This window comes from Talpa occidentalis, unplaced genomic scaffold (genome assembly GCF_014898055.3).
Source record: "Talpa occidentalis isolate TD23 unplaced genomic scaffold, MPIMG_talOcc4v2.1 talOcc4.13, whole genome shotgun sequence".
Lineage (NCBI taxonomy): Eukaryota > Metazoa > Chordata > Mammalia > Eulipotyphla > Talpidae > Talpa > Talpa occidentalis.
In genome coordinates this window covers 95,834,080-95,978,258 of record NW_023601322.1, presented here as the reverse complement: position 1 = coordinate 95,978,258, position 144,179 = coordinate 95,834,080, and the positions used below count along the sequence as shown (strand labels likewise).

At 41.4% G+C, this 144,179-nt stretch overlaps 1 protein-coding gene, 1 long non-coding RNA gene and 1 pseudogene across 2 annotated transcripts; 2 read left to right on the top strand and 1 right to left on the bottom strand.

Moving 5' to 3' along the window:
• Window positions 1–42,792: 42,792 nt before the first annotated feature.
• On the top strand, window positions 42,793–115,550 carry ENPEP (glutamyl aminopeptidase). Its single transcript, XM_037509549.2, has 20 exons — window positions 42,793–43,796; window positions 56,660–56,801; window positions 58,737–58,868; window positions 75,180–75,300; window positions 78,419–78,573; window positions 79,519–79,632; window positions 81,341–81,475; window positions 83,082–83,147; window positions 90,713–90,778; window positions 90,915–91,066; window positions 94,431–94,510; window positions 101,576–101,706; window positions 101,832–101,887; window positions 103,800–103,950; window positions 104,942–105,015; window positions 105,117–105,221; window positions 105,673–105,843; window positions 107,815–107,955; window positions 111,546–111,624; window positions 113,638–115,550. The coding sequence occupies exons 1-20, from the start codon at window positions 43,150–43,152 to the stop codon at window positions 113,776–113,778; spliced, it is 2,859 nt and encodes a 952-aa protein (XP_037365446.1). The 5' UTR covers window positions 42,793–43,149; the 3' UTR covers window positions 113,779–115,550.
• A 13,934-nt stretch (window positions 115,551–129,484) lies between these two features.
• On the top strand, window positions 129,485–143,303 carry LOC129145680 (uncharacterized). The gene is made up of 3 exons (XR_008551607.1): window positions 129,485–129,562; window positions 135,406–135,575; window positions 142,005–143,303. It is a non-coding gene; the product is annotated as an uncharacterized LOC129145680 (long non-coding RNA).
• Window positions 135,403–135,583, bottom strand: LOC119243866 (U1 spliceosomal RNA; annotated as a pseudogene).
• Window positions 143,304–144,179: the final 876 nt, after the last annotated feature.

Sequence of the window (144,179 nt, the reverse complement as noted above, 5' to 3'; positions counted from 1 at the left end):
GAGTTTTAAGATGGCAGAGAAGGATTATCATTGAGTCAGCTTCTGTCTGGTATTTACCACTGGGCTAGAAGAAAATGGCAACACCTACCCCAGCTTTGTGTTTGATGTGGGGAGGGTCATTGCTGGGAGGAGTGGGGGTGGGGTAGGGTGTCTTTTAGCAGAAATGTGGGACCGCCATTACCCAATATAGGTGGGCTTGGATGCTAGCCTTCCCACCTCCAATATAAACAGAATCTCTATAGGTGAGATGTCCTCACCTAGCTCAACTTGGATTTCATTGTAATTTTTAATAACTCTTAAAGTGGTGATTATAAAGAACAATGTGTATAAGCAATCGAGATTATGTGATTAGAGAAGGGGACAGATTAGCAATCTACACCTGGGCCTCCCTGGTGGCGCAGTGGGTTGAGTGCTGTGCTGTGAAGCTGTCCACAGCCTCTTCAGCACGGATTCGATTCCCAGCCAGCCAGGGAGAAACCCACATGGTGAGGCAGACCTCTCCTGTCTCGCCCGCTGCTCCCCTCAGCAGTGTATTTCAGTCAATCTGCCTGTTCTGTTCCCCACTCTGTCTCTGGTGAATCTTTTTCCCCCAACCCCGCCACCTCTGCCCTGTACCCCAACTCTTGTGTAAATAAATAAATCTTAAAAAAAAAAAAAAAGAAATCTACACCTGACATCAGTTTAAACCCCTTTTGGCTCCTTTTCAGTTGTAACACCTTGTGTGTAGAACCTTCCCTGTTCAAGTCTTCATTGAACTTGACTACAGCATAAGAATTGCCATAGTCTTCCAATACCTCCAGCAAATATCTTGAATAATTGTCCAGAGTATGAAAAGTAAAAAACAATAAACATTGCTTAAAAAAAAAAAAAAAGCCTGAACAGGGAGAACTGTTAGAAGAAGTTAAAATCTAAGTGCCTGGCACGTGAGCTCTATCCCAATGGCTGCCGTGAGTTGTGGGGCTGGCTCTCTCCTGGCTTTACGTGAATGCACTTCTGAAAACGATGACTGTGCTATGAAGTTGGAAAGGAAGGTGGTTGTTGTGTAAGGGAGAGAAAAATCTGTTTGCATCAGAGCTATGGTTTAATTCCAGCTTTGCTGCTTAGTAGCTATTTGGTGTCATCCACGTCTATTCACTACCAAACAGGGTGTCCAGTCTATAAAAGGCTACAGGCAATATCATCCTTTTATGGCTGTTATGAAAACTGAAGGGAATGCTACGATGTCACTTTTTAAAATGGAAAGTACTATCCACTGTAAATTGTCTCACCGGTAGATCATATAAAAATTCTTTTTCTAAAGTTGCCAGGGAAGCATGTCTGCAACTGGAAAGTATATTATTATCTGTGTACTCGGTGTCAGCGGGCGCGGTGACCTCAGAATTGGGAGTTCTGGGTTTTCAGAGGACATCTCTTTCCTGCTCTCTCTCTCTCTCTCTCTCCACTCATTGCCACTTGTGACTTCATGAATTCCAATGTCTCTTCTGAGTGTTCCAATGTCTCTCTAAGAGTGTTGAAAAAGAAAGCTGCTTCCTTGCAGAGTTATTACCAAATGGAAAGCCTGCATTTTTAATAGAGACCATCATATGCTCAGGTTTTGCCAGCAATAGGGCCAGGACTACTGGGATGAGGGTTTCTATTGTCCTTGCGGGTATTTCAAACTCCAGTGTCAAGGTTGGGCAGGTAATGAGTGAAAACCCCCAGAGTGAGAATGTTTCACTTTGTTCTTAACTGAACAGCAGCGAAAACACCAGTGCAAGGTTGATAGCAAATGTCCCTTGACACTTTAGTTGATTGGAGAATGTTAGAGTTGTTAGAAAACGAACTCCAAATCCCTGTCTGAAGGAGGGTGGTTTTGCTTGGTAGCTTCTGGTTGTAGCCCAATATCTGGGAAAGGACTACATAGATATCTTGATTTTATGATAAACCCTGCATTCGGAAAGTGGGGGTGAAAGACGGAACATGGACACATCGTGGGGAGGACCCAGGGTCTGGGTGGGGGAGGCAGGATCGGTGCTGGATGCCCACGGCCGGCTCCTCAGGGAGGGGAGAGAGACAGGGGGTCGGGGGGACATGGAGCACGCTGGCCGGGAGTGAGAACCTCCCGTGTCTGTCCGGAGGTCTCTCGCACGCTTTCCCTGGCATCCAAGCACACGGGTCGGTGTGCATGAACAAGCCATGGTTTCGTTCCGTTGGCTTGTCCGTGAGACTCCCAAGAGCAGGATTCCTCCTCGCCCGACGGGAAGGAGGCGCTCCTGGCGACGGGCAGGCAGAGACGGGCTGTCAGAGGCACCCACACGGCTGCTGGGAGGGGGAGAGGCTGTCCCGAGCTCATGCCATGCAGGGTGTGTGGACGCCACCCCCACGCCAGACCAAAGCCATCAGGACATGGGGAAAGACACAGCCGGTCCCCACCCGAGAGAAGGAGGCTGGGACCCGAGGGTGCAGGGAAGCCGCCAGGGTGGGTATCAAAACCAGACACGTGGGCCTGGGGGGCTCGCTCTGTCGCTCGCCTCCTGGCTTCACAGCTCCTGGCTGGCGACAGCTCTCAGAGCGCCCTGTGGGATTCCTGATCAGTGGATCGGGTAGGACGCATTTAAGACTTTGTCTCCCACGTCTCTCCGTGAGCTGTCCATTTCCTCCTTTCCCCTTCCCTTGTAAATAAACCTTTTATGAACCTTTCGCGTGTGCCTGCAGTAGAGCATTGAGAAGTCCTTTTAAGCGCGCGGGTGAGGACCCACAGTCAGGCACCCTGTTTTGTATTGGGGCTGCCCTGTAACACTTCTATGGAGAAATAATCCACCCAAAGGGAATAAGGGTGCCCTTGGCAAGAAAGAATGTGTGTAAAGATGCCCCCCTCCCATGGTAACAAGTCAGCTTCTGTTATTGTCCCTGAGGCACTAATATCACATCGTACTAAGAATAACCCTTCATTTCACTTAGTACCTATTATTTCAGTGGCCTATTACTTCACTTAGGAACCTACAGATTTCGTACGTGGATTTTCTCACGTCCTTCATAAGTTCTTTTTATATTGGCCATGGTCATTAACTTTGATGACATTTGTACTGGTCATTTTTTCATAACTATGTGAAAAAAGTACATGTTTGATCCAAATGACCAGCCGCAAGATTTCAAGGCCGTCTCTATTCAGAACGGGTCAAGCAATGCCTTTTATTTGCAGTCTTTGTGATTTGGACAATGTGACAGTGTCCTCTCCTGTCCTTGGAAGTCCCTGTCCCAGCGCTAGTGCCACATCCTAGTGACAGCAGGGCTAGACAGACCCCGCCCACCCAGGTGGGACCTGACGGTGTGGAGGATGTCTCGGCCTCCCCATGGAGTTGGTGGCACCTCACGATGGAAGTCCCTTCATTTCTAGGGAGGTGGAGAGTCAATAGCCAAAGACCTGCCAAAGGAAATGAGGTTTCAACTGCTCAGATATGGTTCAGGGGCAAAACTCCCAGTCACCTCTTCACCTTCTCAACGCTTCTTCGGCCTGTAGGAAGGCTGCACAGAGAGGAATCTCTGTCCAGAGAAACAGTCCAGCTTGAGTCCCCAGGTCTATAAGTGGGGCCAACCCTTGTGTGTTCACTTCCTGCACATGGGCTCTGGACCTTGGCCCCTTCCTCCTGGTCTGGCAGGCGCCCAGATGAGCTCCTGGCTCTGACTTGGGCAAACATCTGGTGTGCCAGCTTGTTAGGGGGAAATGATGTCCTGAGTTAATCCCATACAGGCTTTGTGGACCCCACCCCCACTCCAGACTAAAGCCATCAAGACATTGGGAAAGACAAATCCCATCACCACCAAAGGGAAGGTGGCTGGGACCTGAGGGTGGAGTTGGGCAGCCAGGTTGGATATAAAAACCAAACACGTGGGCCTTGGGGGGCTGGCTATCGCTGGCCTCCCGGCTTCACCGCTCCTGGCTCTCAGCCAGCTCTCAGAGTGCCATTTTGGGATTCCTGATTGGCAGATCGGGTAGGACTCATTTAAAACTTTGTCTCCCACTTTTCTCCCTGAGCTGTACATTTCCTCCTTTCCCCTTCCCTTGTAAATAAACCTTTTATGAACCTTTCGTGTGTGCCTGCAGTAGAGCATTGAGAAGTCCTTTTAAGCGTGTGGGTGAGGACCCACAGTCAGGCACCCCGTTTTGTATTGGGGTTGCTCTACAACAAGCTGACTGCATGCACTCTGCTCTCTGCCTGGTGGGGCTGTACTGCCAAGGAAGATCAGATGAGGAAGAGAATCCAGCTGTCAGGACAGTGAATTCCCACTCATTGACCTTCTGCACTAATGCTTGGGCAGGGCCTGCTGGGAGGAGGAAAAGAGGCAGGAGACTGGCCAAGGCTCCACACTGCAGAATGAAAAGCCCCAAGTGTCCTGGCTCTGCTCTGGGGGCGGTGCAGTGACCTGATTATTTTATCTTTCTTTCTCTGACTTTGTTGGTTCCATGATATTTTTCCTGAGATTTGGAAATCACATAGTAAGTTTACATTGGCCATGTTTGTGAATGAGGCAGGAAGGAGAGGATCTTGCTGGGAGTTCCCCTCACTTATCTCTTTGGCTTATTGAACCTGGGATATCTGGGGAGGGAGAACAAAGTCGATAAGATACTTCTTCATTCTTAAGAGATTATCTTGTTTTCTTTTGAAAGATTTATTTATTTATGCATACAAGAACTGAGGTGTAGGCCGGAGGTGTGGGGGTGAGAGGATTCACCAGAGAGAGTGGGGAACAGAACAGGCAGACTGACTGAAATACACTGCTGAAGGGAACAGTGAGCAAGTCAGGAGAGGTCTGTTGCACCATGTGGGTCACCTCCCTGGCCAGGGATCGAACTCATGCTGCAGGTAGCTTCCTACAGCTGTGACTTAACCCCTTGCACCACCAGGGAGGCCCTTAAGAGATTATCTTGTGAAAAATGTAGATTAGATTAGTGTCCTCTAAATACAAGGTTTCTGACCTCCTTTTTAGCTTGTCAAAAGCCACACACAGTATTCTGTGCACTTGGAAACTCAGTGCATAACAGGGCCGAGGCCTCCAGCAGGCCACTAGCACTGATTTGTTCTGCCATGACCATGTTTCTCTCTCAATGATTACATATATATATATATAATATATTATATGTATTATATATATTATATATTATTTCTTTCATATTTAATATCACTAAGTGGTTCTTCCTTCTTTGTAACTGCTTGTTCCTGCTTTATGTTCCCAATATCTAACATACTTTTATAAAGATATCTATTATACTAATTAAAAATTTCCATTCTGTCTGCTCCACTGGTTCTGCTTTCTCGTGAATAGGGTACTGTGTATTGTCTGCTACATGCTCCTTGTTCTTCAGATGTCACACAGTTTCCCACTGTGAATTCCTCTTTATTGCCTTGGGATAAGAATAGCCCCAATCACATGGCAATAATGTGATTTTTTTTTTTAACTATAAAGCACTTAGAATAGTGAGCTGGGAAGAGAGTGCTCAGTACTAGCCGCCTCTGGTGTTTTCACTTGTTATTGCTTTCTAATGAATTACCCCCAAAACATCCCGAGTATCTCATAGCTTGTTGGATGACAGTCCCTACTGGGTTCTCTTGCTCAAGGAATCAAAGGTCGAAATCAAAATGTTGTCTTGGTTTAACTCATATCTGAAGATGCAAGAAGAATCCACTTCCAGGCTCATTGAGGGTGTTGGCAGAATTTGGTTTCCAGCAATTGCTGATTGAATTCCATTTTGTTTTTCTTGCCCTCTGTCTGCCTGTCTGCCCTCAGTTTTTTCGGTTGTGCTTTGCCAGTTTGTTTTCTTTGGTTATTTATGTTACACAAAGCACTTCTTAAGGACAAAAAACAATATCTTCCAGAGATAGACTCTAGAGAATGTCAGAGACTAAAAGATCTGGGGAATTATCAACACTGAAGGAAATGGTACTAAATGTTGAAACTATTAAGTCACTTTCCATGGTCTTCTGGACACCTGGACACCTGGTTTCTGGACACCTGGCTCCCCTCACCTCAGAGCCTGCCATGCACATCAAATCCTTCTCACTTTTGGAATCTCTGTGACTTTAAAGGGTTCATGTGATCAGACTGTGCCCACCCCTTTGTTTAATTCAAAGTCCACCAATTAAAATATTCATTCGCTAGGGTTCCCAGAGCAAAGAACCAGAAACTGGGGGGTTCATATAACAGAAATGAGTCCTCTCATAGTTCTGGAGGCAAAAAGTCAAAATCAAGGTTTAGGAGGGCTTGGTCCTCCTGAGGGCTGTGAGCAGACTACTCCAAGCCTCTCCCTTGGCTGCTGTGGCCGAGGCATGTCCTCACTGGTTGAGCCAAAAAACCATGTCTTCACCTCGTCTTTCTTGCATCTATGCATCTCTCTGCATGTCTAACTCTACCCTCCTTTTATAAGGACACACTCTTCTTAGCTTGGTCATCCTTGAAGATCCTATTTCCAAATAGGTCATATTCACAGGCAAAATGGGTTGGAATTTCCTATCTTTTGGGGGACCTAAGTCAACCTATTATAATTAGGTTGATTACATCAACCTAACAATTCTCTACCTGTTGTAGAGCAACCCTGATACAAAACGGGGTGCCTGACTGTGGGTCCTCACCCGCGCGCTTAATAGGACTTCTCAATGCTCTACTGCAGGCACACGCGAAAGGTTAATAAAAGGTTTATTTACAAGGGAAGGGGAAATGAGGAAATGTACAGCTCTGGGAGAAAAGTGGGAGACAAAGTTTTAAATGAGTCCTACCCGATCCGCTGATCAGGAATCCCAAAATGGCGCTCTCAGAGCTGGCCGCCAGCCAGGAGCGGTGAAGCCAGGAGGCGACCGCGAGCCAGAGAGAGCCCAAGGCCCACGTGTTTGGTTTTTATATCCAACCTGGCTGCCCAACTCCACCCTCAGGTCCCAGCCACCCTCCCTTGGTGGTGACGGGATTTGTCTTTCCCAGAGTCTTGATGGCTTTAGTCTGGAGTGGGGGTGGGGTCCACAAAGCCTGTATGGGATTAACTCAGGACATCATTTCCCCCTAGCATACCTACAGAATCCTTTTTGCCACATAATGTAATCACCGGAGTAACTCTAAGGGGCAAGGCTGACAGGGACGATCTTCTTTTTTAAAAAAAAAAAAATTTATTTATTTATGCATACAAGAACAGGGGTACATGTGCCAGAGATGTGGGGGGTACAGAGACAGAGTGGGGAGCAGAACACGAGGACTGACTGAAATACACTGCTGAGGGGAGCAGCGGGTGAGTCAGGAGGGGTCTGCTGTGCTGTATGGGTAACTCCCTGGCTGGGGATCGAACTTGTGCTGCAGTGGCTGAGGTAGCTTCATAGTGCTGTGTCTTAACCCTTGCACCACCAGGGAGGCCGCTCACAGGGACGATCTTAAAATGGTTACGATCATTTTTATTTCTTGTAGCTAATACCTCTCTATGAAAGACTTAAGACTCTGCTCAGAACCTTTCTTATTTTTTTCCAGATTTTATTGATTTGTCATTTGTTTACTAAACTATGTAATTTTGGAGTAGAGCTCCACAGCTCCACATGTACATGTGCATCTGTCCCCTCCATCAGGGCTGTCCCTCCCCCCTCCCCCGCACCCCTTGGGGGACTACTATATTTTTCATCAAGCCTAAGAGTTTTTTCTGTTGTGCTTTGCCAGCTTGTTTTCTTTGGTTATTTATGTTACACAAAGCACTTCTTAAGGACAAAAAACAATATCTTCCAGAGATAGACTCTAGAGAATGTCAGGGACTAAAAGATCTGGGGAATTATCAACACCAAATGTTGAAACAATTAAGTCACTTTCCATGGTCTTCAGTTATTGCTGATGTGAAAATATTATACGTGGATTTAAAAGTGGTATCTTTAATCTTAAAAATACATCTTCCAAATATAGAGTAGTTGGGAACTAAGATATTCAGTTATGGTATTTACCGTTGTACAAACCTCTTCTATTACTTATTGAATTTTAGTTTATATGGATGTTTTTTGCATTGGCTAGGATTTCAGGAGTGCATGATGCCTACCTAGTCCCTTTGACCTTAGTGAAGATTCACTTTTAGATTTAGGGGCTCATATGCACACCTGGTAATAATATCTAATATCAGATAAAGTTAGGAGTGCTTTGGGCTTCCCTGGTGGTGCAGGGGTTAAACTCTCAGTGCTATCAAGCTATCACCAGCCACTGCAGCTGGAGTTCGATCCCCAGCCAGGGAGGTGACCCACATGGCATGGCAGACCTCTCCTGTCTCACCTGCTACTACCCTCAGCAGTGTATTTCCGTCACCCTGCCTGATCTCCTCCCTACTCTGTCTCTAGTGAATGCTCTCATTTCCACCCCACCCTGCCCGCCCCTCTGGCCTATACCCCAGTTCTTGTATGCATAAATAAATAAAAATAAATCTTAAAAAAAAGGCATGCTTTCAGCTTGTGGCAGCTACCATGCCCCGACCCAGGCAGTGGTGATAAGAAGCCCACGGTAGACACACATGCATTTCTGAGTCACTCTACATGCCCATGTGCGTTGGCTGGACACCCTCCTCTGTGTGACCTCACAGGACTCAAGCTTCTGCTCAGATGATGTGTCTTGCCTAAGTTCACAACTCACTAGTGAGGCAACTTACAGGGCCATGCCAACTTCAAGGGAGGAGAGGGACCAGGAAACAGAAAAAGGAGCCATAAACTAGAGCATTTCTGAATGGCCTCAATCTCAGTGGAAACTACTTACTAGTGAGTGACGTTAGGGGAGCTATTTAATTCTTCCAGGTCTCAGTTTTCTTAACTGAAAAGTGGGATAATACTGCTAGTATTGCCTATCATGTTAGCTTCTCAGGAAAGCTATATAAGATAGTATTTGGAATAAATGCTCAATAATTTGGGTAAATGCTCAATAAATGTTGTGTTATTATTTCTATAAGTAATAAGAATTGTCTTCTCCCAGGAGGAACTATGGTGTTCCTCCTATAGAAGATTATAGGACACCAAGCCATCCCCTCCTTTCTTTTTTTTAAGATTTATTTATTAATGCATACAAGAACTGGGGTGTAGGCCATAGGGGTGGGGGTGAGAGGATTCACCAGAGATAGAGTGGGGGCAGAACAGGCAGATCCACTGAGATACACTGCTGAGGGGAGCAGAGGGCGAGACAGGAGAGGTCTGCTGCACCATGTGGGTCACCTCCCTGGCCAGGGATCGAACTCAAGCCATTGTGGTGGTAGCACTGACACTTAACCCCTACACCACCAGGGAGGCCCCCCTCCCTTTTTACAAATAAGGAAACAGAGACTCAGAGTGGATCAGTGACTGTGAAATGGACTAGAACCTAGAATGAGAGTTCGTTCCTTCAGCCCGGCACCCTCCATACTGAGTTGACTTCCAGTCTCTTAGAACAAAGAAGAACGTGTATTTATAATGAAGGATTATAACGGTAATTTGTAGAGTTTAGAAAAATTCAGGTGCTGTAATACTTTAGTGGACTGGAAGATAACAAGTGCTTTAGGCTGAAAATGAGAAAGAAATAAGAATACAAACTGATGAAACTGCCAGGTGGCGACGCTAATAACAAGGAGTCACCCAGGCTCACAGTGGGCACGAGCTGAATATGGAAAATTCCGCGCAAGGAGCTCCTGCATGTCCACAGCAGCCCTCCACATGCATGCCCCTACCCTTGTGTTTCCTGAGGTCGTCTTCTCAGCAGGGATGTGGCCTCAGCCTTGGGAGCAGACAGGATATGCCAGTGGTATGGGTGCTGGAACGGGGCTGCTCTGTTGTCTCTGCAGAGCCCCTGGGGGAGGAGCCCTCAATGTGCTCATGCATCTTTCAATGCCTGGAAAATGAAGTCTATTGAAGAGGTGTGTTGACATTAGAAAATTTAAGGAACAATTCTGGGAAATTCAGAAAGTGTAAGAGCCAGAATGGTCTCCATCACATTTGGCCTGGGCACCACCTCTTACTGGAGGACACAGAGACTGGACTCAGGCCAGGTGGCCTGGTCATACCTGTGGGCCCCACCCTTTCAATACTGCCTCTTTGAATTTGTTACTTCTTGTCCACAGACTCCATTTCCCTGGTGGCTCATGGGTTATGTTGCAGCACTGTGAAGCTATCTGTAGCATGAGTTTGATCCCCAGCCAGGGAGCAACCCACATGGCGCTGCAGACCTCTACTGCCTCGCCCACTGCTCCCCTCAGCAGTGTATTTCAGTCAATCCACCTGTTCTGCTCCCCACTTTGTCTCTGGTGAATTCTCTCCCTCCCCCACATCTTTGGCCTGTACCCCAGTTTTTGTATGCATAAATAAATAAATCTTTAAAAAAGAAAATAAAACCTGAATGTAATAGTGCATACAGGCCTTATGGGGTTGCCACAAAGACTAAATAAAACCCATCAGGGAATGATCGCTAGAATCATTGCCCTCCACCTCATTACACTCTCAGAGTGTCTTCAGGCCCGAATTGAACATTTTCAGAACCAGTTTTCAAAAACAAAAGCGATCTTTTCCTTTGTAAGTCTGATAATGAATATAAAACTTTTAGTTTAATGCTATTTTGGGGTGTGTTTAGTTAACGCAGATAAAATTATGTTCATGTTTCAGAAAATATTGCTTATTAACATTTTGGCTGGAAATTTTACACAAATATAGTAAATTCCCTCAGTATGAAGACAGCCTGATTGAGGGACAAGAATATTAAATCTGACCACCAAGAAACCTACATTTTTAAATTTTATTTATTTATTTTAATATTTTATTTTATATAATCTCTCTAAACCTACATTTTTTCCAAGAGTATTATCACTAACCAGTTGGATGTCTTCACAGCTGTCCCTTAGCTTTTGGTTTCCTTATTTAGTAACTCACAAGGCGTCTCTGGGTAAGCCAAGGATCTAATTTGAGTAACTGTAAAAAATATGAATACCTCTAATCAAAATATGGAAGTCAGAATGAAAAATGGTATACTGTAAAAGAAAATGTACTTTCATTTAAATATGTCAAGTTTGAGGGTGATGGATTATCTGAATGGAAATGTCTAGAAACCAGCTGGCAATTTATAACTGGATTTCTGTAGCAAGATCAAGGAGGGAAATGTTAATGTCAGGACATCATCTAATGTTAGGAATTATAACACTTGACATTAAGGTGACTGATGAGGTTGCTGATAAATATATAATGTGGAAAACCTAGATGATCAACCAATCATATTTGGGAGGAAGAGTAGGAATTAGAGAAATTAATCATGGTTATAAATGTGCTTGTATTTGTGCTCAGGCGGTGGTGTGTGATGCTGCAGGTGAGGACTGAACGAAGCTTTGAGCCTGAAAAAAGCAAACAAATGCTTTGCTAAAACAGCATGCTGACTCTCCCTTGGGGGGAAGGGGATAGAAGAAACAAGGAAAAAATCTTTTGGGCCTAATTGGGCTCTAAGTAGGCCATCTGCTTCTTCTCATTTCTGGCATCAAAGGAAGAGGTCAAGAAAAATCTGATAACAAAATGTCATTGATAGTAGAAAATCCTAAGTGTGAGACTTTTTTTTTTTTTTTAAACATTTATTTATTTATACAAGCACTGGGTACAGTCAGAAGCGCGGGAGGGTGAGGGAATTCACCAGAGCCAGAGAGGGGAGCAGAGCAGGCAGAAGGACCGAAGTATACTGCTGAGGGGAGCAGCGGGCGGCAGGAGAGGTCTGCGCGCCATGTGGGACCCTCCTCCGGTGGCCGGGGAGCAGCCGGGGATTGAACTGGCGCTGCAGAGGCCGTGGGCAGCTTCACAACCCAGCGCTCAACCGCTGCGCCACCGGGGAGGCCCCTAAGTGTGAGCCTTAAGGGTGAGTATCCATTGAATTTAACCCTTGGGACATTTTTGTGACCTCCAACAGTGCTGGTTGTTGGAGTAGATTGATTATCAGCCGTCATGTTAGTAACCAGTAGGTAGGCCTGATGAAGAAAGAGCAAGGAGAGGGAAGACTTGGCATGATAGTCAAAAGGAACAGAAGGGAAAGAAAAGGGGCAAGCTAGGCCCTGGGGTTTTAGGAAAGGGATGGGGTGGGGTGAGAAGCCAGGATGCTCAAGTCATCCAGTGGAACAATGCTTTGGCATGTTTGTCTAAACTGGTGATAATGCCTTACTCAGTTGGCAGAACCACTAGCTAAGAGGCAAAGCATGTTCAGAGCAACTTCTCTGTTTTTAGAATTAATCCTTCGTATTTGAAGTAAAGGTAGACTCTACCTAGACAATTTACAAGTGTGTTGAGACTTTGTTAATTTGTATGAATGGCTTCCCTCCAGCCCACACCTTATTCTTTATCTGTTTCCCAGGGCACACTCCTCAGGGAGCCTTGTTTGACTCCACAGTAGGGCCTGAGGTTGGCACTCAGCGATGCCTTCCCAACCTTCTGCATCTGACCTTTATGAGAAGGGGAGAGAACAAGCTAATTACACTGGTAGCTTAAGAAAATATAGATCGCAGGAGCCACCCATGCCAAAAGGCTCACACACACAAAAATCGAGGGCTTGGGCCTGTCCAGGCCTCCCCCCACTGACCTAAGATTTTCTCTCTTACACTTTGAAAATCAGTTTTGTTTCAGCATGTTTTGTACTTTGGCCTATTATGGAGCAGTTTAACAAATTCATGGAATAGACACTGCATTCAGCACAATGAACAACATTGAGAAAATCACGCAAGAGAGGATTAGGAAATATGACCAACCATTGGTCAATAATGGAAATCTGGAAACTGGCAAATCTACTTTAGCTGGTGAAATTTCGAGGATGGCTTCAAAAAGATCATTTTTTTTTGTCCTATAGAGAATATTTCCATATATATCAATATTTGGCACTATTTTCTACACAGTTGCCATTAGAATTGTCTCCCCTGAACCTGCCATTAGTGGACTGTGGTTCTGAGACCCAAGGAGAGCCCAGGAGTTCTCAATCCACACATGACCTGCTGCAGAATTACCTGACATTTTTGTTAAAAGAAAGCAGATGTTGGGCCTCCCCTGGTGGCGCAGTGGTTGAGCACTGGGCTGCGAAGCTGCCTGCAGCCTCTGCGGCGCTGGTTCGATCCCCGGCCGCCGGTGAGGGTCCCGCATGGTGTGCAGACCTCTCCTGCCGCCCGCTGCTCCCCTCAGCATTGTTTTCGGTCCTTCTGCCTGTTCTGCTCTCCGCCCTGGCTCTGGTGAATTCTCTCACCCTCCAGCACTTCTGACTGTACCCGGTGCTTGTATAAATAAATAAATAAATCTTTAAAAAATAAATAAATAAAAGTAAGGGCTTGTTCTTTAAAAAAAAAAAAGAAAGCAGATGCCAAAATTTCACCCTGGATCTACTGAATCTCTATGGGTGAGTCTTGAAATTTACTATTTTAAGCAACCAGGTGATTCTTTTGAAAACTGAAGTTTACAAACTCAATTTCATACATATATAACCAACTGCATTTGCATTCAGCCCAACTCAGGTGTGACAGTGATGTGCCAATTTCTCCCGGCAGTTTTTTCACTAGTGTTTAAAATGCGCCCAGCCTTTGATGTAGCCATGCTATTGCTAGGCAGTAGAACAATTGGGCAAATGTACAAAGACATGTATTAAAAAATTATCCATTCCAAAATCAGTCATTATGGTGGAAAAAGAGTAATAATGTAAATATATCAAAAGATTTTGATTAAATAAACCTACCTGCATTTCTCTAGGATTATTATGTACCAACACTGTTCTAAGCACTTGCAAAGCAATTCTGTTTAATTGTCATACAGTATAGAATAGAATGGTATAAAATATGTAATGCATATTGTATATAGTGCTTGAGAAGTAATACTGTAATGTACTATACTGTAATGTAAATAATACTGTAATATAAGTAATACTATAATGTAACTGAATCCAGCCTAGGGGGTCTGGAGACCCCCAGTGACTCCTCTCCATTCTTGTCTCCGTGAGGAAAGAATTCAACATCGAGACCAGAGTTAGGCAGAACAGGAAGAAATTTATTGATAGATAAGAGAAAGAACAGGAAATCTCCCTGAAGGGAGAGAGGTCCTGAATGGGTATCCCTTGAGGGGCCAGGGAGTAGGTGCTTATACAGGTATAGAGGGCAAAGAGTGGGGGTTTGACCATTGAGTAGCTCCACATTGTGTGTTGCTGATTGGGTGGGCCTGGGGGTTCTCCTAGGCTACTGAGGCCCGCTGAGTTTCCCACATTACCTGGTCTGTCTTCTTGGAGCCAGTTTTGGCCCATTGCTTTAGCATTGTTTTATTGTGTTGGTGTTCTGAACATTCTACTTTAATTGGGTTGGTGGGCACCCTGACTCCAGCTGATTGTTCCCCAGGTTGATAAATGACCTTGGGACGCTTGGACTGGGGCTTGGGGCACCCTGTCCCTAACTAATTACCTGTACCCATTTCCAAACTTCCTCATTCATAACCAAGAGGGCACTTGAATATAGGATTCATTTTGGGGGACCACCATAAGTGTAAGTCCCAGGTGTGGCCACCAGGGTTGGGACTCGGGGTGGGGGAGGTTTTTTTTTTTTTTTAAAGATTAATTTCTATCTATACAAGAACCTGGGTACAGGCCAGATGCATGGGAGGGTGAGAGGATTCACCAGAGACAGAGCAGGGAACAGAACAGGCAGACTGACAAAATACACTGCTGAGGGGAGCAGCGGGCAAGACAGAAATCTGCCATTTGGGTTGCTCCGAGGCCAGTGGGGATTGAACGGGCACAGCAGACACTGCGAACAGCTTCCCAGTGCTGCGCTCAACTGCCTGCGCCACCAGGGAGGCCCACAGGGGGGTTTTAAAGGATCAAGAAAGGGGGTAGTGGAAGTTTTAGGTAATTTGTTTGAAATTTCAGGATTGGTTGTACATTTGTCCAATTGTTCTACTGCCTAGCAATAGAATTGCTGTGTCAAAGGCTGGGTGCATTTTAAATTCTAGTGACTGTTTGACAGGAGTCTTCAGATAGGAATTGAAAGTGTGGGGTGTTGTATAACCATCAGCATGTGACTTTTCCTGCTCCTTTCCTGATCATCCATGAGGAAAGGAGGAGCATTGCTTCTCTCCTAGTCATCGATAAGGAGAAATCAGTGGGCTGATGTCCTTTCCCAGGTGCCTTAGGGAGGTGAGTCCACTTAGGGACAAGACAGTATCTGGCCAGTTGTCACCAGAGTGAGGACGATCGCTCTGCTCCGGCTCAACCCAGCACCCACAGTGACCCAGTGGAAACCACATCCTGAGTCGCTTCCAAAAAGGCAGCCTCAGTCTTCTGCTGGGAGTCTGGCTGCCCTCAGCAGGGAAGGGTTAATTAAGTAAGACTCTGTTTTAACACGTCCCACACACAGGGTCTTCATGGAGACCTGGACACGGTCCTGGCCAACTGACTGTCCAGAAGGACAACAGAACACAAGCTTAACCAATGAAGTTATCCAAGAGCAAGCAGTCCCAGTAGGAGTCCGAGCTGAAGGATTTTTCTAAACTGAACTTATCTCCGGCAAGTAGCTAAACAGGTCATGCAGAGGATCGGTTTTTCTCATTTCTCACAGCCAGTGAATATGTTTTATCTGATTCTTTCTATGGAAGTTTCTGTTTCTCTGGAGGGGTTATCTAAGGACATCAGGTGTCAGCTATAGTTCATACTCCTTCTTGTTCTGTTGACAGATCATCTAAAGTTATTCTTTTATCCAATACAGCCCAGGTGAGAGGGTTCAATGACTTGTGAGCAGCAATACCTGTATTGTAGCTCTTGGGTTCTCCTGAGGAGTTCTTCCAGCGCAGGGACCTTGATTGTCCATTATGGGGAGAAGAGTAATAAATAGTCCTTCCAGGGGCTTCCCTGGTGGCACAAGGACTTAAGTCTCAATGCTATCAAGCTATTGCCAACCACTGCAGCATGAGTTCTATCCCCAGCCATGGAGCTGACCCACAGGGCGCAGCAGACCTCTTCTGTCTCCCTGCTGCTCTTCTCAGCAGTGTTTTTCAGTCAGTCTGCCTGTTCTGCTCCCCACTCTGTCTCTGGCGAATCCTCTCACCCTGGCACCTCTGGCCTACACCCCAGCTCTTGTACACACACACATATATAAATAAATCTTAAATCTTTTTTTTTAAAGTCCTTTCCAGCTGTCCCAGCCATGGTGAGTCCCCCCTGCTGGAGTAGTAGTACATCATGAATTCTTGAAAAGTATAAAATCCTAAAATTATGTTTACTTCTTGCACTCCATTCTGTAACTGAGACTCTCACTCTGTCAAGGTGGACTTGTCTACAGTTGGAATGAATAAATAATGAGAATATGGGCCTCTCCTAGTGGCACAGTGGTTGAGTGCTGGGCTGCGAATCTGCCCGCAGCCTTTGCAGTACCGGTTCTATCCCTTGCTGCTGGCGAGGGTCCTACATGGCACGCAGACCTCTCCTGCTGCGCCCGCTGCTCCCCTCAGTAGTGTATTTCGTCCGTCTGCCTGTTCTGTTCCCCGCTCTGGCTCTGGTGAATTCTCTTACCCTCCCGTACTTCTGACTGTACCCAGTGCTTGTATAAATAAATAAATAAATCTTTAAAAATAATGAAAATAGTAAATACATAACATAGCACCATATTATGTTCCAGACTCTGTTCCAACACTTTACTGAGCAATCTTTCAATATAATAGGTATGTACTGTTTCAATCTCATTTTACAGATGGGAATGTGACAATCAGAGATGTTCAGTAACTAGCCCAACATCAGACAGCTCTTACTTTCTGGAGCCAGGATTCAAAAGAAAGCAGTTTGACTCCAACGTTAGCTCTTCAATCACAATGGAGAGGTTGGGATTTAACATATGGATATTGAGGGAACACAAACACTCCATCCACACAGCAGGAGACCCCCCCACACAACCAAAATCAAGAGCCACCACATTTCGCACAGTGTTTGCATAGATATAAAACATTCCTTCTTTTTTTTTTTATTATTATTTTTTAATTTTTTTTTTCTATAGAGGCATGTTTTATTTATTTATTTATTTGCTTGTTTGTTTGTTTTGTTTATACATGCACTGGGTACAGTCAGAAGCGCGGGAGGGTGAGAGAATTCACCAGAGCCAGAGCGGGGAGCAGAGCAGGCAGAAGGACCGAAGTACACTGCTGAGGGGAGCAGCGGGCGGCAGGAGAGGTCTGCGTGCCATGTGGGACCCTCCTCCGGTGGCCGGGGAGCAGCCGGGGATCGAACCGGCACCGCAGAGGCCTCGGGCAGCTTCGCAACCCAGCACTCAACCGCTGCGCCACCGGGGAGGCCCAAAACATTCCTTCTTAATAACACAAACATTACATAAGGTTCTCGCTAAAAGAGTGAAGCAATGCACAAATACATTGAACAAAACAAACATGGAGACATTTCCACTGCCTCCTATGCTCTTCATCCTATTTCAGGGATTCTTAGCACAGTCTTATCTGCTGATTGAAATACTTCTGTGGTCTAAGAATCAGGTTGCTTAAAAGGTAATGGAACCAGATGGGCCTCCCCGGTGGCGCAGCGGTTGAGCGCTGGGTTGCGAAACCGCCCACGACCTCTGTGGCACCAGTTCGATCCCCGGCTGCTCCCCGGCCACCGGAGGAGGGTCCCACATGGTGCGCAGACCTCTCCTGCCGCCCGCTGCTCCCCTCAGCAGTGTACTTCGGTCCTTCTGCCTGTTCTGCTCCCTGCTCTGACTCTGGTGAATTCTCTCACCCTCTTGCACTTCTGACTGTACCCAGTGATTGTATAAATAAATAAATAAAAATAAATAAATCTTTAAAAAAAAAAAAAAAGGTAATGGAACCAGAAGACCTGCATTTAGACTACCTGTCACCACCGAGTGCCAATAAAGCAGAGACAGGAAACGAATCTTTTAGGTGCACTTTAATCAGACAGCCGGCAATCTGGAAGACAGGGGGTTAACACCCTAAAGAAACCGCCTTACCATTTCATTTCCAGCTGACTTTTTATAACGAGTTGAACAAAGAGAATTCAGCAGTAAGTTGACCTTCCCCACTGCCAGGAGCCGTGCTGTGCAGCCCTGGAGCCCCTATCACTTGCCTGGACCCCTGGCTTCACAATCTCCCACTGTGCTGAGGCTGGTCTTCAGATAGCACTGCTCCCACACTCCTCCCGATGTGTCCTGGGGCTGGAAAATGAGTTCACAGCAGACAGGCCATAACCAGTACGTGTGTGCAGATTGCCTACGGTACCATGCTCAGTGTCTCACCTGATTTCCCCCTTCCTATCAGTAAGATGGTAATCCTGCCCAGACAGGTTGCCTGCTTCCCTTGGAGGAGGGTTTAGTATCTGTGTGCATGCTGTCCCCTGACAAGTCACCATCCTTTGTTCCAGAAGTTCCTGCTGATCACACAGGTGCCCAGGTGAGGCTGTGGGACCTGTATATGTGGCTGTCACGCTTTGTTCTTTGCTTAATCATTTTTGGCAGGAGAGTCACTGTTTGTTCTGCCTCTTTTCCCCCTTGGGCAACCTAGAAATCTGGCTGAAAATCATTCACCTTTCCTCTGACTTCTGCAAGGTATATTGATCTGCCTGCCTGCGGAGCTCTTAGCCTTTCTCATTAAGGAGCAAAGTTTGACTTTTCCAAAGCTTGTGTTGATCACCCTACTCTGAGACAGGATGGTAGAAAAGGAGTAATGGTGTAAATGCCTATCAAAAGATTTTGATTGAATAAACCTACCTGTACTTCTATAGGACTATTATGTATCAATAGTGTTCTAAGCATTCACAAATGTTATTTAATCCTCATAATGGTATGTAACATCCCATAATAATATCCAGATTCCGATGCAGACAACTGCCTCCTGTCCTGGTCCTCCTGTCAGAACTCCCAACCAGCTCCTGTGTCCAACTTGGAGATGGACCCTTAAGGATTCAAGCAAATCCACTTAATCGCTGGTGACCTACTAGTTCATGCCAATTCAGTGACTTTGGTTCTGTATTTCATTCTTTCTGTGCTGAAGAAGGTCCTTTGGTACAGTTGTACAGTGTTTCTTTAACTGGTGATAGTCAACAAATTCAACACACATAAACTTTGTTAAAATTCTTCTAAGAAGTCAGGAAGAGGCTGGAAGTCCTATTATGTCCAAAATAAGGTAGGACAAGAGAATAAGGGACATTTTTGTGACCCAGCAAAAGTCCCCAACTATGTAGGAGATTTTTTTTTTTTGGAGAACTTCAGCCATCTTTATTTGACTACAGACCCAGCTACGTCATTTCTTTTTTTTTCTTTTTATATATTTTTTATTTTTTAAATTTTTATATTCCCCATACAATTGCACCCCCCTTATTTTGACCCCAATCCCTCCTTTCCCCGCCCTTCCCCCCATAGTGTGTCTCTGGTTCATAGTTGTTTGTTGATTTTGATTTTTTCTTTCTTAGAGTTTGTGTCTCCTGAGATCCACTTTCTACCCTTTCTGCTTTGAGCTGTGGGCTTTTAAATGCAGATGAGCTCTCTCTACAGTGCTCTTAGCCTTTCTTCTACCTCCTCTTCAACTGAGGGCTCCCCCTCCCTTGATTCTCCTGTTTACATAATGCAGTTCACAGAGAAAGGGGAATCAGCAGTTGTGCCAAGAATATTAACAGCTAATATTTACTGAGCACTTGCTATGTGCTAGGAAGTGTTCTGAGTGTTATAAGAGTGTGACCTCATTTTCTCTTCACATTCACCGTACAAAGGAGGAGTTGCCCTAAGCCAAGCACAGGTATTCTCATTTAATCCTCAGAACCAATATTTTTATAAAAATCATCAAGATTTTCTCTAGGGAGTGTAACTGGCTCCTGAAAATGTCTAGAGAATGAGCAACTTGCTCAAGAGCAAGCATCCAAGTTGGCAATTATGGAGCCTGTGGGTGTAGTAACGATACCGTATTCTGATGGCTTGGGGGAAACTGGAAAATGTATCGCCATCATCATAAGTGAAATAACATAGATGTGTTGGTTTTAATTTTTTATAGAGGCATGCTTTATTTATTTGTTTGCTGGTTGTTTGTTTGTTTTGTTTATACATGCACTGGGTACAGTCAGAAGCTGAGAGAATTCACCAGAGCCAGAGCGGGAGCAGAGCAGGCAGAAGGACCGAAGTACACTGCTGAGGGTAGCAGCGGGCGGCAGGAGAGGTCTGCACGCCATGTGGGACCCTCCTCTGGTGGCGGGGAGCAGCGGGGATCGAACCGCCGCCGCAGAGGCCGCGGGCAGCTTCGCAACCCAGGCTCAACCGCTGCGCCACCGGGAGGCCCTGGTTTTAATTTTAAATCACCAATTTGCATCCTCATAATGGAACTACATTTGCTTTCTTCTTCAACACACTTTGTATCTCATGTTTTTATTGAAAACTCTGCTAACTGCACACTGCCAGGTGAAAAACTGGGTACTGTGAAATTTCAACAATATGACATCCTGGAAAAGGTGAAAGGGGACAGCAGAAGGACCAGTGGTTGTGAGCGGATCCAGGATGGGGTGGGAGAGGGATGAGTAAAGCACAGAGGATTTTTACTGTGGCGAAACCATTGTGTGTGATCCTGTGATTGTGGCTGCGTTTCATTATACACTTGTCAACACCCATACAACTTAACAAAGAATGAACCCTAATGTAAACTATGGACTGAAGTACTAATAACGTACTCATCAATTATAACAAATGCACCACACTAATGCAAGATGCACCACACTAATGCAAGATGTTAATAGGAATGATGGGGGGTAGCTATATGGGACTTCTATGTGCTTTGCATTCATTTTTCCTTAAACCTGAAACTATTAAAAAATGTCTATTTATACACACACGCATCATTGTACAATGTATACTTTCTCCTCTCAGGTGTAATCCCCATAAAATCCCTCCACCAATTCACCAGCGAACCATCCCGTAGACCCTTGTGCTCCTCCCTCCCCTGTTTTGATCCCTCTTCCTCCCCATCCTCTGCAGAATGTCTCTGATTTATAGTTACTTGTTAATTTTGATTTTTTATTTATTATAATTATTTTTTTTTCCTGATCCCTTATTTGGTCCCCCTATATTCCTCCTATAAGTGAAACCATCCGATGTTTTTCTTTTCCTTTTGGCTTATTTAACTGAGCGCAATCCCTTCCAGCTCCACCCATGTTGCTGCGAATGGCATGAGTTTATCTTTTTTGATTATTGTGTATGTATATCACATTTTCTTGATCTAGTCATTTCATTTTGGGTATTTGGGTTGGGAAAACCTAACTCTTCACCCTCAGTGCTGACATGGCAACAGGTCCCAGGTATTGGAGTAGGCCTGCTTGCAGTTCAACCCAAATTTCTTACTGTAACATTTGAAGTCTTTGTCTTCTGAAGTCCAGCTTGGCATCCTCCTTAAGATAGTTTCTATTGACTTAAATTTTTTCTCCCATATGGTTGCACTTTCCTAGATTTTTTTCCCTGCCTCATAAATTTTGCTGAAAATCAGACACTTTAGAGAATATATTGTAGCAGCTTCTGATTTGATTTCTTCCTCCTGGCTGTTTATTTGTTTCTTAGTGACTTCCCTGGCTTAATTCTTTGAAGTCTGTTGTGATTATCATCATAGTCATCATTATTATTATTTACTTTTAAAACTGACTTTCTAGGATTTCTCCATGATTGGTATAATTCAATAGTCAACCAGAGGTTGGTCAAAGATTTTCCATAGAGTCACCACCACTTCTACATTTTGCCATTGACCCTATGTGTGGCTTGGAGAATGTTTTGAAATTTCAGCCAGTTTAGAAGTCTGCCCCAATTTTATGTTCTGTGTCAGCCAATGATAATTACAGAGCAGAAGTCCTCTCAAATCTCTCCTGTGTGTCTGATGTCTTGTATGTATGCATGCACCTTCCTGAGCCCTAGAGATATGTGGGTATGTGTGGGCTTACCAAGATCCAAGATCCATTTCCCAAATCTCTCTGTCAGATTTCTTTCTAATCTATTCATCTGGTACTCGTTCAACCCTTTGCTCTCAGATGAACCACATAGTTGGCCTCCCTGCATATTTGCCAGAGGTCATTTCTATTTGTCACTAACGTCCCTATGCGTATGTTTTTCTATCAACCTGCATGGGCACTGAGGCTACCTGCTCTCATAGCTTGTCCATCTTGGGAGGATTCTGCACAATGGAGCTCATGGGGTGTGGGAGGCAGAAGGGGAGCAGTCCCAGCCTAGACTTCTCAGACTCCCACAGTTCTTAGAGAGGTTCCCTAGTTTTTCTTGAATTGATGTTTCTCAAATTGTGTGACTTTGATCAATTTCCAGAGTCTTGAAATTATTGTTTTTGAAATTTTTTTTAATTTAATAATTTATTTCCTTACATCTTCGTTAACTTTTGGACAGTATTTAATTTCTCCCCTCAGGTGTAGTTCCATAATTCTCCCAATACCTCAGCACCCGTGAACCATCACCATACCTCTTGTACTCTTTCCTCCTCTGTTTTGACTCCTCTCCCTCCCCCTTCCCTGTTGTATGCCTCAGGTCTGTGGTCAGCTTGCAAATTTTGTCTTTTTCCTGACCCTTTGTTTGGTTTCTCTACATTCTACCTATATGTGAAATTATCTAATGTTTATCTTTTTTGATCGCTTAGTCGTATTCCATTGTATATACATACCATATCTTCTTGATTCATTTGTCTGTTCTTGGAGCATTTAGGTGGTTTTACTATCTTGGCTATTGTTAATGGTGCTGCAGTAAACATAGGAACACAGGTTTCCTTTCAAATTAGTGGCTTTGTGTCCTTTGGGTAGATTCTCAGGAGTGGAATTGCTGGGTCATATGCCCGCAGAGGCTGCGGGCAGCTTTGCAATCCAGCGCTCAACCACTGTGCCACCAGGGAGGCCCTATATTAGCATTTTAGAATAAAGATGGTTGACAAGTATAATTACGGGTTTTGTTTTCTTTTCTTGCTGATGTTTCCATGAGTGAATAAGTTACATCTCAGGGCAAAGTTACTTTTTAATTTTTCCAAATGTTATATACACTTTTCAGGCACAGATAGTCTCAGTACATTAGGGCTGAATCTTAGTGAGTGGAACTAAAAAAGTGAATATATCTCTTAGTATGATTTTTTTTTTTGCTCATTAAATAATTTATGTAACAGGACTATTAGTCCTTATAGAATTAAAAACAGGACTGTAACTAATAAGGTTCTCTAACTATTGAAGACTATAAAGAAGCATGTAGAATTGAATATTTGATTTTCAACTGAAATCTGAAAAGTATCTAAATTAAAAGTTACTTTCAATTCTGCAGTGTTTTATGATAATAAAAAGCACTTGGTATTGCAATCATAAATCAAGATCACCCACTGAGAAGGTATTTCTTTTAAAAATACAACTTACAAAGAAGCAATTATTTCTCAAACAGTGTATTTGAGTATATTTGTTAAAGTTACTGTTCTTTTAGTGCTCATGCTTTTGAAATTATTCACACATAAAGTTGGTCTTTGAGTTCAAAAAACATTGATTAGTATTAAGAAAAACATAAAAGGAAGGTATAATAGACATTTTTGCTTTGGGCTATCAAATTACATATCATTATATAAGTCATAATTCCAGAGTATAGAAATTTTTTATTTACAGAATAGTTGGAAACAATTTGCATTGTAATGAGGTAGAAGATACTGCTTGTCAGGAGAGATTTACTGGAAAATAACGAAGAGTTAGAATTCTTGAGATGTGTGTGCATGGGCAATCCTGTTCAAATTAGGGCAATCCCTTCCTACACTCCCTCTTGGTCTCATGTCTTTCAAGTTCATTTTAGAACAAAGCATTTTCATATCTCTAAAGTTTTACACGGCGAAACATATAGTTACAACTATCTTGCATAAGAGGCCCTGAATCATTACATTCAAGTGTAAGCATGTCTAAGTGATAAGATTTTTGCAAAAGATAATCCACACAAAGTTTCATCATGGAAGTTAATAATTTTTAGTTCCATATCAGTTAAGTCATATACAGACTTCATTTTACTATGCCCCATATTTTTCCCACAAGAAATATTACACATTCTAATGGTGTTTTTTTTATGAATAGAGTGAGAATTTTTGTCCAGTTTAGCCATTTTTGATGAACATTGAATATAAGTCAACCTTACTCTTGCATCTTTTCAATGGTTTCTTCCTCAGATTGATATTTGCCCTGCTCCTTTCCTACTCGGCAAGATTTGGCTTTGCCTTATTGGATGTTTTTGGTGTTTATTTTTTACTATTTTTTTAAAGATTTATTTATTTATACAAGAACCGGGGTACATGCCAGATGAGCGGGAGGGTGAGAGGATTCACCAGAGACAGAGTGGGGAACAGAACAGGCAGACTGACGAAATACACTGCTGAGGGGAGCAGTGGGTGCGACAGGTGAGGTCTGCCACACCATGTGGGATTCTCGCCGACCAACCAGGATTGAACCCGCGCTGCAGCGGCTGTGGACAGCTTCACAGTGTGGCGCTCAACCACCTGCGCCACCAGGGAGGCTCTGTTTTGGGGTTTTTGTCCAGTTTTCATCTAATGAAGAGCCCCTAGCTGGGGTGAACACCCCCGAGAACAGCTGCCATTGCATCTCTCACTACCCTCATTCAAGGTAAATGATGTATTTCTAACTGTAAACCTGGAGGCTTGACAAATTTGCTACCTATTGTGATGTCCTGAACTTCATCATCTTTCTGATGGGCACTGATTGGACATGGTGCTTCTGCTCATTGGGAAGAGGGGAAGATGTGAGCTTCCAATGAGTGTGGGAGAGTGTGTCAAAGTGCCTGTATGGTTCTTGCTCTGGTCAGAAGTCACAAAGGGATTGAACTTGATTTTGACTGCTGGTGCTTCAGCAATTATGGCAGAAGGAAAGAGATCAGATTTGCGAATTCTTAAGTGAGCTGAACTTTAATGACTAAGGCAATGTATAGAATCGTATTTGGCGCAGAACAAATCTACCTACCTCTCTCTCTCTCTCTCTCTCTCTCTCAACTATAACCATTGAGTATAGCAGTACTAAATAAAGGGGGTGATAGAATTGGATAATAATTACATATTCATCTTCATAACTCCCTTCTTTGTTACACAACAAAGTAAAATAATACATATGTTTAATGGAATTTGAAGGAGAAATTTAAACTGGGCAGAACTTCCAAAACTCCCTCTTTTAGGACTATTTGTTCTTGTTTTATTTTGGTATTTTTCTCTAGAAATATTTTAACAGATAAAGTGCTAAGAGACACATCTTTGACTTCTCTTATGTAAGTGGAGTGTTGATGTTTTGATTTGGGGAATAATAACTATCCCCTGGAGCAAGCCAAAGTATAACATTCACACCCATATTAAAAGGGAAATCTTACTCTCTTTTCCCCAAATTCCTTCTGCCATATGTCTGAGAATCCCTGAGGATGCTTCTTTGTTATGAGACCCTAACCATAATTATCTGTGGTCTTTGTAAAACACCAGAGCTCAGGACATTCCCATCTGGGAACAGTAAACTCCACAAATGCTATGAGAAAACTGGGTATCCAGACATGCTCTGTTGTTCTTTGTGCCTGTCAATGCAACTGAAACCTGAAATCTGTGTAGTAGTCCAAGGACATCATCCCTTCTCCTTGGCTGATTTTGGATGGTGCAACTGCTGCCTGGGTGGCAGTGGTTGTTTCATTCTCTGGAGTGGTTCTTCAAGGTTCACCAAAAGGTAGTCATTCCCATGCTCACTAATGCAATGTTAGCCTCAGGTCACATCCCAGGCAACAGTTCTTAACATCACTCAGCTCACCATTCTGTAAGTGCAAGACCACCACCCTACCTCACCAAGACAGATGACTAGTTTTAGATTCTGGAGTCTACCATGCAGGAGTCTCAAATCTGCAGTCTACCAGAGTGACACACTTAGAGTGAGGACCTGCTCACCAATTCCATCTCTTTCTACCCTCATGGGAACTCTTCCTCAGGAGCTTCTGTGGCCTTCCCATACCTGGTCATGATTTGGGGTGGTTTCCATTGCCTTGCCTTCAAATTCACTAATCTTTTCTTCTGCAGTGTCTAAGCCACCATCAATTTCACAGAGTGGAGTTTTCCACTCAGACACAATAGTTTTCACATCTAGCAAACTCTGTATCTCTTCCATATCTGCTTCACTTTAAAAAAAAAAGATTTGTTAGTTATTTCTGTGCTGGTAAGAAGCGTGGCACAGACATGGTTTCAGGTAAATAAATCTATTCTACGATAAAAATAAAATAAAATAAAATAAAAAAAGATTTGTTTATTTATGCATTCAAGAACCGGGGTACAGGCCAGAGGTGTGAGAGTGAGAGGAGTCACCAGAGACAGAGTGGGGAACAGAACAGGCGGATCTACTGAAATACACTGCTGAGGGGAGCAGTGGGCGAGACAGGACCATGTGGGTAGCTCCCTGGCTGGGGATTGAACTCATGCTGCAGTAGATGCAGATTGCTTCACCTGCTGACACTTAACCACTTGCACCACTAGGGAGGCCTTGCTTCACTTTTTGAACATGAAACATATGACTATCATTTCTTTAGTGTTTTAGTGCTAATTTTAATATGTGTCAGTTCTGGTTTCATTTGCTTGATTTTTTGTCTGTTTAGGGATCTGATTTTCCTACTCTTTGCATGCCTGGTGATCTTTGAAAAGAAGCCAGACATTGAATTTTATTGTATTGGAATGCTGAATATTTTTGACTCCTGTCAATAATTTTGAACTTTGTTTTGGGATACAGTTAAAATATCAGGAAACATGCAGACACTCTTGGGTCTTGGTTTTAGAATATATTGGGTGGGACTAAAGCCAGGTGTAATCGTTGGCTGCTTATTCCCTATTGCTGAGGCAAAACCACTGTGAGCCATACATCCAGTGCCTTGTGAATTTTAAGGTTTTCCAATCTGGCTGAGTGGAAGAACTATAGCAGCCCTGTTTACTGCTCCCGCTAATCATTTTGGGTGATTCCTTTTCTTCTCATATTTCCTCATGTCTCCCTATTTCAAGATGAAACAAAATAGCTCAGCACGTGTCCACAGGAAGACTGCGTGGTTCTCCAGAGTTAGGTTCAGGGACCATTAGAGGAAGACAGAGAGCTTATTCCCCTTTCCTTGCAGGAGGACTCACTGGTCTACGCTACTCTGCTCCCCACCTAGTTCTTACAAAGACTCCTATTTCTGACACCTGAAAAGCAGATATCGTATTTTTCAAGAACATATAGTCATCCACATGGAAAATTCATCTTTTAATTTGTAACATCACTTTAAAAAATGAGTTTTAGATGCTGCCAAAGTTATGGAAGTGTCTCACATGCAAATGTAGGTGAACTAGTGGGGAAATAAGTCATGTATTTATTAGAAAGAGCACAAGGGAAGGAAAGGCAAATAAGAGGTAAATAACAACATAAAGTACAATAGGAGCACTTTCATGCTTTAAACATCAGTAGAGAAAAAAATTGTGTTTTTGAGTTCAGAGGGATGAGCAATCCCTTGCTGGGATGCCTTAAAAGACCCCAAGGAACAGAAGTGGGACTTGAGCCTGATAGGATTCCAAGGAACAGATTTTGAATTTTTTTCTCTCCAGGATTCATTGTGATTCATTTCCACACAACAGTCATTTCTCAGAACCATTCAGAGGGAAAGGAAAGTTTGAAGAAAGGGGAGGAGGCAACAAATACAATTCCGTTTTTCTCACTGCAGAAACTAAAGCGTTGCATTCCCGAGACAGCTGAATCCCAGCTGTTCCAAGTCTGCAGCTATGGGAGTCCAGAACATTGCTCCCAACCTCACTGAGAAGGGGAGGAGGAGACAGCCTTCATAGGGTGGACACAGTCATTGAGCACACAGTGGCGTGTAGCGTTGCCCATTGTTCTGATCGTTACTTGATCCAGTGAATGTGACTAATGGGCCAGAGGCAAAGCTGTTTCCACACCGCTGTGTGGGTTCACGCAAGACTGGGAGTGTCATTTTTCTGTTGTCCGTAGAGGATCGTACATTCTGGTTGCTAAGAAAACTGCTAATGTGCATCCACTTGCCAATGAAGCTGGCGAAAATGTGCTTTTACACTCCCCCCACCCCACCTGGGATACGGAGAGGCGAGAGGACTCTGCATAGCTCCAGAGAGGTGTTAAATAGAACTAGTAATAGTGACGCTCAGGGCATCAGATGAGTGACAGTTAAACCCACAAAGAAGGAAAGGACAATTCTGTGTGCTCTCCCCAGAGCCGAGATAAACCAGAGTGAGTTACAGAAAGCTATGTGTAGCTAGTGAGGATGATATCGGGTAACGGGGGGTACTGAAACTGGCCAAGGACGGTGCTCCAATAATTTGCTGGTCACTGTCTGAGTTCTTGGGCACAATGGCAAGACCACTCAGGTTCAGACAACAACAATAATGGGATTTATTTAAGAAACAAGGGAAAACGAAGAGTTGCTGAGGCCATAACCAGAAGACCAGAGATTGGGCCACCTGTCACCATCGAATACCAATGAAGCAGAGACAGGAATTGAATCTTTAAAGTGCACTTTAATCAGACAGCCAGCAATCTGGAAGACAGGGGGTTAACACCCTAAAGAAACTGCCTTAGCATTTCATTTCCAGCTGTCTTTTTATAGTGAGTTGAACAAAGAGAGTTCAGCAGTAAGCAGGCCTTCCCCGCTGCCAGGAGATTGTGATGTCCAGCCCCTGGAGCTCCTTATCATCCTCCTGGACCCGTGGCCTCATGCTCGTCCCAGTGTGCTGAGGCCAGTCTTCAGATAGCACTGCTCCCCACACTCCTCCAGACGTGTCCTTGGGCTGGAAAATTAACTCAGAGAAGACAGGCCATAAGCAATATGTGTGTGCAGATTTCCTACTGCACCAGCTCAGTGTCTCACCCGATCTCCTCCCCCTTCCTAGCCCCTATCAAGGCCACAAGCGGCTGTTTACCTCACCCGAAGCTGTGTCCGGTGTTTTGGAATTCTAAACAAAAGGCATCTAAGATGGTGTCTTCCCATCCCTGGAGACTTGGAACATGTGGCAGCCAGAGATGACAGACTGGGATCCAACTCAAGATGACAGCAGAAGACATTTATCAGAGCCACCAAGATGTGCCAGAGGCAACAGCATGGTATTAGGTGAATAACACTGGAAACAGCAGCTGCAGCAGCCCAAGAACCCGACAAATGGCCACACTCACGCAGCTCAGCAAGGCATCTAACTCCACATCTTCGCCTTCCCCTCCAGCTGTCGCAGCAGCAAAGCTGGGAACAGTGTCAGTCCCTAGGCTACCTGCAAAGCCTCTGAATTTCCTCCTCTGAGGTTGCCTGCTGGAAGCCTCTTCATGTCCTCAGGATGCCCACAGCAGTCTTCTGGAAGATTAGAGTGGTGGGGGCAGAAATTGCTGACCCTGGAATGTTGAATCCTGAAAAACTGCTGACATCCCAAAAATGCGGAATCATCCCGAAAGACACTGACTCCTGGGGGCTGCTTCTATAGTCCCTTATATTTCCTATCCAAGTCTCCACCCCCGTTGATATGGTGCCTGTATTTCACCTGGGGTTATTCATCCTCACCTGCACCACCTTCCAGGGGGTACCACCTATAACAGCCTTTGGTTTCAGCCCCCAGTTACAAGGAATGGGGTGATCAGCGGCCACCACCATCAGAACACTGGGCAAGAGCCCCCCATCGAAGTAAATGGATTATGGAAATATTTCCTGACTAGGCTCAGTTGTGATATTCAAAATAGAAAGCATGATTTGTAAAATCTTATAGTTTGACATTTTATAAAATCATAGTCATAATCACCATTATAAGTAGTCTTTGGGATGAGAATTTAGGAAGCCTTAATTTCATTTCCCATTTCCTACCATATCTGACTTGTAATATCAAACTGAACATTTTTTCTCATCATGCCGTGAACACATCGTACGAGCTCCCAACTATGGTGAGTGCATGAAGAGAACATTCAAAGATGTTTTTTCTAGTTCTCATGTTAAACCTTTGTTTTATTATTTCATTGCCAAATATTTTAAAACCACTTCCATGTGAAGAACAAGTATTGACAATTCAATTCAGGAACCCCTTCTTAATTGTTCCACGTTAGAAGTAATTACACGTAAATAAATCAAATAGCTTTTCTGTACTATTCCTCAGAAGTAGAATAATTTTGTGCTGTGAACACCAAGATGGATCCACATCCTGGGCTGTGCTCAGCAGGCAGAGGTGACTGTAAAATAGAGCATGTGAGAGAGAATCATGTACATAATGCCATTTACATTAAAGCCAAAGACCATGTCAGCTCCTCTAAAGTTGAGAGGCTTGATATTTCTGTGATTTAGACATGAAGGACATGGGGAACAAAGAGGAATAGACTTCCACAGCCAGGTCAGTTGGGGTGCAAAGCATTACTGTGTTGGTGTATCAGCAAGGCTGGTTCCTCCAGGTCAAAAAAGACAGGATGAAAAAGTGCTCTGGGCAGCAGCACACATAAAGGTGTAGAGACACAAAGACCATGAGATAAGTCGGTTGTTACCAGAATCTGGAATATGGTTTTTAAGAGATCACGAAATAAGAACAGTCAGGTGAGCAATATCTCAGATCATCAAGGAACTTCATGGGATGGGATTGAGTTTGCATATGCCTTTTAGGTCTGGGGGACATTTGAAGGTTTTTAGGTAAGGAATAGTGTGGTGCTATTTACAAGTTACAAAGACTCCCATCAACTTTGATTTAGTGTGGTCCAGAGGTTGTCACACAATCCGTGGGGGAGGTGACATCAGCCTGTAGTATAGGAGTGGTGAGAGGAGCAGTCAGGCTACAATGAAGGCTCAATATCATGTCACCTGGCAAAATTAGGAGCATCAGGAATGGCCTGGTGATATGTTCCCTTTCCCAGCCTGCTCCACTGGGCAAGGTCTTCTGGCCAAAATTGTCCTTACCAAGTGGACCGGGCATTTCTGCTTTCCCCGAGAAGTGGGCTCTGTTGCCTGCCAGCCGACTTCCACTCATTCCCAAGAAAAGCCCCTGTGGCCTGGCCAGGCAGCTGTGTCTTCCTCCCCAGGCTGAGGGTAGGTGGTGAAGACTCTGCTGTGGATTGAAAAGAATTAATGTCCTTTAAGTCAGTGTGTGTAATAGACACATTCATGCCTTTTGTCCTCCAAAAGCAAAGGTGAAGGAAAAGCACCAAGGCATTAGAACGACCATTCCAAATTGAAGTTAAATCCTTAAACTCAAAAATGTTTTTTTTTTTTTTTTTTAAAGTCCTGTGACTTGTTCACTCAGGTGTTGCCAATTTTGCTGATTGTCCTTGGTGGCAGTCACTGTGACAGAGGAGAGACTCTGAAGTATTATCATCGAGATAATTCTGTAACTGATAAACACTGTCTTTCCTTAGTGGGAGTGGAAACAGCTTGGGCAGGGTGTCTAAATGGAGCTCGGCCTTCATCTGGTGCAATGACCTTTGGAAGGTCAACCTCACCTGAGTGTTACTTTTATCTGTAAACTAGGTTATATTGCACTGAATCTTGAAATTTCCACCATTCTCATGAAGGATAAACTTCTGTTTATTTTTGAATCAGCAAAACTGTATGTAGTTATGGTTGAATTAAATTTTAGGATGAATTAGAAAAAATTGGTTAGGCTGCATTGCTACTGGAGCCAGGTTTATCATTCCCATTTGGACCTAAGTTCTAAAATAGACTCATATCAAATCCAACTGACCAGCCTTGCAGTAAAATGTTGATTCAAGGTTAGGACATGGGTGTGACAGATAAGAGACTGTTCAAATGTGAGCACTGCTCCTCCTGCAGATAGCACATAATTCATCCCTGTGGATCAAAGGACACCACTGAGAGCCATTGATGGATTTGGCTGACTCACCGTTGCAGAAGCAAATAGAATCTTCCCAGGAACTTGGAAAATGTCAGACAGCAGAAGTGGACTCAGAATGGTTCTCTTCCGGTGGCCCCAAAAGGCACTGAGCATTTGAGAATGATAATCAATGAGGAGCCATCTTTATATAGACTCTAAAACAAGAGTGATTTATTTTGTACCCACCTTGCACCAGGCACACTCCTAGGCACAGGGGCACAAGGGAAAGTCCCTGCTCTGTGGAGCTCCCATTCTAGTTGGGGTGACAAACAATGCACATTCAAGAATGGGAAGTGCAGTAACTTCAGGTGGGGAGATGGCTAGGAAACAGAAAGCTGTGTCAGGACATGGAGTGCTGAGTGGAGGAGGGAGAAGCAGACACAAGGAAGCCAAGCTATGCAGGGAGGTCTTCTCTGTGGACATGCAAATTTGGACATGACATTTGACAAGTAAATGGTGAGAAGCAAAGCATTATTGTGTTGGTGTATCAGCAAGGCCAGTTCCTCCAGGTCAAAAAAGACAGGGTGAAAAAGTGCTCTAGGCAGCAGCACTTGCAAGGATGTTGCGGAGATGTTTTAAGTAAGGAAATTGGCCAGAAATGGGACTGAAAACCCTCAAGGAACAGAAAGGAAGTTCCAGAGAATGGAACCTAGGGGATAAATAGAAAAGACATTTTGTAGGTATGTGGCGATCATAGAAAAGTGTTTCAGTGTCTTTGCCTTTGTATCAGGAAAGGTTTGAGAGTTTGAAGCAGGGAAGTAAAATGATTTCTGGTTTTAAAACATCACTATGGCCACTGTGTATAGCGTATTGTTTCAGAATGAGAAAAGGTTAACTATGTAGAAAAGTTTTCTCAGCTTTCTTTTAACAAAACAATCAGATTAAAAAATGTGAAACAGGGCCTCCCCGGTGGCGCAAGGGTTGAGCGCTGGGTTGCGAAGCTGCCCGCAGCCTCTGCGACGCCGGTTGGATCCCCGGCTGCTCCCCGGCCACCAGAGGAGGGTCCCACATGGCGCGCAGACCTCTCCTGCCGCCCGCTGCTCCCCTCAGCAGTGTACTTCGGTCCTTCTGCCTGCTCTGCTCCCCACTCTGGCTCTGGTGAATTCTCTCACCCTCCCGCGCTTCTGACTGTACCCAGTGCTTGTATAAATAAATAAAATAAAAATAAATCTTTAAAAAAAAGAATGTGAAACATTTGCTTTATCTGCAAATGATCTGATGGCAAGGTGTCATCAGTAAAGGCTTAATAAGGTGTGTTTGTTATTGAATTGATCTGTAATCCCTATTGTAAAAACAACTTGCATGAGGAGGAATAATGCTTAATATTGTCCCAAGGAGGTCCCAGAATTGGGGGTGAGGGAAAGAAGTGGGAAAGAAGAGCCAGGGGGAGTTAATATCACAGGAATGGAAATTCCATCACAAGCAAGAGGTCAGCAGTCAGAACCATGGTGTAGGGAAAAGTGCAGAAGAGTGAACCTGAGAAATAATTTAACTCATTTTAGTAAACTAGAGTGTGGAATGATGATGGCAAATGTAGGTGTATGTTCTAGAAACAGCATAAACATCTTCCCTTAGTTTATTTAACTACTCAGGAAAGCAAGAGGCACTAATAAACATCTATATCTATATATATTTTTTAATAAGTACTATTTTTTAAAGATTTATTTATTTATACAAAAACTAGGGCACAGGCCAGAGGTGTGGGAGGGTGAGAAGATTCACCAGAGACAGAGCGGAGAGCAGAACAGGCAGACGGACTGAAGACACTGCTGAGGGGAGCAGCGGGCGAGGCAGGAGAGGTCTGCTGCACCATGTGGGAATCTCCCTGGTCAGTCGGGAATCGAACCCATGCTGCAGAGGCTGTGGACAGCTTCACAGCACAGCGCTCAACCTGCTATGCCACCAGGGAGGCCCACATTTATATTTTTTATGAAGGACTTGACCCACTGTAATTTACATGTATGTCTGTATTTTGTTTTTACTAAATACCAACATAATGTGTCTTCGAAAAATACTCTAAACAAGACAAAATAAAAGCAACACAAAACTGCCAGAGAATTTTCCCATCATCTCATAGATACCAGAGAACTACTGTTTTTAACATTTTAACTTACTCTTTCCAATATTTTTCTATGCATATGTACAAGTTTCATCTTGTACATGTCATTTTGTTGTTTGCTTTTCTCACTTGTTGTCTGTATGCATTTGCTTCTTTTTCTACTCTATGCCTATTTGGTAATTAAAACAACTAAATATAGTATCAAAATAAAATTGATTAGTGAGTTAGAGGGAAGAGCTGGTAAAATACTATTATGTAATTGTTACAGGACAACCCCAAAAGGAAATGGGAAGGCCTGGGTGTGAGTCCCCACTGCACGCTTTAAAAAAAGACAAACTTAGAATAGGACCCAAGTGCAAGCAAGCATAGAAAAGGTTAAAAAAAGATTTATTTACAAGGGAACACTGTCAGAGGTGGGACCCCAAAAACATGCTAAAGGCAGGCAAATTCCAGAGAGTGCATGCCCGCATGTGTTTGGTTTCACAGCAAGCATGGCTGCTTAACTCCTTAGTTCCCAGCAATCCCATCTTCTGAGAAGGCAAGAGTCATGGCAGATTCGTGACATGACGGCAATTGTAATCCTCAGTGACTGGATCTCTTTGGCATGGAGGTGGGGTGGAGTCCATAAAACATCAGTGGGTGGAGTTCATTCAGAACATATTGTTCCCCCAACATAAACATAGCTTAATTTTAAAATTTATAATTAAAAGAGGAAATGAGTTTCCCTTTCAATTTAAATTTGATCATTTTATCCTCTCAGTCGTGGATGACATTATAATGTCCTCTATTAATTTTGTGCCATGCAAGGCAGTACTGGGAACACAAAGGTATCAGAAAACACAATGACCCTGATCTCAAAATATTATCAGGAGAGGAGAGAGTATGTATGATGTCAGTCTAGTCAGAAACATTTCGAAGCAGCATAAATAGGAAGGTGTACAACATACTACCTGCAGCATTTAGAATAAAGAAAAGTTAATTCCATGAAAGCAAGGTTCCTTTTTTTGCCAGATACCTATGAGTGCCAGGCATTGAGATGAAACCATGAACACAGACAAGCATGAGATAAAGTCTTCAAGTTCCAGAGCGAGCTGTTGGCTGGGGTAACCACAAGCCTTGCAGGTATATGGAGCACCTGAGATGTGCTGGTGCAAATGAGGATGTGTTATAAGCATAAAGCTCACATTTTGATAGTATGAAAAAATATAAATTTTTTTTTAACTTGACATGTGCTTTTATTTTGATCACATGATAATGTACTCAGCCTTTAAAAAAAGAAAAGATGAAATCTTGCCATTTGTGACAACATGGATGGAAACTGGAGGTGATGATGGTAAGTGGAATAACTCAGAAGGAGAAGGACAAATACTTGATGGGTATCCCTGGGTGCCCACATGAAGTTGTCAGCCCAAGGTGGAGATAGCACAGGATCACACACGGTTTGGTCTGAGATTATGTCACTTCTCCGCATTCCAGCTGCCAAAATGATTGATGTTTTCACTACCAAGCATGGAAAACGTGAGCCCAGAAGGAAAAGAGAATATGCTTTGTGAATAATTAGCCAGTCACTGCCAATAAGCAAAAAGTGCCCTTGGACTTCAAATGCAATTTTATCCTTTATAGTTGTAATCTGGATGTCTCCACAAGTCAGACTGATAAAACGGTTAGATAACTCTCTGCATATTATTGCCATGTACAGGCACTGTTGTGTTTGAATCAGCAGTATTGAGACTGAGTTACTAGAGAAAAGCAACTGTCTGTGATGCTGTCCTCGAGACGCGAGGCATCAATCATCAGGAAAGTGAAAATCATCATCTGACTCACTCAAATTCTCAAATCTATGACTTATTTGAAGACTAGCAGTCCCTTCACATCACACCTCATGCTTCTCATTCTTATTTTGTTCTTTTACTATTTTAGTCACTGTTCAACTAATTGGCTACGCTGTACTTACATCACCTAGATTACAAAACTGATTCTAGCACCCAAGCCTGTAGGAGCACCCACAGGGCACTAGGGACCAAAAATCTAATGCAATAGCCATGTGACTCAACTGGTGCTGGGGAGGGGGAGCTCCCCAGGATGCTGATAGACTCGGGGACCAGATAAATAAGTACACTTTATGTGTTGGTTCTTGTAGTACACATTTCTTAGAAACATTATTGTGAATGTGATTTGTTGCCCAGGCTAGCCACAAAGATTTATGTGGCCCATAATGTGACTAAAACATAAAGTTATTCATGGAGAAGTCTGGACCGGTCATAAATAGAACAAAATTCCTTCTACTGGATTTGGAGGCCACATGCATTGTGTGTCAGCAGCAGTCCTAATGAACTCCCAGCATCACTGGATGCATTCCAGTAAAAATCAAGTTTAAATAAATATCCAGAGCAGCCATGATGAAAAGTAAGCATGAACTAGACACTAAGTAGTTTTTATTTTTATTTTCTATTTATTTTTACACTGAATATTTTTTTTAACACTATAATTTTTTGTTAAAGATTTTTTTTTTTTTATTTATACAAGAGCCGGGGCACAGGCCAGATGCACAGGAGGGTGAGAAGATTCACCACAGACAGAGTGAGGAACAGAACAGGCAGACTGACGAAATACACTGCTGAGGAGAGCAGCGGGCGAGACAGGAGAGGTCTGCTGTGCCATGGGGGTTGCTCCGTGGCCGGTGGGTGTTGAACAGGTGCTGCAGAGGCTGTGGACAGCTTCACCGCGCTGCGCTCAACTGCCTGCGCCACCACAGAGGCCCTACACTGAATAGTTTTTAAACGTGTGTGAAGAGAGAAGGCACTTTGCCTTGGATATACTCTTAGAGCTCTATAAAAAGTTGAGCAGCAAATGGTACAGCATTTTACCTCTACTTTCTCCTACTCAAGTTCTTCCTCTCTTTCTCCTTTTTGGGGTCTTTTTTGCACTATATCTGCTAAATAAACCAAAAGGGAGGAGGTGAACATAGATAGACATGCTAACATGCTAACTCACCACCAAAGACAATGCCACTCCCCAGTGTTCCTTGGCTTGTGGGTGCATCCATTTCATCACTAAGGCCAGTGTCTTCATGTGTCTCTCTGTCGTGTCTGCACATCATTGGCGTGCCAAATATCTCTCTGCCTCCCTTTCATTTTTTTATTTTTTAAAGGTTTACTTATGCATGCATACAAGAGCTGGGGTACAGGCCAGAGATGCGGGGGCTGTCTCACCAGAGACAGTGTGGGGAACAGAACAGGCAGACTGAATGAAATACACTCCTGAGGGGAGCAGTGAGCAAGTCAGGAGAGGTCTGCTGCGCCATGTGGGTAGCTACCTGGCCGACCGGGAATCGAACTCGTGCTGCAGAGGCTGTGGATTGCTTCATAGTGCCGTGCTTAACCCCTTGCACCACCAGGGAGGCCCTCTACCTCCCTTTTATAAGGACACTTGTGATTGCGTTTAGGACTCACCCTCAATCATCCAGAGTCATCTTCCTACCAAACGACCTTTTCTTCCTTACCAGGAAAACAAAAATTAAAGACAACTTTACTAAAAATTAATGTAGTCATAAAGAAAAAGTAATATAGGAATAAAGAATATTGCAAACCAAGCAGCCAATGCTAATAAATAAAAATTGGAAAACTACAGTTCTTCCCCTTTGGAAAAGAAGTTAAGATTACTTAAGGTGGAGCATGGATCTAGCGGTACTTTTGTGGGGAACGTGATCAAAAATTGCTAGCATACTTTACTAGGACTCTTTTTGGAGTAAAAGACCAACATTATTTGTGCAAACTTCAACAGATAGAAGAGAATCAAGAAAATATTGCCAAGAATTTTGACACTCTAAAGGCTGAAAGGAAATGTATGAATTAAGCATTTTAGGAAGCTTAAAACTCTCTTTGAATGCAGAGCCATTTAGCTCACTGGAAAAACCATGTAATTTTGAAACTCTTAGAACAACAAAAATCTAGACTGTTTATTGCTATTATTTTTCTCCGGATGTCTCAATATTCTGCCACTTTCTCCTGACATCCTGCTGCTTTATCCCGATGTTATTATTACACATCAGGGACTCCAACACAACAGTTTAAAATTGCAGGAATGATAAATCCTTTAGTTCTTTGTTGTTAGCTTTTTAAAAAAAAAAAAAGATTTATTTATGCATACAAGAACTGGGGTACAGGCCAGAAGTGTGGGGGTGAGAGAATCCACCAGAGACAGAGTGGGGAACAGAACAGGCAGATTAACTGAAATACACTGCAGAGGGGAGAAGTGGGCGAGTCAGGAGAGGTCTGCTGCACCATGTGGGCCACCTCCCTGGCCGGGGTTTGAACTTGTGCTGTGGTGGCTGCTCATAGCTTCATAGTGCTGCACTTAACCCCTTGCACTACCAGGGAGGCCCCGCTGTTATTAGCTTTTATGAGTATTTTCAAAGCTTCTACATGCTAAGAATAAAGCAGGGGGTGACAGACGTGTTTAAGAGTAATTACTAATATTTCATTTATTTATTATAGTTTGGTTTTTATTTATTTTTTATTATGTGCTTGTTTGGTTTACAATCCTGGCTCTATCAAACAATGCCTTTTTGACACAGAAACATCAATTCCAAAGAACACCTGCACCCCTATGTTTATAGCAGCACTGTTTACAATAGCTAAGCTTTGGAAACAACCCAAATGCCCAAAAATAGATGACTGGATCAAGAAGATGTGGTCCATATACACCATGGAATATTACTCAGCATTCAAAAAAGATAAACACATGCAATTTGCAGCAACATGGATGGCGCTGGAAGGGATCATGCTCAGTGAAATAAGCCAAAAAGAAAAAGAAAAATACCGGATGGTCTCACTCATAGCAGGAATCTAGAAAACTTAAATAAGGGACCAGGAAAATGAATAACTATAAGAAAGTGAAAATCAAAATCAACAAAAAACTATGAACCAGAGACACTTTTAGGGAGGCGGGGGCAGGAGGGGAGGGATTGGGGTCAGAATGGGGGGGTTGCATTGTATGGGGAATATAAAAATAAAATTTATTATTTAAACAAAATAAATAAACATACTAGGATTAAAAATATTAAGAATTGCTTCAGAATGTGCAATTAATAAATTCAAGATGAACATGGAATTGAAAAAAATATATCCTCTTTCCTTTAGTTTCTATTTCTCCTACTACTTTTTTATGAGAAAGCAATAGAAATGCACAGAATAAAATGGACTTTTGTTTCAGGATCATTTGTATTGTTTGTTTAGTTTATAATTTAGAAATAAATAGCCTGTCTTAGAATGTGTTCCATGGAACACAAGTCCCTCAAAAGGTACCTCGCCAGAAAGGCTCTCTCCTCAACTAAATGTAGAGATGTTGTTATAGGGCAGCCCCGATACAAAACGGGGTGCCTGACTGTGGGTCCTCACGCGCGTGCTTAAAAGGACTTATCAATGCTCTGCTGCAGGCACACGCGAAAGGTTCATAAAAGGTTTATTTACAAGGGAAGGGGAAATGAGGAAATGTACAGCTCAGGGAGAAAAGTGGGAGACAAAGTTTTAAATGAGTCCTACCCGATCTGCCGATCAGGAATCCCAAAATGGCACTCTGAGAGCTGGCTGAGAGCCAGGAGCGGTGAAGCCGGGAGGCCAGCGATAGCCAGCCCCCCAAGGCCCACGTGTTCGGTTTTTATACCCAACCTGGCTGCCCAACTCCACCCTCAGGTCCCAGCCTCCTTCCCTTTGGTGGTGACGGGATGTGTCTTTCCCCATGTCCTGATGGCTTTGGTCTGGAGTGGGGGTGGGGTCCACAAAGCCTGCATGGGATTAGTGCAGGACATCCTTTCCCCCTAACAATGTGAGCACAGCATTAGTCAAAGTGATGGAATTTTCCTGTTGGCCAGTGTTCTCAGGCATAGGTATCTTGTATACAAATTTCTTGACCACAAATCAAAGCTAGATGAGTTAAGAATTGAGTATACATCATACTATTTCCTGATAGTATGGTTTTTGCAGATCTCCTGGCTCAAGATATGTACCCAAAGATTCCAAGACTGGGGAAAATGACATATCTGAGGCCCCTCTCCCACACTAAGAAAGATGCTGTATAACTTCACTGTCCCATCTAGGAGACAGTTTCTTTGGAAACATTAGTCTCCTTTTCTTGTCACAGGAAATAACTACATGTCTTTTCGGCATCCATCTTGCCAGTGTCTTTTTTTTGGGCCAGACACCCACCAAGAGGATGAACTCACAGAGGTCAGTGGCATTTACTCCACACTAGATCTTGCTTGGCAGAGTGTCCATAAGCATTACCCCCTGGGGTCTCTGAACGAATAGAAGAATTAAGAGTGCAAGAACATTCTTTTTTAAAAAAAAAAATTATTTATTTTTGCATGGAAGAACTGGGGTGCAGGCCAGAGGTGCGGGAAGTGAGAGCATTCAGCAGAGACAGAGTGGGGAATAGAACAGGTGGTTTTACTGAAATACACTGCTGAGGGGAGGAAGGGGTGAGACAGGAGAGGTCTGCTGCGCCATGTGGGTCAGCTCCCTGGTGGGGAATCGAGCTCAGGCTGCAGCAGTGATAGCAGTGAGACTTAACCCCTACGCCACCAGAGAGGCTACAAGAACATTCTTCACTGTATCTCACCCAGCATTGCCAGGTCCACAAGTTTATCTACTAATATCCACAAATTGCACTTTGAGAAATATTAACCAAGTTTTTTATAGTTCATTAACTCTTACACATATGGCTTCTTCAGACAATAGCAGTATTGTCCTGCAGTGGTTAGATGGACTTTGGCTCAGACAACGGGGGTTCAACACCCATTCTGCTATTTGCTGATTGTGTGACCTTGGGCAAATGGTACCAATGGAGAACAAGACTAGAAAAACTGGAAAGGAGGCCTCACAAGACTAAAGCCTGACTCAGGGGGTGGAGGGGAATAACAGGACCATTAACCCAGCTGCAGGGGTCGTGACCCTTGGGCACCAGTGCCTTATCACAAGGCATGAGACCCAAGCAGGATCAGATGCTACAGGGAGTGGAGCACAGGCCTGAGGGGAAAGATACAGAGATTGGGCCCACCCTGGAATCTCTGGTCCCTTCCTGGTTTTGGCTGTTATCCCAAATCAGCAACAAACACGCGCCACTCCACAGAGGAGTGACCCCTCCCAAACAGAAGGAGACTGTATCAGCGCAGTCTCTGCACAGGCTGGGGCAGCACTCCCACTGCCCGCCTGTGACTATGCAGGTGCTTCTTCTCACCAACCCTCTCCTCCACAGGGCAGCAGCCTCCTGCCCGCCCGTGACCTGCAGCGGGGCCTTCTCTTCACTGACCTCCCTCCGCGGAGGCCGTGCTCCTCAAGGCCGCCCGCCTGCAGCCACGCAGGCTTCTCTTAGCAAAACCTGCCCCTGTCCCTTTCCCTTTCCCTAACAAACCTGTTCTTTAAATATAACTAACGTCTCTGTCTCGTGGAGAATCTCACCTGGGAAACTCGCCACGTGCCACTGAAACGGGAGCTCTGGTGACACCTTTTCCAGAGTGAACCCCAGGACCCGCGACTCTACAAACCCCAACAATATCACCTCTTTCCATGTCCGTCTTCCCACTTCAAAAGTGAGAGCCGTAATCTCACCAACGTGTTAGGACCGGGGAGATTTAAGTGAAAACCTCTATCAGTACTTAGCATTGTGCCTGCTGTGAAGAAAGCTCTCCAGATAAACTCATGCCATTTGCAGCGACATGGATGGCGCTGGAAGGGAACATGCTCAGCGAAATAAGCCAGAAAGAAAAAGAAAAATACCGGATGGTCTCACTCATAGCAGGAATCTAGAAAACCTAAATAAGGAACCAGGAAAAAGAATAACTAATAGAAAGAAAAAATCAAAATCAACAAACAACTATGAACCAGAGACACTCTATTGGGGGGGGGGTGCAAATAAGGGGTCAAAATAAGAGGGATTGGGGTCAAGATAAGAAGGGTGCAATTGTGTGGGGAATATAAAAATAAATAAATTTTAAATAAAATAAAATCAATATAATACAGAATATGTGAGTTAAAAAAAGAAAGCTCTCCAAATTTTTGAATAGTTGTTACGGTATTGCTACTATTAGAGATGGCTTTGGGGGTCTACCTTTCAGCTACTCATAAACGTGGAGGTCATTACTATAACACCCCCGCCCTCCGCCCCCCACCCCACCCCAGCAACCTTGCCATTCAGAAGCAGCAGGTCTGGGCAGACAATGGGTCTCCCTACAGACCGACTTCTTCATCTGGAATCTGCTGCGCTGAGGTCACAGCAAAGTCTAATCACAAGCTTGCTGGGAGGCAAACTGCAGAGACAAGTTTATGGAACTCAGTTATCTGACCTGTACATTTATCTACCATGTTTGTCTTCCTCGCGAGTAGGACCTTTGAATGCTTCCCCCTCTGTCTCTCTCTTTTCTTCTTCTGCCTTTCGACTCCCCTGTTGCTGGGGTGAATGTCTTCATGTCTCCCTCTCTCCTTCCTCCAGCACCAGCAAGACCGCATGAGCTCGCCTGGCTGTGCTCTCCTGCTTCTCTGACTCCACTAACGTTCACTCGGGGTGTAAGTGGGCCTTGAACATATACGCCGCTGAGCATCCAACGCCAGGTTACCACGGGCAAAAGGCAGAATCTGAGTGTTTACATAATGTGAGGGGAAAAAAGTGAAAAAAAGCAAAGAGTGTGCTCGGCAAGCGAAGTGACTGAAATTCAATCAGCCTTTTGGCTGGGAGAGCTTGTGAGCACAACAGGAAGAAGCCGGTGGCCAAGGCGGAGTTTTCCTAGGGAAAGCACACCTCTTCCCAAGCGCTGGCTCCCTGAAAGCTGCTGACCGAGCACTGGCAGAGGATCCTCCTCCAGCTGGCTGATAAGCTAAGCCCTGTTTTATATTTAACTCGCTCCAGGAGGGGTGGGCCGGGTGGGGATGCCGTGTTTATAAGGGGAGCGGTGGCAGTGCTCCTGCCAGCCCGCTTCCCCATCCCCACTCCTCTTCTGGAATCCTTACCCGCCCCCTCCTTTCTGCCTCCATCCAGTGGCTGGTGGGAATGGGAAGGAGAGGGCAAGACGGCAGGAGTTAGAGAGAGAGAGAGAGAGAGAGAGAGAGAGAGAGAGAGAGAGAGAGAGAGAGAGAGAGAGAGCGCAGAGGTGTGGGAAAATCGCACAGGCTGCCAAATCAGGGAATTCCTTCCAATTGGAGAAGGAAGTCTGCTGACGTTAGTTAGTTAAATTTAACATCCTTTTTTTATGTGTGCCATTTGACTTTAGCAACAAAAATGAACTTTGAGGAGGAAGCCCACGCTAAGAGATACTGCATTAAAACAAAACATGTGGCGATTATCTGTGGAGTCGTGGTGGGTGTGGGACTAATAGTAGGACTTTCTGTGGGCTTGACCAGGTCATGCCCCCAAAACTCCGGGCAGGACACGATTCCTCCACCTACTGGCAGCCCTACTGGCAGCCCTCCCGGCAGCACTCCCAGCGAGAGCCCGCCGCAGGATCTGGGGGTCTGTCCCGCCAGTGAAGATGACAGTGGAGCCTGGAAACACTTCAGGCTGCCGGACTTCATCAACCCGGTGCACTACGACCTGGAGGTGAAGCCCCAGCTGGAGGAAGACACCTACACCGGTGTGGTGACCATCTCCATCAACGTGAGCAAGCCCACCAAGCACCTGTGGCTGCACATCCGGGAGACCAGGGTCACCAAGCTCCCAGTGCTGAAGAGGCCCTCCGGGGAGCAGGTGCAAGTCAAGGGGTGCTTCGAGTACAAAAAACTGGAGTACGTAGTGGTCGACGCGGGAGAGGAGCTTCTGCCCAACGATGGCCAGGGCCCCTACCTCCTGACGCTGGAGTTTGCGGGCTGGCTGAATGGCTCCCTTGTGGGCTTTTACAGAACGACCTACGTGGAGGATGGACAAACCAAGTAAGCTTTCTGCTCTACCTCTCCTAAGCTCACCGATTTGCTTTGCATTTCTTTTCCTTTCCTTTTCATTTTCCACCTTTTATTTTCTTTTTGTTGTTGATCTGATCTTTATCTAAACTTGGTTTCTATTCTGCCTATTCATCTGGGAAGCAGATATTCTTGCCCTGTTTTCTTTTGAAGTTTTCTTTTTTTTTTTTAAGATTTATTTATTTATACAAGAACTGGGGTACAGGCCAGATGTGCGGGGGGTGAGAGGACTCACCAGAGACAGAGTGGGGAGCACAACAGACAGACTGACCAAAAGCACTGCTGAAGGGAGCAGTGGGTGAGACAAGAGAGGTCTGCCGCGTCATGTGAGAATCTCCCTGGCCAGCCAGGAATTGAACCAGTGCTGCAGAGGCTGCAGAGGCTGCTCAACCTGCTGTGCCACCAGGGAGGCCCCTGTTCTCTTTTGAAAGACTAGCATAAAAGTTGAAAGGATTCAATGAGTTGCATGGAGTGAATAAAATCAGTGTAAGTTTTTTTTTTAATCAGAAAAAATATAATGTACTGCATTCTAGCCTTCACTTTTAAAAGTCTTTTTTTTTTCATAGAGGCATGTTTTATTTATTTATTTGTTTGTTTGTTTGTTTTGTTTATACATGCACTGGGTACAGTCAGAAGCGCGGGAGGGTGAGAGAATTCACCAGAGCCAGAGCAGGAAACAGAACAGGCAGAAGGACGGAAGTACACTGCTGAGGGGAGCAGCGGGCGGCAGGAGAGGTCTGCTCGCCATGTGGGACCCTCCTCCGGTGGCCGGGGAGCAGCCAGGGATCGAACAGGCGCCGCAGAGGCCGCGGGCAGCTTCGCAACCCAGCGCTCAACCACTGCGCCACCTGGGAGGCCCCTAGCCTTCACTTTTACATAAACTTTTCAGATATCTAAGATATAGGTGCTTAGTAAATTTCACCAGTGATAGTCTTGGGCTAGATGACTGTTTTAAGCTGAACTTTGTACATGATGTCACTAAATTTAAGTGAAAGTAAGTAGATGTCAATTATAATTTTGTCTGTTTTGTTGGAGAAGAGATGTTGAAAGATTGTACAAACTCCACGAAGCTGACTTTGTGCCTTTATCTGAGAAGGAAGACCAGCCTCTTCTTTCTTATGTCCTATGGCCAGAACCAGGTTTTACACATAAGCTTTCAATAAATACTCACTGAGTCCACATACATGGATAAATCTTTGGGCTTATTGCCCATTGTTCAATATGCAAGAATAATGCTAAACCTTTTACAACATAGAACATTATATTAAAAAGTTAAGGACCTAAAAAATATTTTTCCTGGGCCTCCCTGGTGGCGCAAGGAGTTAAATACAGCACTATGAAGCTATCCGCAGCCTCTGCAGCATGAATTCGAGTACTGCCTAGCCAGGGAGCTGACCCACATGGTGCAGCAGACTTCACCTGTCTCACCTGCTGCTCCCATCAACCGTGTATTTTACTTAGTCTGCCTGTTCTGTTCCCCACTCTGTCTCTGGTGAATCCTCTCACACACCCCCACCCCATGCCTCTGGCCTATACCCCAGTTCTTGTATGCATAAATAAATAAATCTTTAAAATAATATTTTCCTCCCCACAATTGCCAAATAGATAGATATGCATATATATATATATATATATGTCAGTGCAAGTGTCTATATATGTAAGTATATATATATAAATGCAAATATTCATATGCAGCTATGGTTATTTGCCTTGACTATCAATCTGAGACTGTTCCTGGAGGTACATTAAAGGCAGAAAGTCTGTCAATGCACTTGGAGACCTCTCGCACTAGAGGTGTGGTGTAGGATCTCAGGCTACACCTAAGATGTCACTGAATTTGAAATTACTTTGAACTTTGCTTACACAGATTCTGAACAGGTAACCAATTAACAAGTCTGGCATCACAGTTCACAAACATGTCTTGAGCCAGCTCAGGGACTACCCCTGTCTTGGGTTGTTCTAATACCTTTCAGAGCCAAGCAAACCTTGTAGTCCAATTATTGCCATGGTTTGTAAGAGAGACCCAGAGACTAAAGTAAATAGTTCATATCCCTAGATGACTGTGTGACAAAGTCGGCAACTGAGTTGAAGGGACAGTTTGCAAAAAAAATACTTGGAGGGAACACTCTCCCAGAGACCTATATCTTAATATCACTAGCTATAAAACAAATTCCCTTGCTGTTTACGTATTTTCATATTTATAACGATTTTATTTTATTTTATTTTTTATTTTATTATTTTTTTAAGATTTATTTGTTTGTACAAGCACTGGGTACAGTCAGAAGCGCAGGAGGGTGAGAGAATTCACCAGAGCCAGAGTGGGGAGCAGAACAGGCAGAAGGACAGAAGTACACTGCTGAGGGGAGCAGCGGGCGGCAGGAGAGGTCTGTGCGCCATGTGGGACCCTCCTCCAGTGGCCGGGGAGCAGCCAGGGATCGAACCGGCGCTGCAGAGGCTGATGGGAAGCTTTGCAACCCAGCGCTCAACCGCTGCGCCACCAGGGAGGCCCTTTATAACGATTTTAAATGTTGAAAGCTTTGATAACTATAGAAAGGAAATTCAAAAAAACCCCATGAATTTCACCATCCAGTGGTAACCACCCCGTTAACATGTTCATGCATATCTAGTATTTTTCTTTTGTTAAAGATTTAGTTATTTATCCATACGAGAAATGGGGTGTAGGCCAGAGGTGCAGGCGTGAGAGGAGTCACCAGAGACAGAGTGGGGAGCTGAGCAGGCAGATCTACTGAAATACACTGCTGAGGGGAGCAGTTGGAGAGACAGGAGAGGTCTGCTGTGCCATGTGGGTATCTCGGCAGCCGGCCGGGATCGAACCCACGCTGCAGAGGCTGCGGACAACTTCACAGTGCAACACTCAACCGCCTGTGCCACCAGGGAGGCCCCATTTTCTCCCACTCTTAAATATCTTCAAGATCATGATTTTAAAGATTGTACAATATTTCATTGGATGAGTGTACTTTATTTCTAAAAAACAGTTTTCGTTGTTTTTTTTTTTTTTTAAGATTTATTTATTTATTCATACAAGCACTGGGTACAGTCAGAAGGGAGGGTGAGAGAATTCACCAGAGCCAGAGCGGGGAGCAGAGCAGGCAGAAGGACCGAAGTACACTGCTGAGGGGAGCAGCGGGCGGCAGGAGAGGTCTGCGCGCCATGTGGGACCCTCCTCCGGTGGCCGGGGAGCAGCCGGGGATCGAACCGGTGCTGCAGAGGCCGCGGGCAGCTTCGCAACCCAGCACTCAACCGCTGCGCCACCGGGGAGGACCTAAAAAACAGTTTTCTAATAGTGGACAGCAGAATTGCTTCTAGTATTTTCTTATTATAAACAAAGTCAGAAAAAAACACAACTGTAAATTCATGTTTAAGTGTGTATCTGTTATATCCTTAGGTTAGGACATAGTCCTAAAAATAGAGTGGCCGGGTTAGAGGATACAAACATATCAAGAAATGGTAACATTTTGTTTATTTCAGAAACAATACACATTTATTGCAGATAACTTGGAAAATAGAGAAAATTATGAGAAAAGATCCATCTATAAGGCCATCATTCAAATATAGTCATTATTATATGTAGGCAGGTATTCTTCTGGTATTTTTCCTGGAGACAGATAAACATGGCATTATTATGCTGCACCTAGTATTGCTTTTACAATGTTTCAGTCTCCAACATGTCACTTGCTATTCTTGCACCAATGATCTGAAAGGTACAAGACAGTTCATTGTCTGAATACATTGTAATTTATTCAAATTTTCCTTGACACTTGGATGGTTAAGTTGCTTCTATTTTTCTACCCTTAAACATTGCAAAAATGCTTTTACACTATTACTATGCTATAATAATGTAATATATAGTATAATAATACTATCTTATATTATTATAGTATATAATTCTATAGTATATAATACTATAATACTATATAATACTATAATACTACAGTATATAATACTATATAATACTATTATACATAGTTTTATAATAAACTATGCATAATAAACTATGTATAACATTTTCTAATGTTTCTATAGGAAAATTCCTAGGAGATTGACAAAAATAATGTATGAATGAACAATATACACGCATGCATGTGTGTCTCCACACTGACTTTCAAAAAGTATGTCCCAGAGCCTCCCCGGTGGCCCTGGGTTGCGAAGCTGCCCGCAGCCTCTGCAGCGCCAGTTCAATCCCCGGCTGCTCCCCGGCCACCGGAGGAGGGTCCCACATGGCGCGCAGACCTCTCCTGCCGCCCGCTGATCCCCTCAGCAGTGTATTTCGGTCCTTCTGCCTGCTCTGCTCCCCGCTCTGGCTCTGGTGAATTCTCTCACCCTCCCGCGCTTCTGACTGTACCCAGTGATGTATAAATAAATAAAAATAAATCTTTTAAAAAAAAACAAAACAAAAAGTATGTCCCAGAGGACTTTTCTACCAGCAAAATGAATGAAACTACCTATTTCTCTGAACCTCTCTAATGATAAAATGGTTGACTTAAGTATTTGCTACCTGATAGAGGAAAAGGTAAAATGGATATCCTGAAGACTCTACCTTCAAGACATGTTAAAAATTCATTAGTGTAAAGTGAAAACAAGTCCAAGCTTTGAAGTGATGCATGCTAAGACTTTAAGTCTGCCTTTTGGGTTGTGAAAATGAGAGAAGTTTCACTTGAGTAAAGTCATCAAAGTATTTTATAGAAATTCTATGCATAATAGGAAGGGAAGACAGAGTAGTGAAGGGAGTGGGGGCAAGGAAATAAGGTTCCATTATCCAGTTTCTATTACCTAGTTTATAAGCTTAAAAAGCATTATATACTAGAAATAGATTATCTACTCTGATTCTTTGGATTTAACCCTACCGGCTAATTTAATCATAAAATATACACTTGAGAGCTGACATTTGGAAACTCGGTGTCTTAATTGTGGGTGAGGAGATAGTAGATGACAGCAGGACTGCGCATTGGTTTTTTTCAAGCCTGTAATTCACTTTTGGCAAATCAGGTCTCTGGGGCCCTCATCCATCTATCGCAAGACGCGTCTCTGCAACTGGTTCATGCTTTCACGGCATAGAGTCAGCTTGGTCGTGTTTGGTGCTCTTACCGCTGGAAACACCATCACAGCAACATGTGTCGAGCATGCAGACAAAGTTGTGTTTTCTGCCTGCGAGTAAAATTCAGCTCCAGGATCCATAGTTAGCAGTTACAGATTTAATGTGGGAATCACAATGCCCAGTAACCCTGCCTGTGCTCAGCAGGAATCAGAATGACTGGGTTTCTACATATACGGGGAGGACTTGACCTTCAGAGAGAGGAGACAACTGTCCAGACTCATTTGCCTCAGAAATCAGAGGCAGGAAGAGAGCTGCAGAAAATGGAGGCTGGATTTTCTAGCCTATTACCCTTGGCATCTTGCTAAGGTCAGTGTTGTAGGGAGGATAGGAGGAGAAACTTTCAAAGAAACTTTCAGAGAAAGTTTCAGAGACTCCAAGTCACTTTTCCTACTGTCTGGTCTGTTCCTTGGGGATCTGAAGAAAACTAATTAAGAAGACTGGAACCTTTGAAGTGTTTCCTAGCCCCCATCACCAACCTGCCGTGCCCTCTGTCAACATGTTCTGTGAGATTTCTGGTTGTTTTCTTCTGGGTCCCCTTCCTCTCCAAAGAATGTCATTTCTTCTCTCTAAGGTTTAGCATTTTCTTCCCAGCATTTGAATTTCTCTTACACAGCATTTCCCAAAGTATGTTCCCTGGGGTTCTGGTTGTTGGGATATTAATAGATATTGCCAGAATGAAAAAGCAGGGGAGGTATTCTGTGGCCAATCATTTTGAGCAATAATGCTAAATACGCAATGATGTTTTTTGTTTTAGTGGTGGGACTTTTCAGAGACTTTTATGTGGTCATGTCCATTAGGAATCTCAAGGACACTGACAGATTATGATGGTTTTCAACATGTGACTGTGGAATGTTCTGTGGTCCCCAATGGTAGGGCTGTGTGTCTCTTGTTCACTGCCTAGCACAGGGCAAACAATCAGATATGGAATGAATGTATAGAATATATAGAAACACTTTCCTGTAGGTTCTCACACTACGAGAATATCCCAGCCCTTGCTGGGATCACCTGCATTGTTAACCCATGGCCAGGAAGGAGACTAACTCCCACCAATGACAGCTCTACCTGCCCACTCAATCAGGATGGACGTTTCCTTGGCTCTCTTGCTCCCGGTTGCTGAAGAGAAGATGAATTGGTTAAATCTTTTTCTTTTTAATTTAGGATAGAGTTTTCATGCTGTAAGGTCTGAGAATCTTTGGAATGGACAGGAATTACAACAAAAATTTTTCAAAGAAGGACAGATACCTCCTAGTTTGGGTTTTCTGGGTGCCCACAACATGGCGCTGATTGAGGCTGAATTTTTATATTGTGGTGGGATTTCACTAGGCAACAGAAAATGTAAAGGCAGGAGAAGGAAAGGCATTAAGAAAATCAGAGTGGGGAGAAAAGAACCATTTTTAGGAGAGGTTCTCATGAAGAGGCTGACTTAGAGAAAACTTTGGGAAACACATAAGAGAGAGAAAAAAAGGTAGCTCATGGCCACGTTTGTGAAGGAAAGATTCATATGGTGGATAGGGATTGGTGACAAAAAGAGCTAAATCCACACATGTGTAGATGGGAGATACTGCAGAATTAGTGATCCCAGAATTAGAAGGTGAGGATCAGCTAGGGCAGTGATTTCAGGACAGATGGACAATGGCACAATGGAGACAAGAGTTTGGAGCTGAGGTAGAGGAAGTCAGGGTTTGCAGATCGGTTGACTATCGGAAAGCATTGAGTTCAAGTTATGGGTGTAGAACACCCCAGGTGTCTGATCTGAGAGCCTTTACATTGACATTAGATATAAAAGAAAAGAAACTTGTTTAGAGGGGGAGGTCATGAGTTCAGTGTTAGGAATCTGGGAGTAATATCTTACGGATTCATTTGGAGAAAGATGTCTGAAGCAGCAGGTGAAGGCTCATGATAGAGATTCAGGAGTTAAGTGACAGAAAAGTAACCCGCGGGATGATATCCGTTAAGGGTGTGTGTATATCACAATGTCCCATTCATGCATGTGTACACTCATGTGTAGCCTTGATCTTGAAATTCCAGGTGTGTGTCAGTTTTATTGTGTTCTTAGATCCTGAGCTGAGCCACCTGTGTACTCATTGCCAGTAAAGAATAGAGTCAGTGGGGAGGGGTTGGGGTCTGTTTACTTATAACTTTGTAATTACCTTTATTTGGGATGCAAGAAAATTACCAGAAATTTTACTTGACCTTGGATGTCTTCTACATAGAAAGAAAGCAATTGGGAAAGAAAAGTTAAATAAATGATTAACTGGTTCATTTAAACTGCCATGGGGCCTCCCCTGGTGGTGCAATAGCTGAGCGCCGGGCAGCGAAGCGGCCCGCAGCCTCTGCAGCGCCGGTTCAATCCCTGGCCTCTGGCGAGGGTTCCACATGGTGCACAGACCTCTCCTGTGGCCCGCTGCTCCCCTCAGCAGTGTATTTTGTCAGTCTGCCTGCTCTGCTCCCCACTCTGTCTCTGGTGAATCCTCTCACCCTCCTGCGCTTCTGACTGTACCCAGTGCTTGTGTAAATAAATAAATAAATCTTCAAACTACCATGAAAGTAAGCTGGGATCTGAATGATCTGGGGCTTGTCTTGCATTGCTTAACCCCCCAAATAGTTCAGGAACCCCTTACTTAACTGCACTGACTTGACAACTGAGACTGCCTCCTGTTCTCAGCAGCCCTTTGTTTAAGGATTTCACCCAGACCTGTTTATTTTACTGGCTTACATTATTAAATCGCTGAACATGGCTGCGTGTCTTCACTGGAAGCAGCATGCCGGATGATTTATGAGATAATCAACTCATTTTGTTTTGTTTTTTTAAGTTGATTCAGAATGAGCTGGGCTGTGACTTATAAAATGCCCTCCTGTCCAGCTTCCCCTAAAGTCATCTTGACCTGATATGCTCTGAGACATCAGAGGGATTCTTTCTTTTGTAAATTAATAAGCCACAGAGAATTATACATTTAATGTGCCTATCTAGTGACTTATTAACGTGGAGACAAGAGGCCCTTATGGAGAAGTGGTCACCTCAGCACTTTTGCCTGCATTTTAATTACTCAGGTCATCCTCAAGAGCCTCTCTTGAATAGATTGTGCTATTAGCCAGGCTTTCCCCATTATTTGCAACACTATTCATCTGATTTTAAAAAAGAGGAAGCTTTAACCACTGAAGGAAATCTCCCCACGGAAGTTGTGATTTAAAACTCTATTGTACTGCTAACTCATATACCTTTCTCTCAAACCTGGGCTTGTTTAGAAAACCTTAGTGACTTCAGATGGAATTTAGCATATGTAAGGAGTAACTTTTGATTTATTGAGGAGTCCATGAGAAACATAACAAATTACTATTTTTAAAAAGTCCTTCGATTGCCTCAATTTACACACCAAGTCATTTTGTCTTAGTACCTAATGAATGCATTTTGAAGTCTGCAGTGTGTGGAAGGTGCTATCTCAGAAAGCACAGCGAATTCTTCCAGAGTTTAAAAAAAAAAAATAGAAAGAGGCATATCCCAATCCCATTGGGAGCTTTTCAAGAAAATTTTAAATACATTACTACTGTCCCCTGTCTATTCATACTCCCGCAGAACTTGTGCGGCCAGAAGTGCTCGGATGATGACTCAGGAAGTCCTGTGTCTTGTGCAAGATCACACTCAGGGACTGAAGTGAGATTAGGATCTGGAAATGTTTACTCTTAGAAAAGGGTTTTCCCCCCAAATCATGTTGCACTTAAAGAAACAAAACTGTACCCATTTTGCAGCTCTTCTGGCTGGTGAAAGTCACTTTATTGCACGAGGGGGGTTCAGTTTACTGGAATCAAGTTGAACTTGCTTTGATGAACTTGCTGGGAGGACCATTGGAGTGGCCCTAACACACCCAGTAGGCTTGTCCAGCTCAGTGGTTCTGTCCCATTTCCAAGTGCAAACTCAGAGCCACTCTTCTGGGTGCTTAGAAGCAGAAACTCTAGCAGAGAATAGAGACTGAAACAGTATTTGAAAGCCTACCCAGTGGCTACCTCTCTACCCCTCCGCCTCCCGCCTCCTCATACACTCTTTCTCATGTTCCCAAATTAGTAAACAGGCTTATTTCTGAGGTGTGACTAAGCTGAAACATTCTTGCAGGGAGTGATTTTTCCATTTCCTCTGCCTCTGGAAGAAATCAGAAGCCGGAAGAATTCAGAAGAAATAGGCCTCTGACTAAGCATGGAGTCGGAGCTTGTTATAAAGCCTTATTAGCCTGGGAAAGTGTACACGTTCCTTTAAATTTATACTTGGATATATTTGCAATTCAAATGTTATCACTAAAACTAATCAGTAATCACTGACAAAGTTTTGGCTGAAGCTTTGGGGGGTAATTTTTTACTTTGAAATAATTTCAAATTTATAGAAAAGTTACAAGGAATAGTACAAACAGCACAGGAACTTCTAGAAACACTTTGCCCATGTTCACTAATTGTTCACATTTTGTCCTCTTTTCCTGTCTCCCTCTGCCTAACCCTCCATGTCTCTTAGCTCTGTCTCCTGTGTTTCTATTTTTAAAATACATTGAAATGTTTTCCTCTTTACCTCCTTTCATGAAGTGCTTATCTAATATACAGGCACTTTCTCTCACATAACCACAATATTAGAGCAAGTTAACACTGATCTATTATAATGATCTAATAGTACAAGTCAGTGATTCTGAGATTGTCCCTCAATTTTCTTTTGGCTGACTTTCCTCATGATTTAAAAATGCCAGGTAGAGGGCCTCCCCTGTGGTGCAGCGGTTGAGCGCTGGGTTGCGAAGCTGCCTGCAGCCTCTGCAGCGCCAGTTCGATCCCGGCTGCCGGGCAAGGGCATGGTGCGGCAGACTTCTCCTGCCACCCACTGCTCCCCTCAGCAGTGTATTTTGTCAGTCTGCCTGTTCTGCTCCCCGCTCTGGCTCTGGTGAATTCTCTCACCCTCCCACACTTCTGACTATACCCAGTGCTTGTATAAATAAATAAATAAATCTTAAAAAAAAAAAGCCAGGTAGAGTCTTTATGAGGCATTTCCTAGATGAGGTTCTATGTTCTTCTTAGGGAATCGCCTTGGGAGACACCTCTTGTTGGTTTGTAATATTGTTGATGATACTCGTTTTGGTCATTTGCTTAAGGTGGAATCCTTTGGGGAAGTCATCATTTTCTCTTTGAAAGTAAACTTTAACACTGTGCAAAAATTCCTTCCCTTATCCAACTTTCAGCTGCTAGTTTTTGCATCCACTGATGATTTTCTTAAGTCCATCATGCCTCCTGAAATTATTTAGTAGACAATCTCCCATAAAGAAGAGCTTTCCCTCTTCCCTCACTTATTTATTCATATTTTTATCCGTCAGAACTCAGAGTCTTCCTTTATACAATGGATTATGGCCCCACTATTTATGTTGGCATCTCAGTTACCCCAGATTTGGCCAATGCTGGTCCCCTCAAGTGGGCTTCTATGTCCCTTCAACTTGATCCCTTGATTCCATGAGAACTTCTTTCTGGCATAGCAAGCTGTTCCAGAATCACCTTGGACTTTTCTTGACTCAGCACTGGTATCAGCCACTTCTCTAAGGAAGTAGTCCTTTTAGTGGAGAGTGGTATTTAGAAATCACCATCTGGGAACAATTAGTGCTCATTGTTGCAAGCTTGTCATTGCCTCTAGCCCAGCTCAGTAGACCTGAAAGGGAATGTTTCTCTGTGTACTTTGATCCATCTGAAAGGTTGTTGAATCTATACTGAGCCTGCCATGGGTGTGTTCTAGTCTCCCCCTGTACAGATTTGAAACTGTCTTCCTTAACAGTGAGGAACCTGCCTTCCATTATCCCCACTTTTTTTTTTTTTAAATCATTGGCTCAGGCCTAGAAGACAGAGAGTGTTGTTTCTGAATTGCTAAGCCATACCACTTCAAAAATACAAACCTACTTATTGATAATACTTATTGATAGTTATTTTTAGGTAAAATTAATGTACATGAAATGCACAAATCTAATGGGCACAGATCAGTGAATTTTGATAAAGGCACACATCTTTGTTATCGATATGTCTATCAAGACATAGTTGGGTTGTGTTTTTTTTTTTTCCCAATCTCAGAAAGTTCCATCTATCAGCCAATATTCTCCTAAAAGGCAGGCACACTTATGGCTTAATTTCTACTCAATTCATTTAATAGCCTTAACTTTCTTAGCTAAGTTTTAAACCAGTAACTTTTATATCTAGGAGGAATTTTATTATCTATTTTTTAAGGAAAATTTTAGAGGAGTTTAAAAAATATATTGTAATTTCCTGTGAGTGGATGTTCCCCTGTGTCTTATTACTTCTTAGAATTAACTTATTTAATACATCCTGGAACCACAGTACACATTAACTCTTACCATGGCCTCCAACTTTGCCAAACACCACTTTCCCTGAACCTCTGGGCTCCCTGACCACAGTGGACACTGTTCAGGTCCTCAATCACATCAAGATCTTTTCCGCTTTAAGGAACAGGAAGTTCCTCTTCCCTCTACTAGAACCTACTTCCCTTCATCCTCTCCTATCTAACTTTTATCAGTCAGACCTCACCAAACCATAACCCACGCCAAGAGACTGTCTCTGATGACTCTGTGTGAAGCTGCTCACACTTGCCCTGGGTTACTCTGCACCTTCCCCTGTTTTTCTTTCTATGTAGTTCTCATCACTCTCACTTATTGATTCATTTAACCTTTGCTATTCTCTTAGCACCTGGGAAAATGCCTGGTGTGTTTGTGTGCTGTGTATGTGCTGTGTGAGAGTGTGGTGTGTGGTGTTAGGAAGGAAGGTCAGTATGGGGTCCAGTAACTATCTTTTGTGTGGATGAATGATGGAATTTTTTTATCTTGGTATTCTTTAAGATGTGTGTCTTCCTTAGTCCCTAAGAATCTGAAAGACAAAGTGTTTTCCTTATACAAATTATTAGTGATAATATATCAACGTTTCTTCACTCTTCCAATCTTTTATCCTTTTTATTTTCTTACTCTTCTTATGATCAAATGGGCAATAATACTATCTTACTGTGATATGACTATACGTGATAAGTATATACCTATTGCTTCTGAATAATCAGAAAATTATCTCTACTTTCCAATGATGGACACATTAAACATTAACATTTAACTACTTAGAGCCATAAAGAGCACTGCTGTTTCTTGTCAGAAGTGGACTGCAAACCTGGCCAAAGGTTATTTCACCAGGAGATTACCCACAGGACTCTTCACAGGGAAACGAAACTGGAGGTTTGGTTTCGGGTGTAAGAGAAATAAGAAAGAAAGTGTATTAGGAGCTGGGAACGCTGGAGATACTCCTCTGCTCAGTGACAGGGCACAGCTGCTCCTGTCCAGAAAGACAACTGGAAACCAGCCCATTCGTTTGGCTTGGTGTTTATCTGCTTGTTGCACAAGAGCTTTGGGCCGAAGAGTATGATAGCTCATCATTGCCTTTATTTTGCTCATTTGCAGTTTGCATTTTTAATTATGGCACCAAAATATGTGAATATTGATATAAAATAGTTGACTCTGTCTCTAGACTTTCATTGAATTGTTAACCTAGACTTTCTGGAAAAAGACTTTGACCACTGTATGAGAGTTTTCTAGAGAGAAACTCATTTTGAGAAATGCAACCATTCTAATTGCATAGTTGATCGTTTCCCTCTAGCAATAGCTACCTCAGGAATGTCAGAAGAGGTAACATGTATTTCGTGTTTGTGTTTGTTTCTAAGGAGCATAGCAGCCACCGATCATGAACCAACAGACGCCAGGAAGACCTTCCCCTGCTTTGATGAGCCCAACAAAAAGGCAACATACACAATAACTATTGTCCACCCCAATGAGTATGAAGCACTTTCAAATATGCCAGTGGATGTGAGTATTTAAAAATGGTTTTTGTTTAGACAAGTAGTCTGTTACAATATCAGGTAAATTACCTGATTTGCTGTGAGAGAATCCACCCAATCCTAAAATGAAATGAGCTCCTCTAGCTTATTTAGAGGCTTGAATATATAGGTTGGCCATCTTTTTCCTTTGGGTCCACATGTCAGTGTCCAGTCAAAAAGCTTCCTTGGGATTTCTAAGGAAGAGAGAATGTAGCAGACACCTGTCAGCTGGACTCTGTTTACTCGAAGGCATTCCCCAGGCATGACAAATTAATGGCAAACCAACAAAATTACAAATTCAAACATATTTGAAAGCCTAGTCTCTACTCTTGGATTTCAATTCACTATAAACCTGGTTTTTAAGCTATTACTACCAAAAATCCTGTCTTACATGTGGGAGTGCAGATGACAACTCCAGGGAATGCCATGCCCATAGATTTTTAGGTGAACAAGACGTGCTCATTAAATATTTTTATTTTTTAAGAAAGAGGCTACAATCATGTCTGGCTGTACAACCATGAACATAACACTATTTCTTCTGTTATTGCTCTCACCCTCATGAGGGGTAATATAGTTAACTAAAGTATCATTATTATCAAAGTTGAGGTTTCTTATACGTTATGTATTGGTCATTACAAGGACCAAGTTCTTAGATATAATTGTCACCTAATAGCCAACGTGATATTGTCCATCCTTCTGATCTATCTGAAATATCATCATTGAAATTCATCTCTTTTAATCATAAATATTCCTCAAGAAAGCAAGAGCAAGATGAAACAAGGAAAAGCTTAAGAGAGCTCTCATCAGCCAGCCTTGTCTCAGTGTGGATGAGTTTATCAACTCATCCTTTTCACTGGTGGCAAGCCCCTGAGTAACTGAGTTTTGATTGGGAAAGCAAGAGGAAAGGATAGAGATGAAAGTATGACACAACAGCCAGAAAATTGGATCAGGGTGAGGACAAGACTGTCTCATGTGGAGGGGAGAAAGCCAGGTCAGGATGGGAAGAGACACACCAACTCTACCACTTGAGACACCCTGTAGGATCTTCTCATTTGCAGACTTCTTCTTCACCTACTAGGTCCACATTGTAGTCTTAGAAGAAGGAGAAGATCTGGCTCGTTATACTTGAACAGACACTCTTGGGTTGGTTCTGTAAAGGAACTAACCTTGCTGGGGCTCCAGCTCACACACACACATGCTTGCCTTGTCAACAGTGCATCTGTTCTAGGCCAATCTCTCCCACTTAACCCCTTACTAACGCTTCCCACTGAAGCTGTGTGACTTACCGGGTGGCTGCAGGGCATATGAAAGGGTTTAAAGGATGGGCATCAGGAGCTGAGCAAGTCCAACATAATACTAGCTGTGTGCTTGGGGGCCAAGGTGAGAACAAGCCAAGGGACAGTGATGCCTCAGGAGGTGAGATTTAATCATAAATCTCATGTGGAAACATTACCATGTTACAGCAGCCACCACATCAGTAGCCAGTAGGGATTTGGGGACCAGCATGGTACAGTCCATCTAGGATCGACTGAAAAGTTACTAGGTGCACATCTTTAGCCATGGGTGAATTTCAATGGTCATTGCCAGTGCAGAAGGCAAAGCTGACATGGAAAGAAAAGCAGACAGGGGTTGCATCAAACAATGCAATCCTTCTCTCGCTCCATGGTAACCAAGTCAGTGACTTAAGTGACCATATCTGGGTCTTTGACGTGGACAACCTGAGATAGAAAAGACACCCGTGTCCTGCTCTGCCTGCTTCAGCTCTTGCTCCCTGAACATAGTCAAGTGGGCAAATGTCTACTTAGCTCTCTAGGTGTGCACAGTCCTGAGTGCTAGCCTGCCTTTCCTCCTGGAGCCTCCATTTGTTTGTCTTGTACCCAATCCAGCTTTTGAAAAGTAAAAGATTGTCTTTTGTGTTTAACAGAAACGAGAGCCAGTGAATGGCAAATGGACTCGAACAACTTTCCTAAAGTCTGTCCCCATGAGCACTTACCTGGTATGCTTTGCTGTACACCAGTTTGTTCCTGTGAAGAGAACATCAAAAAGTGGAAAACCGGTGAGTCCTATTATATTTTTAAAGATTGATCACCTATGACTTTGTGATTCATTTTTGACCTTTTTTAAAGTTTTTGTTTTTTCACTCAATAGACTAGAAAAGCCCACTAGTCACCAGGATCTGTGAACTTGCTGATAAACTGAACAATATAGAAAAATATAACAGGAAAGGACACAGGTGTAAAATAAACAAACACGGTAGACATAGGTAGGAATTCCTAGCCTTGAGTTATTTTAAGGGGAAAGTTGACTACCAATCAAAAGAGGGCTGGTTATATATATCAGGGCAAATATACTAAAATACTTGACTCTGCCTAAACAGTTAAGTGACTCTCTATATTTTGATGCTCCACTCGGTGCTTATATATTAATGAGTGCTATGTCTTCTTGATGGACTGATACATTAATCATATACTTTCCATCTCTTTCTCTTCTTACCTTTTTTTTTTGGAAGTCTGTTTTATCTGATACAAATATGACTTATTTGCAAGGTAGCGATAATGCTGGGTGAGTCATTAGAACTCGTACCAGTTAGCTGAGCTCTAGTGATGGATTTTATATAAAGGATTTAGAATGACATAATGCAAAATAGGGTTTGGCAAAGGGCCCAAAAATGTCCTTTAAATGGTAAATATTTCTTAAATGGTTTTTCTATGAAAACTAAGTATATAATATTCTATCTTAAATCAGTGATGTTTCAATCATTTGGGAGGGAAATAAAGATAAGGTTGTCATGCTTTATATCTTTCTGATCATCTGTTTGATAAAAGAGAAGCAGAAACTCAAACTATCTTTGAACACGTCACGGAGACTCTGGGTCAAGAGAATTCAGTGAGCGTAAAGAGAACAAAGTAGGTTCTCCTCCCTCTTCCCAATATACAGAAGACAGGCAACCAGAAATGACCCTCCTGCAAAAAAACAAAACAAAACAAAACAAAAAAGCCCTGTGGGGCTGTTTCCTTCCAAAGCCAAACAGAACCTGTCAGGGGAACTTTGAGATGTCCATTGTCACTGTCAATTCATGGTAAGTTCTGCCTCCTTGGCATTTGGGCTGCCTGCCTGGCCCCCTACCCACTCATTCTAAATTGAAGTCTAGCAGTTGACACCTGAGCCCCAAGTGCTCCCAGGGCAATTTCTTACTCCAGAGAGAATTACAGCTAAACCAACCTACTTCAGTCTACTTACATGTAGCATCAGAGAAAACCCACACTAGCCTCCCAGTCCTGCATTCTTACAACTCAACAGACAACTTAAGGCAAACAAGTACATTAGGAAAAAAAGTAACAAGAAAATATCCAAGACAAATAAGCAGAAAAACACAGCAGGGGCAAGTAGTGACAAATGGGGAAACAAGATAATTCCTAAAAAAAATCTATAAAAATTAAGCATTCATGCAATACAACCTTTAATTACTATACTCAGAGACATAAGAAGCTGTGATCACCATGAAATAAAAGTCAGAGAAATAGTAGAAAACAGAATTTAAAAACACGGTTCCCAAAACATGACCTGGCTCTGACCCTCACAAACCTGTTTCTGACTAATTCCTTCCCAAGCCATGGCCCAGGAGGTCTGCAGTGTCGGTTCCTGTCCACAACTTTTATTTATTTGTTTATTTATTTATTTGCCAACTCCATGGAGATACTTGTATTGTTTAATGCCTGTTCTCCATTTTTACCTGAATCTGTCATTTCTGCATGTTAGGAACAGCAGAGGCATCAACATCAGTTCACTGCACTATCTTGACCCAAAGTCCAAGACCACTTTTTCAGTTAAAGGGAGAGGAATCAAAATGGGAGGGACAAGCACAAGAGAATATGGTGACCGTTCACGGTTGACTTGGTGGTGGGAATTTTATGGGAACCACACCTGAGAGGAGAAATCAAACATTATATAAAAATGAACAATGATGTAAAAGATATATTTATATATTTAAATAAATATATTTAATTTTTAAAAAAGAAATGGAACTAGGGAATTGGCAGGTAATACACCATTTTTAGTAGAAATTTTGTGAATCAAAGACCATTATTATCCTCTCTGCTCCTGACAGTATTATTCTGGTACATTAATCACCTGCTTTTCATAATGAGATTATACTGTGCAGTCCAAGAAACTGTAATACCCTGATTAAATTCTGTTGGGTATGTTCACCCTTCTGGCAAGAGTATCTTTATATCAACAAACACAGAATCAAAGCTTCTGTTCTTTTAACTGGAGGAGAGCATAGGAGGTATTAGTGGTTGAATCATTCATTATGCTTAAATATCCTGTTGCTTCATGAGAGAAAATTAGGTTGGAGGACCCAATCCTAAAATATGATTAAGAAAAAAGATAGCTCAGAAGATGTTTAACTCTGTCTATTTCATGTTTTAAATATTAGTTGCATTGTTTGAGTCTGTCCTGGAAAAAAAAAGATAGTAAATTCAGGAGTTACTTAGTGTAATTCAGGAAGAAATAAGGCCTGCCATGAGCAGAAGGGATTTTTACAATTCTGTTGGCCACAAATCTCTTTCTGAGGCCTTTTTCAAGGTTTCATTGATTGGTTAAGGGTTTTACAATAAATGAAATCATTAATTCAACCCCAGAAAAACAGAAACATCCCTGCACTGTGCAAAATATAGAGACGTATATGATCTTCCAGTTCTGTGAATTAACTCTTGAGTTATCAATAAAATGTGCTTCTATTTCCAATTCAGAAGTCTCATCATGGACACAATAACCCTGATAAATTTGTAACCTGATATTTCAGCTCAAAATTTCCCATTGGTTATTGTTGTCCACTTCCAAATCCAGAAAAAATGGGATTATGAATATGTTCTTAAAGTTTTTTAAATTGTAGGTGTATCTGGGTTCTTGGGCGGTGGGTGTGGTGTGGGTAACAGCACCCGAGGGGGAGGTCCTATACCTCTAAAACACAGTGTTGTAAGTCATTTTTACCTCAATAAAAATAAACAAATAAGTAAATAAATGACTTGTAGGTTTGGTACATAAACATTATGTACCAAAAATTGGGAAGAGACCCAGACAAACAGAAACTCCGGAATTTCATTGCAACTAAACCCCCACTCCAAAAAATACTACAAGGAGTCCTAAAGCCAGAACCTCAGAGGGACGAATAACAATGAAAGAAGGCCAAAAAAAAAAAAGAATAAATAAATAAAATCAAAGGAAAGACAAACACAATGGCAAATACAGATGTTAACATATCAATATTAACTCTAAATGTAAATGGACTAAACTCTTCAATAAAAAGACACAGAGTGGCAGCCTGGATTAAGAAACAAAACCCAACCTTTTGCTGTCTCCAGGAAACACATTTAGCTACAAAAGATAAAAATAGGCTCAAAGTTAAAGGATGGAAAACAATCCTACAAGCAAATGGACCAAAAAAGAAAGCAGGAACAGCTATACTTATATCAGATAAAACAGATTTCAAACTCAAAAAGATAAAAAGAGACCCCAATGGTCACTACATTATGATCGAGGGGACATTACTTCAAGAAGAATAACACTCATTAACATATACTCACCAAACGAAGGAGCACCAAAATATATCAGACAACTGTTGTCCTCTCTGAAAACAGACATCAGAGAAAACACATACGTAGTGGGAGACTTCAACACACCACTATCAACAATGGATAGATCAACAAGACAAAAAATAAGTAAAGAAACCAAAGCTCTAAATAAGGACCTAGAGCAATTAGGCTTAACAGACATCTATAGAACACTAAACCCCAAAAAAACGGAGTACACATTTTTCTCAAGCGCACACGGATCATTCTCCAGGATCGATCACATACTGGGGCACAAGACAAACATCAACAGATACACCAAGATTGAAATCATATCAACCATCTTTTCTGACCATGAAGGCATCAAACTAGAAATAAACCATAAAAAGAAGGCAAGGAACTTTCCTACCTCATGGAGATTAAAAACCACACTACTGGAAGACCATTGGACTAATGAGGAGATCAAAGAAGAAATTAAAAAATTTTTTGAATTGAACGACAAGGAGGACACTAATATCCTAAATGTATGGGATGCAGCAAAAGCAGTAATAAGAGGAAAATATATAGCAATAGAAGCTCACATCAAGAAACAAGAAAGAACGCAAAGAAACAACCTCATCTCGAAGCTCAAAGATCTAGAAAAAGAACAACAAAAAAACCCCAAAACCAGTAGAAGAAAAGAAATAATAAAAACCAAAGCAGAAATAAATGAAATTGAAACTAAAAAAACAATCCAAAAGATCAATGAAACCAAGAGCTGGTTTTTTGAAAAAATCAATAAAATAGACAAACCCCTAGCCAGGCTCACAAAGGAAAAAAGGGAGAAAGCACAAATAAACAGGATCATCAATGAAAGAGGAGAAATCACAACGGACACAGCAGAAATCAAAAGAATAATCAGTAACTACTATGAACAGTTATATGGAAACAAGTTTAACAATCTAGAGGAGATGGACAAATTCCTACAACTCTACAATCACCCAAAGCTAGATAAAGAAGAAATAGAACACCTAAACAGACCAATTACAATTAGCGAAATTGAAATGGTAATAAAAAACCTCCCCAAAAACAAAAGCCCAGGACCTGATGGATTTACAAATGAATTCTACCAAACATTCAGAGATGAATTAGTGCCTATCCTTCACAAACTCTTCCAAAAAATTGAGAAGGAAGGGACAATACCAAACACGTTTTATGAAGCCAACATTACACTAATACCAAAACCGAACAAGGACAACACAAAAAAGGAAAACTATAGGCCAATCTCCCTAATGAACACTGATGCAAAAATCCTCAATAAAATTTTAGCTATCAGAATCCAACAATGTATCCATAAGATAATTCACCACGACCAAGTTGGATTCATTCCAGGGGCACAAGGATGGTTTAATATCCGAAAATCAATCAACGTTATCCAACACATCAACAAAAAGAAATATAAAACCATATGATAATATCAATAGATGCTGAGAAAGCTTTCGACAAAGTGCAACACCCATTCATGATAAAAGCCCTTGAAATTCTGGGGATACAAGGAACATACCTCAACATCATAAAGGCCATCTATGACAAGCCAACAGCCAGTATCATTCTCAATGGTGAAAAGCTGAAAGCAATTCCATTAAGATCTGGAACAAGACAAGGATGTCCACTCTCACCATTGCTTTTCAATATAATACTGGAAGTCCTAGCCAGGGCAATAAGACAAGAGAAAGACATCCAAGGAATCCAAATAGGAAAAGAAGAAGTCAAACTATCACTATTTGCAGACGATATGATATTATACATAGAGAACCCCAAAAACTCCACAGAAAAGCTAATTCAACTCATCAATCAGTTCAGTAAAGTGGCAGGATACAAAATCAACACGCAAAAGTCAGTAGCCTTCCTATACACAAACAATAAATCTGAAGAAGAAGAAATCAAAAAGACCATCCCTTTTGTTATTGAAACAAAACAAATCAAATATTTGGGAATAAATCTAACAAAAGAGGTAAAGGACCTATACAAAGAAAACTATAAAACACTGTTAAAAGAAATAGAAGAAGACACAAAGAAATGGAGAGACATCCCCTGCTCATGGATTGGAAGAATAAACATTATTAAAATGGCCATCCTACCAAAAGCAATATACAGATTCAATGCTATTCCAATCAAAATTTCAATGTCATTCTTCAAAGAAATAGAACAATTATTGATGAAATTCATATGGAATCACCAAAAACCCCGAATAGCCAAAGCTCTCCTGAAAAAAAAAGAAGGGAATGGAGGCATCAGACTCCCAGACTTCAAACTATACTACAAAGCCATAATCATCAAAACTGCATGGTATTGGAACAAGAACAGACATACAGACCAATGGAATCGAATAGAAAATCCAGAAATAAACCCACAGATTTATGGTCAACTAATCTTTGACAAAGGAGCAAAGAATATGCATTGGAGCAAAGAAAGTTTGTTCAATAAATGGTGCTGGGAAAACTGGGTCGCTACATGCAAAAGAATGAAGCTTGACCACCACCTCACACCATACACAAAAATCAACTCAAAATGGATTAAAGAACTAGAGATAAGACCTGAACCATAAAATATATAGAAGGAAATATAGGCGAAACACTACGTGATTTGCACATCAAAGACATCTTTACAGACACATCACCCAAAGCAGTGATAGTGAAGGCAAAGATAAACAGCTGGGACTACATCAAATTAAAGAGCTTTTGCACAGCAAAAGAGACAATAACAAAAACAAAGAGAAACCCCACCAACTGGGAGAAACATTTTTGCACCCAACACTAATGATAAAGGACTGATCACAAAAATCTGCAAAGAGCTGATGAGACTCAACAACAAAAAGAAAATAATCCAGTCAAAAAATGGGCAGAAGAGCTTAAAAGAAACTTCTCTGAAGAGGAAATGCAAATGGCCAACAGGCATATGAAAAAATGTTCAACATCACTTGTCATCAGGGAAATGCAAATCAAAACTACCATGAGATACCATCTTACACCAGTGAGAATGGCACATATTAAAAAAACTAGCAACAACAAATGTTGGCGAGGGTGTGGAGAAAAAGGAACTCTTCTGCACTGTTGGTGGGAGTGCAAACTGGTCCAACCACTGTGGAAAGCTGTATGGAGATTTCTGGACCTACTAAACATAGAGCTTCCATATGATCCAGCAATTCCACTCCTAGGTATTTACCCAAAGGACACAGAAACATCAATTCCAAAGAGCACCTGCACCCCTATGTTTATAGCAGCACTGTTTACAATAGCTAAGCTTTGGAAACAACCCAAATGCCCAAAAATAGATGACTGGATCAAGAAGATGTGGTACATATATACCATGGAATATTACTCAGCATTCAAAAAAGATAAACACATGCAATTTGCAGCAACATGGATGGCGCTGGAAGGGATCATGCTCAGCGAAATAAGCCAAAAAGAAAAAGAAAAATACCGGATGGTCTCACTCATAGCAGGAATCTAGAGAAAACTTAAATAAGGGACCAGGAAAATGAATAACTACAAGAAAGTGAAAATCAAAATCAACAAAAAACTATGAACCAGAGACACTTTTAGGGGGGGGGGGTGGGAGGGGAGGGATTGGGGTCAGAATGGGGAGGCTGCAATTGTATGGGGAATATAACAATAAAATTTATTAAAAAAAAAAAAAAAAAAAGAAATAGTTAAGCATACTAAAGAAAGTACTAATAAAGTGCTAAAATAAAAAAAAAAAAAAAAAAAAAAACAAGGAAAATGAGCAGCAAGAAAGTTCAGTCACAGGATGAAGGCAATTGTTTTGCATTTCACACATACTTTTTGTCAAAAAATCTTGGGTTAATAAGCCCAACTCTCGGGGCCTCCCCAGTGGCGCAGTGGTTGAACGCTGGGCTGCGAAACTGCCCACAGCCTCTGCAGCGCCGGTTCGATCCCCGGCCGCCGGGCGAGGGTCTCACATGGCACGCAGACCTCTCCTGCCGCCTGCTGCTCCCTTCAGCAGTGTTCTTCGTTAATCTGCCTGTTCTGTTCCCCGCTCTGGCTCTGGTGAATTCTCTCACCCTCCTGCACTTCTGACTGTACCCAGTGCTTGTATAAACAAATAAATAAATCTTTAAAAAAAAAAAAAAAAAAAAAATTGGGAAGAGAAAAGTCAAGTAGGAAAAAGGGAAAATTCCCCCTACTATTATATATAAAATCATTTGACTATTAGTAATATTAGTTATTTGTAATGCCATCCAAGATACATTTGACCCATGTCCTCAGACACTCTACCAGAGTGTGTAGCTTTACACTAGTCTTCCAGAAACCAAATTCAGGTCAAGCAAAATGGCAAGAGTGATCCCCTGTCTGAGAAACAGTTCTAATTAGGTCTTGAATTTCTCCTGCTGCAGACTTTCTTAGGTCTTGGCTGTCAGGATCAAAGGAGGGAGCTAGGGAGAACTGCTTGATAAGAGAATGCTGGTGGAAAGTACTGTCCATTTAATTAATTTTATATTATAACCATATTAATTCTAATAACTCAGAGGTTATATTGCACCTTCTTCCAAAAAGTCTTAAGGACAATTCTCAAACAATTGCACCTAGAATTTCAGTTGTTAAGTGTTCCTCCTAATTGCCTTACTGGTTCCCATTAGCCCACTACTCGTGTGGCCTGGAAAAACTGGTCAAGAGCAGGAAATATGTATGTCCTAGATTTTTCAATTAATTTCATTTTTAGAGCATTTTTCAGTTTTATGCCATGGATTTTAATTTATGCATTCCCTTATGTAGTAGTAGTCTTCTTAGAAAAATGTTTCCTTTTTTTATACTCAGACATATTTTTAAACTTCTTATTTTGAAATAATCTTAGACTTATAGAAGAGTTGCAAAAGTACAAGGAACTACATGTCGCATTCACTGAGCTTCCCCTGGTGTTAACTACTTCTATCATCATTTACCTCACATTCATCAAAGCTAAGAAATTAGTATTTGTACAAACCTATAGACTAGACTACAGCCTTTATTTGGGTTTCGCCAGTTATTCCATGATTGTGCTTTTTCTGTTTCAGAGCCCATAGGTGATACCACATTCTATTTCATCATGAAGTCTCTTTTATTTCTTGTAGTCCATGACATTTTCTCATTCTTTCCTTGACTTGAATGGTCTCAATAACTTTAAAGAGTACTGATCAGGTATTTTTAGAATATCTGTCAATTTGGATTTGCGTGATATGTTCTTATGACCTGGGGGAGACATAACACAAAGTGAAGTAAACTCATCACCTCTTATTGTACTCCTTGCTGTCAACATGACTTATTACTGTCACACTAACTTTGATCACTTGTAAGGTGATGTCTACTGGGTTTCTCTGCTGTGTATTATGAATTTTCTCTTCCATACTCTATCTAATGGAAGCAATCGCTGAGTACATCCAAGGGGAAGGGAAATAAGTTCCACTTCCTGGAGGGAGGACTAAAAATTAATTTATGGGTATACATTACATCCATCTCATTGATTAATACATATACAAGGAGAGATAAGATTATATAAGTATCCTATTCCTCCCTAATTGACTACTTGTTGTAGATTTTGCTTATTGCAACTCTTTCGTGCCCTAATGCATTGTCTACTTCCATGAGAGATATTTTTGCCAAAGACTTATTGTATTATTTTAAGAAGACTTTTTCCCCCCCTGTGGCTTTGTTGAACTTTCAGAATGAGCTTGATTTTTAGAGTATATTTTCAGTTTTTTTTAGCAAAATCATTTCTTTACTGGAAGGGTTATTCTAAATTAAAAACTCTTGACTCTTCCCCAAGGGAATGATTTTAACTTAAGAAAGCCATGGAAGATTACTAATGTTTCTTATTCTTTTCTTAAATTTACTTATGTGTAAGCATTGCACCAACAAAATAATATGAAATTCTGTCAGGTAAAATTGATTTTTTAGAAGTTTATTTTTTGTCATTTTAAAAAATTCTACTGCACCAAGCAAACAATTTAAATTTTGACTTAAATGGACAAGTCAACAAATAGTTTTTGTTGGGTGCCTACAACACATACTTAGAGAATTAAGAACACTATAGAATTCTTTTCTCTCTCTCATCCTCTGCATTGAGAGTGAAACAGAGGGTCCCTTTAATCAGCTTGTGTGATCAGTCTTTACTGTGTGGTTACTGTGTGCACAGTCAGTTGCTAAGCTGAAAAGGCTGTGAGATGATCTAAGCTCTTTGTACCTAATTGAAATGTGAAGCAGACCATCACCACTGTCCATGCCCCCCAAGTGTGTTGCGAGGTCTTTGCTGGTCATACCATCCCTCTGGGTGCCCCAGATGTCACCTTCCATAGTAGGGGTCCCAAAGGGCTCAGGGCCATTAAAGGGGTGTGTTTATTTGGAGCGGCTCAGATGAGGCTCTGCAAAACCTCAGGAGGTGCTGCTGCATGGTGAGCAGTGGGAAGACAGGTTGTTGATAGATAGAGCGGTCGTACATTTTACCATCTATAAGATACAGAGAAGATGTTATCAGCTATGCTGGGCCGAGACATATTAAAAGGCCGGCAACAGGTTTCCATATAAACCTGGATGCACTGCACCCTTTATCTGTCAGAGTTGCTCGAGGACCTGGCCCCGGCACAGCTGAGCTGAGCACCCCAGGGGCAGGGGAGTCCTGCAGGAAGAGGCACATCTTGGGTCCTGAGTGATGGTAGCTGTGTGCCAACGGCCTGTGGGAGCTGATTGCTTTCTGTTCACGTGCTCTTCCCAAGTTCAGCTTCTTCATCTTAGATACTCATACATCCTTCAGGGCCTTCCTGCTCTTCTTGGCCCGCGTGACTTCCAGCTAGTGTTTGGAGACGATCACCAGGACTCACCCCACTCCCTTTCCAGTCTGTTGTCACAGCACAGCCTCCATGGTTTGCTTTTCTCCTTGGCCTTCTGCATTTATTGCTAAAAGCCTTTCAAACCAGATGCTCACATATTAGCAGGTTTGGGTTTCAAGTGTATTTTGTGGGCAAATCCTACTTTGGAAGTCAGAAGCGTAGCTTGTGTGTCCCCAGCCTTCTCCCAGCATTTCCGGGGGCTGTGCGGACACCCCTTCACAGAAGGAAGCGCAGTCACAGAAACCCATGTCAGTTAATAATTCAAAACATTATCTCTAATGACACTAATGTTAAGATGGAACATGTAAATAGATTGCATGTAAGTCCTGCTTGTACATTGATTTGTGGGACTGAGATGGACAATGTTGTTATCTCTGTTTTTTATTCTGGGAAATATCAGTTTTCTGTTCTAGAAGCAGGATGGTGGTGTGCTATAATAAAAAACAAACTTTGTACTGAATTCTTATCAGGTTTCAGTTCTAGAAGCAAGGATGCAGGGTGCTATAATAAAAAACAAACTTTGTACTGAATTCTAGGTCATTTGCCTGAGATGTCATTTTTTTCTTGGATCTAGAGAGGAAGCTTATTTTCAAAACTCTTCAAAATCAAAAACTTCTAATGAGATCTACAGTCTTTGTTTTAAACCCCTGGGGCTAGTTGTATGTTGAAACTAAGACATTTTCAGATTCCTGAAAGGCAATGTGTATAAATGCTAGGTACTGTGGAGTAACTACAGTGGGATCTGGGGCAGCAACTTCTAATCAAACAGCAATGCGTCCGCATCAATACTTTTGTAGTGAGAAAAATATAGATTGTGTGTTACCTGGGAGAAGGGGGGCAGGCCCAGTGGTCTTTGGTAAGGACAGCAGGTGAGACACGAAAGAGCAGAGTGTGGACACAACAGTGGAGGAAATCAAGAGAAGCTGCCCCTTCTGGAGTGTGTGGTGGTTGGAGAACAGATGTGGCAGAAATTTTGCAGGACTTTTGGCACACTCATTAGTGCAGAGAGGTGAAAAATTCCAAGAATCTGAGTTTGCAGCAAGGCAGTCCTGTAGCAACGGTTTTCATTTCACAGGGGCGATTTTCTTCCCTCTGCTAGGTGCCCACTACTGGATCCTTAGTTTCACTTCACTTCTTGGAAAATGCCTGTCGTCACAGAGCACAGAGGGCAGTGAGAATGTGCCATCACTGCTGACGAGTGAAAAAAAAATGTAAAAACCTTAGAGGATGTTAGGGTGACAATTGAGTGAGTGGTGCTGCCTGTGAGAGGAAGATGGGATGGACATGTCTGTACTGTTGCAACTAGAGTCGGAATGTGAATCATTCGGGGGACATGAGACAGTGAACCAGCACTGGTGATTCGTGCAGGCGCTTTCTGAATGTATCCTTCAGATTATTGAATCATTCCATTTTTCTTCACTTCTAAGGAAAATAAAGGGAGAAAGTAGATGTTATTTCTCCTTTTTTCCAGTTTTTTGCCCCCAGTGGTGCCACTGTCTTTTTTTTTAAGTTAGTTTATTTATTTATTTCCTTACATTGTTGTTCATTTTTGTTAAATATTTTATTTCTCCCCTCAGGTGTAGTCCCTGTAGTTCTTCTACCACCACAGCACCCGTGATCCATCCACAGTCCCTCATGCTCTTCCCTCCCCTGTTCTCACCCCCTCCTTCCCCTTCCCCTGTCTGCCTCAAATCTATGGTTTGCCTGCACATTTTGTCTTTTTCCTAACCCTTTGTTTAGTTTCCCTGCATTTCACCCATAAGTGAAACCATCCAATATTTTTCTTTTTCCTTCTGACTTATTTTACTGAGCATAATTCCTTCCAGCTCCATCTGTGTTGCTGTGAATGATGTAAGGTTATCTTTTCTGATTGCTGAATAGTATTCCGTTGTGTCTACAGACCACTTCTTCTTGACCCAGTCATCTGTTTGGGGGCATTTATGTTGTTTCCATATCTTGGCTACTGTAACTAGTGCTACCATAAACATAGACGTGCAGGTTTCCTTTCAAATTAGTGTTTTCTGTCCTTTGGGTAGCTTCTTAAGAGTGGAATTGCTGGGTCATACAGTATCTCTGTTTTTAGTATTTTGAGGAAACTCCATACAGCTGTCCATAGTGGCTGGACCAGATTGCACTCCCACCAGCAGTGTAAGAGGGTCCTTTTTCTCCACATCCTCGCCAATATTTGTTGTTGCCAGTTTTTTTAGTATGGATCATTCTCACCACTGCGAGATGGTATCTCATTATGGTTTTGATTTGCATTTCCTCGATAACCAGTGATGCTGAACATTTTTTCATATACTTGTTGGTCATTGCATTTCTTCTTTGGAGAAGTGTCTTTTTTGCTCTTCTGCCTATTTTTTGATTGGCTTCTTTGGTTTGGATGAGTCATGTAAGCTTTTTGTAGATCTTTGATACCAGTCCCTTATCAGTTGTATGGTGTGCAAATATTTGTTCCCATTCAGTACAGTGTTGTGTTGGGCAACACCACACTGACAAAGAAACAGGAATCGTGGAGCAGGCTACATAATGCAGGATGCTGCTGAAGAGCAAGATCCTGGCCTTTTTATTGATACATCCTTGTAAGGGGGAGCAGCAAAAGGAGATTAAGGAGAAGGAGATTAAAGAAAGGGGAAGGGTGTAGAAGATTAGGGATTGTGAGTTTGCCCTCCAGGCACTTCTTATCTACTTGATGACCCCATATTGTCATTGAGATCACACCCTAATCCCCAGCCATGGTTTTAATCTTATCAACAAGGTGTTCCACTGATCAGCTTCTTGGGTCACTTATCATACATCTGTCCTCAGCCCCCTGGGCGTTCCCTGTCATACTTTGTGATGCATAGCCTTCCCAGTGTGATCCAGCTTCTGCTTTTGTTTGATTTGAAGGGCACCTTGAAGAATTGGGCTCCTGTACCTAACTGACTGGGCCATTTTGACCTTGCTTAGGATTTAGAACTATAAGTGACAAAATGGTGGTCAAACAGGCTGCTTAGGAGTAGCAGACCCACAGTACGGTGTCTCTTTCTTTTGATTATTATTTTCTTTTTTTCTTTCTTTCTTTTTTTTTTTTTTTGCTGTACAGAAGCTTTTTAATTTGATGTAGTTCCAGCTGTTTATCTTCCCCTTCATTTTCTTTCCTTCTGGAAATGAGTCCCCAAAGGTGTTTCTGAGGTATATGTCATGGAGTGTTTTCCTATGTTGTCTTCTATATATATTTATGTCTTCGATATATTTCATGTCTTACACTAGAGTCTTTTATCCATTTTGAGTTGATTTTTGTGTGTAGTGTGAGAGAGTAGTCTGGTTTCATTCTTCTGCATGTGGCAATCCAGTTTTTCCATCACCATTTATTGAAGAGACTTTTCTTATTCTACTGTTTATTCTTTCCCGGGTTTGTTCTTTGTCATAGATTAGGTTACCATACATGAGTGATTTTTTTCCAGTTTTATTTATTTATTTATTTTATTTATTTATTTATACAAGCATTGGTTACATTCAGAAGCTCGAGAGGGTGAGAGAATTCACCAGAGCCAGACCCGGGAACAGAACAGGCAAACTGACGAAATACACTGCTAAGGGGAGCAGCGGGCGAGGCAGGAGAGTTCTGCGCACCATGTGGGACCCTCACCAGCCGCCGGGGATCGAACTGGCGCTGCAGAGGCTGCGGGCAGCAGCCCCGCGCTCAACTGCTGTGCCACCAGGGGAGGCCCTCCAGTTTTATTTAAATAACAAATCACTGTTCTGATTAGATGAACTAATCGGGAAAAAAACACATCTTTTGTAGGTCTGAGGTTCAGCATGCATATGGCATTTCAGTCCTCATAAGCCTTTTTCAGAGACTTTTAAAGAGAGGAGTTTTAGGTTTACAATCAAACTGAGAGGAAGATACAGAACTTTGATGTACCCCTCGCCCACATATGCATTATTCCCCCATTATCAATATCACCCCCACATAGTACATTTTTTACCAAGAGTAAACCTGTTGGGTTGTAGGAAAAGTCATAACTTTTCCCACAACCCAATACATTGATGCAAATTAATGCCCAAAGCTCATTATTTACATTGGGGTTAGCTCTTGGTGCTGCATAGTCTGTGGATTTGGAAGAAGGTATCCCAATAATTATACATCATTATTATGTAATACAGAAATCATCTGTACTCTACCTCTTCACCTCTCTCTCTCATCTCAACCATCCATGTCTTCATTCTCTCCTTTTTTTTTTTTCCCTTTGCCAGTCACATAGTTGGATCAGACAGTATGTAGCATTTTCACATTGGCTTTTTTCACTAAGCCATATGTATTTAAGTTTCTTCCATGTCTTTTCATGACTTGGCAGCTCATCTCTTTTAAGTGCTAAGTAATATTCCATTGTCTGGATATACCACAGTTTCTTTTATCCATCTGCATGCTGAAGGACATCTTGGTTGCTTCCAAGTTTTATTGATTATGTGTAAAGCTGCTGTAAACATCTGTGTGCAGGTTTTTGAGTGGACTTGAGTTTTTGATTCCTTTGGATAGGTTGATACCAAGAAGCATGTTTGCTGGATCATACAGCAAAAGTATGTTTAGCTTTGTAAGAAACCACACAACTGTTTTTTATGTCTCCACCAAGAGTGTATGAGAGTTCCTGTTGCCTTGTCACATCTGGTCAGCATTTGGTGTGGTCAATGCTCCAGATTTTGGCTGGTGTCATGGATGTAGTAATAGCTCACTAATGTTTTAATTTGCATGTCCTTGATGACATACAGTGTTGAACACCTTTTCGTGGGCTTACCTGCCTCTTGTTTGACTTCTTCGGTGAGGTATCTGGTAAAGTCCTTGACCCATTGTTTAATTAAGTTGTTTTCTTATTGCTAAGTTTTAAGAGCTTTTTTTATATACTTTGGATAATAGTCCTGGAACAGTTTTAAAAGACTGTTTTCTCCCAGTCTGTGACTTGTCTTCTCATTCTCTTGAGATTATCTTTCATAGCATAGAGCTGAAGTTTTTAATCAAGTCCAGATGATCAATCATTTCTTTGGTGGATTGTGTCTTCGGTGTTGCAACAAAGAAATCATCCAGTACAACAAAGTTTTCTCCTATCTTATCTTTTAAGAGGTTCATATTTTATATTTAGGTCTTGATTCATTTTGAGCTAATTTTTTGAGAATGATATACGATTTGCATCCACATTCCTTTTTTTAAGCACCATTTCTTTAAAAAAAAAAAAGGCTATCTTTGCTTCATTGTTGTCTCTGCTCCTTTGTGAAAGATCAGTTGACTCTCATTGCGTGAGTCTGTCTCTGAGCTCCCTATTGTGTTGAATTGATCTATTTTGTATTCTTTTACTGGCACAACTCTGTCTTGAATTCCAGTCTGTCTAAAAGTCAGGTGGTATCAGTCCTCCAACTTTGTTCTTCTCCATCAATATTGTACTGGCTCTCCTGGATCATACATGCTTAGAATTAAGGGAGAAATGTTTACACCTGGTTTGATTTATGAATTATGTCATAGGGGCATAAAAAACATCCTAGAAACTTAGAGAATTGATGTAGGTTATTGATATACAGGAAAATTTTAAATGGTTATATTTTATACTCTGAGAATAGAATAGTCAAAAAAATTAAAAGGATAATTTGTGTAACAATGGGTAGAACAGCACAAGTGAAAAATATGAACTCAATGATTCTTTAGATGAGAAAAATCACATGATTCATTTATTCAAAGACAAATTATACTGAAATAGATGATGACAGATAAGATTGCTATTAAGAAAACAATATATGTTTTAAATACAAAAAAGTCATGACATTTTAAAAATATATTGGGCACTATGCCAGCCATTGGGTGTTGCATTAATTCTAGTTATTAAAAATCTGTGAGTCAGGTATTATTTGTTTTATCAAATAAAGGGTAATGGGCACTCATTTTTTGTGTTTTGTTTAATAGCTCACTATCTATGTCCAGAAGCAACAAATGCACACAGCTGAATATGCTGCAAACATAACCCAAAGTGTGTTTGATTATTTCGAAGATTACTTTGGTATGGAGTATGCTCTTCCCAAATTAGGTGAGGATATTTTTTATTATCTGATTTTTAATATTGCCTTTGTTTTCACCTAAGTTAACTCACTTCCTCCAGTTTTTCATACTTTATAGTGTTTCCCTAAGTCTTTTTATTACAGGCCCATTGTATGTGTCTCCAGTATGTGTTGGATTCCTGCATATATACAGTCTATGCTCTGTTATAACCCGATCAATATGCAGTCAGTCCTTTATTTTCAAATATAGATTAAAGTATATGGATAAATCTACAGATGTTGACAATGATGGAGTTAGAAATAGCAGCCTAGATCCATTGATTGCAAAATCAGTTCTCACTCTGATAGGCTCCATTTCCTCCCTACCATCAATGAGATGGGAATTTACAGGGCCATAGGATGCTTTCAGAGGTGACTTGTGCTTCCAGCCTCTCCATTGACACACAAGACTAATCCTAGTCTTCCAGCAGTTAACTTCAGACACTGATGCTCCTTCCAAAGACATATATTTTTTTAATATGAAGGGCATGTTTTCTTCTTAAAGTACGACTCAGTCAAAATGCTGTGGCTATGACACTTGTATTCATCACAGAAGTGCTTTGCTAATAAGCTTGAGTGGTTGTTAGCTGAGACTTTGAGTGCCGCACCTATACAGTTGTCTGAAGGCAATGAGAAAACCAGCCAACCAACAATCAATTTCTCTGTTTCTGCCCTTACTTTGATGAGTTGTCCATGCCAAGCCATTGGTGTGCCAAACTCTCTAGATGGGAGGGGCCATGGCTTTGAACAAGAAAGTAGAAATTTCACCAGTTTATTTTTCTCTTCTCCTTCCTCTCTCCCTTCCTCCCCATATCTCCCCCACGCCTCCTCCTTTCAATTTTTATATGCTTTTCACCATCTCCAAGTTGATTCTATTTTAGACTTATTTTGGAAATGACATCTGCTTTTATTAAGTGCACTGAAGTCAATAAATTATAATATCCATACTCACCAGAGAAGTGAGGTAACAAAAAGTTCCTTTTGTTCAAGCATTAGGTGCAAATCCCACCCCATAACATTATGGGAGATATTAGCCCTTGGGGGGAGACTTCCCAACCCTTTACTTGGTATTCTTTTGACAAAATAATTAAACTTAAGAAAAAAGATAATATGAAAAAAGGAGCTTCTGGGGCCTCCCTGGTGGCGCAGCAGGTTGAGCGCAGTGCTGTGAAGCTGTCCACAGCCTTTGCAGCGCGAGTTCGATTCCCGGCCAGTCAGGGATATTCCCACATGGCACAGCAGACCTTTCCTGTCTCACCCGCTGCTCCCCTCAGCAGTGTATTTCGTCAGTCTGCCTGTTCTGTTCCCCACTCTGTCTCTGGTGAATCCTCTCACCCTCCCGCGCCTCTGGCCTGTACCCCAGCTATTGTATAAAAATAAATAAATCTTTAAAAAAAAAAGGAGCTCCTGCTGTGACCTTGACCTCTATTTAAAAAAATCCATTTCCAAAAAAAAAAAAGGAAATATCCATCTTCATTCTTTTATAAAAAAGCTTTGAGAGTCGGGCCTCCCTGGTGGCGCAGCGGTTGAGCACTGGGTTGCGAAGCTGCCCGCAGCCTCTGCAGCGCTGGTTCGATCCCCGGCTGCTCCCCGGCCACCGGAGGAGGGTCCCACATGGCGCGCAGACCTCTCCTGCCGCCCGCTGCTCCCCTCAGCAGTGTACTTCGGTCCTTCTGCCTGCTCTGCTCCCCGCTCTGGCTCTGGTGAATTCTCTCACCCTCCCGTGCTTCTGACTGTACCCAGTACTTGTATAAATAAATAAAAAAAATAAAAATAAAATAAATCTTTAAAAAAAAAGAAATAAAATAAAAAAAAAAAAAAAAAAAAAAAAAAAAAAAAAAAAAAAAAAAAAAAAGCTTTGAGAGTCTTTGTTGTAACCAAAAAGAAAGGACCTCATCTTATGTATTAGATAAAGGTTTGATCTCTTTTCATTTACATGCCTCATTGAAATTATATGTAAAAAAGACATTATATGTATGATAATTATTATATTTATAATAATGAATCACATTCTTGTTATTGCCCGTTAACTAGAGAAGCTGGATTCTGTCCACTAATCAAGTTGCATATATTCTGTTTGGGGATTTAACATAGAAACTAATCAACAATGATTCTTGCTGCCAAAGAGGTCTAAGATTTTAGCTCCAGCAAAAATGAGTAGAAAATCCTAATAGAATGCATCATTTTAGACCTGGAGGGAATTTAGAAAGAATATGGTCAATTCAATCTTGACTCAGTTTATTCAATGTAAACGTGAATGGTAGCTACTCAATTTGCATGGAATGAGATTTACCTCAAGTGGCACAGAATTGGGGAAACGGAAATTTTTGTATTTGCTATCATCCTTTGTCAGAGACATGCATCTCTGCTCTGGTTGCTCTGTCCTTCCAAGTCCTTTGAAAACTCCATTCTTTGATTCTTCTCAGTTTATCTCCTCAAATAGATGTTCTGTGTTACCTACAAGAAAATCTTGGAGGACAAAAAAACTAATAAATATGAAGTATCAAGAGGAACAAAAGACATAAAATTGTAGAGTACTTGCACAGCGTGTTGCTGTTAGTATCCTTCTTCTGAAAATAAAAGACACATTGATGCTGGAGCCAAGAGGAAAAGTTTTATGGAAATGTTGAGTGCATTAAGACTGTAGTTTGTACAAATAGATTATTGTTTTCCACACTAAGAAATTATTTTTAGGGCCTCCCCAGTGGCGCAGCGGTTGAGCGCTGGGTTGTGAAGCTGCCCTCAGCCTCTGCGGCGCCGGTTCTATCCCCGGCTGCTCCCCAGCCACCAGAGGAGGGTCCCACATGGTGCGCAGACCTCTCCTGCCGCCCGCTGCTCCCCTCAGCAGTGTACTTCGGTCCTTCTGTCTGCTCTGCTCCCCGCTCTGGCTTTGGTGAATTCTCTCACCCTCCCGCGCTTCTGACTGTACCCAGTGCATGTATAAACAAAACAAACAAACAAACCAGCAAACAAATAAATAAAGCATGCCTCTATCAAAAAAAAAAAAAAACAAAAAAAAAACATTCACCCAAAGAACTTAATTTGGTAGGAAATGTTATGAGCAAATGGAAAGAATGTATTTCTCACTGGACCTTTCTTTTTCCATAGATAAAATCGCTATTCCAGATTTTGGCACTGGTGCAATGGAGAATTGGGGCCTCATCACTTACAGAGAAACCAACCTGCTTTATGACCCTGAGGAATCAGCCTCATCCAACAAACAGAGGGTGGCCAGCGTGGTGGCTCATGAGCTAGTGCACCAGGTACAGAACCTCACAGCAAGTAGCTGAGCTTATTTGAAGCAATGACTTTGGACCAGAGGAATAATTGTAATTAATTATAATTTACCCAGTGAAAAAATAGCCAACTCAGACAATCCTGCTTGAAATTGTTTCTTACTGCTGATCCACATTTTACCATAAGAAGCTTTTTAAATAAAAAAAAAAAATCCCTGAATTTTCTACCTAATGATTTAATCTGTATCAACTCTTGATAGTCTTTTGCAGACATTCTAGGAGAAATTAAGTAACAAGTCACTCATATTAAAATGCCTAAGAGGATTTTGTGCGGCCAAATGAATTTTTGAAACTAAATTAAGCAAGCATTTTAATATATGAAAATAAAATCTATTTTGGCTAAATGGTCTTAATTCACTTAACCTTTTTTTCCCTAACCCATTTTATATTCTCTTTCTCCCATCCTTCTCCCTCTTAACTCCAGAACCTTCTTTTATTAATGCCCATTAGTTTTTCTAAGTGCTTTTCTTGCCAAGTCATTCACTATGTAAGTGTCCAGTATCCATCACTCTGACCTTTACTACGCAGAATTCCCTTGAACCTCCTCTGTTTCGCTGTCAACGGAAGCATTTCCTCTTTCCCTCTGGCTGAATAGTATTCCTCATCTTCTATGGACAGACATATAAATGAAACTTTCAAGACACATTTTTTACCTGTAGGTAAAGATAAGGTAAACAGGGTTTTCCTGTAACTTTAAAAACTAGATAAAAAGCAATAAGGACGGCAGTACTTAAATAAAGGCAATAAACTCAAGACGATTTAAAATCGTTTGCAAACCAGGAGAAATGAAGCAGGAAATAAATACTGAGTACGCCTGCCTCTTCTGTATCAAGAGATATTCACAGGGACAAATAAATGTGTTGAAACTTTCTCTGCCTGCCTGCCACATTTCTTCATTGCTTGTCATTTCAGTGGTTTGGAAACACTGTGACCATGGAGTGGTGGGAAGACCTATGGCTAAATGAAGGCTTTGCCTCCTTCTTTGAGTTCCTGGGAGTAGCCAACGCCGAGAAAGATTGGCAGATGGTGAGCTCTAACCATATAAACTCCAGATCTCTGTTTTCCTCATGCAAAGCAGTTGAAGCCACAGACCATGACAGTGGTCCTGAGTCAGGGCCAAGGCAGTGGTGAGCTGGGATGCCAGCCGGACGCTGGGGGACTCTGCTGAGCTACATCTCGCTTCACGCCGAAGCTCTGGTGCTAAGGGGCAGCTGACCCCCAGAGTGGGAGATCCTTGACAAGTGACTCTAGAACACGAGTCAGGGCAGGGGATAAAAACAGCCTAGAAAATGCCAACTCTGTGTGTGAGAAAGCATTGGTAGAACTAACCCTTTCAAAACCTCTAAGCCTAATTTTATACGTGACCTACCTTCCACGGATTGCTGAAATAGTGTGGGAAAGATATAAGAGCATCACCTTCATAGACTGAAGTTCAAATCCTGGGTGCATCATTTCTTAGATGTGGGACAGGGATTGTGACCTTGGGCAATTGACAGTGTCTGTTTTGTAAGCGTAAAATCTCCCCAAATGTATATGTATTTACTATGATCACCTCATGTGTGTCTCAGGGCCTGAAACATAAGTTTCTATGGGCTCGAACAAATTTTTTTCAGCATAGCAAGGTCTGCTAGAAAAGCTTTTTAAAAAAGGCTTAAGGCCTCCCTGGTGGCGCAGGCGTTGAGCGCAGCCCTGTGAAACTGTCCACAGCCTCTGCAGTGCCGGTTCGATCCCTGCAGGCCTTGGAGCAACCCACATAGCGAGCAGACCTCTCCTGTCTCGCCTGCTGCTCCCCTCAGCAGTGTATTTCGTCAGTCTGTCTGTTCTGTTCCCCGCTCTGTCTCTGGTGAGTCCTCTGCACATCTGGACTGTACCCCGGCTCTTGTATAAATAAAAAGGCTTACATTTAGATGGTGTAATATCTTTATGTGAATGTATGTGTAGAAGTGTGTAAATAGAGAACCACAGGTGTATACTGAATAGAATACCGCCCTCTACTGGAAAGAACAAAAAAGACAGTGTTAAATGCTTGAAGCCCTTAGTTTCCAGAACCTACTTTAAAAGGTGAAAAAGTAAATTTGCATTAATTACTTCTTTGAAAACCTAATATACATCAAGTTCTTACAACAATGGAACTATTGGCATTTTGGGCCAGAACAGCTCTTTGTTATGGAGGTTTTTCGAGGTGTTATAGGATATTTAACAGCATCCCTGGCCCGTATCTACTGGATGTCAGTAAGCCTCCTGTCCCAGGTGTGAAGCCAAAAAGGACTGCACATATTTTCAAGTGTCCCTTGGGTGAGTGTGAGGGATTTCCCTAGTTGTGAATCACTAGTTCATGTAGAAAATTATTGATTTCATGCTTTTCATCAATTTTTGGCAAATCTACATGCTTCCTCAATTCTCAGAACAAAGCTGTGAGGAGCTGTCATTCCCATCGCACAGATATGGGACCAGGACAAGATGAAAAGTTTTCACCTTGTCCAAAACCCAGAAACAGAATTCACAGATGCTAGTGTCTTCTTGACCTGCACATGGGCAAAGTCAAAGAGGTGATAAAAAGGTGGAGGGATGAGTCAGTGTAGAGCCATCAGTGCAGAATAGGGTTAATTTGATCACCTAATACTTGCTTTAAATGACTTGAGTCATTTATAGACTCAATTTATGTCATAGAACTGAATTTTGATATGAACCAGTCTAAGGCCCGGGCCTTATTTGGTGTCTTCTGTCATTTCAGCGTGACCAGATGTTACTCGACGATGTGTTACCTGTACAAGAGGATGATTCTTTGATGTCTTCACACCCAATAGTTGTCACTGTGACAACTCCCGCTGAAATAACGTCTGTTTTTGATGGGATCTCCTATAGCAAGGTGGGGGAAATATGACATTCTTCTGAACATCTGTTTAGTGAATTTTCGTGCATGCTTGAAAATAGTGAGAATGATTAGTTAATGCTAATGGGCTGTGGGCAGCTGTAGCATTTATTCATGGTGCTGAATATTCCCTCATCTGCACTACTCAGTCACTGTCACTGTCATCAGATTTTGAATCACATTTTTGAAAAAAATCTCTTTCCTCTTTTGTTTGTAGCTGCTGTCATTCTGGCAACTGATCATTCACACCTTCAACATCCAAATAAAATTATTTAGTTTCGTTTTCACAATACAGTGAACTTCTCCTGCTATGAGATATGCCATGTATGTGAAACCTTTCCTGGTAGCTTCCTTTAGTGCTTCTGATGGGCATTTAAATCCAACTCAGTTCATAGGAGTTACTTTGGTCCATATTTTGCTAAGGCTTAAAGGTGACTTTTTGGCACATTGGGCAATTTTACTCACTAAAATTTTATGGAAAAGTGTCTCCCAATATGTAGTGACTCAACATTCATTCCCACCTGCATCTCTAAACATATTCTGGACCTGTCTACAGAGACTTGGTCATTTCCGCCACAGTCTCCCTCAAGGCCTACCCACTATGTTCACTTGCTCTAAAGGCCGCTGCAAAGTAAGACTTTTGTTGTTCTGGGTGCTAGATGGAGCTTGATTTATTTTTTTATTTTTTATTTTTTTTTACTTGTAATAAATCACAGTTGTTGGATTTGGTTTGTTAGCATTTTGTTGAGAAATTATACATCTAAATTCAAGAAAGATATTTTCTGTAGTTTTCTTTGTACTGATTTTAGCACCAGGGTAACACTTGAGATGGAGCTTGATTTAAGACAAACTGTTGCATTTACTAAAATGAATACTAGCTAACATCAGGGATTGTGTGAAGAAAGCCTTGATTATGTGAATATTTAAGGAATATTTAGGAAGTCATGACATCCTATTTTTGACTTTTCCTCTCATTCCCATGGCATCTTTTCAGATTGATTTTATTCAAATTTATCTCAAGCTGCCAATGATTCCTTTTATCTTTCTATTGTAATGAAAACTGTGAAAAGAAGGTAGAAAGCTCAGATTTTCATCTGATTTTTGAGATTAAAGGATTTCGATGCCTGAATTATAAATCTATCTCTATTAAACTATTTGTCCAGAAAATTCCTCAACTATATAGTTCCCCTTATTAAATATACTTTTCCATGTATTGACATACACTTATTGAATAGACAGAGTTTTATCCTAAACTACTTCCCTTAGTGAGCGAAGAACATTTTTGTTTCTTTCATTAGGAGAGCTCCATCTGCTGGTTTATTTGGTGAAGTGCAATAGTTTTCTGAACGTTAAGCCACTGAAATGATTTTATTAATTTCTCTCTACCTTTTAGTTACTTTAGAAGCATAGATACAGGTGGTATGCCAAGTGATGTTTTTGTACTAAAATCATAGTACAAAATCCTAACTATGTAAGTTACCAAAATCTCCTTGAGGAAATCATCTCACAAGTAATTATGAAATACTAGACTCAACACTGATCACGGATTTCTGTTTCTTATGTGTCCTTTATAAGTTCAACTTGTTGTTCTTTTCCATCACAGGGAGCTTCCATTCTGAGAATGCTTGAAGACTGGATAACACCAGAGAACTTTCGGAAAGGATGTCAAGTATGTTTCAGCACATTTAGTGTTATTAAAACGATACTCCCCCACTATGTGACTGCTCAGTGCTAAGACATGTGATTACCTGCAGGCAGGTCCTTTTTTACCTTTCCTTCCCTGATTCGGAATAGATAGTTCAGCACAACACACAAGGTGGTTTCATATCCAGTTGAGTAGGCCTAACTGTGTCCATAATTACCTTTTTTTTTGCATAGAAGAATGGGGGTGTAGGCCAGAGGTGCAGGGGGTGAGAGGATTCACCAGAGACAGAGTGGGGAACAGACCAGGTGGATCTACTGAAATACACTGCTGAGGGGAGCAGATGGTGAGTCAGGAGAGGTCTGCTGTGCCATGTGAGTAGCTCCCTGGCTGGAGATCGCATTCAGGCCGCAGTGGTGATAGCGCCACCAGGGAGGCCCTGTAATTACCATTTAGCAGAGTGTAATGGACAGGTTTCAGCAGATGACTTAGTTACTGATACCCCTCTGCATCTGTATGAGTTAGCAGCATAACAAAAATACATAACAGAAAACTATTTTCTCACAGCTCTGGAGATCGAGAAGTCTGAGACTAGGGTAGCAGCAGCTTCATTTTGGGGTGAGGGGTCTCTCCCAGGCTGCACATCTCTGCTTACCTCCCGTCTTCACCGCATCCAAACATAGTTGCTGGGAATTCTTGAACTGACTAGAAGGGGATACCAGTCCCCAAAGTTCCATCTCCAGAGACTGTCATGTTGAGGGTTAGGTATTCAGCGCATGAACCTCTGCGGAAAGTCAGTCCATAGCAACATGATAGGAGAATTTAAACTGATCCCTAAAGATCTTCCCTTACCATCTGTAAAGGACTTTTTTTATCACTAGATCTGAAAATGGTTGATGCCAGCATTGCCGCTGTGATGGAGTCAGTGAATTCACAGTGTCTACTTCCTTTTGGAAGCAGAAACGACCATCAACTTTCCAAGACCTGTCACACAGTCCACTTAAGCTTAAAGCTCTAGGGGCTATTTCAGTTTTCATTTGTGCTCCTCTTAAAGACCCTCAGCCAGTCTCTCGGGGTCTTATGTTATCAAAGTAGTGTCCCTGCAACTGCCCCACTGCAGCCTGGAGAGGGAATAGTCTCCCTGCACTTTCCCTACTGTCACCCCCAGGAGCAGGTGTTAGGCAGAGCATTGTGGATGTGTCCAGCCCATCCAGGGGCCGGGGGAGGCAGAGCTTCTGCTACACGTGACCCAGGGCACTGCCTGTCACTCACTTCTCCCAGTCCTCCAAGGTGGAGTTGAATGGTCTCTGTGCTACCCACTGAGATTCCCAGGGACTGTTCAAGTATATCTTGTTCCTTTTGCCCAATCAGAACCCAGTCTGTGTGACATTAGGTGGAAGGAGAAGCTATGGGTTTGTCCCTATATGGGCGTTAGAACATCCTGAACTTTTGCAGCTGCTTCAACTCAGATTTAATACCTACCTCCCCAGAAGCACAACTATTTATATATAGATGTTTATATATATACAGATATTTATATATCTTATATATACAGATATTTATATATCTTCACATATACCAGAGCCTACTAGATTGCATTATTCATATTAGGTAATCCAAAAAATGCTTTTATCTTCATATTATTTTTAAATAATTTTTTTTTTTAATAGAGGCATGTTTTATTTTATTTATTTGTTTGTTTGTTTGTTTTGTTTATACATGCACTGGGTACAGTCAGAAGCGCGGGAGGGTGAGAGAATTCACCAGAGCCAGAGCGGGGAGCAGAGCAGGCAGAAGGACCGAAGTACACTGCTGAGGGGAGCAGCGGGCGGCAGGAGAGGTCTGCGCGCCATGTGGGACCCTCCTCTGGTGGCCAGGGAGCAGCCGGGGATCGAACCGGCGCCGCAGAGGCTGTGGGCAGCTTCGCAACCCAGCGCTCAACCCTTGCGCCACCTGGGAGGCCCTAAATAATTTTTTAAAAATTATTTTTATTGGGGTCACGTTGGTTTACAACACTATATTTGATTGAGGGGTACAGGATCCCGTTTCTATATTTATTTTTTTATTTATATATATTTCACATCACTGTTCATTTTTAAACAATGTTTGCTACCCCCCCCAGGTGTAGTCCCCATAGAATTTCCTTCCCCAGTACACCCGTGAACCATCACCACAGTCCCCTGTGCTCCTCCCTCCCTCCCTCTGATCCCTCTCCCTCCTCAGGATGCCACTTCTTTAGGTGTATCTCACCACACCCACCAGCAAGACACCCATAATCTTCCAGCATAGTCCATTGTCCACCCTCCTCACTTTGCTCCTGAACCCCACCCTCCCGCTCTGGCAGCTTCAATTCTGCGGTCAGATTTCTAGGGTTTGTTTTTACTCTAGTTTTGTCTGTTCCTTTGTTTTGTTTCTCTATATTCCACTTGTGAGTGCAATCACCTGGTATTTGTCTTTCTCCTTTTGACTTATTTTGTTTAGCATAATCCACTCAAATTACATCCACGTTATTACAAATGCCAAGAGATTTTTTTTTCATAACTGAGTAGTATTCCATTGTGTATATACATTTTCTTAATCCACTCATCTGTTCTTGGGCACTTAGGTTGTTTCCATAAGTTAACTCTTGTGAATAGTGCTGCAGTGAACACAGGAGTGCACATGTCCCTTTGAATTAGTATTTTTGCCTTCATCAGGTAGATAGCCAGGAGTGTAATTTTTGGGTCGTATGTTAGATCTACTTTTTAATGTTTTGAGAAACCTCCAGACTGTCTCCACAGGGGCTAGACCAGTCTAAATCTGTACCAGTGGCATAAGTAAGTTCCTTTTTCTCCACATCCTTGCAAACATTTGTTGTTTCTGCCCTTTTTGCTGTGACCATCCTCAGAGGAGTGAGGTGACATCTTATTTTGAGTTGCATTTCACTGATGATTAATAATGATGAATATTTCAGAAAAATGCTTCTTAGTTGAATGGGTGAGTAGTAATAAATAAATGAAGAAGTAAACAAGACTAATGATGCTACTATCACTATCACTAGTATACTATCACTAGTAATCGTAGTAATACTAGTAATGCTGGTAATACTGGGGGTACTAGTAATACTACTACTCCTAGCAATGCTACTAGTGGTACTAATAATGCTACTAGCAATAATAGTAATGCTAGTGATACCAGTAATGTTGGTGATACTGGCAATACTAGTAATACTAGTAATAGCAATATTAGTAATACTAGCAATACTAGTGATACTGATAATGCTGGTAATGCTGGTAATGCTAGTAATAGAAATAATGTTCCTTTACTTTTGTTCTTACCAATACCAAGTAAAGGAGAATGATTGTGGAGGACCTAGGTCATCGTGAAATTTTGACTGGTATGACTATATTGTGTTTATTCAAGGTGAAAGAAGAAGTTTATTAACATGGGCTATTCAGAAGCACTAATCTAGACAAAGACAAAATTAGTACCATCTAATACACTGTTTGTGTAAATGTTCTTTTAACCTCTAGTTCAGACAAGCAAGACACTGCAATGTGAAAAACAAAAAAAAGCCCCTATGTTTATAGCAGCACTGTTTACAATAGCTAAGCTATGGAAACAACCCAAATGCCCAAAAATAGATGACTGGATCAAGAAGATGTGGTCCATATACACCATGGGATATTACTCAGCATTCAAAAAAGATAAACACATGCCATTTGCAGCAACATGGATGGCACTGGAAGGGATCATGCTCAGCGAAATAAGCCAGAAAGAAAAAGAAAAATACCGGATGGTCTCACTCATAGCAGGAATCTAGAAAACCTAAATATGGACCAGGAAAAAGAATAACTATAAGAAAGAAAAAATGGAAATCAACAAGCAACTAAACCAGAGACACACTAGTGGGGTGGGGGTGAAGGGTGGGGAGAGGGAGGATTAGGGTCAAAATAAGGGGGGGGGTGCAATTGTATGGGGAACAGAACCAAAATGAAAATACATACATTGTGCAAAAATGAAAAATGATGTAAGAATTATATAAAACAAAATTTTGAAAAATGGAAAAAAAAAAAGCAACAGGGATAAAACCTCATAAACTTTCTAGGATTCAGAATTCTCTCCCCTGGAAAATCGCATCGCCTCCTTGACATCCGTTTGCCCCTCAAATCTGAGAGTTGGTTCAATAATATTTAATTTTCTTCTAGTTCCAAGATTGCAATTTCTTAGCTCAAGACCTGGTGAATCTACAAATAAACTCCTCTAAATTAAGTTTAAGAAGGTACTGTTCATTAGAAATTGTCATTAACATGTACCTATGGTTGTAATTACTACTATTCCAAGTAGCCAATTATTTTATTAAGACAAAATGGATGAGTTGTGCAAAACTCGACTGAACACCTGAAACCAGCAGGGAGTCGACGCTTTTATTTCTTCTCCCTGCCCGCGCCTGCCCTCTAGTGGCCGTGCTGAGCAGTGACTCAGGCGAAAGAGCGAATAGGACGCCAGCCTTCCAAAGGGGAGACCTTCTCCTGGCTGCTTGGCTCAGTGCTGCTAATATTGCATTCTCTCTCTTTGCCTGAAAAGAAGAGAAATTTAGAAGATAATGTGACTTCTGTGTAGTACCTACTGGAAATTATTGGCAGTTTGGATTGAAAGGATGTGTGCAAATTAGTTATTTTCTTTGAAGACTCAAAAAGCACTTAAGGTTTTCTTTCTGTGAAAGACACCCACATTGCAATTTGCAGATGACATGATAGTAAACGCAGAAGACCCCGAAGACTCCGGTGAAAAGCCATTGGAAATAATAAACTAGTACAGTAAAGTCGCAGACTACAAAATTGGTATACAAAAATCTTTTGTATTTTGTACACACATAGTGAACTAACACAAATCAGGAAAACAATCACATCAAAAAGAATTAAATGCTCTGGAACGAACTTAACCAAATAAGGAAATGCCTGTACACTGAAAACTATAATATATCATTGAAAGAAATAGAGGAAATCTCAAAGGGATGGAAAGGTAGATGTTGCATGGCCAGGGATTGGAAGAATTCATATCACTAAAGTGACCATATTACCGAAAGCAATATACAGATTCAGTGCAACTGCTATCAAAATCCCAATGGTGTTTTTCACAGAAATAGACTCTCAAAATCATGAAATTTATTCAGAATTTAAAAAGACACAGCAGAGCAATATCACTCCTGAGAAAATAGAACAAAAATGGTTGCATATCTACTCCCCAACTTCAAGCTCTACTACACAGCAGTAATAATAAAAATCTTGGTGCTGGAATAAAAACAAACATACCGATTAATGGAACAGAATTGAGGAATATCACACACGTATGGACAACTTCCTCATGACCGAGGACCCAAGAGCTTATAATGGAACAGGAAAGTCTTTAATAAGTAAAGAAAATAAAACTAGAACCACTACCTCACATCATACACAAAAAATAATTCAAAAGAGATTAAAGACGTGGATATAAGACCTGAAGGCATAAAATACATTGAAGAAAATGTAGGAGATCATGCTTCTTGACATCAGCCTCACACATGCTTGGGGAGCAGGGAAACAAAGCAAAAACAAACAAAAATTTGCATCAACACTAAAAGACATCCTATAAGAGGCTCCACCAGGGATGAATATCCAACATATACAAAGAACTCATTAAACTCAAAATAGAAAAAAAAATACAAACAGCCCAATTAAAAGATAGGCAAAGGATCTGAATTAACAGACAGTTCTCCAAAGTAAGTATTCAGATGGCCAACCGGCACATCTCTTTATTAGGGAAATCCAGATCAATAGAGCAATGAGGTATCACCCTCCTTGGAGAGGCTATTATGCAAAAGATAAGAAACAACAAGTGTTGGAGAGGATGTGGAGAGAGTCCATCTCACTGTTATTGAGAATGTAAATCAGTCCAGCCATTATGGAAAAGAGTGTGGAGGTGCCTCAAAAAAATGAATAGTACAAATTTCATATAATTCAATTATCTGGATGTTTATGTATAATTCAATTCTGGTTGTTTACCAGAGAACATATAGAAGCACTGATTTGTTTTTTTTCTTTTTATTTATATATATTTTTACATCATTGTTCATTTTTTTAAAAAGATTTATTTATTTTTTTAAAGATTTATTTATTTACTGCCTCACAGTACAGTGCTCAACTCCCTGTGCCACCAGGGAGGCCCATCATTGTTCATTTTTAAACAATGTTTGCTTCCCTCCCCACCTCAGGTGTAGTCCCCATAGAGTTTCCTTCACCAATGTCCCCATGCACCATCACCTCAGTCCCCTGTGCTCCTCCCTGCCCTCCTGTGATCCCTCTCCTGCCTCCTCCCCTGCAGGATGTCTCTGATTTATAATTGTCCACTTTTGCTTTGTTGTGTTTTGTACTGTTGTTATTTTTTTATACTTTTGTCTTATTTGGTTCCCTTGTATTCCTGCAATAAGTGAAACCATCCCATATTTTTCTTTTTCCTTCTGACTTATTTCACTGAGCATAATTCCTTCTCTCTCCATCCACGTTGCTGTGAATGGCATGAGTTTATCTTTTTTGATTGCTGAGTAATATTCCATTGTGTATATGTACCATATCTTCTTGAGCTAGTCATCTATTTTTGGGCCTTTGGGTTGAGAAACACTAATCTGAAGAGATATATTCACCCCCATGTTTAATGCACCATTATTTACAATTGCCCCAAACTGGAAGCAACCTAAATGCCCACTGGGTGGTGCGGTATTTTTTTATAGGTTATAAAATGGCATGCACATCTTCTTGTGCATGCACATCTTCTTGTGCATGCACATCTTCTTGTGCATGCACATCTTCTTGTGCATGCACATCTTCTTGTGCATGCACATCTTCTTGTGCATGCCATTTTATAACCTATAAAAAAATACCGCACCACCCAGTGGGCATTTAGGTTGCTTCCAGTTTGGGGCAAATGTAAACATGAGGGTGCATATATCTCTTCAAATTAGTGTTTCTCAACCCAAAGGTCCAAAAATAGATGACTAGCTCAAGAAGACGTGGTACATATACGCCATGGAATATTACTCAGAAATCAAAAAAGATAAACACATGCAGTTTGCAGCAACATGGATGGAGCTAGAAGGGATCATGCTCAGCAAAATAAGCCAGAAAGAAAAAGAAAAATACTGGATGGTCTCACTCATAGCAGGAATTTAGGAAACCTAAATAAGAGACTGGGAAAAAGACTAATCAATGCAAAGTAATAATCAAAATCAACAAGCAACTATAAACCAGAGACACACTACAGGGGTGGGGGGGATTAGTGAGGGGCAGGGAGAGGAAGAACTAGAGTAAAAATAAGAGGGGGGGTGCAATTATACGGGGAATATAACCAAAATGAAAATGCATACATTGTACAAAGATGAAAAATGATGTAAGAATTATATAAAATAAAATATTTTTAAAAATAAAATGGCATGCAGCACATCATTTGATTTTCGTTCTGGGTCAGTTTACTATAGCAAACATCAGTGAAATGTAACAAGGGCTCCTACTTTCATGGTGGAAGTCTGGGAAAACCAACCTCTGACTTCTAAAATACCTGTTTTTTTTCACATGCAGGCGTACTTGCAAAAATACAAGTTTAAGAATGCAAAAACTTCAGATTTTTGGGACGCACTTGCAGAGGTAAGGAAAGGTATATTTTCAACTATTTCTTTGGATGACCGATGTGGTCAACAATTTGTCAATCATTTCTTTCTGATGAGTGTATCCTTTTATTGCCTTTGTGTGTTCATTACTCCCCCTGTCCTTTATATCCCAGGCCAGTAATCAGCCAGTGAATGAGGTCATGAACACCTGGACCAGTCAGATGGGCTACCCTGTACTCACTGTGGAGAGGATGAGGACTGTCAAGCAGAAGCGCTTTCTTTTGGACTCCAAAGCTAATGCTTCCCTGCCACATTCAGAACTGGGGTAAGGATCTAGAATGCTTTTCAGGAGAAAAGCAGAGCGCTCATGGAAATCCTGGTCATTTTCATCACTCCTGCTTTTAGAGCCATGGTTGATGGATGACAGTATGAAATCATGGTGTCTTTGGGGAGAAACTATTGAAAAATAGCTAAGTGGTTTTAAACAAAAATAGTCTAACCATTGGAATAAGAAAAAAATAACTGGCTGAAGAGAGTAGATAGAAGAGATGATTCAGTGGCTGCAGATTGGTAGCTTAAAACTGGTCACGAGGTGAATGATCAGATATCAGCAAGTCCTACAGCCTCCCAGAGAGTCGCTGTCCACAATACTTCCTCATTTCAAGCTAGCGGGGAGTAGCAGTATCAAGATGTATGAAACAAGGAATGACTATGTGACTTATTTACAAGAACAACCATAACGTATAGAAAGTCTAAAAATAGTCATTTTGTTTTACTAAATGTTGGTTGCTAAAGGAGGAATGTAAAAGAGAGCAGGATAAGTAAGCTAAAGTGCCTCTCTCATGGGTAAGTAAATACTATTCTTTTAAAAAGGTATTTAGGGCCTCCCCAGTGGCGTAGCAGGTTGAACACAGCGCTATGGAGCTGTCCGCAGCCTCTGCAGCGTGAGTTCAATTCCCGACTGGCCAGGGAGAGTCCCACATGGCGCAGCAGACCTCTCCTGTCTCGCCCGCTGCTCCCCTCCGCAGTGTTTTTGGTCAGTCTGCTGTTCTGCTCCCCATTCTGTCTCTGGTGAATCCTCTCACCCTCCCGCATTTCTGGCCTGTATTACAGTTCTTGTATAAATAAATAAATCTTTTTTAAAAAATTTTAAAAGGTATTTAGAGTTACAACGTCAACATCCTGAAGAACTAGGGCTGAGGCACGGGACCTGGGGGAGCCTGGATAAGGACTCAGGATTCACCTTGGTGAGGATGGCAGCCAGGACCTGCCTCCTCCCGAAATGTGCCACACTCAGCCCCCACAAGAAGTGAAATTCAGAGAACTGGCCATCTTTCTATATTGCACGTTCTGAGAATTAATAGTCCACGTCAAAACAGAAAAATGTGAGTTCCAGGAGCAATATGAGATCATTGGCTTCTTTATCTTTTCTTGATTTTGCAAAGGAAAGATTAGCATGGAGAAACATAGGTTTTCACTTGTTTCTCTCAGTAATCTTTGCATGAATTGAAACCTAGGCCTGACTTGTTATCAAGTGATAACCGCATTCCAAAAATCCTAATAAGAGTTTCTGTGACTCTTCTGTTAATTGGAAACCATTTCTATTAGAATTACTGTTTATGTTCCAGAAAATTAAATTGGTCAAACATAATACTGCTATTTAATAGACTTTGGATATTAAATTTTTGAAAAAGGAAACTGAGAAAATCTCTGGGAAACTTTCACAACAGTTGTTCCTGTTTGCACTAGTATCCATAATTTAAGCCAAAGACACAAGCCACACTGTTTTTAAATGCATGGGATTAGATTTTTTCAACTACTCCTAGACTATGAGTTCCTCTCCACATAAACAAAAAATTTTATTTCTAAGTAAACTAAGTATATTGTCAGTTCTAAGTCAGTTTTTTTTTTAAAGTTTTTTTTTTTAATATTTTTTTTAAGATTTATTTATTTATTTATTTATTTATACAAGCACTGGGTACAGTCAGAAGCACGGAGGGTGAGAGAATTCACCAGAGCCAGAGCGGGGAGCAAAACAGGCAGAAGGACCGAAGTACACTGCTGAGGGGAGCAGCGGGCGGCAGGAGAGGTCTGCGCACCATGTGGGACCCTCCTCCGGTGGCCGGGGAGCAGCCGGGGATCGAACCGGCACTACAGAAGCTGCTGGCAGCTTTGCAACCCAGCATTCAACCACTGTGCCACCAGGGAGGCCCCTAAGTCAGTTTTTTAATTAGAATAAATTGTTAAATTTTATTCAAGATTGAGAATATGCAATGTATTAACACATACACTTTTCTCTAATATTTGCCTTATACTTCAAATACAAATTTTATTTTATTGAGATTTATAAGTGCATGATTTATCATAAAATCAGTTATCATAAAACCATTTAACACTTGTTAAAAAGCATTAGTTATACAAAAGAATAAATTATTATTAAAAAAGCAGTAGTAACTTCAGAAAAATAAGAGAGAAAAAAATGATAAAATATTTTGAAATTATTTTCTTTTACTTTCACTTTGCTTTTTATTTTAATCTTAATCCAAAAAATTTTTATTAAAAAAAATTAGGTCATGACATATGCCTTCCTGCCCCCAGGATGGAAGTCATCTGCTCTCCCCTCTCCCTCCGGCTTCCTCACGCTCTGTTCAGATGTGCTTCTGTCCGATAGATGAGGGGTCAGTTAAGGTTTACTCAAATCTGAACAGCTTTCTCCCTTTTCTCACTACTTCAGTGTTCCAAGATTAGGAAATTCTTACCGGCCAGAACTGCATCCAAATGGCTCCCACAAGTCTAAGTTGTTGGAACACCAGGGCTTCTACCACCTCATAGAATTGGCCCGTTTCAAGTCTCCCGGAGGGCGTTTCTCTGTTGGGCAAGTTTACATGCCTTTGCCAGTCACTTGCCTGAAGATTCTTCCTTTGTAACACCCTAGTGCACATGATTCTAAATAGGAGATATTTAGTGAAGCGCCTGAGAGGCTTTAAGGACAGTAGTGCTGGGATTGCAACATAACTTCTAAAATGTGTCATTTCCTTCACAGTAGATTAAGATTGTCTTCTGCATTGGAAGGATGCTCTGTGTGTGCAACTTCAGTGATGCTATATAATGTTATTTTTATCCAGGATCTTTATTCTAAAGCCTCAAGACATTTTATTTTGTAAATTTTTTTTGAAGATTTTTATTTATGTATACAAGAACTGGGGTGAAGGCCAGAGGGGTGGGGGTAAGAGGATTCACCAGAAACAGAGTGGGGAGCAGAACAGGCAGATTGACTGAAATACACTGCTGAGGGGAGCAGCGGGCGAGACAGGAGAGGTCTGCTGCACCATGTGGGTCAGCTCCCTGGCCAGGGATCGAACTCAGGCCACAGTGGCTAGCAATAGCTTGATAGCGCTGGGACTTCAACCCCTGGGCCACCAGGGAGGCCCTCAAGGCATTTTATTGAAGTAATCTTTGTCCTTTGCTAATTTTTTGAAAGAAAGTTCCAAATTATAGAGCTATTTTTATAGAGCTAAATTATAGAAATTGAGACCAATTATGTGTGCTATATTCATTGTACAGCATGGACTGGATGACCAATTATGAGGAAAAAATACTGGTTTGTTGCTTTTAAATTGTTTTTACTTTTGAAAATGTTTCTATTTTGGGGTAATAAAAATTAAATTTCTCTTTTTTAAAAATTTTAGTTACACATGGAATATTCCAGTTAAATGGACCGGAGATGGTATAACAAGTACTACATTCTTCAATAGGTCAGAAGCAGGAGGTAAATATTAATAATTTATTTCTTATTTGAATTAATGTATCACATTTGTCTAAGTGCAAAGAAACAGCAATAAAACCAAAACGTATGATGTAAATTTCAGCTAAAGGAGACCTCCTCTAAAATTTCTTGATGAATCCAAATTCTTATGTATAATAATGAGAACTTTTCTACCTGATATATTCTTTTTCATGTTTTACCATGAGGATACAACAATAAATACTCATCTCCAAAGGAGCGGGCCATATAGAGAACTATAGGAAATTCACGTATAAATTATCTTCCTTTCTTTGCTCCTTCCTCCTCAGCTCTCTTCAGTTTTCCTTGCTTTTTGTCCCTTATGTCACTTAAATAAGCCTCTGAATTTTTTTTAAAGATTTATTTATTTATACAAGAACCGGGGTACAGACCAGATGTGCGGGAGGGTGAGAGATTCACCAGAGACAGAGTGGGGAACAGAACAGGCAGACTGACTGAAATACACTGCTGAGGGGAGCAGCGGGCGAGACAGGAGAGGTCTGCTGCACCATGTGGGTATCTCCCTGGCCGGCCGGGAATCAAACTTGCGCTGCAGAGGTTTCGGACATCTTCACAGCACTGCGTTCAACCTGCTGTGCCACTGAGGAGGCCCCAAAAGAGAAACTTTTAAAAATGTTTCATGGCCTGATAAGACTCAGTGAGACAAGTGTCCCCAGGCAGGTTTCCGAAAAGGTCTGCTGTGTTGTGTGGATCAGCTCCCTGGCCGGGGGTTGAACTCAAGCCACCGTGGCTGGCAATAGCTTCATTGTGCTGAGACTTTAACCCCTGTGCCACCAGGGAGGCCCCTTTGGCTTAACTATTACTGAGCATTTGTCACTGATGGTCAAGTGCAGGTTAGAGGAAAATCTTGTCAGCTACTGGATTTGTTGCTTACTCATTGAAAAACATGAAAGATTCATCTACAGAAACACCGTTTACCCAGAATTTTCACACAGTAAGGTTTTTCTGTGAGTGAACTGTCCAGACAACTGAAAAGCTTAGGGTGTCATAAAATAGATTTCAAGAGTTAACAATAAACATTTTTCCTTTGATGTAAAATGGACCTATTAGACTATTTGTTTAATGAAGCTAATTCTTAATTAATGGAGTAATTAGTGAATTCTTTCAAGCAAGTATTTATGGAGAACTAACATGTGCCAGACCCAGGGTAGGCATGGAGGTCATGCTGGGGGTGGGGGAAGCACAGTCCTTACCCCGTAAAAAGTTGCTGGCGGGTCCGCTGGCAGCTGTCAAGTAAGTGCCTGGCATGGTAATAGCCCAGAGAAGCACCTGCACTCATGGAGGGGTTCAGGAAAGGTTACTAGAGAAAAAGACATGTTGGCTGAGAGTTGGGTGGGTGATAGAATTGACCGACTATACTTGCGCACTGGACAGAACACTGGTAGAAAGTGGGGGCTCTCACAGTAATCCCCAACCTCTGTCATTACACGTGCACATTTTTTTACTTTCACTATTGTCTCATCCAACTCCCCCACCCCATAGAATATTCCATGAAGAAACAGAGCTTACTTTTGTGTAGCGGTGTTGGTTCTTTATCTCCAGCAGATACCTAGTAATTGTTCACTGAATGAATGAAGAGACTAATGTCCACAGAGCTTTGATGACAAACCTATCTTAATCTGAAATTTCAGAATCATGACTGGTCACTAAGCCAGAAGCAAACTAGACATCTCTTCTTACTTCAAAGTGGCCGCTCCATTTTTAGACTGTGCAATAAGTTCCTGCTTCCTGCTTGGGGACAACTCCAGCTCTCAGCTCCCAGCACAGATGACCCACACGTCCCCAGAGTACTGGCTGGTCAATCAGCTCAGGTTACCTACCCCCCCCCCACCTCCTGGCTTCTTAGATGATTCATCAGCTAGAAATTTCCCAGGCAATAGTGGGACTTCGCCCAAGGTCTTTCATGTACATTTGTGTTGTTCACAATATTTTAAACAGTATAAAAAATTAAATTGTTATAAAAATGTTATTGATAAGGAGAGGATGTCTGTAAGAGAAGCTGCTGTGGTTCTTCTAACCTACCCTGAGTAATCTCTCCTCTCACCTGCTATAGTATGTTTTATGCTGCCAGTTTTGTCCATCCTTACGTCTATTATTATTTTCTATTTTAAGCAACATCATTGTTAAAAAAGCTTCATATGCTTTCTCTTTGCTTTTTTTCAAATAAATTATAAGCTGCTTGAAGAGAGAAAGCACACTCTGCACGCCTTGTCCCCTGCCCTACACCCAACAAAGCTCAGTACACACTCTACCATTTACTCAAGAGTTTAAGCTCTTGCCTGAGTTGGCCTGTGTGTCCCAGGCTGATGTGTTTGAGAGACGGCCTGTGTATTTTAGTCATGCCTTTAGTCTCAGCTGTTATTCTACCTATTGTCAGTGTTATCTCTATTTAGTTGTAGTAGATTTTTCTTTTGCTTTTACCCTGCCCTCTAACACTGAGAAGAATTGAAGACTGTCACAAGATATCAGATAACCAGTCTTGTGAAAACATAATGTCTTAAAATAGTCATTCCTAAGCACACAGGTTCTAGGAGGAGATGGTCTAGACTTTGCAATGACTGTTTTCATAACTGAGATTTGAGGATGTATTCTGCATGGTTTAGATCTCCAAAATCTGATGTGCTCATAGAAATGGAATATTATTATAACTTGATGGTAGCTAATTTTAATACTTTATATCAAAATAATGGGCATATGTTTTAAAGTTTAACACAAAGAGACAGACTTTCTTCATTCGTGCAAGCTGAGCTTCATGGAATGTTTGAATTGTGTCACTGTGGATTCGGGTTTTTTTTTATTTAAATTTTATTTTTATATTCCCCATACAATTCCCCCTTATTTTGACCCCAAGCCCTCCTTTCCCCGCCCCCCACCCCCCATAGAGTGTCTCTGGTTCATAGTTGTTTGTTGATTTTGATATTTTCTTTCTTATAGTTATTCTTTTTCCTGGTCCCTTATTTAAGTCCCTTATTTCGCTGAGCATGATCCCTTCCAGCTCCATCCATGTTGCTGCAAATTGCATGTGTTTATCTTTTTTGAATGCTGAGTAATATTCCATGGTGTATATGGACCACATCTTCTTGATCCAGTCATCTATTTTTGGGCATTTGGGTTGTTTCCAAAGCTTAGCTATTGTAAACAGTGCTGCTATAAACATAGGGGTGCAGGTGCTCTTTGGAATGGATGTTTCTGTGTCCTTTGGGTAAATACCTAGGAGTGGAATTGCTGGATCTGTGGATTCAGTTTTTCAGGTTCAGAAACTCTTTCATCTGTTTAGTCCTGGTCAAGCAAGGTTTGAAAGATTAATTCATATAAACCAAACATACAAACATACTGATTTGTTAATTTTCATAAATAAACACACTGGCCAAAGTGAACCAGGCTAATTAGGTGCTTTCTCAGAAAGAAGGTTTACTTAATAAAGGTAAAAAAGAGAGTCTAATTATTGCACTCAAGAGACAATCAGTGGTGTTTTGGTGCAAAGGTTTCTTATTCATGCAGTAGTCAGTGAGAGGTTCTTGACCCATCCTCTCTCGGAGGTGACCCTCTCCCAAATAATGACTTAAAAACACAATCTTTTCCCTTCTGTGGCTCTACCACCCCCCTTAGATCTTGGCTGGCCCCGCTGGATCTTCTGCATCTGGGCAGAAGACAGAAAAAGATAAAGAAAGGACCAGGCGTAGAGGTGCATCTATCACTTCTACCCACGTTTTATGTGCAGTTGTCAATGAGGTGCTGAGCCCTAACTGCACGGGAGGCTAATAAAATCTAGCCCTACAGGCAGAAGGACAAGGCCAGCAGCCACATATACAACGGCCTCTGCCACATGCACTTCTTTCCAGGAATAGATCTGCCAAAAGTTCTGGAACATGTGCCCCAGCTCAGTGTCCCTGGTCCCTTAGAGACACAGGGACCGTCTTCACTAGCCAGCCCTCCCTTGCAGTTATTTCTTCCCAACCACCAAACCCATCCTTTTCCACAGTGGTATTGCCTCTTTCCAGATTCCTATTTATGCCGTAGGCCACTTCCTGAAATTTAGGAGAGACTAATTATTAATGACACGATCATTAAATACTTTCTTGAAAACATGATCCATTGAGGATATTCCCACAAGTGACTGACCAATCCATTCCATAAGGAATCATGTTCATCTTAGTTTCAGACAGTAAAGTTTTCTTCCTTGATCCAAAATTCTGTTAGTGTACCTATTGGGGATGTTTCAGCCTGCAAGTTTAACTTCTGTGTCATTAATCAAAAAACTGGGAGAAATTTTGCAAAGGCAGTTTTCAGTCTTCAACCATGTAGACAAGTAAGGGAAGAGAAAAATAAGACTTTTCTAGAAAGATTCCCTACTCAGTAAGAATTCAACACTTTTACTCATGGGGTGAGCAAGAGAGGGAAAAAATTTACACATTGGGAGATAAAGGATTATGTCACCATTAAATTTACATTTTCATACATAATATTTTTGTATTTTCCGAGTATATATACTTGGAACCACAAGGAACACATGGCTGTTATAATCAGAAAAAAAGTTAATAAATAGGGAGAGAGAAGACACACACACCCTCCCCTCTGCTACAGGCATCGATATCTCAGTCCTACTTACTTGTTATGTAACTACACAGCCCCACAGGCTTTCACTGTTGACAACTGTTCTGAAAGTAGCATGAACTTGGAAAGTTCCTAACTACTGGCTTCCTGGATCTCAGCTTCCTCATCTATAAAGTGAGAAAAATCACAGTAATTCTAGATAGGCTTAGCTAGGTATATATAAAGCACACTAAAATGCTGCAGTATTTAGATGGATTGCCAGGAACTTCTCGATGTTATTTATATTTGCTTCACTATTTATAGAGCTGGCAGCAGATCCTCTTTCATAATAATGGAGATAGCTAGCATCTGTTGGGCACATAGCTGGGTGACCAACACTTTACCTATGTTATCTTATTTAATCCTCACAACAGACTTGTGAGGGAATTTTATCCCTCTTTTCCTTATGGTTAACTGGGACACAGAGAGGTCAAGTGATTCGGCCAAGGTCACACAGCTAGTAAGTCACAGAGCAAGGGTTTTATCCTAGATCTGTCAGACTTGAAAGTTCATGCTCTTTCTCCTATAACATACGGCTCTGTGCTTAGCAAGAGCCTCTCCTCCTGATACAAACATTCAACGTACATGCTTGCCAAAAGATTAGTTTCCTTTCAACAACATGTCTCTGGGAGAATGACAAAGAAAGATAAATATTACGTGAGTGAGGTAAAGGTTTATAATTTGTCAAGTACTTACTCTGAAAGTTTCTAAAGAAACGTATTGTCTCATTGAAGAGTTTACTCATATATTATGAAAAACTACCGTGTCCTGGAGACTGTCCAGCCTTGCAAACGCTTCCAAAATTTATATCATCTTTCCTCCCAAACTGACTCACCTTCCCCTTGTCTCTGATGGCGACACGTTATTCATCCAGTCATGCCAGCCGTGCTCCTTCCTTAACCATCCTTATCGGGCCTGAGAAGGGGATGTGTTGATTTTTCCTGTGATGTGTCTCTTGAATACATCTTTCTATTTTCGTCCTCTCCACCTTGATATAAGCCCTTCTCTCCGCACTAGGTTATTTCAGTCAACTCTAGAATCTCCTTCTAACATATGTCCCAAACACTGTCACCACTTTCTAGAAAATGGAAATGTGGGCTGTTTTCCTGCTTAAAAATCTGTGTCTCACCATCTCTCCGAAGGTGGATTCCTCACCGTGGCTTGTGGCTCTTCCCAGGGAAGCCCCAGCCTCATTTCCGGCCTAATGTCCTCTTTTCCAGTATCACACGCTAAGTTGTCACTAGCCAACATCATGCGCAATTCCTCAAATATACTAAGTATTCCTACACCATTGTTTACATTGTATATTGTCCTCCTTGCAAATGAAAGAGTATACGACTTAAAAGTACAGGAGTGAGTCTAACCAATACTGGTGCTGTCAGAGTTTAGTTATTATTTTAAGTGAGCATTTCTTTTTTTTTTTTGCATTGAACTGGGATAAAGACTAGAGGCCTGAGGGTGAGAGGGTTAGCAGAGACAGAGTGGGGAGCAGAGCAGACAGATTTACTGAAGTTTACTGCTGAGGGGAGCAGCAGGCGAGACAGGAGAGGTCTGCTGTGCCCTGGCTGGGGATCGAACTCACGCCATAAAGGTAATAGCGTTGAGGCTTAACCCCTAGGCCACCAAGAGGCCCTTAACTGAACATTTTTTTAACCTGAATTATAAGTTTCTGTTCTTTCAATGTTGAGCTTCTAAGTATATATTAGAGCTCTATGTAAATACTGGTTGCTGCTTTAGAAAATTAATTTGGTAAACCCTTGGACGGAAAGGCATTGATACAATCAATTGAAATGAGGAAGTAGAAGACTCTAAAGATAAATAAAATTGGAAAAGCAAGTATGAAGTTCATCACAAAATCAAAAATGTGTCTGGATTTCAGCTCTATTGCATGTTTTTGGCATTTTAAAAGCATTATGATCCTTAAATCATTATTCTGCTTAACAATAGTGATTTCCACTAATTTGAATGTTGATTTGAATAAACAATGTACTCTCTTAAATGTTTACATATTTATCCCCTCCCCAGGCTGCTCCACAGTGAATACTCTTTGTAATGAGTGCATCATGATTAGGAATATATGACTTAGCCCTGGAAGGCAGGAACTTCTGTCTTTCGGCATTATTTTCTTTTACTGAAGGATCGCAAGCACAGAATTATTTCACCCATTTGGGAAGCTTCTGTCAGTAAGGAGTAGAAGTCACCAATTAGGGACAGTTATTTACATTACCTATTTCTTTTTCAGCTCATGCACTACAGCAACAGTCCCAAGTCGGGCAACTAAATACGAATTAGGCTTGGGAGATTTGGATCCAAACCAAACTTTAGTCCTTGAGCCAATATGTCTTTTCTTATTTTTTTTAACCCTCTGGGTCTAATTTCTCTGTGCTTACAGTATATGCAAACATGTTTCTCATTAGTGTTTATGTACCACTGCAGGCATCACTTTGACAGCTAATCCTGATGGAGATTTTGTGAAAATAAACCCAGATCATATTGGATTTTATCGTGTCAATTATGAAAAATCAACTTGGGACACTATAGCTACTAATCTTACCAGGAACCACACGGTAAGGGTAGCAATGGCTGAGTTGTTTTATGTTTGTTCAAAGAATAGCATCTTACGAATACTCATTTTTTCAACCTGCTTTCCTTTAAGATTCATTTTTCTTACCTCTTTTCCCTTTATCTCCAGGACTTTTCTTCTGCTGACCGTGCAAGTCTCATTGATGATGCTTTTGCCTTGGCAAGGTGGGTTTTGGAGTGAGACTAGATCATTTAAAACACTGTGGATTTTGTAAATGAATTACAACCAAGCTGAAGCATTAATCCATTTTAGTTTTAAGTAGCCAAAGCCACTATTTATAACATTGTCATCCTTTGTTCTCTTTTTTAAAACTCACAGAGCCGCATAGCCAATATCCTGGAATTAGCCCCTAGCATACACACAAAATCTCACCTGTCCTGCTGAATTGAGTAGGGTTGGTCTTTATCAGAGCCCTACAGTTAATCGGGGCTCTGATTTAACAGAGGCTCAAAAGTGTGCTATCATAACTGGATTTAATAAAAAGACAACATGTCTTTTGCTGATTCAACTTTGTGGGACCAAGCCCACAGTAAGAGCTCGTGGCTAGCACTGTCACGCCTTCATCAGGTCCCTGGACTAAGAATGAGACACGGCACATTAGGACTGGTTGGAGTCACAGTAACACATAGGAAATTGGACTTTTTTTTCCTCATGTTCTAAACGTAACCTAAACCTAGAAAAAGACCAACCATTTCCCATAGGCATGTAGCCCATGGCGACCTTTCTCACTCCATCCTATGTACTCCAGTATAAACCAAAAAAATTAAAACAAAAAAACCCAAGCCAGTCAACATGTACTAAGGGAATGAACCAGGGGAAGTAACAGTCCCATTGAGGGTTTCTTCCAGATAATCTAAGACCAGCAGTTCAACAGGTAGTTATTGAACTTCCAGCTTTTTTTGTAGAGGCCATGGATACTCTGAGGCATGTAACTGACTTCATAGTGTCCTCACCCTTCATCCTGAACATACTCAGGACTGGATGCCACTTCTACAGGAAGCCTCCCAGCTGGCCTCCCTTCTGCCAGCCTTGAACTTCCCCATGTATTGTGTTGGCATTGCTTATCCATTGTCCACCTCCCTCACCAGGCTGCACTTGTCCTGAGGGAGGGACCCAGGTCCTGTCCTCATCTTGTCCCCTGCTCCTGACTCTGCCTGGCATATAGTAGATGCTCATCACACATGGACTGAATAGTGGCTGGAAGAACAGTGTAAAGCAACACAGGCAGGCAGGGAGGGCAACTTAGCAGGCTTCCTGGATAGCAAGCTAGTGTACTGACCAAACCAGCTTCTTGACATATTTTTCATTTTAAAATTTATTTATTTATATATATTTTACATTTATTGCTCATTTTTGTACACTATTTGCTTTCTCCTCTCAGGTGTTGTCCCCATAAAATTCCTACCACCACTTCACCCGTGTACCATTGCCATAGTCTCTTGTGCTCTTCCCTGCCCTGTTTTGATCCGTCTCCCTACCCCTCCCCTGCAGAATGTCTCTGATTTATAGTTGCTTGTTAACTTTTTTTATTTATTATAATTTTTTCCTGATCCCTTATTTTATTCCCCTATATTCCTACTATAAGTGGAACTATCCAATATTTTTCTTTTTCCTTCTGGCTTAAATCATTGAGCATAATCCCATCCAGCTCTATCCATGTTGCTATGAATGGCAAGAGTTTATCTTTTTTGATTGCTGAGTAATATTCCATTGTATATATATACCACATTTTTTTGATCCAGTCATCTATTTTTGGGCATTTGGGTTGTTTCTATATCTTACCTATTGTAAATAGTGCTGCAGTAAACATAGGGGCTCAGGTATCCTTTCCAATTAAAGTGTTTGTGTCCTTTGGGTAGATCCCTAGGAGTGGAATTGCTAGATCATATGGTAGCTCCATTTTTAGTAGACTGAGAAACCTCCACACAGCTTTCCATAGTGGTTGGACAAGTTTGCATTTCCATCAGCAGTGTAGGAGAGTTCCTTTTCCTCCACATCCTTGCCAACATTTGTTGTTTCCCAAACACAGAAAACTTGTCTGTTTTTTAATGAACTTTTTCCTTGTTTGATTCTTAGAGCTCAACTTCTAGGTTATGAGAATGCTTTGAACTTGACCAGCTATCTCACAGGGGAAGAGGATTATTTGCCATGGCAGAGAGTCATTTCAGCTGTGACCTATATCATCAGCATGTTTGAAGATGATAAAGAGCTGTACCCCAAGATTAAGGTGAGGTTAATTCTGTAGGTCAGGAAAGTCAAAGTTTAGCTATTGATAGCCTGAGATGATTTCTCAGACAAGGAGCTACTGGGGCACACAAAGGTTATCTGCCTATACAGTGAAATCACAGAAATTAGAGTGACTTGTCTAGTCAAAGCAAAGAGATGCTATCTATTCTTTTCAACTTGAAATATATCATTATTTGTATACCACAGTAAAAGTATATTTTAGTAATAGAAGGAATACTATAGTTAATAATTTGTTTAAAATAGACAACATGTAAAACCACAGATCCTAAAATCGATGGATTTATCTACATTAAATTGAAATTCTTCTTACTAAAATATAATGTTATATTACCTTTCCTTATTGCTGTTAATCTCACATAGATATTTTGTTAGAAATTATTCCAAATACTTAGTGATTTTTGTAGCATTTTGCTGGGACACTTGTAATTTTAGACAAATTCTGCATTCAAATCCCTAGCTCCTCCATTTACTAAATGAAAGAACTTAGACAAATAATTTAATATTTGTAGTCTTTATGCCCTTGGTACAATAGGATTGCCATACTCAGTTACCTATGACAATGGGATAGTGAGGATCAAATAATAATATTGCCCTTAGTAAATTCTAAGGCAAAATATGAACATTAATAAGCATAATTATTATTATTGTAACAATACTTGAGAAATTTTCTGATTTGGTTATTATGCCAGCTGTTACTCTATTACATATATTAACTAAGAAATGGAGGTTTAAAGGGGCTCACCCAAAGTTTCATAAAATATTAGAGAAAGATCCCCAATGGTCTTCTCTTTAAGACTGAAGCAAAATTGCAATATAATAAGAACTGATTATGGCCCTTTGCAAAAAAAAGGACAGGCCCAAGTTCCCTGAGCTGATAGAAGATGGCAAGAGGGGATAGAGATGATCATGCACAGGAGACTTGATAAATTGTAAGCTTTACTTACTCATTGTACCTGGTACTTTTATTTCAGGCATACTTCCAAGGACAAGTGGGGCCCATTGCAAGTAAACTGCAATGGAACGATACTGGAGACCACCTCACAAGGTTATTTCTTACCTTTTTAAGAGTAACATTCATTTAACATTTGTGCACATGAAGATGTGTTGAAAGTGCTCAAGGCGCCATCTGTGTCTTTGCCTCCTCAGGTTGCTCCGGGCCTCAGTGCTGGGGTTTGCTTGTAAAGTGGGAGACAAATCTGCCTTGGACAGTGCTTCCCAGTTATTTCAGGATTGGCTCAGTGGGAATGTGAAGTAATTATTCACCATGTTTTCTTTTCTTTTTTTTTTTTTTTGAGATTTATTTATTTATGCATGCAAGAACTGGGGTACAGACCAGAGGTGTGGGGGTGGTGAGAGGATTCACCAGAGACAAAGCGGGGAGCAGAACAGGCAGAAGGACCAAAATACACTGCTAAGGGGAGCAGCAGGCAAGACAGGAGAGGTCTGCTGCACCATGTGGGCAGCTCCCTGGCCGGCTGGGGATCAAACTCATGCTGCAGAGACTGTGGATAGCTTCACAGTGCTTGAGCCACAAGGGAGGCCCTCACCATGTTTTCATTTAGAGAAGACTTTAAACTGAGAAATGAGGCAGTAAGAAAATTAAAAAAAAAAATTGAAAGTCTGTGAAACAAAAGAAATCAAGTTTACTCAAAATTAAAGTCTAATAGATGAAAACACTCTCAAACTCATGTCCTTCTTCTAGGCTTCCTGTGAATCTCAGGCTTCTGGTATATCGGTATGGCATGCAGAACTCTGGCAACGAAAGTTCCTGGAATTTCATGCTTGAGAAATACCGGAATACTGCATTAGCACAAGAGAAAGAAAAACTGCTGTATGGGTTAGCATCCGTAAATAACATTACTCTTTTGTCAAAGTAAGTTGGGTTTTTATTTCACTTATATGGATGATATTTGATGACTTAGGTATCAGAGTATCTCTAAGATGCTATTAAAGATTATTTTCCCTGAAAAAAAAATCCATGTAAGAGTGTCATAAATAATAAGGGCACATCGCCTCAGATGAAATATTCTGGAGGTAGGAGAAATCCACGGTCCACATTTTCATCCAGGATTTAGATTCTGCTCTTTCTGTTGTGCCATTCTCAACATGTGGTATGTCTCGTGACTTCCAGAGCTCCAAACATTTTGTCTTGGCACAAATATGCTTGATAGAAGACACAATCAAGACAGTGCCTGCTCCCAAGTCTCTGTCTTTTATCTTCACACCTCCCCTACCCACATAATCAGTGCTGGGCCACATTCTGGATCCACCACTCCATCATTTGAGTAGGATGAACTTGAACCAGTCAGGATACTCTGAGTCTAGGGTCTCAGTCTGCCTTTCCAAGCACCAAGGGTACCATGCCCCAAGCTCCTCTGTCAGCAGAGGAGGCTTGTCTTTTACAGTGTGTGTGAATGTGTGTGCGCACACACATACACACACACACACACAGAGGAAAATATCCAACAGTCCCCATAAGTTGCTTCACATTCTGCAGGTTTTGTTTTTGTTTGTTTTTTTGGGTTTTTTTTGTGGGACCCTCGCTGGCTGCCAGGGAACGAACCTGCGCTGCAGAGGCTGCAGGCAGCCTCGCAGCCCAGCGCTCAACCACTGCGCCACCAGGGGAGGTCCCACATTCTGCAGTTTTAGTGACCCAGAGTCAACTGCAGTCCAAAAATATGAACTACAATAAATTATTTGTTTTCGAGAGAAAGAGAGCACATTCACATAATTCTCATTACAGTATATTGTTTTAATTGTTCCATTTTACTATTAGTTGTCATTGTTCATCTCTGATTGTGTCTGATTTTTAAGTTATACTTTATTGTAGGTGTATAGGTGTCTTGGCATGAAACTCATCTATAAATCTTCTCCCACTTCACAACTATGCCCTCAGATTAGTTAGCTTCTGCCTTAATTAATTTTTTGTTTAGTTAGTTTCTGAGTTATTTACTTTATTCATTTAACCAACACTTATGGTATCCTTTCTACGTGGAGATTGTGGGAATAAAAATAATTAAGATATGGTAGATATCCTTGAAAAACTTAGAGGCTTACTGGGGAGACTGAATGGGCATAGTAAATTATAAGGCAGTAGCCAGTTTGTGAGGACCAGCAGTTTGCTTTTTCCCTGACAGCACTAGCAGTACCCCTTCACCATTTTTCTTTTGTTTGTTTTTAAAGTTTTTATTTATTTATATTTGTGTAGAAGAACTGGGGTGCAGCCAGAGACACGGGGGTGAGGGGTGGTGAGAGGATTCACCAGAGACAGCGTGGGAGCAGAACAGGCAGATCTACTGAAATACACTGTTGAGAGGAGCAGCGGGCAAGACAGGAGAGGTCTGCTGAGCCATCTGGTTAGCTCCCTGGCCAGGGATTGAACTTGTGCTGCAGTGGGTGCAGACAGCCTCACAATGCTATCTTAACCCCTCTCACCACCAGGGAGACCTGTTCCCTAAATTTACTAGCTACTTTGTTTTTTAGCTCAGTGGGATAATAGGTAAATGGGTGAAGATTTTCTATTCAGTAAGTGCAACTATTTTTCAAGTTAAAGTTAAAATTGTATCTTTTAAATTATTTTTAGTACTTCCAAAATAGTTCCATCTTCAGATGTTCTTATAATTATATTTTACTAGTGCTCAAAAATCATAGGTTGTTGTTTAAAAACAGTCAACTACTTTACGCACTTTTAAATTGTTTTATTATTTGCTACTTTTCATTAACATTGTCCGTTGATGCCTTAGGAATTGAATTACTGAAATGAAAGCTATGTTCTACTGAAAGTTAGCTAAGGGTGAATATTAAAAGTTCAGTTTAAACTGTTTTTCTGTTTGACTTCTCTTAGCTATTTGGATTTGCTCAAGGACCCAAACATTATTAAAAGTCAGGATGTGTTTACAGTCATCCGATATATCTCATATAACCACTATGGGAAGACCATGGCTTGGACCTGGATACAGCTCAACTGGGACTATCTAGTCAACAGGTGGGATGCTTAAACAATGGTTTGCTGTTCTCTTTGTTAGATCCCTGTACATGTTCTTTCTTTTTCTCCTTGCTGTCCTTTCTCTAACATCAGTACCATTTCTGACAGGACATGTTATCAAAGGTAAGAGATCACTTATTTTCCTTCTTGGAAAGCAATATGCTAGTTAATTTTAGCATATTTTTTTTCCTGGAAAGTATTATTTCCAATTGATGTACAGAATCTCTAAAATCCAGAGAGATCACTAAATTGTGTTATTTTTAATTTGGTTAAAACAGGTAGTTCTGCATTTTGTGCTAACACTTAGATAAGGTCAGGCACATATTTAGTTTTCAATATTTAATGAGAGCTAAATGAGAATGAACTTACAAGAAATCTATGTAAATGAAAAACTGCTTATTTTAAAATTATTGTGAAAAGATATGAAAATAATGTTCTATTTTGCAAAATAGCATGGCCATTCCCTTACTGTTTATTAAATAGAGTGTTTTTCAAGGCCTATTGGAATAGCTCTGACCTGACTTATTTTGAATCATGACTTTTTCACTTCAAAAAAGTGTTCATTTTTATACCTATTAAGAAATAAGTTGGAAAAAGCAAGTGTTACCTTGTCATAAAAATTATAAACATCTGGCCTTAAAAGAAACCTATTAGACCAAATTTTGATTTTTTTTCAAGAAAAATAAATTGGTAAACTATTTCCAGTGCTAGTTCCAAACCCTTGCTCAAGGCTTTTAACTTTCTTCATAGTCTAATGATCTAATTCTCATGAGGTCTTATTCCAAATAGCCTCAAACACAAAACTATATATAACCACATGTTCAGACATACAAAAAAATCAATATTACTTGTGGTTAGTTTGAATAAATAGAATTTCCCCAATAAAGTTGGATAAGCCAAATTAAATGAGTCAGTTTTATCCAAATATTTCCAAACTCTTTAATGTCTTCCAAACTTCAGAATGAGTGATTTTACTGTCTCCATTTCTGAACAATTTATTACCATCCTAAAATAAACAAGCAATTTTTTTATAAATTTTTACCATGTGATTTTTTAAAAGATTTATTTTTTATTTATGCATACAAGAACTGGGGTGTAGGCCAGAGGTGCAGGGGGGGTGAGAGGATTCATCAGAGACAGAGTGGGGGGCAGAACACGCAGATCTACTGAAATGCACTGCTGAGGGGAGCAGCAGGTGAGTCAGGAGAGGTCTGCTGCGCCATGTGGGTCAGCCCCCTGACCGGGGATCAAACTCAGGCCACAAAGGCTGGCGATAGCTTGATAGCACTGAGACTTTAACCCCTGTGCCACCAAGGGTGACCATATGATTTTTATGAGAACTGATATCCACACCACTAATATCCTTTCCAGTTTGAGACTTAACCATAAAGTTCCAAGGATACTTCAGAAATTATTTGCTGTTTTTGTTTATTCCACTAAACTTTTAGACAAAACTGTGAAGTGGAATGAATGCAATAAGTCAATAATATATGGTGTAACTGTGTTTGGTTTTAATTAATAACTGTGGATGAAAAATTAAGTCACTGGGACATGTCTGAAACCACTTAAACACTACCTTGTAAACAAAATAATTCAAAAAGTGAGTAAATATTTTGTGTGCATCAAAACCATTTCTTTTGGATGAAATAATAATATTTATGTTGACATTAAGTCCAAGAAGATGAATTTTACATAATATAGTTATTCTTCAAAATACTTGATATAATTAAATCCTTATCTTAGTTTTCAAACTAATCAATATGATAAATAAACAACACATTTCCCCTTAAATCTTACACTTTAATTATTGGTTTCTTGGATGAGCCTATTTCATTTTTGTATTTCTAGCATTTATATAGATAGTGGCAGCTATTATTCAGTCTTTTCATTGGTAGTTCCCAAGGCAGTGAAGAACACATATAATAGAAACAGTGTTGAGAATACATGCTTAGTCTGAGATTTTAGATAATGACTGATTGTCGCTAAGGAAAATTGCCTGACTTCTTCTTCTAAGACAAGAAAGATGAAAGATTGGGTGGATTAAACTCAGTAGTCAAGGTGAGCATTGGACCTGGCACACTGAAGATCGTGCTTAATTATTAAAGCATTTCATCATTTTTCCATTGGTATGTTTTCTCTTTATATTTCTTCTGCAAACTGCTGGTTCCTGTTGGTGTATTTTGACCAATTTGTAAGTGTTCTTTATATCTCCTTTTAAAACAAAATCATGAATTTTGATGTTTAATTTTGGTTCCCCTGTATTCCTCCTACAAGGGAAACCATGTGATATTTTTCTTTTTCCTTCTGACTTATTTCTCTGAGCATAATCCCTTCTAGCTCCATCCATTTTGCTGCAGATGGCATGAATTTATCTTTTTTGACTGCTGAACAATATTCCATTGTGTATATGTACCACATCTTCTTGATCCAGTCGTCTAATTTTGGGCATTTGGGTTTAGTTCAAGTCTTTCCTATTATGAATAGTGCTGCAATAAACATAGGGGTGCATGTATTCTTTTGTTTTAATGTTTTTGTGTCCTTTGGGTAGATCCCTAGGAGTAGAATTGATGGGTCATATGGTAGCTCCATTTTTAGTAGACTGGAAAACCTCCATACATCTTTCCATAGTGGTTGGACTCATTAAATATAATTTTTGTGACTGTTTTTATTCCACTGCGTTAGCTGTTAGGAGACTTTTTTTTTTTTTTACAAGTACCACAATCATTTGTCTTGTGGTCTGTAAAAAAATTTATGATTCTTGCTCCTTTAGAGAGAAAATGCAAAAAAATAGGGATAGAATATGAGCTCTAAATTTCTATCTTTGCACTCAGCTTCAAGTGCTGTTACTTAGGGTGATATAGAACATCAACGCAATAATGCATGTAGCTAGTCAGGCTTTTTGAAAGCGGAATAATAATGATATTCAAATCTCAGTGACTACAGGAAGATGCAGAGTATTAGCATGGAGGTGATAGCACTCTCTGCTGTAATAGAAACAAGCTGCAGCAGCTTTAACGACATAAACGATTATTTCTCATTCAGGTCAGCCTCTGGAAGTGAGCATTTCAAGGTGTTCCACCCCTGGAAGTCTAGGGCATGTCTTATTTATGCGGTTGGAACTTGAAGGAAGAAGGATAACATGTCTGTGACAAGCAATATCCCTTACTTAAACAAGATCTACTGTACCATGTGGGTCAGCTCCCTGGCTGGGGATTGAACTCATGCCTCAGTGGCTGCTGATAGCCTCATAGTGCTGAGACCTAACCCCTTGAGCCACCAGAGAGGCCCTAGAATGTTCACATAGTTAACATGGTGTCTGGGGTGGAGGATGAGGAGAGAAGAGAGTTGGGGATGACACCAAGCTGTCTCCTACATCTGAGGAAGGGACGTGAAGGCATCTGCAAAAAGCGCAGAATTTACTCATACAGTAGAATTGTTTTAAACGTGTTTTCTTACTATGTTGTGTTTACATTGAAAAATCACTTTTTTAACCCCTCCCCCCCAACAGAAAGGAGACGTGTGCATCTAGAATAGGGGTTTTAAATTCTGGGCACTTGTACTTGCTCTTACTTCCCTCCATGTTTCTTCAGATTCACGATCAACGACAGGAACCTCGGCAGGATTGTCACCATAGCAGACCCTTTCAACACGGAGCTGCAGCTCTGGGAGGTATGGACGTCATCCTCTGTGCTTGTCTAGGGACAAAATGAAACTTGGAAAAAAAATAGAAAGGGTGTTTTTTTTATTCAGATCAGGAAGCTATGGAGGAAGAGGTAATTCTTGTATCCTATTAAATACATATTTTTTAAAAACTGAAAAAATTCAAATAACCAAAAAACAAGCTATTTATTTATTTTTATTAATATTATTTAATTGTTTTCTTACATCATTGTTCATTTTGGGACAGTGTTTGATTTCTCCCCTCAGACATAGGCCTTGAGGTTCTTCCCCCAAACACAGTCACCCCCACAGTCCCTTGTATTCCTTCCTTCCCAGTTTTGACCCCTTTCCCTCCCCCCACCAAGGCTGGGCACCTCAGATCTACATTCAGCTTGCAAGTTTTGTCTTTTTCCTGAACCTTTGTTCAGAAGAACCAAACAAAAGCAGAGAAAGGTGAGGCCTTGAAGGCTGCAAAAGACCCTTCAACCTACCAAGCATCCACCCTTACCTCCTCAAGGTTTGATTCATAGTTTCGGAATTTATTTTTTTTAATACTTTATTTATTTTTTTAAAGATTTTTTAAATATATATACAAGAGCTGGGACACAGGCCAGAGGTGGGGGGGGGCGGTGAGAGGATTCACCAGAGACAGAGCAGGGAACAGAACAGGCAGACTGACGAAATACACTGCTGAGGGGAGCAGCGGTGAGACAGGAGAGGTCTGCTGTGCCATGTGGGTATCTCCCTGGCTGGGGATTGAACTCATGCCTCAGTGGCTGCTGATAGCCTCATGGAGCTGAGACCTAACCCCTTGAGCCACCAGAGAGGCACTAGAATGTTAACATTCTTTTGTGCATTGAAAAAATAATTATTTTTGGGCCTCCCTGGTGGCACAGGTGGTTGAGTGCAGTGCTGTGAAGCTGTCTGCAGCCTCTGCAGTGCCAGTTCGATCCCCGCTGGCCTCGGAGCAACCCACATTGCGAGCAGACCTCTCCTGCTGCACCCGCTGCTCCCCTCAGCAGTATATTTCATTTCAGTCAGTCTACCTGTTCTGTTCCCCGCTCTGTCTCTGGTGAATCCTCTTACCCTCCCACTTATCTGGACTGTACCCCGGCTCTTGTATAAACAAAATAAATCTTTTAAAAAAAAGAAAAATAATTTTTTTTTCTAGCTAGCAAATCATATGGTTTAGTTTTGAGAAGCTTTTACTTTTTGTGGATTTTAAAAAATTATAACATTTTTTATTGAGATAGCTTTGGTTTAGAACATGATTTATGATTGAGGGGAATAGGCTCACACCTCTTCAGATATATGTCACCACACCACACCCACCACTGTGGTGCCCATAGTCTGCACAGGCCACTGGGTCTTTCTCCACTTTGCTCTTCACTCCCTAGTATCCCCTATGGCAGCCTCAGTTCTGTAGTCATATTTCTAGTATTTTTTGTTTGTTTGTTGTGTAGTTTTTTTGGTAGATTTGCTTTGTTTCCATATATTCCACATAAGTGAAATCATCTGGTATTTGTCTTTGTCCTGATTTATTCTGCTTAGCACAATCCCCCCCACTTCTATCCATGTTATCAAAAATGGCAAGATTTAATCTTTTATATATCTGTAGCTATAAAGATTCCACAGAGATTATTTTATGAGTTCTAAATAACCTAACTCAAATTATATTAAAATACTCCAGACTCCTGAAGTAAGCAAAGTCATCCTTGCACAGACCAGATTTTCCAGGGAAAGCCGTGAGGAATGCATAGTGGCCAGGTCAGCTGTTGGTACTGCTGTCCTCTTTCCCAGGGCATCAGACTCCCCTTGCCTCACTGGGCAGTCCAAAGCCATGGTGAATGCTTGTTATCGTGAGCCAGGAACTCCATCTCAGCAAAGCACCCGGAGGTTCATCTCCGTGTTCGTAAGGATACTGAATTTCTAGCAAAGAAGGGAACAGACCCAGTTTGTAAGTGAAATTCTTGATGAATAGTTGAACTTAAAATGACTCAATTATTTCTCTCTCTTTTATAGATGGAGAGCTTTTTTAAAAGATATCCAGAAGCTGGAGCAGGAGAAACACCAAGACAGCAAGTGTTGGAAACAGTGAAAAACAATATCGATTGGCTAAAACAAAATAGGGAAACTATAGCAGACTGGTTTCAAAATGTGTAGTGGGAATGGTTCATGTGTGAATGTTGCTTCTCCTATTAAGCATTTAGTGGCCTAATTTATAAGCATTATGGTGGGAGCTTTATGCAGATACTGCTTTTACTAAGTATCGTGTTTTATATCTTGCAAACCTTTCAAATTGTTCCCCTTTATGAAGATGCTGATAGAATAGTTAATGTACTCAGGGATTTCTTCTAAGTGTACTTCATCGGAGATATTTTACAAACTGAAGACAATTTAATAGCTGTTTTAGTATCTTTAAATATCATTCTTTGTATCTTAAATCTATGAAAATAGAACAATTTGGTCTTAGCTTTACATTTTTAGTACCAAGGAAACTCCACTTAATCTTCTCTCTTGATTGATTTTTTAAAGTTTAAATACCAGTACTAGAGGGACCAATATTACCATGTTAATCTTTATTTTATTATTCAGAACTACATAGCCCTAATATCATTTTATTCACATTTGTCTTACCCAAAGTAACCTGGGCTTAAGTTCTACTTAAGGATTGCAGGAATTAGCCAAAGAAATGACTGGCTGTTGCCTTCGCTCTTACAGAATCAACAAGAGAACTCGCCTCTCCTTTTAAAAATAAATCTAAATGATTACCAAGAAGAAAATACATTGTTTCCAGTGTCACTTTACTCTTGAATAATAATGACTGTAGCATTTCCCAAATAATTTAGCACAAAGCAAATACGATTCAAGAACCAGCCTTTTTCATGCTTGCTGTTCTACCATCTTCCTCCAGTCCCTATAAAGCTCCTTTAAATATGCTATGAAATCAGAGAGAGGATAGTGCTTAACTCTGCCTCATGGATTTTAGTGGAAAAAGGCTAAATAATTGGAAACTGGTCAGGAAAGAGAGAAGGCCGATTATTCCATAAAACTAAGTGGAATTAGAATTTAGCAGTGGCCTCACCTAGCAATCTAAGTGTTTTGAAAAGGAAGAAACTCATGGATGTCTCCAGCATTGCTGAGACTATGTCTTTTTATAGGTAACTTATATGTATGAACCCTCAGGTTCTAATCCATACAGAATAGCACTGGTCGAATTTATATTCACAATTTGATTAAACACAAGTAGAAGCTGGTAGCAAGAATATACTTAAAATGACATCGATGCCGAGGAAATCCACAGTATAAGTCCAACAGGCAAAAAAGATGGCAAATTACTTCTTTCCAATTTGCTGTATCTAGAAAATCTAAATCAATTAGTAACTTCCAGCTGTTATAATTCAAGGCGGACTTGATGACAACTGAAGCACACAGGAGCAATCAAAACCTTAGCTTTGATTTTATTTACATAAATAATGTGTCCCAATCAAGCACTCTCAAACTTTGTACACTTCCCCACTGCTGTGTCTTAATTATCACTTCTCAATGCATCCAGATAAACTGGCAAATTCAAATGTAGGCTTGTAGAAGGGGACAAGGACAAAAAAAAAAAAAGAAAGAAATCTCTGGACCAAACCTTTAAAATGTTATTTTAAGATACTTTGGGAATAAAACCATGTTAATACCATAGATCATCAAGAAAAAACTCACTTGCTCTGGGGATGAACCCCAAGCTTCAACTTGATCCCAATCAAAACCTGTACTTGAAGACTTGGTGTTGTTTGAAGTGGACAAATAAGGGAATAGAAGAGTTGATCCTTCTGTTTTATGTCATAAATAAGATTTCAATAGAAATATATGTTCCAGGGGGCTAGTAAATAAAACAGATTACAAGTTGCCCACAAGTCATTCTGTTTCATGCCAAGTCATTCTATTTTAGTCAATTTTATGCATTAAAATTGAAAGTGAATTATTTAGTTCTCTTTACACTACATGAAAAAAAACCTGGCAGTCTTTATCATGAAAACTCCACTGACCCATCAGGATCCTCTGGCTTGTATTTTTTTTAATGAGAATTTATTTATGCATACAAGAGCTGGGGTATAGGCCAGAGGTGCAAGGGGTAAGAGGATTCACCAGAGACAGAGAGGGGACAGAAGACAAAGATCTATGAAATACACTGCTGAGGGGAGCAGCGGAGAGACAGGAGAGGTCTGCTGCACCATGTGGGTAGCTCCCTGGCCCAGGGATTGAACTCGTGCTGTGGTGGCTGCCGAGAGCTTCATAGTGCTGAGACTTAACCCCTGCACCACCTGGGAGGTCCCTCCTCTGGTTTTTAAAAGACTGATGACCCAAAGATGAGATTTGGCCAAATCCATGACAATACTACTTGGTTCCAGACATGGATGATAAAGAAGATGATGGTGGGGGGCCTCCCCGGTGGCGCAGCGGTTGAGCGCTGGGTTGCGAAGCTGCCTGCGGACTTTGCGGCGCCGGTTCGATCCCCGGCTGCTCCCCGGCCACTGGAGGAGGGTCCCACATGGCGCGCAGACCTCTCCTGCCGCCCGCTGCTCCCCTCAGCAGTGTACTTCGATCCTTCTGCCTGCTCTGCTCCCCACTCTGGCTCTGGTGAATTCTCTCACCCTCCCGCGCTTCTGACTGTACCCAGTGCTTGTACAAACAAACAAATGAATACATAAATAAATAAATAAAAATACATGCCTCTCTTAAAAAAAAAAAAAAAAAAGAAGATGATGGTGGTGATGAAAAAAGATCCGCTGGGAGACCCATGAGCAGAGGGAGAAGATGAAGGTGAAGAAGATGAGGATAATGATGGGGCAGGAAGGAGCGGAGGTTGAAGAAAATGACTAATGCAACACATGGATTCTAAGCTTTTAAATTTTCTCCTGTCCCTGGGAGCAAGTGCTCGCTCACTCTGTGCTTGAAGTCTCTTCTCTCCTTTACAGCATGGCTCTCAACCTACTTTGGGGGAAATTACCTTTAGTAGAAAACAGTGGGAAAAGAATCTCTGCCCCTTTCTGTTCTAAGTTCTTTTTTTTTTTTTTTTTTTTTTTGAGGGACCCTCGCTGGCAGCCGGGGAATGAACCGGCGCTGCAGAGGCTGTGGGCAGCCTCGCAGCATAACGCTCAACCGCTGCGCCACCGGGGGAGGCCCTCCAAGTTCATTTTTATCACTTTCTGGCTCAACCAAAACTTTATGGACTCAACACCACCATGCCTTATAGGAAAAAAAAAAAGACCGCCCTCTCCTTTGCTCTGCTGAAAGCCGGAGGATGCTGGGCTCCTGGGTGGTAGGACATTGAATTCCAGCTGTTTTCTGCCTTTCTCTGACTATTGGGCTCAGATACTGTGTCTCGATGTAAATATGGATAATTAGCATTTACCAACATGCACCTGTCTACTTCTTTTGTCTTTTTTTTTTAAAGATTTATTTTCTTATACAAGAACTGGGGTACAGGCCAGAGGCACAGAAGGGTGAAAGAATTCACCAGAGATAGAGTGGGGAACAGAACAGGCAGATGGACCAAAGACACTGCTGAGGGGAGCAGTGGGCGTGACAGGAGAGGTCTGCTTCGCCATGTGGGTAGCTCCCTGGCTGGCCGGGAATTGAACCCATGCTGCAGAGGATGCGGACAGCTTCATAGCACTGTGCTCAACCTGCTGCGCCACCGGGGAGGCCCTACCTGTTTACTTTCTCTTGGTTTAAAGCAGAAAAAAAAAAACCAAAACTTTAAAATGGGCTATAGAAGTTCAGCAAAAAGGTGGCCTTGAGATGTTTGGGTAGGTTAAGTGGGCATTTTGACAATATGGCTTCTTCAGTCTGTTTCAGTGGGATGTTTAATGGACATCTCTTGCAGTTGAAATAAAATTCTTTCCTAGTGAAAGAACAAAAATAAAAGAAATGGCTATGACCAAAAGCTGTCTCTATGCAAAGCATAGTTGACTGCTGGTTGGGTTTTGTCAGTTTTCACAGGGCAAGAAATGAATGCACTTGTTTCCAGAGTGAAGCCACTTTAAAGCCATCAACTTTTTTTTTTTTAAAGATTTATTTATTTATTTATACAAGCACTGGGTACAGTCAGAAGCGCAGGAGGATGAGAGAATTCACCAGAGCCAGAGCGGGGAGCAGAGCAGGCAGAAGGGCCGAAGTACACTGCTGAGGGGAGCAGCGGGCAGCAGGAGCAGTCTGTGCGCCATGTGTGACCCTCCTCCGGTGGCCGGGGAGCAGCCAGGAATCGAACCAGCACTGCAGAGGCTGCGGGCAGCTTCGCAACCCAGCGCTCAACCGCTGCACCACCAGGGAGGCCCTAAAGCCATCAACTTTTAAGATGTAACCGGAAGAAATGATTAGCAAGGTCATGGAGCAAGAAGCAGAACCAGTATCTTACAGCCTGTCCTGTATCACATCATAGTTGCACGCACATAAGCTAAAAGGCTGAGGAATAAACCAGGAGCACAAAGCTGACAGGTGAGGAAGGTCTGGGGGCAGAGATGTACAGATAGGGTGAAGGCAGTGGTGATCCCATGTTTACCTTCACGTTGGTGAAGCATCCGTCCATAAATAGATAAATGTAAAGTGGAAACAAATATCTAGCACAGTAATTTTTAAGGGGGTGGGGGATAAAGAGAAAACAGAAGGAAATGGAGAGCATGGTTACCAAATGGAAGTTTCTAAAACATAAGCTGAATAATAATTCACAGAATAATAATAATCCACAGGCTTTTTTGTTAAAACCCTGCAGTTTTCTAAACTCCAGTGTCCCACATATATAAAGTTATGTATTTAAACTTTACAAAAACCCCATGAAGTAGGTATTGTTACATACCTAGTTTAGAGACAGAGAAACTGAGGCAGAGAAATTACAGAACTTGCCTGAGGCCATCATAGTGGTATCTAATATCTGTCAGGATTCGAACCTAGGCAGAATCTATTGATAACCACCATGCTGGAGTAGAAACAGGTGACTGGGTTTGAATTTCAACTATTTGGCATTCTGGTATCCTTAACCTCTCTCTCTCTTCAGCCTTCCAAATTTTTAAGGGGGAATAATTATAAGTACCTCAGTGGGTGGTTGTGAGGATTAAATGCAAAAATGCATGTAAAAGATGAATGTATGGGAAATAATAATGTTCAAGAATATTCAAGAAACATCAGCTGCTATTCTTGTGACATTATTTTATCTCTCAGTCCCCACTGAAGACACCAGTTTGGAGAATATAATAAACACGAGTGCAGAAGCAGCCAAACCTAAGCAACCGAAAGCACTAAGAATAAGCAATGTGTCAGCCTATGTCATTGTTCACAAATAGTTACTGCCCCCTCCCTGATGAGAAGCCCTTTGTCCTACCCCTTTGAAGGCTAGCATGGGTGTATGACTCGCATGTGATGTATGTTGATTTCAGGCAGAAATGTCGAGAGCCAACACATGGTTTGGCATGTTCTCAACTCTTCCGCAACTAGATCCACCAGTGTTCCAGGCAGAGGCTATTCTACTAGCCTGAAATTCAGGATGAAAATGACAGGTAGAATTTAGCCGGCACAGTGCATCTGCATTGTAAGAAATATTCTTTCTTAGAGTAATCACTGAGGTTCTCAGATTGTCTGTTACTGCCCCAGAATCTAGCCTAGTCTGTCTAATATAAACACTAAGTGACTATGATATTCTACCATATTTATTTCCAGTTCTTTCTCTTCCTCCTTCCCTTATCAAACTTTTGTCTTGTCTTTGTTAAGATGTGCAAACTAAAAATACTTTTTTACACTTTCATGTTTATTTAATTTTTTTAAAAGCTCTATGGCTTCCTGCTCTTTCTTTATTTCTTTTGTTGTTTTTTTTTAAGATTTATTTATTTATTTGTTTGTTTATACAAGCACTGGGTACAGTCAGAAGCACAGGAGGGTGAGAGAATTCACCAGAGCCAGAGCGGGGAGCAGAACAGGCAGACTGACGAAATACACTACTGAAGGGAGCAGCGGGAGACAGGAGAGGTCTGTGTGCCATGTGGGACCCTGGCCGGCTGGCGGGGATTGAACCGACACTGCAGAGCCTACAGGCAGCTTTGCAGCCCGGCGCTCAACCGCTGCGCCACTGGGGAGGCCCCTGTTTACTTAAAATTTTTATTGAAATAACATTGCATTATGACAGTTAAGTTTGGGGCATGCATTTTTATAAGTCAAGGTAAAAATCATAAGAAGAGAAATAGTTCATAGCATATAAAAACTCTGAAATACAAATGCCGTATTTACAGGATGCCTCCAAAGTCAGCTTCAAGAGCCAATAAACTACAACATTGTATCTTTTCCTTTTGGCACAGCGCCACCAAAGTTGCAGAAAAAAATGATGATTACATGAAGCTGAGTTTTCAGCCATGTATATCCAGACCTTTAACATGAGCAATAAATAAACCTTTGCTATTTTAAAGTAAAAAACAAAAATCTGAGCAGTTCAATATGAAGATTTGCAGACAGAAAATAATCATGAAAAGATGCACAATGACATTTGTAATCAGGGAATCAAACATTAAGATGAGATAATACCTCAAACCTATTAAAATGGCCCAACTCTTGGCGCCTCCCTGGTCGCGCAAGGGGTTAAGATGCAACCTACGAAGCTATCCGCAACTATCCGCAACCTCTGCAGCATGAGTTTGATCCCCAGCCAGCCAGAGAGCAACCCATGTGGTGCAGCAGACCTCTCCTGGCTCCCCTGCTCTTCCCCTCAGCAATCTGCCTGTTCTGTTCCCCACTCTGTCTCTGGTGAATCCTCTCATCTCCCCCCCAACACACACACACACCTCTGGCCTATACCCCAGCTCTTCTGTGCATAAATAAATAAATCTTTTTTAAAAAAAAATAAAATGGCCCAACTCTAAAAAAAAAAAATGCCAATTTCTGATGAGGTTGCTGGGCAACAGAAACTCTTTCATTGCTGATGGAAACGCAAAATAATGCAGTCACTTTGGAAGACAATTTGGGCATTTCTGACACATTCTTACCATCTGATTTGATAACTGACTTGAAAATTTATGGCCATACAAACACTTGCACATGAATGTTCGTAGCTGCTTAATGTATAATGGTCCAAAATTGAAAGCAACCAGGAGGCTTCATTGCGTGAATAGAAAAACAAACTATGGCACACATGTAAATGGAATATTATTCAGCAATAAAAAGAAAGGCACTATCAACTCACAAAAAGACATGAATGAAACTTAAATACACATTACTAAGCAAGAGAAGTCAGTTTGTATTGGCTACATTCTGTATGGTCCCAAGATATGATATTCTGGAAAGCAGAACCAGAGAGACTGTAAAACCATCAGTGGTTGCCAGGGACTGAAGGCTGGGGTAAGGAGGGTAAGGTAAGTGAGGTACAAGGAATTTTTTCAGAGCAGAGATATTATATGTACAATATCTGTGTGCTATTGTAATTGTGAATACATGATACTGCATTTGTCAAAAACCCATAGAATTTTACTGCACAAAGAGAAAACACTGCATGCTAATTAGGGAAGAAGTGTCATTTGGGAGGTCAGAGGACTGCAGATTGAATACAGAATGTGACCCCCAAAATCTAATTTACTATAAATTTATTTACAACCTCAATGAACAAGGTGTAGGGAACGGTACTGACCTCTGTAACTGTGAAAATGAGTACAGTCTATAAATCTAAGAGCAGAGAGAAACTACCCTTAAGAACTCTATTTTGGATGATGAAGTAATTTGTCGCAGGAGTTCGAGTTAACAATCCTAATGCAACTGTGGACACACTGCATGTGAGGGGCATTCTACAAAAGCCCTGACCGTCAAGCTCTCAAGAACATTGAAAGCCTGAAAATGTGTTACAACCAAGGACACAATTAAATGCAATCTAGATGGGATCCTGGAACAGAGAAAGGACTTTAGATTAAAACGAAAGAAACCCGAACCAAGTATGGAAGTTCCATGATAAAATTCAATAATGGTCACGTTTCATAATTACATAATATGTTGGTTCTGCCTAATCTTAAGTGTGGTGACTTAGAAAGAAGATGGGCTTTAGGGGCCTCCCCTGGTGGTGCAGCGGTTGAGCGCTGGGCTGCAAAGCTGCCCGCAGCCTCTGCAGCGCCGGTTCGATCCCCAGTCACCGGCGAGGGTCCCACATGGCGCGACAGACCTCTCCTGCTGCGCCCGCTGCCCCCCTCAGCAGTGTATTTTGTTGGTCTGCCTGTTCTGTTCCCTGCTCTGGCTCTGGTGAATTCTCTCACCCTCCCTCGCTTCTGACTGTGCCCAGTGCTTGTATAAATAAATAAATAAAATCTTAAAAAAAAAAAAAAAAAAAAAGATGGGCTATGGCATTCACCAGACCAGCCCTGATCTCAGCTTTACCCCTCCACTACTTGATAGCTGCTGGATCTCAAACAAGTTACTTTGCACTTTCCTAAGCCTATGTTCTCATTTTTACGAAGATGCTAATATCTGCTTCCTAACACTGCTGTAAGGATAAAATGAGATAACCACATATAAAATACATAGCACAGTCACTGGCATATAGTGGGAGCTCAACAAATATTAAAATGTGTCCCCTTTGCAAGCTACAGTGACACCTGGAAGTCAGAAAGGATAGGCATTCTATATTATGTAGAAGACTGAATGTTTGAGTCTCTGGTAGATTAAGACTTTGCCATCTGACACGTAAGGGATGGGTATCACTTGTCAGAAATTAAAATATTTGGAATGCAATATGCCTTTGATAAGGGATAAAGCCTCTTTCGGCTATTAGAACTTCTCATAAATCTTCACCTTGTACTCATTCAGTATTTGCTTATTTGAGATCTAATTATATCTTGCCTATTTGAAAAGTTCTTTCTGAATATCCCTTATCTTATTAAAAAGAGCGTGGGTAAAAGAGAACAATCATTCAATTCATGACAATGGCTAATAAGAAAAGCAACAGACACAATAGTCATGAATTGTGCCCTAATAAAAAGTAGGTTTTCTTTTTAATTACAAAAAGAAAATTCAATGTAATACCCCAGGCCTATACGCTGTGCTGAGATACAAAAGCATATACCAAAAGCAAGAGTGCCTTTATCTTCTATTTGGATACCAACCACCAAACATCAAACAACTGATAGGAACCAAAAATAATTTAAAGAAAGAACTGTTAGGAGGAAAAGGCATCAAGACATGAGTAGCAAAGTGATGCAATTTCCAAAGTATTTCCGATTCCTTACTGACTGCGTCAAAAAGCTTTTCAAGAGACTAGTCCTCACATATTAAGAATGAAGAGCAGCCTCTAGTGGCAGGTTAAGGATTTTACACAGTGGTTTTACTGCACTGTTTTGCTCTGACTAGAAAGTACATTTCATCCAGGGAACTCCAGGAAGCCCAGCGCCAAATTTGTTCATTAACTCTAATAATTAAGCATAAATTCACCATTCCTTGAGTATTTTAAATGCTTATATCTTACCTGTAGTCTTCTTTTTATATAAGTAGTTTTCAAAACCACCTCAAAGTCGTTACTGACTGACAGGGGCTATTAACTGAATGGGCCAGTGTCCACATTGGGGTGGGGGGAGGGAGGAGGGGGAAGAGATTTAGTTGTAAGGAATGAAATGACTGACCAAAACCTAAATGAAGATGGATAGCGCAGATGAACGGAAGTCCAGCTCTCAGCCTTTGCCATCTCCTTAAATCAGGAGTGACCAAAAGTAGACACACTCTGAGGAAAAGAGAACCATCTCCACGAGAAACAATGATTTCCTGAACCTCATTTCATTTTTAAGAAGTGGCCTCCTTCTCCAACAGTGCAAGAGAAAAGCCGAGATGGAGCAAATATAAGTTTCCCTGTTTTGCCTCTGTGTTTCTCCTGCCTCTGAACTCCACTCATCCAAACCCTTGATTTCTCAGCACTTCTGAAATTAAAAATGAACGAATCAATAAAAAAGTTCTTCCTGGGCCTCCCTGGTGGCGCAAGGGGTTAAGCACCGCCCTATGAAGTAATCCACAGACTCTGCACCACAAGTTCGATGCCCAGCCGACCAGGGAGATATCCACATGGTGTGGCAGACCTCTCCTGTCTCGCCCGCTGCTCCCCTCAGCAGTGTGTTTCAGTGGATCCACCTGTTCTGCTCCCCGCTCTGTCTCTGGTGAGTCCTCTCATTCCCACATCTCTGGCCTGTACCCCAGCTCTTGTATGCATAAATAAATAAATCTTAAAAAAAAAAAAAAGGTCTTCCTTGTCTATTATCACCGCAAGGACGCTGATAGTACCTTTGGATAAAACGCACAGAATGGGGTGGACTGTTTTCCCCCTTGACCCACAGCCCTCCTGCTCTGGGGCGATCCACATTCATCACGACATACACCCCATCTTCAGGGCGGCCCAGAAAGCTTTCTGCACGCTAGGGGCAGACAATGTCTCACTTTCCACACAGGACAGAGAGTCCAGTTGTTGGGGGGAAGTCACTGAGAACCGTGACCCGCAAGCGGGGACGTGGAGTCACATCGCACATGAGGGAGCCTCCCAAGGCGTCGCCTGCCTGGACTCTGCCGCAGGCCTCACCGTTTGGGGGAAATGTCGAAGGGCGCAGGCTTCGCGCGCCTCCCCGCGGGGTGAACCCCCTTCGCGGACCTCAGGCGCCTCAGGGCCTCGCCTGGCCTGCGGCTGCCTTGGCCCGGGCACCACAGGCGCCACCTGGAACGCGGCGCCGGAGAGAGACGCGGCATGGCCCCCGCCCCCTGAGCCATGCCCCCGCCCCCCCTCTCTCCATCCCCGCCCCCGCTCCCCCATCCCGCCCCCTCACCCCCACCCCGCCCCCTCACCCCCATCCCCGCCCGCCCGCGCGCTCGGGGTGGCGGCCACCATGGGGCGCCAGAGCGCGCCCTCCCCGGGCCCAGGCGCGCGGGGCAGCCGGGACGAAGCTTCAGGCTTCCCGAGGTAAATGGCGCACTGGAGCTTGAGGGGACGAGGGAAGCTCCTGGAAAGGCCTGGCGGTGACGGAAACCCTAATGGGGAGCGACTGGGCCGCCCACTCCACCCAACCTGACTGACTCCCCGCCACGCCCGCCAACCGGAGCCGCCCAGGGGGCGCCCAGGGCGGTGGGGCGGGGCGGCGCGTCCACGCTTGGGGGGGCCCGGGGAACCCCGGGAAGGAACGGCCCTGAGGGAGAGACCGAGGTTGTCCCTGCCCGGACTTAGTCACGACTCTGTGGAAATGTTGCCAGTTGTTCCTTCATTTGAAAAGTTAGAAAGAAAACAGGAGTTTTTTTATGCCTTGACAGGCCCCTGACGCCCTTGAGTTCCTCCTGAAACTGCAAAGAAAAAGCGCGTCCTGAGACAATATTCCCTTCTTTCATGTCATTAATATAATCATTTAATTTTTGAGAGATTCACTGCTAGTCTTTCACAGGTGCTCTCAAATAAATTAATTAGAATATATTTTATTATATTTTACTTATTAAAAAGTCGTGCTCCCTCACAGGAGTGCTGCAAAGATGAATTAATATTTGCTAAGCACTTGGAAGGGGAAAACTACATCAAACTTGATGGAGTTACTCTGTTATTACTGATACAGAAAAACAACTGGGTGGGATTGGTAACCCCTGCCATCTGCTCGGTTAACTGAAATTACATCGCTAAAAGGTTTTGTCTATTCAGGCAAAGTGGTGGAGAACCAAAGTAACCATCCACATCCCCCAGAAAATGAAATTCAGCTTGGAAGGAAAACAAAACCGATTTTGTTTTGTTTTATGCTCTTATTGTTGTCACGTGTAATGTAAATGTGATCACCTGGATAACTTGTCAGGCTGAATTTCTTCTTCCTGTGATTTAAAATGAATTATTTTAAGGCTAGGTCTGCATTCATCAATGGAAGATTATTAAATAATGTGCTTCCTTCCACAGCAGCCCCACTATTTGCTGTCTATTCAGGTATTGTGATAGAATGTAAAGAAAACTTCAAGGACTTTCATATCTTTTTATTTGAATATATTTATAGGCTATCTATGTATGAATTGAATTATATTAGTTGAACAACATTTTTGGCTGCTTAATTTTTCTGCGGTATTGGCATCAAGTCTAGGATTAGATTTCCTATTGAGCTTATTTCCATCGTCACATTCTTTTAATTGTTAGGACAATTGCTTTAAATCCCCCTTTTTACTTTGCTCATGTCAACATGGTCATAGCCGTTCAAATGACATGGTGCCAAATATGCTTCAGAAGTAATCCAAAGAGTTTTAGAAATAAATTATTTTCTCAACACAGGGTTTTTAAGTGTAGTGTTCTAAAATATCCAGCAAACAGTTATAATCAATCATTTTGAAACTTCCCTATTCAAGCACAGAAAACATTAAAATTTAGTATCACAAAAGTAGCCAGACCACTATCATCAACCTCATAGTCATCATCATTTATATCATTTATTAAATTACTCAGAGCAGCAGTGCCAAAAGTGAAGTAATACTGTGAATTCACTAGAGGGAGCAATTCATTTTAGTAAACTTGTATTACTTAGCTCTGTATATTGAGCAGTGCCAGAGTGGAGCTTGACCTTTAACCTCATTCAAGAATAAAAATATGCAAAATCCGGGAGACATCTCAGTGAAGATGTCATGTCTCTCCAAGAGTTGTTTAAAGGTGTCCTCAAAATACCTGAGTAGAAAAAAAAAAAAGAACTTGAAAATATTAGACTAGGTCCAAGCTATAAAACTCAAACTGAACATCTAGCATTTCTATTATATTTTAATTTTCACTTTTTTTTTTAATGTTTAGACAAGAAATTACTGCCTGCTAAAACTGGCACGGCATTGAATCCATTAAAAGTTCAACAGCAATCACAGTAACAATAGCTAGTTTCCAAGTGTCTGGTTTAAATGCAAATAAACTCCAGAGTCAACTGAATAAAGATACTTATTCCAGTTAGCAACATAAGTGACAGATGTTCAGACTTACTCAATTTCTGCTGTACATTTTTATTTTTTAGCTGCTTGTGACTTAACCACCACCGTTCATGTAGATTTGGATCCTATTTGATATATTTAATACTTGAGATTTTAGCCAGAAAATACATAATTAAATAAAAGTTAATATGGGGTTAATATTATTTATAATAATTGTATCAACTTACGATCGCCTGCTAAATTTTAATGTTTACTGATACAGATTTGGCCCTTGAAAACAAAATAAACTTTGAATTATTATTATTTAATTAATGCCAAATGTAGTAATATAAAAGATCCTGAATTTTAAATGGTAGTTTTATGTGTGAAGCAATTAATTCAAAACATATTTAGTGAATTTCTGTGTGGTGGTATACTTTAGGATTTGAAGATCAAATGTAAATAAGATCCAATTTAATGATCCTTTAAAAATAAAAAATTCCCTAGTAATTTAATTACACTAATGTTAAAAAAAAAAGTGTGTGTTGAGAGAACTGCCTCAAACCCTTTCCTGAAAGGAGTAGTATTCCTCCTTTTTCTTATCACTAGAAAATTATAAGGTCTCAGAGTTTAGATAAAAGCTTTAGAGTCTTCCAGTATATGCAACATGTTTAAAATATAAATCATCAATTTTGGCGGCTCCGATTATTTACTACTATTTCTTTGCATGTAGATGGGCCAGATGTTCTCCAAACTGCATTCCCCAAACTCTTTTCCCTAAAGACCTTCTAAAAAATTTCAGTCTGAAAAACTATAAAAGTCTATCAAAGTTTCCATGAAGTTATATTGTTAAATATGAAGATTTAGATCCTTTGTTGCACTGATTAATTTCAACTGTTATATTACAAATTAAAGTATAAATATCAGAGCTACCAAGGAAGAGCCATAATTGAAATAGATTAGGGTTAAGGATTACATAAATTGAGGATGGATTAATTTTCTTTGAAGTCAACACTATAACAATCTCCCTTTAAGAGATGAATTAAATAAAAAGAATATTGAACTTTTGTAAATATTTTATATACTGATAACAATGACATATTTTGGTATTGGCAGATAATTTGTTGAAATGGTTGAAACATAGAAATCTGTTCATTCTGCATTTTAGATTTTATTTTCCTTTTAAATGATATGTTAGCTCCCATTATAGATAGTAAGCACCTAAATAAACTGTACTCCGGCTTTAAAAACATTGTGGTGATATTTTATTAAGCATATGCTATAATGACCTTAAAATAAATGTCAAACATAGTTTGGATTTAGAATTAAAAGACCATTTTAAGAAGGAAGCTAAGTACATTAATTTTTCAATTTCTTAAATATTTAACGTCACACATAAATGGCCATCCAATATGAAGAGTACTCTTATCATTATCAGAAATATACTTTCTTATAAATTTCCTAGTTTCTAAATCCCGAGCATTGCAGATTCTAAATAAACTGAATTTAATCGCAATATATGTTGAAAATGAATGTTCTCCATTTCCTTGACAATTAGGATTACCTCATGTTACCACTGCAAGGAAGACTAATTTATACCTATTTAGAAAGCCTTGGCTCTTGGCCTTTTGTGTATTTACAGTTTATAAATGTAAATCCCAGTGGATCCCAAGGAGGGTGAAGCCTTATAGACTAAGAGCATATTTTGTAAGAAGTAAAAAAAAAAAAAAAAAAGTAGATATTCACCCTTAGTTACAGAGCAAAAGTCTTAAGGACTTTGAACTAGTGTCTAAAAATCCCCATATATTAACTGAGATCTTGGTAGGCAAGTATCCACGTCTGGTTGCTCATGCATTTGCTAACACATTGCCTTGATATTTTTCTACTTAATGTATACTGGTGATATAAAATAAAAACAATGAGGGTAGAAAGATTACTTGGGAGGCTTAGCTTGGAGGAACAATGATAAGAAAAGATCTCAGACATAAAATTTTTCCGAGACAGCAATTTTAGAATGGCCTTTTACATTCTTGGGGAAGAGCTCAGGACATTGAGCCTGTGTTATATCAAAGAAAAATGTTTACTCCAGTCTTAAGGTTGACATTTTAATATACATTATTCTAGTGGAAATATGATTACTGTCTTAATAAATTTTATAAATGGACCTATTTTTAAAATATAATGATCAAGATCTTTATCTTCAAAGCACAATAGATAACAAATCAAGATCTGTATGACATTCATATGTTCTACATAAAGATTAACCCCAATTTATAGATGGAAAAACTGAGAGCAGACTGCTTCATAACTCTAGAGTCAGCTGGGAAAAATATTGATTTTGTTTTCCACGGTTCTGTTTAAAGAAATTGCATTAGACAGAATTATCTTATGCATTAGGTAAATAAGATAAATAGCAGTGTTACAGCCGTATCATTGTTTTTATAATTATAAATATTTTTCTAGCAGTAATTCCTGAGTTATTTTTAAGAGTGAGGACATCAACTTACCTTCTGTGTAGTTTTATTTTTATTATTCAAGAAAAATAATAATTCTCTCTAGAGACACCAAAATTGGGTTACACTGAGAACTCCAAGTTAAGAATCCTCAGATCTTTCCCACACCTTGGTCAACAATTTTCTGACTTTCCTTATCTGATTGACAGCTTCACAGTTATACCAATGGCGCATAGCGGACCCTTTAGATAAAACTGAAACAATAGATGATGAAATGAATACTGGGGAAAAAATGATTCAGGCTTATCTTTGTGCTTTGTGATATGTCAGTTGACTTTAAATCTTGTGAATCATTCTAATCTACAAGATTTGGCTTTAAAATGAGGCCAGAGCTGAATCTGGATCTTCAGAAAATACTTCTATCCCAGTTGTTGGTTTTTTTTAACCTTTAGACCAAAAAAGGAGAATTAAAGCTTTCTTCCTCCTACAGTGGTGTTTCTGCTTTGTTTCTAGCTACCCATGTGATTGAGAAAGAACTATTTGCCTTCCATGGGTCTGCAGAATGTTCATGAAGTCACCTGTGATGAAACATCTACAGGACTTTGGAGGTTTGTGTATAAAGGGAGTTCCCACAAATCTGCTATTTATTGTGGGTTAGTGGATAAATGTAAAACAGATTGGAAAACAATCTTGAAGCTATTCTGCAAAGTGTATCCAACATTCTAGCCCAGGGCTTTCCTTTCCTACTTTTTTTTTTCATGCATACAAGAACTGGGGTGTAGGCCAGAGGGGCAGTGGGATGGCGGTGAGAGGATTCACCAGAGCCAGAGCGGGGAGCAGAACAGGCAGACTGACTGAAATACACTGCTGAGGGGAGCAGCAGGCAAGACAGGAGAGGTCTGCTGTGCCACGTGGGTCACCTCCCTAGCCAGGGATCAAACTGGTGCTGCAGTGGCTGTGGACAGCTTCATAGGTTGCGTCTTAACCCCTTGTGCCACCAGGGAGGCCCTTCCTAGTCTTTTTAAGCTATATGTCTCAAACTATATGCAGTATCTTAAATTGGTGTAAACCTAGAAGCGCAGTTGATATGGAACATTTATTCAATTGGTGCAGTTGAAAAACATAAGATTTTAAGCCGTCATTTCAAACTGTTGCCTCACACTGAAATTGTAGTTCACTGTATTATTTACCTGTTGCCGCATAAAAAAATTATCCCAAAATTCAGTGATTGAAAACAGCAAACATTTGTTATCTTACCCAATTTTTGTGACTCTGACATTTCAAAACAGCTTAGCTGGATGATCCTGACTCAGCGTCTCTTGTGAGGTTACAGTTAAATCTCAGCTGGAACTACATCCCTTGGAAAACTTGCCTGTGGCTGGAGGATCTGCTTCTAAGATGGCTCACTTAGAGCAATAGAGACAGGATGTCAAGTTCATGCTGTCTCCATTCTTCCACATGGACCTCTCCTTAGAACTTCTTTGTCCTCCTGTCATGTCATTATATGTAACTTACCCCAGAGAGAATGATCCAAGAGAAAGAATGCAGAAGCTACAATACCTTTTTTGTCCTAGTCTTGGAAGCCACTCATTGTCATTTCCACATTATTGATTACACAGGAGGCCCTATCCAGTGTCGGAGGGAAATAAACAGGGCATGAATACCAGGAGGCAAGAATTATTTGGGGGTCCTCCCTGGTGGTGCAGGGGTAAGGTGTCAGCGCTGTCAAGCTATCACCAGCCACTGCAGCCTGAGTTCTATCCCCAGCCAGGGAGCTAAACCACATGGCATAGCAGACCTCTCTTGTCTCGCCCACTGCTCCCCTCAGCAGTGTATTTCAGTAGAACTGACTGTTTTGCTCCCTACTCTGTCTCTGGTGAATCCTCTCACCACCCACCCACCCCACACCTCTGGCCTACACCCCAATTCTTGTATGCATAAATAAATAAAATAAATCTTGGGGCCTCCCCGGTGGCACAGCAGTTGAGCTCTGGGTTGCGAAGCTGCCAGCAGCCTCTGCAGCGCCGGTTCAATCCCCGGCTGCTCCCCGGCCACCAGAGGAGGGTCCCACATGGCGCGCAGACCTCTCCTGCCTCCTGCTGCTCCCCTCAGCAGTGTGCTTCGGTCCTTCTGTCTGCTCTACTCCCCGCTCTGGCTCTGGTGAATTCTCTCACCCTCCTGCACTTCTGACTGTACCCAGTGCTTGTATAAATAAATGAATAATAAATTAATTAATAAAAATCTTTAAAAATAAATAAATAAAATCATTTTTAAAAAAAGAATTATTTGGGGACCATGTTGGAGATTAGCACTAGAATCCATCCTTGATCTCCCAGGGACTACCCTCCCTCCCACATTTAAAGTAAACTCACAGCTTCTCAAAGCCTCCAAAAGTCCATCCCATAACAGTGTCATCTCAAGTCTGCAATCTTGTCATCTCAACCAGGCCCAGATGTGGAGGAGACATTTTGGTTACCTCCCCCACATAAACACAATCAACTTACAATGGTAGGGTAGGAATAGAATAACCATTATATTGCTTTTTAAAGGATCCATAACTATTCTGTAATACAGCTAGGCAAGTTATTTGATTAGAACCCTTCCTGCTGTTTCCTAGAAATGATTTTCCATGACTGTTGGCTCTGACCTTTAGGCTCTTGGTTTGCTGAGTCAACCTTTCCATAAAAGGTGACTTAGTTTGTAGCTGTGTATTTTTCTTAGTCTGGATCTTACCTGTCTAAGCGTGGAGGTCCAAAGGTCTCTTTCCCTTTTGTTCTACCTCTGTTCCTTTCTGTCCCACAGGCTGATGTTTCTAGCAATTAAATATTTCTAAAAACTTTGTGAGTCTCCTATGAATATTTCTAAGGTTTTTCCCAATACACAAAAACCACCCCTGTACAACTTAGATCTTTCTAAGATGTTAGCAGACTATCTTATCACCTACCCTCAGCTTCATTTATGTACATCTTTTGTCTGGCTGTGCTTGGATTTGATCTTTGCCCAGAAGCTATTTCTTTGTCTTAGCATTATTTCCCCTCTTAAGAGAGTCGCCATTTTCTAGGTCATCAAGTGTTGGTTTCTTTTGGTTTAATAATTCTTCCTTTAGTTTATCTCCCCCCACCTCAAATTTTACTGTAAACAGCAAGAAGAAACCAAGCAGCACTTTCAACACTCACTAAAACACCCTTAACCAGACCTTCTATCGTCAGGTTTATTTCCAGTTCCCACACTGCTGTGGGTGACAGTGTTGTTCAATTTCTGTCACTATATTAAAACTCTCTTCCTTCTCTCCAGTTTCCAGCAGTGTTTCTCTCACCAGCAGCCTCCTCACAGGCCTTCAGGCTAATAATAAAAGTCTGTTCGAGACATTCTCAGCTTCCATTAGCACACTCTTCAGTGTCCTTTCAGTTTCTGCCACTACCTAATTCCAGTGCCTCTCCCCACATTTTTAGGATTTGTTATGGTAGCAACCCACTCCAGATTTAGTGTCTATTATGTGTTACAAATTACCGCAAAATGTAGTGATTCAAAACAACAGTAGACATTTATTATCTTCGTTTCTGTGAAGAAGCAGGAGTTTGGGAGCAGTTTAGCCAAGGGTTCCTTGTTCAGGTATTTCATGAAGTTGCATTCAAGACAGTGGCTGAGGTTGTAGACATTGGAAAGTTTGACTAGAGCTTTGGGTTCTGCTTCAGAAACATTCATATTGGCTGTTTGCTGTGTCTCAATTCCTTACCACTTTGGTCTCTTGAAAGGGCTGCCTGTATGTCCTCATGCCTCATGCTACTTCCCCACCATGATCTAAAAGAGAACCAGGTAGAGACAGTCAGCTATTTTATGCCATAGCCCTGGAAGCCACAAATCATTATTTCCCACAATATCCAATTAGCTACAGAGCTTTATGCCCTTTGGCATTAACTCTGTATTTTTTTAACAAAAATTACCCCATATCAAGGCTGTAAAAACAACTAAAATTAGCCACATCTATCATTGTAGTTTTAATTCTGTATTCTGGACTATTCAGATCTCTTTGAATCTAATTCTGTCATGTCAGCAATACTCCCTACTGTGAACTATTAAGTATGCTAAGTTATGGAATTTTAAACATTGCTAAACATGTGTGTGTGGGGGGGGTCTATTTATACTTTAAAAAAAATATTTATTTATTTATACAAGCACTGGGGTACAGGCCAGATGCACGGGAGGGTGAGAGGATTCACTAGAGCCAGAGTGGGGAACAGAACAGGCAGACTGACGAAACACACTGCTGAGGGGAGCAGCGGGCATGGCAGGAGAGGTCTGTCGCGCCATGTGGGACCCTCAGCAAGGGCTGAGGACTGAACCGGCACTGCAGAGGCTGCAGGCAGCCTTGCAGCAGCCCAGCGCTCAACCGCTGCGCCACTAGGGGAGGCCCAAGAGGGGATGCTTCTTTAATCTCCCTCAATCCACTCAACATGGCACAACTTTTGATAAGGAAGAAATTGGGCAATCTATTAAAATTTAGGGACCATCTCCAGTCAATGCCTTAATTCATATTAGGGCATCTAATCATGTGGATTTTCTGATCCAGTACAAATACATGAAAATGGTTGGGCAGACTGTTGGCTGCCTTACAGACCATAATAAGTTGTCATCAGCCTGACCTCTCAGTAATGTCAGTCCTGGTTGAACATGCCAGTTGGTGAATTCTCTACCAGGAACATCTGGACTTCTGATGTTGGAACTGCAAAAATATATTTCTCAGGATGTGCCTTGCCACCATTCTCTTTCTTATTCACCTAACTTCAGAAAATTCCTCTTCAAATGAAAAGTGTTTCTCTGTTTCTGCTAATGGCCTCATTAATCAGTTATATAAACTCAAGATCTTGGTGTTTTTGTGAGTTTGTCCTTTCCCTAAACTCTATCATTCAGTGTAATTGTTTGGCTATCCTTCTCCAGTCTGTCTCCTTCCTTACTCTGATACCCCAGTTTAAACCTTGTTGTCTGCTCTTGTAGCAGTTCTGTCACACATCCTTGCCACACCAACATACTAAAGCACAGCATCTATCCATTCATTATTATCCTCAAAAACCTCACTCCCATCAGCTCAGTGCCTACACAGTGAACCCCAAACTTTTTTTAAATATTTATTTATTTTTATACAAGAGCTGGGGTATAGGCCAGATGTGTGGGAGGGTGAGAGGATTCACCGGAAACAGAGTGGAGAACAGAACAGGCAGACTGATGAAATATATTGCTGAGGGGAGCAGCAGGCGAGACAGGAGAGGTCTGCTGCACCATGTGGGTCAGCTCCCTGGCCAGAGATGGATCTCAGGTCATGTGAGTGATAGTGCTGAGACTTAACCCCTAGGCCACCAGGGAGGCCCTACCAACCCCATGTTTGAATTCAGCATTAGCAGTTGCTAGCTGGATGATCTTGAACAAATTAATCTCTTGGCTCCTCAGTTTCCTCATGTGTAAAGTAGACCTTTCACTTGATCTTAGCCAAAAGGCCGAGAAGCGATATGTAAAGTAGACCTTTCAGTGCCCATTTCTTAAGTTTGTTGTCATCACTGAGGAAGGTGTTAGGTATAAGACACATACTAATAGGTGATCATTATCTCCGTCTTCACTATTGTTTCTAGCATGCAGTGTTGCAATTGTGTTAGATAACTTTTTGTTAAATGGATTTTTTAATAATCAGAAACATATGAATTATATTTTGAATACATATGTACATCTAATAATTTAAAAACACTGGAGGGGCATAGAAGACAGGATTAAAAATGTAAATGCAAAGCAGGGAGTCAAGAAATTACTTTTTTTCGAGTGAGCGAGAAAAAAATAATTTTTGAAACAGGCACAGACTTAAATCTATAGAATACACTTTATTTAATTTATTTATTAATTTATTTATTCACTTCTAAATTTACATGTGAAAATATATAAATTATATTTTATATAATTTATATATTTTATATAGTTTATATTTTATTTTATATAATTTTATATTATATATATTTTTTTATATAATTTATTTTAAATAAATTATATTTCAGCCACTGTGGACTTTTCTTCAGAAGAGAGCTCTAAGCTATTTTAAACATTCCCCCCAGGGAAGGCCAAGGGGAAAAATAAAACATATGAGAAGTTCCTGGGCAAACACTATTGTTAACTTTCAAAGTAATAATCAAGCGTGAAATTAATATCTTGAACACCATGACTCTTCCAAACATAAGTCTGTTTATGTAGATTTGGGTGACTTATTTTGGGCCAGATGTCTAGATGACACAAACATATATGAATAAAGCCAGAATTGTACGATAAATCACACTATTTAGTTAAAGTTTGATTTGGACTTTTTGTTCATTTTTTATAATCTTCTTTTTGTTCATTTTTTATAATCTTCTTGAAATGTTTTGGAGAAAAAGCCATTCAAAGAATAATACTGAAAACTGTTTTTATTTTCCAGAGGAGAGTGTGAACATAGCCCCCCCACTACCACAAATGATGCTGTCGTATTTCCCATATTTGGGAAGATCCCACATTTGGGGGAAATCACCGGGGTCAGCACATCTGGAGTGCAATGGATGAGCCAGCCCTGGAAAACCCACCTTTGTGATCATGGTTCTCCCCCACCAGGTAAGTATCTGAAGTTGTATTTGTATTTAAAATCTTTCACCTTTCTTAGATTAACCTTTTATTATAGTGGCAAAAGAGACATCCAAGTGGTGGTTAAACGCAAAAGAGGTACAGGAAGGGGTGCAGAATAGGTCTTTGCTCATAACTTTCAAATTTTATAAAGACTGCTACTTAACATCTTTTATCTTAAAGGTATTAGCTCATCTGTAATTAGGAACAGTCTGAAAATCTACTTTCTTAGACTAATGCAGAACAGATGTTTGTGAAAGTGCCTGGAATATAATAGAACTTCAATAAATATTATTGTGTTGGCATAAAAAAATGTAAACAGGGATATGTGTGTGTGTGTGTGTGTGTGTGTGTGTGTGTGTGTGAATGTGAGTGTGTGGACACAGATCTCCTCCCCCACCACCTTCATACTTCTCAGGTGGTGCTAGCAGAGGACCACTGGCAGGTGACATTTTATAGTTACACCTGACCCCCTTAGGATCCCAAAAGTCTATCTCAAATCGTGGTTCCAAATATATACCTCCTTCTGATGCCCCCAGGAAAGAAGACTCTTTCTTGGGCCAGGGAAGGGGGCATTGTCTTTGAGTTGCAAGTAACAGAAACACTGTTTGAACTACCTTGGGGAAACCAGGAAATAAAGTGACCTACGTATGGAAATCCTGGAGAGGGAATAGAGTTAACTAAGCCTAAGGGTCAGAGGGACAGGGAGCAGTCCAGGACTCTCCCCCGGTCCAGCTCTCATCTGCTTCTCTCTGAGTTGGCTTTCTGTGTTACTGGAAATGCCACCACCTGCCCTGGAGAACCCCACTTTTGCCATCTCATTTCTTCATCATGACAAGGACGCCTCTGACTCCCGTTTGCATGTTCCCACGGAGCGACCCAAGAGCCAGCCCAGGCACATGCCTGCTCTTGTGAACAGAGACCAGATCCATAATGGGCAGTCTCCACTGGACAGTGTAGCTGGAGTAGAGATGAGTAGGTTGTCCTGCAAGGGGGACATTTCTGTTTCCAGAAGGAGAGTGGTACTAGACAGACAAAAGAAGTATTCCGAAAATTATGCTTTAGGGCCTCCCTGGTGGTGCAAGGGGTTAAACACAGCACCGTGAAGCTATCCGCAGGCTCTGCAGATTTCAATACCCGTTCAGGGAGGTGGCCCACATGGCGCAGCAGACCTCTCCTGTCTCACCCGCTGCACCCCTCAGCAGTGAATTTCAGTCAGTCTGCCTGTTCTGTTCCCCATTCTGGGGAATCCTCTCACCCCCAGCACCTCTGCCTGTACCCCAATTCTTGTATGCATAAATAAAATAAATCTTTTTTTAAAATTATGCTTTAAAAGAATCAGTATTGGATTTATTCAATATGAAACAAAAAAATCTTTTTCAGTTGCTCATTATTTTTGATAAATGTCTTTCTCTGGCACTTAGTGTTGCTCACATAGATCCTCATCTTAGGGCTTTATTTTCACGGCATCACTCAGTCCTAGCCTTTCCTCTCCTTCAAATCCATGCTTCAGCTTCATATCCTCAGACGTTTGGCAAAATTCGTTCAACCTAATACATTTGTTTAGCTCTCTTTTCCCCCAAATGCTATGAATGTGGCAGCAAAATAGAAAAGAGATCAGAATTAACCCATATGTGCAAAGAAGGAGAGAAAAAAGAAAAGCTGAACGGTGACAAGACTTTTATAAGATAGGAAGTAGTTATACAGGGTATAACAATAGTTGACTGTTGCAATGGAACAGACTCCTCCAAAACTTAGCATCTTAACTTGATAACTACATATTACCTCATGCAGTTTTGAGGGTCAGGGATCTGGGGGAATGCCTTGGATTGCAGTGAAGTTGCCACCCAGGGCTGCAGTCCTTTGAAGAGCCAGCAAGCCCATTTCCAAACTCACTCCTGTGGTTCTCAGCAGGAGGCTTTCACTCCTCTCTGTGAAGCTGCTGGTGAAATGCTAACTAAGGCAGCGGGAACAAATAACACGCTAGAGAAGCTAGCAGACACTGCCTTAAATAAGTAATTAGTGTGACATCACCAAATATTGTCTAACTGGATATTATGTGCCGAAGAACACAGCTTCACAAATGTGATTTTCTTGAATATTGCAGAGTATGCATAATCTAACCACATGAAGGTATTATATTATACACAGACTGATAAGTGGCCTCTAATCCAGCAGCATGAGGTTCATGGGCAGCGTGCGATGTGCTTTAATATGACTATGGAAGCACACAGGAGGGGCACATTGACCTCTGCCAATGCCAAAATGTCAGAGAGACCTTTTCCAGAGTATATCTAAGGTGAGACCTAGAGATCGCCTCTACACGGGAGAATGTGGGTGGGAGAGGCAAGAAAAAAGGGAGCAGGTCATAGTGTGCAAGACCAAGGAAAAGTCACTTGATCATACACCAACTGGACTCTGTGTGTGTGTGTGTGTGTGTGTTCCTTATATCAAAAATGTTGCTTTCAAAATATCTAGCGAAGTTCTGTCTACTGCTTTAGGCTAAGAAATGTGCCTGGAAATACATGTGAACAATGAGAACAACTTGACATTTGGTTGACTTGGTCTACATCATCATTATTTTTTTAAAATACTCTACCTCGTTAATAGGGATTAATGTTCTTGTAGCATTTTTAATATGTTTTGCTTTTATGAATGGCATTTTCTCATCAGGTCAACAGAAACTGACACAGAAGCCTTGCAATTCTTTACCATGGCAGTTTGTTTAGGGGCTGGGAGGACAGACGTTGTCAGATTGTACACCCAATTCACCCACATTAGCCAAGAAGTCTGAAGCCATTTACTTCTGAGAGTTAGTTTTCTCATCTCCCAAATAAGGAAATAATAGTATCTGCTTTATAGGGTTGTTGTGAGAACTGAGAAGATAGCATGTGGAAAGCACTTAGTACAGTGCTTGGCTTTTACAAAGTATTCACTAAGTGGTCTTTGGCACAAGTGATAACTATATTTAGAAAAGATTATACATAAAATGATGTCAAAACCTAATAGTACAACTAGAACTACAGGATTGTGAAAGTAACATGAGCCCATAGATTTATGAGTGTGGAGATAATTTTTGTTTGTTTTTTGGAGAGAAGAAATGGGGTGTAGGCCAGAGGTGCAGGGGGTGAGAGGATTCCTCAGAGACAGAGTGGGGAGCAGAACAGGTGGATCTACTGAAATACACTGCTGAGGGGAGCAGCAGGGAGACAGGAGAGGTCTGCTGTACCCTGTGGGTCAGCTCCCTAGCTGGGGATGGAACTCAGGCCATAGCAGTGATAGCACTGATATTTAACCCTTCATCCACCAGGGAGGCCCAGGAAATCTTTTTTTTTAGATGCTAATTCTAGTGTTCAAGCCAGTCAAAGACAGTTTGCTTACTCTATCATATTATTTAAGTTCCTAGTCATCCACCCCCTTGATATTTTAAATCTCCGGCTATCTAATCTTCCCTGGAGTGCCTTCTAAGCAACCACAAGTCCAGGACCAGTGATTCTGCAGCAGAGACTGGGGTCTGAGGAAACCCTATAAACTACAGCAGACTCTGCACTCCCGCCCACTTCACTCCCTACATTTATTTGTTTGTTCATATATGTATTTGCTTGCTTTATTCAGCATAATATGGCAAACATTTTTTCTAGTATATAATGGAATTATTAAATGTTTCATAATTGTCTTATCAAAGGCAATTCTACTCTTCCCATCATTACTCATGACAGGTGCTATTGTTTATGGTAGCAGCTGGAAAGTGGGAGTGGATGGGGTGAGTGAGCTAAGCAATATTTTGCTGCCAATAAAATTAATCAAAAATAGGCTTACTGGGCAATGATTAGCTGCAATCAGAATGCAGTTTGTTTGGCCTATGACTTTAGTCAAAGTTTGGATTAATTGGATTGGATTGGATTAATACTTTTGTGTTGTTTTGGGAGTTGACTAACACCTTTAGCCTATCAAGTTTCCTTGTCTTTCACTATAAAAATGAAAAAAACAACTTTGTCCATAGTATATTTTGATACACTGTGTTTTATTGTATATTATAAAATGTGAACTTGTTAAAAGTATGAAATAATTGTGAGGAATGAAGCCAATACTCTCTTAACATGAGTGATCCAGGTCCTGACTATTGTAAGCTGAAAGCTCCAGCCATGTCTCTGCCTGCCCCACACCCCGATACACACACACACATCATCATCATCATCATCATCATCATTATCATCTTTCTGCTTACTCACCACATACATTCTGTAGGCAATGTGTTTTTTTTTTAAAGATTTATTTATGCATACTAGAGCTGGGGTGCAGGCCAGAGATGCAGGGGGTGAGAGGATTCACCAGAGACAGAGTAGGGACCAGAACAGGCAGATTGACTGAAATACACTGCTGAGGGGAGCAGTGGGCGAGTCAGGAGAGGTCCGCTGTGCCATGTGGGTAGCTCCCTGGCCATGGATCGAACTGGTACTGCAGTGGCTGCAGATGGCTTCATGTTGCTGCATCTTAACCCCTCGCGCCACAAGGGAGGCCCGGCAATGTGTTTTTAAAGTCTTTATTTTAGTAGAGGAATATTAAAAAATACAGAAATTTGTCCACTACTTTATGAACCCTGATCATCACCTTAAAGATGATGAATGCTGTGATGAATTGTCACCCTAAAAATGCTGTGACATAGGAAAAGGTGAGGATAAAAAAGAGTAGGATGAGATTTCTGCTCTGCAGTTCTTTTACATGTTTCATTTGTTGAGAAAAAGATTAGAAATTGATAAACTCATGCCATTTGCAGCAACTTGGATGGAGCTAGAAGGGATTATACTCAGTGAAATAAGCCAGAAGGAAAAATAAAAATATTGGATGGTTTCACTTATAGCAGGAATACAGGGGAGCCAAATAAGACATCAGTGTAAAAAAATAATAACAGTACAAAACACAACAAAGCAAAAACAGACAATTATAAACCAGAGACATCCTGCAGGGGAGGAGGGAGAGGGATCAGAGGGAGGGAGGGAGGAGCACAGGAGACTGAGGTGATGGTGCACGGGTGCACTGGGGAAGGAAACTCTGTGGGGACTACACCTGAGGGGGTGAGGGGGAGTAAATATAGTTTAAAAATGAACAACGATGGGGGCCTCCCCGGTGGCTCAGCGGTTGAGCGCTGGGTTGCAAAGCTGCCCGCAGCCTCTGCAGCGCCAGTTCGATCCTCGGCTGCTCCCAGGCCACTGGAGGAGGGTCCCACATGGTGCACAGACCTCTCCTGCTGCCCACTGCTCCTCTCAGCAGTGTACCTCGGTCCCTCTGCCTGCTCTGCTCCCCGCTCTGGCTCTGGTGAATTCTCTCACCCTCCCGCACTTCTGACTGTACCCAGTGCTTGTATAAATAAATAAATAAATAAATAAATAAAATAAATCTTAAAAAAAAAAAGAACACCGATGTAAAAAAATTTAAAAAAATATTAGAAATTAATTACAATTAGTCTGAGATTTAACTCATGTCAATCAAATTGATTTTAATGTCTTTGAACTTTGATTTTTGTGAAGAAAGGTTTTAATTATACTATTTGATCAATAGACATTTATTGAATATCCACTATATTTGTAATACTGTACCAGGTTCCCACAGAACGCTTAAAAGAAAATGACCCTAAAAATCTTAACTCATATTAAAACATCCCACATGAGAAGTGACTAAAGAGTATTATGCTCAAAAGGTAATTTTATGTTTGGAACAATGAGTGCCCAGAAGTGAAATTTAAACAGTAAAAGAGGAGTTGTGAGATTTAAAATCACCCCTATGAGAGATGTTGGAAGAAGTTAGAAGAGCAGAAATGAAAAGAGAGTGGAAATAGGGCACCTTTTCCAGGGAAGGAGATGTCTTTCTGCCAGGTTCTAATCTGAAAGCATTGCAGGACCCCAAGGAAGGGTTTTCCCAACCATACAAGGAAGATGCATGGCCACAAAATACACTGTTGAGCCATAAAATACCCTGTGACCATGGGCTGTAGAACTAGGAAAATCAACCTTTGTATGGAAAGATGCAGAAAGACCTCACACTGGCACATAAACTGCACAGGAAGGTGTTTTCTGGGGGCACACACTTTTGGCAATGGAAGTCTACCGGTGGTAGTTTCAGGTGGAAGAAGAACTTTCAAGTTGAGAACAGTGAACTGAAGTGAGATTTAGCCGTGGGAGCTTATACCCCAATCTTTGTACTTAGGGGTGTGAGAAAGTGACTATAGTGTTCTGGGTGTGTGTGTGTTTGGGGGGGTACTTCCCAGTGTACCCAGAGTCAATGGGCTTTATTACAGAACAAGTGCTGTCGTTCAGTTGCCCTGACCAGACACGTTCCAATATTGGTGCTTTGCTTGTTGGCCCTGGCACCTTAATTTTTTCGTAAAAGCATTTCCTATTTGTGCATACAAATGTTTTACAGGCCGACTCTGATTGGATAGGACGACTTTCATATCTGGAAAAGTAAACACTAAGAAAAAAAAAATCTGAAGCCTTAATTCAAAAGAAGGGGGAGGCCGAGCTGAGGATAATCCAGGAACATCCAGGATTTGGGAGGAGCCTACCGAAGTGAAGAAGACAAAAATAAAAGGAGGAAGTGAGGCGGCAGGAAGTAAAAGGTAAAGGAAGGGGATGTGGAGAGGCGCCTGATTCTCTCCCGAGCATGCGTGAAGTTGTGCCGGTAGCTTGTCCTGGCCCCTGTTCTCTGGCAAGGCATGCCCGGTGAATGCAGAGTCCAACAGAGACGTGGGGTCGCCAGGCTGTTTCCTTCTTCATCTCCATGGTGGCACCACACCCAGATTCCTTTCTTGTCAAACTTGTTTCCAGTCACCAAGTCCTCTAGTCTACGACCTCTTGGTCAAACCGTCTGTTACCCAGGACACAAATAGATCGAGGGTGTCAGATGACGTGGTAGTTCGGTGGAGAGAAGACAGTTGGAGCGGACCCTGCCTTGCCTGCAGGCTCCTCCTTGCCCCCACCTCCTGCACCTTTAAAAGTAACTCCTCTTTTGCCGCCTTTGTCTGTCTGAATCCCTTAAGTCACTGGGGGCCCATGGGTGTGACTCATACTTCTTTTTATCTCTGTGCTTTGGCGTTTTCATGCTCTCTTGGGAGCTGACTGGTAGAACATTTGCGTCAGTTCTACTTTTCAGGGGGATGGGGGCCACAAAATTGGGTGACGCCCCAACTTGAACTGTATTGCTCTATAGGAATGACATGAATACTGTGTGTCCTGTGTCATTCTGTCTTGTGACACTACATGAAGTGGTGAGCATCCTGTGACCACATCTGGAACTCAAAGCCACTTCTCCTGGAACCCATTAATGTCCACTAATACGCTTACACAGTCCTCGCCACATGCCTGATGCCTGCTCAGTCTCTGCAAACCTTGTTCCCCAGATGGTATCCTCTGCCCCCTGGCAAAAATTGCCAGGGTCACTCCACAAGCTGTGAACACACCAAAGGAAAGGAGTGCCATGTGAAGGAGCTAAGACCTGTTCCTGAGTGACAGAATGATGCAGCCCCACCACCCCACCCATGCACACCACAGTCACTTTCTCACAGCCCTAAGTACAAAGATTGGGGTATAAGCACCCAGTGAAAAACTCCTTTGCTTCCTTGAACAGGTCAGAATGGGATCCAAACGGGGGTTACCTTTCAAAAAAATATTTACTGAGAGATTATTATGGGTCAGGCATTGCATTTTGAATAAAGCGACTGTTTTGCACAAGAATCAAACTATCATAAGAGGCACAAGAATTATTCTGCAAGTTGGTTGGCAATTCCAAAAGCTCTAGGTAACATCACATTTTTGTCTCGCTTGCATCTACTTTATCTCTTTTCTTGAATTGGGGAGAGGGAACGAGGGAGGTTAGACAGGAAAGAGACAAATACACAAAAAGAATTCTCTTCCCATTCTGGGATGTGCTGAGCACCAGGAGTTGCTGAAGTTTCCAGGTGGGGGCACAAGAACTCAGGAGGTGGCTGTCTTGAATTCTTTCTCCATATGCTCTGTGTATTTGGCCTAGCACAGAAGTCAGTGCCTAAGTACCATTGTGACTTTCTGAGGCGCCCAATGAAACTTGGTGGAGGATTATTGTGGGCGCTGGTGGTGGGCATGGTGTGAAAACATACATTTGTAGAGGCTTGAACCTGTAACCCCTAAAACAAATACAAGGATGTAAACCAGCTCTACTTCAGTAAACATAAATGGAGAAGGGGGAAAAAAGAAGCAAGTAGGTCAGCGTTAGAAATGGTAGGGCCCTTGGCAAGTGAAGTGTGGGGCTTTCAGGTGACCCAGGCCCCGTGGACAGGTGCTTTGTGTGACCCCAGGCCTGGTGGGCCTGAGTTTCGTGGCCTCCTGCTCCAGCCGCCTACCCAGCATCCCCGGGCTGTCGGGGGACCAGAATCCACTGCTCAGCTTGGATTTTTGGCCCTGTGGGCAGCATCTCAATGGCAGTTGCTCCCCCTGACTTTTGTGAGAGGCAAGCAGTTCCAGACTTCTTTGTGTTCCTCGCGTGAGACAGGGGGAAGGAAAATCGTGTTTTAGAAATATAACCTCAAGTCACTGAAGGGAAAAGGCTGGTACAATAACTCCA

Coding starts and splice junctions, on each gene's coding strand:
- ENPEP (XM_037509549.2), top strand. CDS start 43,150: ATGAACTTTGAGGAGGAAGCCCACGCTAAGAGATACTGCATTAAAACA. Junction 78,574..79,518: donor CTCATGAGCTAGTGCACCAG/GTACAGAACCTC, acceptor TTGTCATTTCAG/TGGTTTGGAAACACTGTGAC. Junction 94,511..101,575: donor CAATAGGTCAGAAGCAGGAG/GTAAATATTAAT, acceptor GTACCACTGCAG/GCATCACTTTGACAGCTAAT.